General features: G+C 43.9%; 1 protein-coding gene across 2 annotated transcripts; it reads right to left on the bottom strand.

Annotated features, from left to right (window-relative positions):
• Positions 1 to 70,673: 70,673 nt before the first annotated feature.
• SLCO4A1 (solute carrier organic anion transporter family member 4A1) lies at positions 70,674 to 134,341 on the bottom strand. Of its 2 annotated transcripts, XM_077252890.1 has the most exons (13): positions 134,097 to 134,208; positions 113,394 to 113,473; positions 104,562 to 105,444; positions 96,243 to 96,333; positions 93,343 to 93,464; positions 92,402 to 92,507; positions 90,921 to 91,075; positions 88,987 to 89,182; positions 87,109 to 87,274; positions 81,547 to 81,719; positions 77,706 to 77,770; positions 74,364 to 74,512; positions 71,976 to 73,012 (listed from the first exon to the last, which is right to left on the bottom strand). In XM_077252890.1, exons 3-13 carry the CDS (start codon positions 105,355 to 105,357, stop codon positions 72,860 to 72,862), a joined length of 2,172 nt encoding a protein of 723 aa, XP_077109005.1. In that variant the 5' UTR covers positions 105,358 to 105,444; positions 113,394 to 113,473; positions 134,097 to 134,208; the 3' UTR covers positions 71,976 to 72,859. The 2 variants fall into 2 exon arrangements, with proteins under 2 accessions (XP_077109004.1, XP_077109005.1); XM_077252889.1 differs by lacking the exon at positions 113,394 to 113,473 and having other exon boundaries at positions 70,674 to 73,012; positions 134,097 to 134,341.
• Positions 134,342 to 144,179: the final 9,838 nt, after the last annotated feature.

Below are 144,179 nucleotides of genomic sequence, written 5' to 3'. Positions count from 1 at the left end.
CAAATATTTGTAGAGCACAGATAGACCAGGAGTCTGATGGAGATATCACACTCATCAATATGTGGCCTCGAGTTTTTTTAATTTTCTTTTACCACAAAATACTGTATAGACCTAGGGTAGAGGACAGCAAAGACAGTGAAATGTAGGCCTGAATTGCCACAATTTGTAGGCCACAAATAGATCTGGCTTCTGACAGCGATACCAGACTGTTCAATATGTGGCCTGTATTTTTTTGTTTTTTACCCCAAAATAGTGTATAGACCTAGGGTAGCAGACAGCCAAAAAAGTGGAATGTAGGCCTGAAAAGAAACTATTTGTAGAGTACAGATAGACCAGGAGTCTGACGGAGATAACAGACTATTCAATACGTGGCCTGTATTTTTTTTAATTCTTACCCCAAAATACTGTATAGTCATAGGGCAACAGACAGCAAAAAAAAGTATAATGTACTGTAGGCCTGAAAAGCAACTATTTGTAGAGCACAGATAGACCAGGAGTCTGACGGAGATAATAGACTGTTCAATACGTGGCCTGTATTTTTTTTATTTTTTACCCCAAAAGACTGTATAGAAATAGGGTAGAGGACAGCCAAAAAAGTGGAATGTAGGTCTGAAAAGCAACTATTTGTAGAGCACAGATAGACCAGGCGTCTGACGGAGATAACAGACTATTCAATATGTGGCCTGTATTTTTTATTTTTTACCCCAAAAATAGTTTATTGCCACAATTTGTAGGCCACAAATAGATCAGGTGTCTGACAGCGATACCAGACTGTTCAATATATGGTCTGTATTTTTTTTATTTTTTACCCAAAATAGTTTATAGACCTAGGATAGCAGACAGCTAAAAAAAGTGGAATGTAGGCCTGAAAAGCAACTATTTGTAGAGCACAGATAGACCAGGAGTCTGACGGAGATAACAGACTGTGCCAAGGTGCGATTATAGTCACCGCTCACTATGTACTGAGCGGTGTCTGAATCGGCTCTGGCCGCCCCTCTATGACTCTCTATGACTGAAAAGGAGGAATAAAATTAATTTCCTCTCAATAGCGGAGCTTTCAGTGCAGCAGTCAGGCACCTTTGGAACGCCATTGACCTGCAGATTAACCCCACGTCTGGAGGTTAACAGTGTCTTTAAACCTGTCTTTCTCAGTAAAGGTACCTTCACACGAAGCGACGCTGCAGCGATAGCGACAACGATGTCGATCGCTGCAGCGTCGCTGTTTGGTCGCTGGAGAGCTGTCACACAGACCGCTCTCCAGCGATCAACTATGCCGAGGTCCCCTGGTAACCAGGGTAAACATCGGGTAACTAAGCGCAGGGCCGCGCTTAGTAACCCGATGTTTACCCTGGTTACCAGCGTAAAATCTAAAAAAAACAAACAGCACATACTTACATTCACGTCCCCCTGCGTCCACTTCCTGACTGACTGAGCGCCGTACAGTGAGAGCAGAGCGGTGACGTCACCGCTGTGCTGCTTTCACTTTCACTTTGCGGCGCTGAGTCAGAGGAGGAAGCAGACTGCAGGGGACGCAATGTGAGTATGTGCTGTTTGTTTTTTTTACATTTTACGCTAGTAACCAGGGTAAACATCGGGTAACTAAGCGCGGCCCTGCGCTTAGTAACCCGATGTTTACCCTGGTTACCAGTGTAAAATATCGCTGGTATCGTTGCTTTTGCTTTCAAACACAACGATACACAGCGATCGGACGACCAAATAAAGTTCTGGACTTTATTCAGCGACCAGCGACATCACAGCAGGATCCTGATCGCTGCTGCGTGTCAAACGAAACGATATCGTTAGCCAGGACGCTGCAACGTCACGGATCGCTAGCGATATCGTTATAATGTCGTTTCGTGTGAAGGTACCTTAAGCCTTACCTTCTGTCAATTTTCTAACCAAAGATGGGGAGGTAATGAGAAAAATGTTTTCTAAACTGGATTTCTTGAAAGAAAATAGTCTACGTGGGTAAGAAAATCTGATGATCACAACGCAGGGGTTTACAATCTACCGATTCTTTACACAGCTGTACATCATATATGTCAATTAGCATCATAGGTTTGCAGCAACTATTAAAAATGTTCACGGTCCATGAAGGAGTAGCTGTTATTTGTAAGTCTGTGGTTTAGGTCCTGTCATTCAGCACAGGGCTTGAAAACATGTTGCTTTGTGCACTAACATCCTGCTGTTCCTTTAAAGTTGAACAATTAAGCTGCACTTGTCATTTTTCTGTATGAGAGCAGAGCTGTCACTCCAGCACTAAATATGATGTCTCAGCCAGAATTTCTGACTTTTTTTCTGCAGAGTGTAGGAGGAAGAAATCATTAGCAGAGTTTATATCTGTCTGTTTCATGTTGTCACATTGCATATACAGTACAAAGCTGCTGCCTGTTCAGTTTACTGAAGAGTTTCTTACTTCCTTAGACAGGAAAGGAAGACCCTTAGGCTATGTGCACACAAAATGCTGCGGATCCGCAGCGTTTTTTGTGCATTTTTGCTGCGTTTTTTACCCCTGCAGATTTGTATAATGGAATGGGTACAAAAACGCTGCAGATTCTCAAAAAAGAAGTGACATTCTACTTTTTTTAAACTGCAGCGTTTCCGCAGCGGATTTTCCGCAACATGTGCACAGCTTTTATTTTTTCTCATTGATTTACATTGTACTGTAAATCAATTGCGGATCTGCAGCATTTCTGCACCGCAGAAAATCCGCAATGTGTGCACATAGCCTAAGGCTATGTGCACACGTCCGGAAAGTATGCAGAAATTTCCTGAGAAAATCCTGAGGTTTTCCGCAGGAATTCTGCACTCGTATTTGTCGCATTTTTATCGCGTATTTTGCGCGTTTTTTGTGTGGATTTTTCGCATTTTTTTTCCGGAGGTTCCCAATGCAATAATATAGTGGGAAATCCGCTTAAAATCCACAAAATTAATGAACATGCTGTGTTTTTTTCTGCATGCGTTTTTTTTGTGGAAAAAAACGCAACATGTGCACAAAAATTGCGGAAACCATTAAAAATGATGAGATGCTTAATGTATGCGTTTTTTAAGCGTTTTTGCCGTGGAAAGCCGCCGAAAAAACACGCAAAAAACGCGAAAAATCCGCGAATAATCCAAACGTGTGCACATAGCCTTAATGGATAATTTAAATGAATAGTTCACTATCCCCCATAAAAAGTTCTGAATTGTTATGCAAATTCATTTATCTTCATAGTGGCATACATCAGGATAGACAAGAGTTAAATCATAAAATGTTTCACTTTTCACAGCCACCACTAGTGGGAGCTTACTGTATACCTCTTATAGCCTGAACTCAACAATAATGCAGTAGGCAGTAAGCTCCCTCTAGTGGTGGTTGCAGGCTGACAGAATTTTATCATGTAATTATTTTTTCATATAGAGGATTTGACGCTTTGTATCAGAAAAACAAATCTCCATCCACTGTAAAAAATATATGAAGAAATTAAGCATGGAATCCATAGACCTAAAAAGGAGAAAGTGTTGACCTTAAAATGCACCCCCTCTCAAAACTGAACTCTTAGAAACCAACAGAACATATAAAGCCACTGTATTCATCAATATAGCTCAACACATTGGCCACTACCCACTTATATATCAGTAGCTGAGTTTATTCTTTCATTGCTGCCTACTGATTTATATGTATCCCAAGGAATCAAAATTATACGATATTGTATGAGCAATATTAGCATCCTAGGGACTTTCCCTTAGCGTCTCAGTAATGTCTCCAGCAGATAGTCACTAATTGGGGCCAATAATGGCATCAGCTGTCAATGTGTTAATGTAACAATGCATTGAGAAATAATTAAAGAGTTGCGAATTATTACAAACACATGGCTACTTTCTTCCCTAAACAGCTCTAGGTGTGTAAACAGATTGTGCCTGGTATTGCTGAGCCCCAATACCAGAAACAGACCTTGCACATGTGTGATTCTGTTTTTGAAAAAAAAAAGTAGCCAACTGTACCCACAGAATGTCACTGGCTTGGAAGGCACAAGAAAAAAACTATAAAATTATCTCTAGATGATGTAAATGCCCAGCTGATCTACACATTATATATCCTTCCAGGATATATTTTTCTAAGACAGCCGCATCTATCCTAGACTGGGCATCAGAAATGTACTCCATATGCAGAATGGAAAGGTTATCAATACAGAAATTTAATTCTGACATTTTCTTTTGAACCTGGCAGAGTAGGATTATGTTTAGATAATCTGTCGATTTCTCAGTGTGATTGTAATTTCAAAATCTTAAAATAAAAATGTATTTCCCGCCTTCCTTCTACACCCCCTTTTCGCATTTTGTTATACTTTCTTCTTTCTCACTGACATTATTATAGTTATTAAGGTTGAAGGAAGACTTTAAGTCCATCTAGTTCATCCCATAGCCTAACCTAACATGCCCTAACATGTTGATCCAGAGGAAGGCAAAAAAAACCATGTGACAAACAGTACGCTCAACATTGGAAAAAAAATTCCTTCCCGAGTCCACATACGGCAATCAGACTAGTTCCCTGGATCAACACCCTATCAAGGAATCTAGTATATATAACCTGTAGCATTATACTTTTCAACAAAGGTATCCAGTCCCCTATTAAATTTTAGTAATGAATCACTCATTACAACATCATACGGCAGAGAGTTCCATAGTCTCACTGCTCTTACAGTAAAGAATCCGCGTCTGTTATTATGCTTAAACCTTCTTTCCTCCAGACGTAGAGGATGCCCCCTTGTCCCTGTCTCAGGTCTACGAGTAAAAAGGTCATTAGAAAGGTCTTTGTACTGTCCCCTCATATATTTATACATTAAAATAAGATCACCCCTTAGCCTTCATTTTTCCAAACTAAATAGCCCCAAGTGTAATAACCTATCTTGGTATTGCAGACCCCCCAGTCCTCTAATAACCTTGGTCACTCTTCTCTGCACCCGCTCCAGTTCAGCTACGTCTTTCTTATATACCGGAGACCAGAACTGTGCACAGTATTCTAAGTGTGGTCGCACTAGTGACTTGTATAGAGGTAAAATTATGTTCTCCTCATGAGCATCAATGCCTCTTTTAATGCATCCCATTATTTTATTTGCCTTTGTAGCAGCTGCCTGACACTGCCACTAAATGTGAGTTTGTCATCCACCCATACACCCAGGTCTTTTTCATTGACGGTTTTGCCCAGTGTTTTCCAATTAAGCACATAATTATACATCTTATTTGCTCTACCCAAGTACATGACCTTACATTTATCCCCATTAAAACTCATTTGCCATTTGTCAGCCCAAGCTTCTAGTTTACATAAATCATCCTGTAATATAAAATTGTCCTCCCCTGTATTGATTACCCTGCAGAGTTTAGTGTCATCTGCAAATATTGAAATTCTACTCTGAATGCCCCCTACAAGGTCATTAATAAATATGTTAAAAAGAAGAGGGCCCAATACTGACCCCTGTGGTACCCTACTGCTAACCGCGACCCAGTCCGAGTGTGCTCCATTAATAACCACCCTTTGTTTCCTTTTCCTGAGCCAGCTCTCAATCCACTTACACATATTTTCCCCTATCCCCATTATTCTCATTTTATGTATCAACCTTTTGTGTGGCACCGTATCAAAAGCTTTTGAAAATCCATATACACTATGTCCGCTGGGTTCCCTTGGTCCAGTCCGGAACTTACCTCTTCATAGAAGCTGATCAAATTAGTCTGACATTAACGGTCCCTAGTAAACCCGTGCTGATACTGGGTCATGAGGTTATTCCTCTTCAGATACTCCAGTATAGCATCCCTTAGAATGCCCTCCAGGATTTTACCCTCGGTAGAGGTTAAGCTTACTGGCCTATAATTTCCGAGTTCAGTTTTTGTCCCCCTTTTGAATATTGGCACCACATTTGCTATACGCCAGTCCTGTGGTACAGACCCTTTTATTATGGAATCTTTAAAGATTAATGGTCTATCAATGACTGTACTTAATTCCTGCAGTACTCGGGGGTGTATCCCATCCGGGCACGGAGAGTTGTCAATTTTAGTGATTTTTAGACGCCGCCGTACTTCCTGCTGGGTTAAGCAGGTGACATCTAATGGGGAATTTTTGTTATCACTGATCATATTGTCTGCCATGGGATTTTCTTGTGTAAATACTAATGAAAAAAAGTCATCTAGCATATTGGCTTTTTCCTCATCCTCATCCACCATTTCACCCAGACTATTTTTAAGGGGGCCAACACTATCATTTTTTAGTTTCTTACTATTTATGTAGTTAAAGAATATTTTGGGATTATTTTTACTCTCTCTGGCAATGAGTCTCTCTGTCTCAATCTTTGCTGCCTTGATTTGCTTTTTACAGAATTTATTTAATTTTCTATGCTTATTTAATGCCTCATCACTACCTACTTCCTTTAATTCTCTAAATGCTTTCTTTTTGTCATTTATTGCGCCCCTTACAGCTCTATTTAGCCATATTGGTTTCCTCCTATTTCTAGTATGTTTATTCCCATACGGTATATATTGTGCACAGGTCCTATTCATGTTATAGACGTAAAAAAAAGTTTGCATTTCTGAGAAATACTTCTATACAATACAGTGTTATTGTAAGAGATGCCTTTGGTCTCTAAGTATGTAGAAAGTTAAATATTGTATGTTTCTTTCTTTCTGTATCATGACCTTTTGTTATTAATAAAAAAAAAGTTTCTGCAAAAAAAAGTTGCAGTTTTTCTATTTTTACACAACCCCTGTAAACAACTTGTAATTATAAAACATAAATTCCAAGATTCCATTAGTTATCTGTAGATGGTTAGTGATGTAGTAAGGAAATTATGTCCGTATCCTGCATTTTCCCAGTTTTCCCACTTCCTGAGAATGAGTTTTTTCTTTTTCTGAAGGCGGCAGTCTTTCCTCAGAGGTTGCTGCGAACTGCTATATGTTCTAAAGAAATCAGACATCTCACTCTGCTGCCCTCTCTTTATATCCTGTTGTCTCACACTTACATAATGAGGGAGAACTACTTCAGCTGCATCTCTCTCCTCCCCTTTCTTTTGCTTTTTATTCACGGTTTTACTTCAGATGGATCTTATTGTGATTGAAGAAGTTTCTGAACATGTACTAATACAAACATTTGAGACACCTCACAAGGAAGTAGGGTGGTCGACTACAAAAGTATGAGAAAATAAAAACTTTTTGTATAAATATTTATAACAGAACATTAAATGATGGTCCTCCCAGGGTTACAATAATTATAATGAAATCTTTGTTGTTTTCTTCTGATGACCATTTCCTTGTAGACTAATTATTAAGATAACCTGTGATCTCGCTCTGCTGGTTCTCAACAATTAGAAATCACATTTTAACCATTCTCCAACTTCACTGGCAAATTAGATGGAAGTATGGAGTGGTTGAACAAATTCTCTCTGTTGGAGGCATTAATGGTGCGTGTAAACAAATTACCCCTCAGGGCATCGAAATGATTTCTATTTAATGAATTCAGCAGAGGAGGAAAGATGAAGAGTGGTGACATAGCAGTCGACAATCTTACATTAATGACTCTTGCTAGCACCAAGAGGTGCACAACCTTAACTTCATAGTGCAGACAAGTTAAGAGAAGTTTTTATACTTAATATAACGTAAGTTCCTCAAAATCAAAGTACTTTCAAGTTATAATCCTGTACAAAAAGGGCAGCATTATAGTAGTTACATTGTTGTACATTTGACGCATAATAACTGTTATATTCTTGTACATAGGGTGAGTATTATAGTAGTTATATTCTTGTACATAGGAGCAGTATTATAGCAGTTATATTCTTGTACATAGGGGCAGTATTATAGTAGTGATATTCTTGTATATAGGGGCAGTATTATAGTAGTTATATGTTTGTACATAGGGGCAGTATTATAGTAATTATATTCTTGTACATAGGGGCAGTATTATAGTAGTTATATTCTTGTATATAGGGACAGTATTATAGTAGTTATATTCTTGTACATAGGGGCAGTATTATAGTAGTTATATGCTTGTACATAGGGGCAGTATTATAGTAGTTACATTCCTGTACATAGGGGCAGTATTATAGTAGTTATATGCTTGTACATAGGGGCAGTATTATAGTAGTTATATTCTTGTACATAGGGGCAGTATTATAGTAGTTATATGCTTGTACATAGGAGCAGTATTATAGTAGTTACATTCCTGTACATAGGGGCAGTATTATAGTAGTTATATTCTTGTATATAGGGATAGTATTATAGTAGTTATATTCTTATACATAGGGGCAGTGTTATGGTAGGCATATTCCTGTCCATAGGAGCCGTATTATGTCAGTTATATTCTTGTACATAGGGGCAGTATTATAGTAGTTATATGTTTGTACATAGGGGCAGTATTATAGTAATTATATTCTTGTACATAGGGGCAGTATTATAGTAGTTATATTCTTGTATATAGGGACAGTATTATAGTAGTTATATTCTTGTACATAGGGGCAGTATTATAGTAGTTATATTCTTGTACATAGGAGCAGTATTATAGTAGTTATATTCTTGTATATAGGGACAGTATTATAGTAGTTATATTCTTGTACATAGGGGCAGTATTATAGTAGTTATATGCTTGTACATAGGGGCAGTATTATAGTAGTTATATTCTTGTACATAGGAGCAGTATTATAGTAGTTATATTCCTGTACATAGGAGCAGTATTATAGTAGTTACATTCCTGTACATAGGGGCAGTATTATAGTAGTTATATTCTTGTATATAGGGACAGTATTATAGTAGTTATATTCTTGTACATAGGGGCAGTATTATAGTAGTTACATTCTTGTACATAGGGGCAGTATTATAGTAGTTATATTCTTGTATATTGGGGCAGTATTATAGTAGTTACATTCTTGTATATAGGGGCCGTATTATAGTAGATATATTCTTGTACATAGGGACAGTATTATAGTAGTTACATTCTTGTACATAGGGACAGTATTATAGTAGTTACATTCTTGTACATAGGGGCAGTATAATAGTAGTTATATGTTGTGAATTAGACTTTTTTGGCTCCCTCTTGTGGTCACTAGTGATATGACTCTGGGATTGTCTTTCCTCAGTTTGGCACCCACCTGGGTCGTTAGGCCAGGGGTGTTGCTATATGAACTTCCTGAATTCTCAGTCTGGTGCCTGGCATCGTTGTAATCAGTCCTTTCTGTTTGCTCCTGTCTGCTGGTCCTGGTTCTTGCAAAATTAAGCTAAGTCCTGCTTCCTTGTTTTTTGGTTATTTGTATTGCTCCTTCAGTGTTTCAGTCCTTTATGCATGTTAGTCTTGTCAGCCATTTCTCTGGATTTGCGACGTGTGTTGCAGAGATTTCAGGCTGGTAGACCTGACTCTTGTCCACCTGACAGACTGTTTGTTCCTGATAAGTGGACCAGCAGAGTCATTTCCGAGGTTCATTCCTCGGTGTTGGCAGGGCATCCGGGAATTTTTGGCACCAGAGATTTCGTGGCTAGGTCCTTTTGGTGGCCTTCCTTGTCACGGGATGTGCGGTCATTTGTGCAGTCCTGTGGGACTTGTGCTCGAGCTAAGCCTTGCTGTTCTCGTGCCAGCGGGTTGCTCTTGCCCTTGCCTGTCCGGAAGAGGCCTTGGACACACATTTCCATGGATTTCATTTCATTTCAGATCTTCCGGTGTCTCAGGGCATGTCTGTCATCTGGGTGGTATGTGATCGCTTTTCCAAGATGGTCCATTTGGTATCTTTGCCTAAGCTGCCTTCCTCTTCCGATCTGGTTCCTCTGTTCTTTCAGAATGTGGTTCGTTTACACGGCATTCCTGAGAATATCGTGTCTGACAGAGGATCCCAGTTTGTTTCCAGGTTCTGGCGATCCTTTTGTGCTAAGATGGGCATTGATTTGTCGTTTTCGTCTGCTTTTCATCCTCAGACTAATGGACAAACGGAGCGAACTAATCAGACTCTGGAGGCTTATTTGAGGTGTTTTGTTTCTGCAGATCAGGATGATTGGGTGACCTTCTTGCTGTTGGCTGAGTTTTCCCTTAATAATCAGGCTAGTTCCGCTACTTTGGTTTCGCCATTTTTCTGCAACTCTGGTTTCCATCCTCGTTTTTCCTCGGGACATGTGGAGCCTTCTGACTGTCCTGGGGTAGATTCTGTGGTGGATAGGTTGCAGCAGATTTGGAATCATGTGGTGGACAACTTAAAGTTGTCACAGGAAAAGGCTCAGCGTTTTGCCAACCGCCGCCGCGGTGTGGGTCCCCGACTTCGTGTTGGGGATTTGGTATGGCTATCTTCTCGATTTGTTCCTATGAAGGTCTCCTCTCCTAAATTTAAGCCTCGCTTCATCGGTCCTTACAAGATATTGGAAATCCTTAATCCTGTGTCCTTTCGCTTGGATCTTCCGGTGTCATTTGCCATTCACAACGTGTTCCATAGGTCTTTGTTGCGGCGGTACGTTGTAACTGTGGTCCCTTCTGTTGAGCCTCCTGCTCCGGTGTTGGTTGAGGGCGAGTTGGAGTACGTGGTGGAGAAGATCTTGGATTCTCGTCTCTCCAGGCGGAGGCTTCAGTATCTGGTCAAGTGGAAGGGCTATGGTCAGGAGGATAATTCCTGGGTGGTTGCCTCTGATGTGCATGCGACCGATTTAGTTCGTGCCTTTCACGCTGCTCATCCTGATCGCCCTGGTGGTCTTGGTGAGGGTTCGGTGACCCCTCCTTAAAGGGGGGGTACTGTTGTGAATTAGACTTTTTTATCTCCCTCTTGTGGTCACTAGTGATATGACTCTGGGATTGTCTTTCCTCAGTTTGGCACCCACCTGGGTCGTTAGGCCAGGGGTGTTGCTATATGAACTTCCTGAATTCTCAGTCTGGTGCCTGGCATCGTTGTAATCAGTCCTTTCTGTTTGCTCCTGTCTGCTGGTCCTGGTTCTTGCAAAATTAAGCTAAGTCCTGCTTCCTTGTTTTTTGGTTATTTGTATAGCTCTTATTTTTTGTCCAGCTTGTACTAAATGTGATTCCTGATTTTGCTGGAAGCTCTGGGGGGCTGGTATTCTCCCCCCGGGCCGTTAGACGTGGTGCCAGGTGCCAGCATTCTAGGGGCCTATTTCAGCCGGGTCCCTGAACACTCTCATACAAGACCACACTGGCGCAAAGTACATAAATGAAAGAAATACTAGCGCATGGCCGTGCGGCCATGCGAGCCTTATATAGCTGCAGCAAGTGAAAGACCTTCCTAGAAGGACCAATGAGAGGCTGCCATACCTGAGCACGTGACCCTAAATCTCCACTGAGAGATCTTGCCCTGGGCATGCTCAGTGTGTGCCAAGCAGGACTTAGTCTTAGCACCTACAGGACCTTCCTGAAAGGACCAATGGACTTAGCTGCAGTATCTGACCATGTGACCCTCGATCTCCACTGAGAGATCTTACTCAGGGCATGCTCAGAACGAGAAGAGCAGGACTTAGTCCCAGAAGCGTCTGGTCGCCGCTGCCCAGCACTGACTTCAATGGCAGAAGCAGGAAAAGCAGCAGTAACTCTTTGTACAGAGTGGGACTGAGCAAGACGCTGAACGTCTCCGCTGAGCAGGCTCCACTGCGGCAGGAGAAGAATGGAAGACCGCAGCGGAGATGGCCCGAGATTCCCCCTGTGCAGAGGTGGGAACTCGACCACTAACACTAAATAGCCCCAAGTGTAATAACCTATCTTGGTATTGAAGACCCCCCAGTCCTCTAATAACCTTGGTCGTTCTTCTCTGCACCTGCTCCAGTTCAGCTATGTTTTTCTTATACACCGGAGACCAGAACTGTGCACAGTATTCTAAGTGTGGTCGAACTAGTGACTTGTATAGAGGTAAAATTATGTTCTCCTCATGAGCATCTATGCCTCTTTTAATGCATCCCATTATTTTATTTGCCTTTGTAGCAGCTGCCTGACACTGGCCACTGAATATGAGTTTGTCATCCACCCATACTCCCAGGTCTTTTTCATTGACGATTTTGCCCAGAGTTTTAGAATTAAGCACATAGTTATACATCTTATTACTTCTACCCAAGTGCATGACCTTACATTTATCCCCATTAAAGCTCATTTGCCTTTTATCAGCCCAAGTGTCTAGTTTACATAAATCATCCTGGAATATAAAATTGTCCTCCTCTCTATTGATTACCCTGCAGAGTTTAGTGTCATCTTCAAATATTTAAATTCTACTCTGTATACCCCCTACAAGGTCATCAATAAATGTTAAAAAGAGGAGGGCCCAATACTGACCCCTGTGGTACCCCACTACTAACCGCGACCCAGTCCGAGTGTGCTCCATTAATAACCACCCTTTGTTCCCTATCCCTGAGCCAGCTCTTAAGCCACTTACACATATTTTCCCCTATCCCCATTATTCTCATTTTATGTATCAACCTTTTGTGTGGCACCATAACAAAAGCTTTTGAAAAGTCCATATACACTACGTCCACTGCGTTCCCTTGGTCCAGTCCGTAACTTACCTCTTCATAGAAATTGATGAGATTAGTCTGACAGGAACGGTCCCTAGTAAACGCATGCTGGTATTGGGTCATGAGGTTATTCCTCTTCAGATACTCCAGTATAGCATCCCTTAGAATGCCCTCCAGGATTTTACCCACAGTAGAGTTTAACCCCTTCACCCCCAAGGGTGGTTTGCACGTTAGTGACCAGGCCAATTTTTACAATTCTGACCACTGTCCCTTTATGAGGTTATAACTCTGGAACGCTTCAACGGATCTTGGCGATTCTGATATTGTTTTCTCGTGACATATTGTACTTCATGATAGTGGTAAAATTCCTTCGATATAACTTGCGTTTATCTGTGAAAAAAACTGAAATTTGGCGAACATTTTGAAAATTTCGCAATTTTCCATGTTTGAATTTTTATGCCCTTAAATCACAGAGATATGTCACACAAAATACTTAATAGGTAACATTTCCAACATGTCTACTTTACATCAGCACAATTTTGGAACCAACATTTTTTTTTGTTAGAGAGTTATAAGGGTTAAAAGTTGACCAGCAATTTCTCATTTTTACAACACCATTTTTTTTAGGGACCACATCTCATTTGAAGTCATTTTGAGGGGTCTATATGATAGAAAATACCCAAGTGTGACACCATTCTAAAAACTGCACCCCTCAAGGTGCTCAAAACCACATTCAAGAAGTTTATTAACCCTTCAGGTGTTTCACAGGAATTTTTGGAATGTTTAAATAAAAATGAACATTTAACTTTTTTTCACACAAAATTTACTTCAGCTCCAATTTGTTTTATTTTACCAAGGGTAACAGGACAAAATGGACCCCAAAAGATGTTGTACAATTTGTCCTGAGTATGCCGATACCCCATATGTGGGGCTAAACTACTGTTTGGGCGCATGACAGAGCTCGGAAGCGAAGGAGCGCCATTTTACTTTTCAATGCAATATCGACTGGAATTGAGATGGGACGCCATGTTGCGTTTGGAGAGCCCCTGATGTGCCTAAACATTGAAACCCCCCACAAGTGACACCATTTAGGAAAGTAGACCCCCTAAGGAACTTATCTAGAGGTGTGGTGAGCACTTTTACCCACCAAGTGCTTCACAGAAGTTTATAATGCAGAACCGTAAAAATAAAAATTCATATTTTTTCACAAAAATTATCTTTTCGTCCCCAATTTTTTATTTTCCCAAGGGTAAGAGAAGAAATTGGACCACAAAAGTTGTTGTACAATTTGTCCTGAGTACGCTGATACCCTATATGTGGGGGTAAACCACTGTTTGGGCGCATGGGAGAGCTCGGAAGGGAAGGAGTGCCTTTTGACTTTTCAATGCAAAATTGGCAGGAATTGAGATGGGGCGCCATGTTGCGTTTGGAGAGCCATTAATGTGTCTAAACATTGAAACCCCCCACAAGTGACACCATTTTGGAAAGTAGACCCCCTAAGGAACTTATCTAGAGGTGTGGTGAGCACTTTGACCCACCAAGTGCTTCACAGAAGTTTATAATGCAGAGCCGTAAAAATAAAACAAAAATTTTTTCCCACAAAAATTATTTTTTAGCCCCCAGTTTTGTATTTTCCCGAGGGTAACAGAAGAAATTGGACCACAAAAGTTGGTGTCCAATTTGTCTTGAGTATGCTGATACCCCATATGTGGGGGGGGAACCACCGTGGGAGGGCTCGGAAGGGAAGGAGTGCCATTTGGAATGCAGACTTAGATGGAATGGTCTGCAGGCGTCACATTGCATTTGCAGAGCCCCTAATGTACCTAAACAGTAGAAACCCCCCACAAGTGACACCATTTTGGAAATTAGACCCCCTAAGGAACTCATCTAGATGTGTTGTGAGAGCTTTGAACCCCCAAGTGTTTCACTACAGTTTATAACGCAGAGCCGTGCAAATAAAAATATTTTTTTTTCCACAAAAATTATTTTTTAGCCCCCAGTTTTGTATTTTTCCAAGGGTAACAGGAGAAATTGGACCCCAAAAGTTGTTCTCCAATGTGTTCTGAGTACGCTGATACCCCATATGTTGGGGTAAACCCCTGTTTGGGCGCATGGAGAGCTCGGAAGGGAAGGAGCACTGTTTTACTTTTTCAACGCAGAATTGGCTGAAATTGAGATCGGACGCCATGTCGCATCTGGAGAGCCCCTGAAACCCCCCAATTATAACTGAAACCCTAATCCAAACACACCCCTAACCCTAATCCCAACGGTAACCCTAACCACACCTCTAACCTAGACACACCCCTATTCCTAATCCCAACCCTATTCCCAACCGTAAATGTAATCCAAACCCTAACCCTAACTTTAGCCCCAACCCTAACCCTAACTTTAGCCCCAACCCTAACTGTAGCCTTAACCCTAGCCCCAACCCTAACCCTAGCCCTAACCCTAGCCCTAACCCTAGCCCTAGCCCTAACCCTAGCCCTAACCCTAGCCCTAACCCTAGCATTAACCCTAGCCCTAACCCTAGCCCTACCCCTAACCCTAGCCCTAACCCTAGCCCTAACCCTAGCCCTAACCCTAATGGGAAAATGGAAATAAATACATTTTTTAAATTTTTTTATTTTTCCCTAATTAAGCGGGTGATGAAGGGGGGTTTGATTTACTTTTATAGCTGATTTTTATGATTGGCAGCCGTCACACACTGAAAGACGCTTTTTAATGCAAAAAATATTTTTTGCGTTACCACATTTTGAGAGCTATAATTTTTCCATATTTGAGTCCACAGAGTCATGTGAGGTCTCGTTTTTTGCGGGATGAGTTGACGTTTTTATTGGTAACATGTTCGGGCACGGGAGATTTTTTGATCGCTTTTTATTCCGATTTTTGTGAGGCAGAATGACCAAAAACCAGCTATTCATGAATTTCTTTTGGGGGAGGCGTTTATACCGTTCCGCGTTTGGTAAAATTGATAAAGCAGTTTTATTCTTCGGGTCAGTACAATTACAGCGATACCTCATTAATATCATTTTTTTATGTTTTGGCGCTTTTATACGATAAAAACTATTTTATAGAAAAAATAATTATTTTGGCATCGCTTTATTCTCAGGACTATACCTTTTTTATTTTTTCGCTGATGATGCTTTATGGCAGCTCATTTTTTGTGGGACAAGATGACATTTGCAGCGGTACCATGCTTATTTATATCCGTCTTTTTGATCGCGTGTTATTCCACTTTTTGTTTGGCGGTATGAGAATAAAGCGTTTTTTGCCTCGTTTTTTACGGTGTTCACTGAAGGGGTTAACTAGTGATATAGTTTTATAGGTGGGGTCGTTACGGACGTGGCGATACTAAATATGTGTACTTTTATTGTTTTATTTTTTTTTATTTAGATATAGAAATGTATTTAAGGGAATAATATTTTTTTTTTCTTCTTTATTTAGGAATTTTTTTTTCTTTTTTTTTTACACATGTGGGAATTTTTTTTTTTACTCTTTTACTTTGTCCCAGGGGGGGACATCACAGATCGCTGATCTGACAGTTTGCACAGCACTCTGTCAGATCACCGATCTGAGTTCCAGTGCTGCAGGCTTACCAGAGCCTGGTCTGCAACCGGAAGTAATCCCTGCAGGACCCGGATGCAGCCCCGCGGCCATTTTGGATCCGGGGCCTGCAGGGATAGGAGGTAAGAGACCCTTGCAGCAACGCGATCACATCGCGTTGCTCCGGGGGTCTCAGGGAAGCACGCAGGGAGCTCCCTCCCTGCACGATGCTTCCCTGTACCGCCGGCACACCGCGATCATGATTGATCGCGGTGTGCCGGGGGTTAATGTGCCGGGGGCGGTCCGTGACTGCTCCTGGCACATAGTGCTGGATTTCAGCTGCGATAGGCAGCTGACACCCGGCCGCGCTCCCCCCGTGAGCGCGGCCGATCATGCTGGACGTACTATTCCATCCTTGGGAATTAGGGCCCACCCCACATGGACGGAATAGTACGTCCAATGGCAGAAAGGGGTTAAGCTTACTGGCCTATAATTTCCGAGTTCAGTTTTTGTCCCCTTTTTGAATATTGGCACCACATTTGCTATACGCCAGTCCTGTGGTACAGACCCTGTTATTATGGTCTCTTTAAAGATTAAAAATAATGGTCTATCAATGACTGTACTTAATTCCTGCAGTACTCGGGGGTGTATCACATCCGGGCCCGGAGATTTGTCAATTTTAGTGATTTTTAGACGCCGACGTGCTTCCTGCTGGAAGTTATAGTAGTTATATTATTGTGTAATCAATGATTAAGGCGGCACGACCGTTGAAACGCATATGATTTTAAATGCACTTTAAACCTGTGACTGTCATTGGTAAGAATTACCTGTTTTTGTGTCTCTGGGTATAAAGATGGATTTAGAACTTATGTGCTTTTAGTGAAAATGGTATAAAAGTTATTTTTTATGGATATCACCCATGCTGGACTTCTGCTTCAACTTCATACGACTTGCAGCACTGCATGATCTGCGCGGTTTGGACTGGAGAAGAGGTGAGCTGATCTTTGTTGCTTTTTTCCAGTACTATTGTATATTCTTGTACATAGAGGGCAGTATTATAATAATATAGTATATTTCTTGTACATAGGGGACCATATTATAGTAGCTATTTTCTTGTATAAAAGGGACAGTATTATACCAGTTACAGTGGCATGTAAAAATGTTGGCACCCCTGGTCAATATCTCTGCTATTGTAAACAGTCAAGCGAGTTGAAGATGAAATGACCTCTAAAGGCCTGAAGTTAAACTATATATATATATATATATATATATATATATATATATCTCTACTATATAATTGTCTAAGGGTCACTTCCGTCTGTCCTTCTGTCTGTCTGTCACGGATATTCATTGGTCGCAGCCTCTGTCTGTCATGGAAATCCAAGTCGCTGATTGGTCGTGGCAAAACGCCCACGACCATTGCCACGACCAATCAGCGACGGCCATAGTCTGGCAGCGAAATGGCCGCTGCTTTACTGCCCTGCAGTCAGTGCTGAGCGCTCACACAGGGTTAATGCCAGCGTTAACGGACCGCGGTGTAACGCACTCCATTAACGCAGCTATTAACCCTGTGTGACCAACTTTTTACTATTGATGCTACGTATGCAGCCTCAATAGTAAAAAGATCTAATGTTAATAATAATAATAAAAAAAAAGGTTATTCTCACCTTCTGACGTCGCGCACTGTCCTCAGCAGTGCAAGCGGCAGTTTCCAGTCCCAAGGATGCTGTGCGAGAAGGACCTGCCATGACATCACGGTCATGTGACCACGACGTCATCACAGGTCCTGCGCTCATACCAACCCTGTGACCGGAAGCTGCCGCGTGCACCGCACACAGGCGCCAGGACTTCAAGGGGCCTTCGGAAGGTGAGTATATGTTTATTTTTTATTTTAAGTCTTTTTTAACCACGCATATAATGCCCACATTGCTATATACTATGTGGGCTGTATTACATACTGCGTGGGCTGTGTTATATACTACATCTCTGTGCTATACACTTTGTAGCTGGGCAATATACAACGTGACTGTGCAATATACTACGTGGCTCTACAATATACTACGTGGCTGTGTTATATACTACGTGGCTCTGCTATATACTACGTGGCTGACCAATATACTATATACCTGTGCAATACACTACGTGGCTATGTTATATACTACGTGGCTGTGTTATATGCTACGTGGCTGTGTTATATACTACGTAGCTCTGCTACAGTATATACTACGTACGCTGTGTTACATACTACATAGCTCTGTGATATACTACGTCGGTTGTGTTATATACTATGTCACTGTGCAATATAGTACGTAGCCTGTGCTATATACTACCTACATATTCTAGAATACCCGATACGTTAGAATCAGGCCACCATCTAGTATATAGCTATATATATATATATATATATACACATTATAAAAAGGAAAATGCTAAATACTGATGCAAATATTTGGGCACCCATTGAGATTTGTGCTCTCAGGCTTCAGACCTTAATTAGCCTATCAGGGTTATGGCTTGTTCACTATCATCATTAGGAAAGGCCAAGTGATGCAAAATTTCCGAGCTTTATACAAACCCAGCCTCCTCTAATCTTGTGTCAAAAAACAGCATCCATAAATTCTTCTAAGAAGCTGCCTAGCACTCTGAAAATAAAAATGGTGGAGGGCCACAAAGCAGGATAAGGCCACAAAAAGATAGTAAAGCATTTTCAAGTTGCCCGTTCCTCAGTTTCAAATGTAATTATAAAACAGCAGTTAACAGAAACAGTAGAGGTCAAGAAAAGGTCTGGAAGACCCAGAAAAATTTCCCTGAGAGCTGCTCATAGGATTTCTAGAGAGGCAAATCAGTACCCCTGCTTGACTGGAATAGACTTTTAGAAAGATTTAGCAGACTCTGGAGTTGTGATACATTGTTCTACTGGTCAGAGACAGCTACACAAATATGGCCTTCATGGCAAAGTCATCAGAAGAAAACCTCTCCTGGGTCCTAACCATAAAATTCAGTGCCCTATGTATGCAAAAGAACATCTAAACAAGCCGGATGCATTTTTGAAACAAGTCCTGTGGACCAATGATGTTAAAATAGAACTATTTGGCCACAATGATCAAAGGTATGTGTGGAGAAAAAAGGGCACAGAATTTCAGGAAAACAACATCTCACCAACTATTAATCATGGGGATGGATCAATCATGCTTTGGGGATGTGTTGCAGCCAATGGCACAGGGAACATTTTATGCATAGAGGGAAGAATAGATTCAATTAAATTTTAACAAATTCTTGATGGCTTCTACAACTGGATAATGATCCTAAACAAACATCAAAAGGTGCAAGATGAAAGGTTTTACAATGGCCCTCACAGTCCCCTGGTCTGAACATCATTGAAAATCTGTAGCTAGATATAAAAATAGCAGTGCATGTAAGACGTCCCAGGAATCTCACAGAACTGGAAGAATTTTCCAAGGAAGAATGGATAAAAATCCCTCAAACAAGAATTGAGAGACTCTTGACTGGCTACAAAAAGCATTTACAAGCTGTGATACATTCAAAAGGGGGTGCTGTGGTGACACGGAGGGTCAGAGGGCACCCAGGTCCACTTGCCAAAACTGCATGGACCAGGGATCGTCCCGATGAATGCCCGCTCTCCCTTTAATGTGGGCATAACGATACTCAGGCAACACAGAGTGAAGGTAAAACAGTGTGGCAATGCTGTATTGAACCACAAAACAGGGAGATAACATGTAGAACAGTCCCAGCAACATACCCCAAGATGGTGCACCTTAGAGTTTCACCCTTTCCGCTGACTGGCTGGGAAAATAGCAGTTGTGACTTCAGATCTTCCAGGGTCACTACCCCACCTGTGGTATGCACACAAAGATGTGGTAATGACAAGCGTAGGAAGATGACAGTCCATTCAAGGCCAGTTGATTCGATGATCACAACCTGGCTTCATCTTCCAGGGTCGGTTACTCCACCTGTGGCACGCATACAGAGAGGAGGTAACGACAAGCGTAGGAAGATGACAGTCCATTTAGTCCATACAAGGTACAAGGCCAGTTGATCAGAGGATCACAACCTGGCTTCTCCAAATGTATCCATGATTCAGCGATGGTCAATGGAGCAGATCTATATTCTTCCAACCGGGGTCAAAAGCCCCTAGGTTGTTTCCTGTAGAATGATAGATCCATGTCCCTCATGATGGAGCCATGATGTAAAATGGCTGCTCTCCTGTCTCTGGTCTTTTGGTTGTATGGCTGTCTTGTCAAAATCTCTGGCTGTTTCTCAGTCTCTTTATACAGAGGCATGTAACCTATTTTTAGACTTAACAAGTGTCCCTCATTCAGTATTTACATAACAGGGTAAATGAGAATCCAGTAGCATTACTTGATTATTTAAACTATTTGCAAAGTTTTTCCCTCTGCTTTCGAAGTCAACAAACTGGGTCCATAACACAATGCATAATTAGAATATCAGCAGACATCACTAGTGATCAAGGAAAAGCACACAATACAAGTCAATATTACCAGATTACCCAAACAAAAGTCTGTTTTTTTGACCCACCAGAAATCAACACTTAAATTTGAAAGCCAACATACAGATAACATTCTATTATTCTTGGTTTGCTGAAAACAGTCTTCTTGTCAATTAAGATACAATTCTGTGAGTCTTCACAGGTGCTACTAGGTACTAACCATCAACACCTAATTATATCCTCCACATACGACCATGAAGGGATTATTAACAAAGCACCAAAGAAACTACCTTCACACAAGGCCAGTAAAATTACAATCAACTTTATTAACCAACATAAAGGTGATAGACAGTAATGGGTATCTACCCATAGCACAGGAAAATAGGTGGGCAACCCAGGTCAGGGCTCCATTAGTAGTGGTATCATAATACAAACCAAAATATAACAATGCATATTACAATTGTGCAAGTGACCATGTACAAGTATGCAAGCAAAAACAAATAAAATAGTAATAGTACCAGTGTATGAACTCAACAAAATAATGATATAATTACCGAATGAAGCGCTCCCGGGGGCCCACCACACCCCCAGGTAATGATATCATTATTTTGTTGAGTTCATACACTGGTACTATTACTATTTTATTTGTTTTTGCTTGCATACTTGTACACGGTCACTTGCACAATTGTAATATGCATTGTTATATTATGGTTTGTATTATGATACCACTACTAATGGAGCCCTGACCTGGGTTGCCCACCTATTTTCCTCTGCTATGGGTAGATACCCATTACTGTCTATTACCTTAATGTTGGTTAATAAAGTTGATTGTAATTTTACTGGCCTTGTGTGAAAGTAGTTTCTTTGGTGCTTAGGTGCTAACCATGCAGGGTGCCCAAACATTTGCATAAGCCTAAAACACAAAGGAAATGTGTCATCTTTAACTTTAGGCCTTTTAGAGATCATTTATTTCATCTTCAACTTGCTTAACTGTTCACAATAACAGTAATTTTGACCAGGGGTGCGCAAACTTTTACATGTCACTGCATATTATATATGGTGGCAGTAATATAGTAGTTATATTCTCATACATAGTACGATACATGTTACATTGTCGTAAATGGATAACAGTATTACCACAGAATATTCTTGTAGTATATTCCTCAGTATAGCCTATTCTTACACATTGGTAGAGGTTACTGAAGTTGTGGTGTTGCTGTGACATTAGAACGCTTAATGACTGCTAATTATGAACTACTTACACATTTTAGACAGGCAGCTGGATACCATTGTGTTAACTGAGTGCAGAAATCACTGGCATTTCTCAACTCATTTCAGGTTATGTTTTTTTTTATTATCTTTTCGAGAAAAGGCTACAAAGGAATTAGTCGTCTTGGAGATGGCTGTAAGGAGACAGCACATTTTCTTCCCAGCACTCATTATTATAGAAGCTGACAGAAGCTGCACCCATCTCAGTATCACCGCGTTATGTGCTGAGTGCACAATGTTGTGTGGCATAATGCCTTTCCAGTTACACCTTCTGTGACCTCTTCAGACTGGTCACAAAAACTGTGAGACTCAGAAACCCCATCTCTGCAGATAGTGTAACACAAGTGTAAGGAGGAACATCGGACTGCAGGTACCTGTGCCAGACCAAGTCCAGAACTGCCGAGGCTGCGCCTCATGTTGTCTGGGGGAAGGCATGATGGCCCGGACAGGTTCCGGGGGCGCGGTGATAAGTAAAAGCACGCGAAGCGTCAGGCTATTTCCCGCCGGCGGTGACATAGACAAGGTGTGTGCGCAGTGGGCTCCGAGGGGTGCGCAGCCGGGCCGCAACGACACACGGCCGATCCGATGCCCGGGATGCTCCCAGAGCCCACCACAGTAATAAGGAAAGAGCCAGGAGCCCTTTTCAGCTAAGCGCTCGCATGCCAGCCTACGAGCCAGGGCAGAGTTCAGGACTGTTCACTGTTGCGCCCTTGTCGTCGGACCGTGGTCTGCAGGACCTCGTTGGAGAAACATTGTGCCAGCTGTTGTTGGCGCTTTAGACTTGGCGGGAACAGGCAGTGCGCAGTACAGAAAGAGAAGTGCAGTGTGCCCGGTAGCTGGCAGAGAGCGAGGTGCCGTGCGCTTCGTTACCGTGAGCACAGCGCACGTGCCGCAAAGAGAGAACCAGGTACTGGACAGACATTTGCAACCCACCTTACCAGCATATACCTTCCCGCCCACGGGAGGCTCTGATCGAGCTGCGGCCTTGTTTGCTCCAGCCGCATATGTTATAGGAAATATACTGGCGACATTAAGAAAACTGTAATCTACATATCAGAAAAAAATGCTTCACCTTACAAAACAGTTTTTATTGAACCAAAATAATTTCACATAGAAACCAAAATAAGAGCAGAAATTAAAAGTGCTTGACATTAGACTGTCGTTGATACGATTTTTCAGGGTTGTCCCTATATAGCATCCAACAGTAACCTGCCATCATTGAGTCATTCCAAAACCCTGGTAGCGATGTTCCATTACTTTAATGTACTGGTAAAACTGCTTGCCCTGTTCATCGCTTACATCCACAAAATTTTGAGGGAAGAAATCTAAATGTGAATGCAAAAAGTGCATTTTCATATGTTGAGATGTAGAAATGAAGTACACCATCCAAAAAATGTTAATTCTGGAGTTTTTTTTTTTACTTTTTCATTTTAACATGCAACTTATAGAATAAATATTTTATATTGTATTAGTATGGGCTTGAGAAAGATTAAGGGGAGGTGGTTAAATTTTTTCATTTTTTTTCTTACTTTTTTTTATATCAGCTCTACAAACAGCAGCACGTTATAGGCTTAGATATGGCAGTTCACAGCACTGCGTTGCTCATGGCTACTTATGGAAATATCATCTGTGGTGGGCTCAGCATATGTTAAGTGTATAATATATCAGTGCACTCTTTTCCTTTCATGCACGTTTGCTGTAATGTGGAAATTTCTGCCTGCAATGCCACAATAAACCTCCGTCTCATTACATTCATCATTTCTTAGGGGTCACCCAGTAGTTTATTATCCACCTTCACCCCTAGGTCACGGTTTGGTTTAGGCATAAAAAAGGTTGCTGTCATCACCAATCCAGAGGTGGCCTGGGGCTGATATTGTTCCCTGAGCCTCCTCTGGGGAAGACATGGGGAGTGTGACATAAAGGCAGCTCCGAGCTCGTCTTCCAGATACAACCATCTCACTGCTGCAAGAAGGCAGGACTGTCTGAACCGCTCAGTAATGTGTACAGTGTGCAGACAGCTCAGTGTTGCTCCAGGACAAGAACAAGGAGGAGGCGGGTACTGCAGCCTCATTCTTACTCCTTTTAAGTCTCACTGTATCAACCTCTTGTGACTAGTGATGGGCGATCGTGCTCGGGTGCTAACCGAGTGACTTCGGCGTGCTTGAAAAATATGTTCGAGTCCCCGCGCCTGCATGTCTCGCACCTGTTCGACAGCCACAACACATGCATGGATTGTCTGTCTGTTAGGCAATCCCTGCATGTGTTTTGGCTGTTGAACAGCCACAAGACATGTGTAGCGCCCCCACTGCCGCAGGGTCGAGGGGTACCCGGTACCGGGCCTCTGGGTCTCTGCTCTGGGGTTGTCACGGTGGCTAGACCCGGTCCGTGACCCTGCTGAGGGGCGCCCAATGAAAGGTGTGGATGGTGGTGGTAGTGCGGTGCAGTGCTGGTCACAGTAAATAACGAGGACACCAGGTTGCAATCTCTTTACCTTTTTACTGAAGGTTTGGAGGTACCCAATCCAGAGCTCTGTTAACCGGGCTGGCTGAGACCGGCCGGTCCAACGGCACATCCGGAGTTCCCTTTTCAGGTGGGAATCAGTGTCTACCTTCTAGCGCCTGTGTGTTGTAGTCCTTCCCTGCTGAGCACCCCGGGATAGTCCTCACAACTTATTCTGTCTGTCTCTGATGTTCATTCTCTCCGTCCCCCAGATGATATGGCTAGGACGCACCCGTATGACGGGGTAGGCCTGGAGTTCTTCCGGGACTCTAGAGTTGCCCCTCTCCCACAGCTGCCTCCGTTGTCTGCTTAAGTGTTTAAGTGAGACAGCCAACCTATAATTGGCTGCCCTGCCATGGTTTGAAGTAGTGCTTAAAGTCTCTTACTTTCTCGGCATTTCGGCCACCGACTGTTTGCGCCTCAGAAGGATGTTGCCTTGATCTTACAGCACGACTCCTTCTGGTCCTATCGCCTCTTTGCTGTATTCCTGTTTTCTCACTTAGCACAATAAACCTCGCTTCTTGTCCTTTCTTAGGAATCTGTCAGGATCCCATCCCTGACAGGTCCTCTCTCTAGCTCTTCCCAGTTACTTCTCTCCGTCTTCCTGTCCAACCCCCAGTTTTACCAGAGTGTGAGGAGTGGCCTACTAGATAGAACCACTCCCCCTGGTGGCCGGAGTGTGGAGTGTAGTGTGAGTGTTACCTGGTCAGGTGAACTCCTTTAGTGCAATCAGACGTAACATCACTCCCCTTAGTGGCAGAGCGACATTACTGCAACGACCAGGACTCTGGGGCGCTGCACTCTACCCCGGTTAAATCCAGTACTCCCGGACTGGGAAAACAAGAACAACAATACATGTTAACAAGAAACACACAACAATTTGAAATATCATACACAATTAAACATAACAGTGCTTCCCTTTATGGGAGGTGAGGACTTCTTGAACGTTGCGAAAGTTAGGTCATGCACAGTTTATGACTCTCAGTTCAGTGGTTGAAACAGCGGGGACCCCGGGTAAACAAAGGGGTCCCCTTTTAGAAGTTTTTGGAGCAATTCACTGTCCATTACTCCGTTGTCCATTTTAAAACCTGGAACAAAAGATATGCACACAAACATTTTCAACTAAATAGCAGCCCTCATTAATACCTCCAAGTTTTGTAGCGGAGGGGAGTTTGATTCTGAGTGCTGCGCGTAGACCTTCGCAGCGCAGGGGTTGCTACTGGCCTAACAGGGCCCACTATGCTTGCTACCGCTGGTGTAGTGCACTGCCTTCTAGCTACATTTCTAGTGAGTCTGGGTAGCACTGGCAGGCTGGAGCTCTCAGGGCTGCTGCTACCAACAGTGGGCATGGCAAGTTCGCCGATAGCAGAGGGAGAATTTGCTAGTTCAACGGTCGGCACGGCATCTTCAGGTAGGGCTTGTTGAGGTTGCGGGGCCGGATGATCTGGCACCACCACTGGTTCTGGTGGGTTCGGCTGGTGGAACGTTAGAACAGGTACCACGATGGCCTGATTTATCTGAGTCCAGGACTGGGGAAAGTCACCAAGGACAGTGTGGATCATCTCCTCCTTTTCTACAGGTGGGGAGGTTCCTGGATTCATTTCCCTCGCTCTCAGCTTATCAGGGCAGGCTTTAAGGTGGTCCCTGGATATCACCGTTGAGGTCTCCCCTCCATCCTTGCTGATGAGGCAAACCTTCGTGTTGTCGAAATCGGATGGCAGGACAGTATACGGTTCCGCTTCCCATTGGTCATCGAGTTTGTGTAGCCTCCTCTTTCGTTTGAGTACGTGCTCACCAGGTGGCAAGGGAATTGCAGGGGCATGCTGGTTGTAGTCCCTTTCCTGTTTTTGCCTGGCCTGAGCAAGGCTTCTTTCCACGCACTCCTGTACCTTGCGGTACCTTTGCCGCCTCTCGGCATCCCAATCGGCATCCGGCGAGGTATCTTCGGGGGTTAGGACCCCCATGTCCAGATCAACGGGTAACTTGCTAGACCTTCCTCGCATCAGGTACGCTGGAGTGCAGTTGGTGGAGTTTACTGGGATGTGATTATATATGTCCACCAAGTCAGGTAACTTCATTGGCCACAGGCTCCGTTCCTCTACGGGCAAGGTCTTTAGTAAGTCGATCACTACCTGGTTCATCTTTTCGCACATCCCATTGGTTTGGGGATGGTACGGTGTGGTTCTGATCTTCTTACACCCGTACAATTGGCAGAACTCCTGGAACACTTCCGCTTCGAATGCTGGTCCCTGATCGGTCAGTACCTTCTCCGGGTAGCCATGGGGCCTACAAAAGTACTGCTGGAAAGCCTTGGCGGCCGTCCTGGCCGTTAGGTCCTTGACAGGCACAACCACCAAAAATCTGGAGTAGTGATCCACGATGGTAAGAGCGTAGACATAGCCTGACCGGCTAGGTGTCAGCTTCACATGATCCAGCGCGACCAGTTCGAGCGGCCGCTTGGTGATGATAGGCTGCAAGGGAGCCCGTTGGCTGCCACGGTCCCTCCTGCGTACGCTACATGGACCGCACTCTCAACACCACTTCTCAATGGCTCTCTTCATGCCAATCCAATAGAACCTCCCTCGGAGTAGCCTTTCCAGCTTCTTCCATCCGAAGTGTCCGGCTCCATCGTGGTAGGCTCCCAGAACCATGGGCGCATCTCGCCTTGGCACTACTATTTGCCATACCAATTCGTGAGTACGTGGGTCGATGCTTCTCCGGCACAGCTTGCCATCATGGAGAAATAGTTGACTTCTCCCCTTCCACAGCTGTTGGGTCTCCTGTGGATCATCTGGGCCGGGATGCAACCCTGCCTGCGTCAAGAGCTCTTTCACCCGACGGACCGCGGGGTCACCATCCTGGGTCTCCGCCCATCCGTGGTGGGGCAGGGGATTCAGCATGGCATCCGGTTGGTTCTTGTGCCTGTTCTTCACATGATGGGAGTTCTGAGTGGCTTTGGGGCGATGGAATGCAGGCAGCTCCACCTCTTCAAGTGCCTCCGGGTCTTCTCCCGTTTCTGGCAAATTGGGCATTCGGGACAGGGCATCGGCATTTGCATTCTTGCGTCCTGCCCAGTACTTGATGGTGAAGTCGTAGTTGGACAGTCGGGCCATCCACCGCTGTTCCAAGGCCCCGAGTTTGGCGGTATCCAGATGCGTTAGCGGATTGTTATCCATGAAGACGGTGAATTTCGCTGAGGCCAGGTAGTGTTTGAACCTCTCTGTCACTGCCCAGATGATGGCAAGGAATTCCAGCTTAAAGGAACTGTAGTTGTCAGGGTTCCTTTCCGTGGGACGAAGCTTCCTGCTGGCGTAAGCGATTACCCTCTCCTGGCCTTTCTGGACCTGGGACAGCACGGCCCCCAATCCTACATTGCTGGCATCTGTGTACAGCACAAACGGTTGGTCGTATTTGGGGTAGGCCAGTACCTCCTCTCCCGTCAGTGCCAACTTTAAACAAGTGAAGGATCCCTCCAGCCCCTCGTTCCAATCAAATGGGGTGTTCCTCCCCTTAGTCTTCTTCGATTGGCCCACCAACAGGTCTTGTAAGGACGCGGCCTTCTTGGTGAAGTCCTTAATGAACCTCCGGTAATAGCCTACCAGCCCGAGGAACTGCCGGACTTCGTGGAGGTTGCTGGGCTTTGGCCAGTCCTGGATCACCGTGACCTTGTCGGGGTCTGGGGCCACTCCTTCGGCGCTCACCACATGGCCCAGGTACTGCACTTTAGGTTTCAGCAGATGACATTTGGACGGTTTCACCTTTAAGCCAAAGTTGGACAGGGCTTCAAACACCTCAGCCAGGTGCTTCAGATGGTCTTCGTAGGTCTTAGAGAAGACAATGACATCATCCAAATACAGCAGTACGGTTTCAAAGTTCTTGTGCCCCAGACAGCACTCCATCATCCTCTGGAACGTCCCCGGGGCATTGCACAATCCGAAGGGCATGTAGTTAAATTCGCAGAGACCTATCGGTGTCGTGAAGGCCGTCTTCTCTTTGTCCGCCTCCGCCACGGGAACCTGCCAGTATCCACTGGTGAGATCTAAGGTAGAGAAGTAGTTAGCAGATTTTAAGGCAGCCAGAGACTCCTCTATCCTGGGCAGTGGGTATGCGTCCTTATGTGTAATGCGATTCAACTGCCTGTAATCAACACACATCCTCATTGTACCATCCTTCTTTTTAACAAGGACTAATGGAGCTGCCCAGGGGCTACAACTGTCTCTCACCACCCCAGCCTCCTTCATTTCTCACAACATGTCCTTGGCACACTGGTAGAGCTGGGGGTACAGGGTGGTATCTCTCTTTTATGGGCCGGTGATCTCCCGTGGGGATGTGATGTTGGATCCCTTTCACCTGTCCAAAATCTAAGGGGTGTTTGCTGAATACCTGCTCGTACTCGTGAACCACCCTGTAGGCCCCCTGTTTCTGATGGGCTGGGGTGGAGTCAGTGCCCACATGCAATTCCTGACACCAATCTTTCGAGTGCCCTGCAGAACCGTTGTCCTCCGCCACGTTTGACGGGACCAAGGGTTCAGGTGTCTGTATCACACTATTATTGGCAACGAACAGTTTGGCGAGCGTGGCATACTTGGTGAGGTGAACCTCTTCCTCCCCACAATTGAGGACACGTACGGGCACCCTCCCTTGGCGGACGTCGACCACCTCCCGGGCTGTCAGGATAGTAGGCCTATTGTCTGAGTATACGGGTTCTACCAAGGCCTGGTAGTCCTTACCCCTGAGGCCTATGGCCGCCCGACACCATATTAACATCTCACTCCTGGGGGGTATCGCGATGGGGTTTGAATCACTCACAGTGACACGACCAATCTCACCACCAGTCAGCTCTACCTGCTGTCTCTGCATCAGAGCTCTGATTTCTTTTTGCAGGGCGCGTTGTTCACTATGGCCAGCGGTTTCTGCTACCTGTTGCAACAAAACAATAACTTCTGCAAGACAATTTTCTATAACATTAGTACCGATGGTCATCATGGGATTACATTCACGGCGGTCAATATCAACAATTACAATCCCTTGGGCCTTCAGTTCCACCCGCCCCACCTTGATGGTGACTTCTTTATATCCCACTTGTGGCAACGGCTGACCATTACTGGCTATGATGGTGAAATCGTCATCGGGGCCACGAGTAATATCGGTGTCCTCCCAATACCGTTTATAAAGCACGTAAGGCATAGTTGTCACCTGAGAACCGGTGTCCAGCAGAGCGTTCATGGGGATACCGTCGATCACAACAGGAAGAACTGGTCGCCCTCCAACGTATTTGGCTCTCCAATGCTGCGGGCCTGATTGTCCTACTCCTGGGGGTTGGCCCTTTGCCCCAGGGGTTGCTCGTTTAAAGGACAGTACCTTGCAAGGTGGCCCACCTGGTGACAGCGGCGGCAGATGGGTCGTCCGTCCTGATGGAAGCGATCGCTGTCCCGGCCTCTGGTCGGTGGAGTCCTCCTCTGTCGCATCCAGGGAACATCTTCTGGTCTGGAGGCCAGCTGGATCTTTTCCTTGGGGGCCTCCTGTAGGGACTGCACCGTCCGGGCCAGGGCAGCAACGCTCTTGGTCAGCTCCTGCATCTGGAGGCGGAGTCCTGCAGGGGAGTCGTCCTCGGCGGCAACTGGGGCATCCAACGCCACCTCCTGGTGGTATGTGAGAGCGGGACGCCTGGGTGGTATTGTGCGGCTGGGTTGTCGCTCCTGCAGTGCCTGGATAGCTTTATCCTTGAATTGCGCGAAAGTCAAGTCTGGATTCTGCATGGCCAGGAAGTGTAATTGGCCCCTTTGGTGACTGCACAGGAGCCCCTCAATGAACCGCTCTTTCAGGAGTTTATCCTCATCTTGCATGCTGCCGGGGTCACTCTGCTTAATGGCCCGCAGCGCCTCCTGGAGATTAAGGGCATAGTCCCGTAAGCTATCCTGCGGTCTCTGTTTGCATCCATAGAAAGTCAGTTTAATTTCTGTAGCAGTGCGGGTATCAAAGGTGGCTTTGAGCTTTGCAAAAACCTGCTGCGCAGTTCCCTTATCCGCGGCGGGCCAGGACTTCACTTCCCTCAAAGCCGCCCCGAAGAGTTGGCCGATTATCATATGAACCTTCTGTGGCTCCGTCAGGGGGTAGAACTCGAGCAGGCTGCAGATTCCCTCTTTAAAATCAGTTAATGTGTGCGACTCCCCGGAGTATCGCGGGAGCCAGGCCGCTCCAGGCAGGTATGGCATAGAGAAGGGCATTATGGCCTTTGTGGTAGCGGCAGTGTCCGACTGGTTGATGGGGGCAGCGGGCTCTGCGGCCACCGGTGGTGATATTAGGGCCGCGGCTACATCCGCTAAGGGGACCGGAGCTGCCTCTGCGTTCACGGCTGCGACCGCCGCCTCCGCTTCCCCTGACTCGGACATGGCTGTCCCTTCCTCCCACTAACCTGCTGGAGGTTGGAGTTTCTCTTCCGGGGTTGGCACCTTACCGCGCTTTCTCGTTCCGCGCTTCTTTTGACCGGTTCCGCCCACGAAGCTAAGGCTCCTCCCTCCGTGCGCGGCAATGGCGAATTGTGGCGGGAACTCTTGGCAGCAATTGGCAATACACAGTCTTTGCAATAAGTCACAGTCCAAGCACAACAAATCACAGTTCCAAGGCACACATGACCTGATTCTTTAGGCTTCAGTATATCCTGTTCGTGATGCCAAGTTGTAGCGCCCCCACTGCCGCAGGGCCGAGGGGTACCCGGTACCGGGCCTCTGGGTCTCTGCTCTGGGGTTGTCACGGTGGCTAGACCCGGTCCGTGACCCTGCTGAGGGGCGCCCAATGAAAGGTGTGGATGGTGGTGGTAGTGCGGTGCAGTGCTGGTCACAGTAAATAACGAGGACACCAGGTTGCAATCTCTTTACCTTTTTACTGAAGGTTTGGAGGTACCCAATCCAGAGCTCTGTTAACCGGGCTGGCTGAGACCGGCCGGTCCAACGGCACATCCGGAGTTCCCTTTTCAGGTGGGAATCAGTGTCTACCTTCTAGCGCCTGTGTGTTGTAGTCCTTTCCTGCTGAGCACCCCGGGATAGTCCTCACAACTTATGTCTGTCTCTGATGTTCATTCTCTCCGTCCCCCAGATGATATGGCTAGGACGCACCCGTATGACGGGGTAGGCCTGGAGTTCTTCCGGGACTCTAGAGTCGCCCCTCTCCCACAGCTGCCTCCGTTGTCTGCTTAGGTGTTTAAGTGAGACAGCCAACCTATAATTGGCTGCCCTGCCGTGGTTTGAAGTAGTGCTTAAAGTCTCTTACTTTCTCGGCGTTCCGGCCACTGACTGTTTGCGCCTCAGAAGGATGTTGCCTTGATCTTACAGCACGACTCCTTCTGGTCCTATCGCCTCTTTGCTGTATTCCTGTTTTCTCACTTAGCACAATAAACCTCGCTTCTTGTCCTTTCTTAGGAATCTGTCAGGATCCCATCCCTGACAGGTCCTCTCTCTAGCTCTTCCCAGTTACTTCTCTCCGTCTTCCTGTCCAACCCCCAGTTTTACCAGAGTGTGAGGAGTGGCCTACTAGATAGAACCACTTCCCCTGGTGGCCGGAGTATGAAGTGTAGTGTGAGTGTTACCTGGTCAGGTGAACTCCTTTAGTGCAATCAGACGTAACATCACTCCCCTTAGTGGCAGAGCGACATTACTGCAACGTCCAGGACTCTGGGGCGCTGCACATGCAGGCGCAGGGACTTTTTTGAGCACGCCGATTCTGCCGAAGTCATTCGGTTAGAACCCGAGTGTGCTCGGATAACATCTTATCTGAGCACGTTTGCTCATCACTCCTTGTGACCCTACAGACATATGTAATGATAGAGCAGAGAGGTCACATTGATAAACGTATATACATAGGGCCGGATCAAGGACAGTGGATATACCATGGCCCTTTATAGAGGTACTGTCAAGTTTGACATTTATTCACTATCTACAGGATAGGGGATAACTTTCTGATCTCTGGGGGTTCAATCGCAGGTCCATGGATGAGTGTTATTGCTATGGGGATGTTTTACAGTGGTTGCCCTAGGCCCCATAGGTCCATAAAGTCATGATTGGGAGAGTTTGGTGTGGAAGAACACGACTGGCTGACGTTAACCGCATCCAACACCTTTGTGAAGAACGAGAACAGAGATTGTGATCCAGGTCTTATCGTCCAACATCAACATCTAACTTCACTAATTTTTTTTTTTTACTACAAACACCTCCAAAATCTTGTAGAAAGCTTCATCCCAGAAGATTGTAAATGGTTATAGCTGCAGAAGAGGGACTGAACTCCATATTTTTGCCTATGGATATAGACTGGGGTATGATGATGGCTTCTGTATCTGTAATGTGTGGGTATCCCAATACTTTTGTCCATATATATATCGTGAACACATAGTACTTCCATATAGTGTACCATACAATGTCAAAGAAAAAGATTTATGCAATGCCCATGATATAATGCTGTGTAGTTACTATATTGGAGGCGAAGATTGCATGTCTCTGTTCCGGATCCGGCCAGGGACAATAAGTGAAGGCGAGACTAGTCCCGCACTGCCCCTGTATGGCATGGCTATGTAGCGAGAGACCTGTTAATCACCTGGAGTGGCACTGGAAAAACCATGGATAAGACAGGTGACCATGTTTTTTTTTTTCTGTGCTATGTTGTGCATAAATATGTGATTCTTCAGAATTTATTTTAGTCTTTACCTGATGAAGAGACATGTGTAGTCTCGAAAGCTTGCAATTTGTTACCATCTTTTCAGTTAGCCATTAAAAGGTATCAACCACTGAGGACTCTCAATTCTAAATATTTTTCTATCTACTGGCTATCACGGTACCAAGATATATATCTTTCCTGTATCATAGTAGTAGAAATACACATTGAGGATTGCATCCCGAACAATCCAGGTATAAGATGGAAGAACAATTTTCTGTAGAAGAAAAAGTGAGCCCTGCCTTGAGCCCTGTGTCATACCAATAGTATCCTGAGACCATTCATGTTGGTGGGCTTTTCATTCATGGAGGGGGCTCACTCACAATTTTGCCTAAGAACACGGCCATGAATTAAGAATGGGATCTAAACATCCTCCATTAGCAACTTATCCCAAGCATCCAGGAGCAACTTGGTGATGGACAATACTTTTACCAGCATGATGGAGAAAATGTCAAAAGGAAAAAGTCATCACTGTGGCTCGATGAACAAGACATTGACATTTTGGGTTGCAGTTCTCACTTCCTATGCATGTATGACTTGCCCAAAGGAGGAGATAGTGGAGTAGCCAATGATTGGCTGCAGGGATATGGGACAGGCAGTGCCAATATTGGTGGAACATTGCCAGAGGTGAATATAGGTATTATTATAGGTGTTATTATTGATAATTTTCGTTCTCAAGTCCTCAGACAGTTGTCTTCTCCTCTTCCTGTCTTCCATGCTTAGTATGGCGCACACTGACACACAATGCAAAGATTGAGTCAACTTCTCCCATTTTACCTGTTGCTTGCACAAGTGAGTTTGAACAAGCATCAAATGCTTGAAACAAAGTGGTTTTCCCACAATTTTGGAAAGGTGGCAACAATTTTGTTGAGACCATTTTGGACGTTTTGTGAGAAATTATGTTCAATTTGCCTTTTTTCCCCTCAGTTTTTTTTTCTTGTCCCAATAGAAACAAAGGAAATAAACATGTGTATAACAAAACATGTGTAATTGCATTAATTGTCTGGGATAAATACTTTCTGGAACAATTTCAAAGATGTTAACACCTTTAGCCATGTTTGTATGTATTGTGGCAAGGTCACTGGTGATGCACTGTGTGTGAGGGGAGATATGTGTCATGAAGATTGCGATGTTCCATGATGTGAAACCCAGAAGTTTCTCTCTAGCATGTTATGTGCTGAGGGGTTAATCGGCTATGACAAGTTTGGTTTTTTTGTGAGTGGCTATAAGAGATGGGTGGGATGGCCACTCACCATATGTCCTCCCCCAGGGTGTGGTTGGTGAAGCTAAATATCCAGCTACTGAGTTTTATTTTCTCTGCTGTGTGTTTTGAGACAGGAAAGTCTCCAGTCAGTAGCTCCAGTGAGAGCTGAAGTTTACTGGATCCTGAGCAGGTGAATTCCGTAGGCATATCGACTGTGCTTTAAGTTATCTTTTGTTTTGTTGTTATGCAAGAAAGGCCATGTTTATTTTATTCAATCCTGCAATGGTTTATGCGGTGTTTAATAAACCAACAGAAGATTAACCCAGAAAGTGTTCCTGTGTCTACTTCTGAGAGGAGCTGAGTGAGTCAACCTATCACAGTTGATGGAGAATGCAGGCAACGTTCCATGAACATGTGCAGCTGCTACAGAGAACATTATATGTCCTGGGTGAAGGCCGCAATCCAGCAAGAGACATCCAGTGGCATGGAGGACATGATCAAACACCTGGTTCATACACAGCAGCAGCAGGAGATGAATACAGCAGATACAACAGCAGGAGCAGTGGCAATAGTTGCAGCTTCTGGCGAGCATCATCCAGGGCAGGTAGACCAACCCAACCCTTAAGTCCGGCTGATGACTCCCACATCTGGAAGGCGGTAAGACATGCCATGCAGAAGATGACCCCCGGGGATGATATGGAGGCTTTTCGAATGGATGGCTAACCGGGAGAAACTTCTGCCAGAGCAGTAGGCTTAGGTGCTGGCGCCATATTTGACGGGTGAATCCCAAAAAGCATATTATGCCCTAGCACTGTAGAATGCCAAGGAATATGCCAAGTTAAAGACTGAAATCTTGGCATAACAGGGAGTAAATATGTTGACTAGAGCCCAATGAGTCCACCAATGGGCATATGACCATCAAAAATGATGCTGAGAAGGCCGAACTTTTAAATTCCTATTTTGCATTTGTGTTCTCTAAGACAGCAATTGTAACATCAACTGATCTTCAAGGTGCCGTTGAAGGAACAAAAGAATCCTCACTATCTATAAACTGAGAGATGATGAGGGGACACTTAGATAATTTAAATTAATTTTTAATATCCTGGTCAGGATGAATTGCATCCAATGGTACTGAAAGATTAATCAAAGGAAATTTCAGAACCACTAGCCAGAATCTTTAAAAAATCCTGAAAAACAGGAGAAGTCTCAAAAGATTGGAGAAGGGCAAATGTTGTCCCTATCTTCAAAAAATGAAAGAAGACGGATCCATGAAATTACAGGACAGTGAGCCTTACTTCTATACCAGGAAAGATATTTGAACAAATTATTAAACAGTATGTACAGTATGTAAGCACTTGGATAAGAATACAGTAATTAACAAGAGCCAGCATGGTTTTGTAGCAAACAAGTCATGCCAGACTAATCTAATTTCCTTCTATGATGGAATCTCTGACTGGGTGGATTAGAGAAATGCTGGAGATATACTATATCTGGACTTCAGCAAAGCATTTGATAAAGTATTTCATACTATCCTTATTGAAAAAATGACCAAGTATGGGATTCACAAGGCTACAGTTTGGTGGATTCATAACTGGCTCAGTGATCGTACTCAAAGAGTGATAATAATTGGTTGCATATGCAATAGGAAGAGTATTTCAAGTGAGGTAAAACAAAGCTCTGTTCCAGCCCAGTGTTGTTCAACATTTTTATAAATGATCTAGATAAGGGAACTGAAGGTAAACTGATCAAATTTGCAGACATGCAAAGCTAGGAGGGATAGCTAACACTAGAAAAGACAGAGAAAGGATTCAGAAGGATCTAGATAATTTTGAATAATGGGCAGTGACTAATAGAATGGTATTTTAGGCTAGGTTCACATTAGCGTATCAGTCCGCAGCGTGGTGCTGCGGACTTCTTTCCTTAAGCTCCGCCTACTTCCGCATGCATCCTGCGTACCTATCTTTAACATTGGGTACGCATGGACATGCGTTGTTTGCGGATGCTACCGCGTGAGTCAATTTGATGTACCTGCCGAATGCAAGAAAATGCAACATGTTACGTTTGGAGGGCACTTAAACACGACGCACGAGGATGCATCCTCATACAATGCATGTCCCTGCAAACACAATGTTAAAGATATGTACGCAGGACGCATGCGGAGTAGGCAGAGCTGAAGGAAAGAATTCTGCAGCACCATGCTGCAGACTGAAACGCTAATGTGAACCCGGCCTAACAGGGAGAAATGCAAGATACAACATCTGGGCAAGAAAAATGAAAATTACGTCTACAGAATGGGAGGAATAAAATAAAATTATCAGCAACTATTCATCAGAAAATGTAACTGACTACAATGCCTTCCCAAGTGGATACAGACAGATTTCAGCAGGGCCAGGCAAAAAATTCTAAAGCATACCTTTTAATAATCACCTAAAAGGTTATGAACCAATATATACATACAAACAGACAATACCATATTTAAAGTGCCAGTGTTCAATCTAAACCATGCTCAAAATAGAAAATGGTTCGGTCTCACCAAGGTCCCTTTTCGTTCTTCCTCAATGTCCCAAATGTATTGTTTCAAGGAGAAAGGAAGAATTAACATCCCCTATATTTCACCTTAGGGGATAGTAAAGAAGAAGGGGGGGAGTTATTGTATCCATCACACTGCAGCTATACAGGTAACTGCAACTTCCACCAGATGGCAACAGAGTGGAAGGAAAGCAACAAGTCTACAAGGGCAGACCTGCACTGCTGCAGCGAATATACCATGTTGGTGGCAGCAGAATAGTCAAACAAGCTGAATCAAAACCTAGATCGTTACGCAGTACAAAGGGAAAAAACAATAACATAGTCAGTGGAGAGCCAAAGGGTCAAATACCAGACAAGAGGCAGAAGTACCAGGGACCAGAAGCAAAGTCAAGTTAGAGTCAAAGCCGAGTCAAACACAGAAATCCAAATGCAATCAATAAAAACACTAAGACAAGACTGGGAGGGAAGGAGGAATAGACTCGGGCAAGGTCAGAAAGAACAGCAGGACAAATCAGGGTACTACCGGAGTCAGGTACTCACGCCAAAGGCAAAAAATATCTGACAGTGCCTGCAGGATGCAAAGGAGCTAAATAGCAAACCTGAACCAAGAATGAGGCAGAGCAAAGTTAACCCTTGACATGAGCAGCCAGGGAAGAGAGCAGACAGGACTCAAAACTCAGAATGGATCATGACAGTATCCTCATACTCCAAGTTGTGCCCCTGCATTGCTCCCACCCTAACAAGGGCAGTACCCTTAGTATGGTCCTATACAAACATTACCCATAACAATTATGTAGCCCCCCAACGCATTTCTCCCTCCATTCGGGGGAGGGGGGGAATCCAAAAGCAATGTCTTATGTGGGTTCCTGCAGTAGCAAGAAATGCCCAATTCAAAAGCAATGTTTCAACCATTGAGCAATTGGTTGAAACTTTTTCTCCCCAGACAGGGGCTTTTTGATATAACAGGTCAACCTATTGGGCATTGCTTGCCACTGCAGGAACCCACATGAGACATTGCTTTTGAACTGGGCATTTCTTGCTACTGATGATGGATATACAGTGGAGAAAATAAGTGTTTGACACACCGCTGATTTTGCACTTTTTCCCACCTACAATAAATGGAGAGGTCTGTAATTTTTATCGTAGTTAGCAAATAATTCCACAGTCACATCACAAAATTGGAAAAAACGCAAGTAGATGTGTTGGATGAATATTGCGCATGGACAATGTTGGAGGGTTCAATACACAAAACGACATAAATCACACGATATGTGACCCACACATTACCTCAATTTGAAACTTAATACACATTATAGTTAGTCCATTCATGTGTATTTACCAGCTGATTGGTTGGTCTATGATACAAAATGTTGCTCTTGATGGTGTGATGCCACCCCCAGAAGTAGGCAATACACCAAAACATACATTGAGGTTTTTCTCCTTGGGTACAGCACCACATTTCTGCATAGGTATACCTCCAACTTTCCTTTTATCTTCTATGAGCTGTGTATAATCTGTTATACGATGATTCCACGACTGTATATGTGGAACTGATGCTTTTTTGATTAGCATTAATTAATCTTGTCATACCATTTATATGCAGCATGGATTAATCATTTACGGAAATATTAGTGTGATCATTTGATAGCTCAGATATCAGTATGTACCTTCACTTGTAGTGAGAAATATGTGTGGGAGTGTGGCACCACCTAGTGGTTTTGCACTATTTTACATGCTTTTAACTATTTTTGTGGTTACTGTATATACTTGAGTATAAGCCAAGGCACCTAATTTTGAAACAGAAAACTGGGTAAGCTTATTGACTCAAGTATAAGCCTGGTATGCTTTGTTCCCTCATCCCTATCCTGGTTTGCATGACTCCTCATACCTATCCTGGTATGCATGGCTCCTCATCCCCATCGTGGTCTGCAAGGCCCCCTCATCCCCATCCTGGTCTGCATGGCTCCGCATCCCTATCCTGGTCTGCATGGCTCCTCCTCAGTATCCTTGTATGCATGGCTCCTCATCCCTATTCTGGTATGCATGGGTCTTCATCACTATCCTTGTATGCATGGCTCTTCATTCCAATCCTGGTATGCATGGCTCCTCATCCCTATCCTTGTATGCATGGCCTCCTCATCCCTATCCTGGTATGCATGCCCTCCTCATCCCTATCATGGTGTGCATGCGTCTTCATCCCTATCCTCGTATGCATAGCTCTTCATCCCTATCCTGTTATGCATGGCTCTTCATCCCTAGCCTTGTATGCATGGCCCCCTCATCCCTATCCTGGTATCATATCCATGGCTCTTCATCCCTATCCTAGTATGCATGACCCCCTCTTCCCTATCCTGGTATGCATGGCTCCTCATCCCAATCCTTGTATGCATGGCACCCATCACAAAAACATAAAAAAACCAAAAGCATCCTACTTACCTTTCTGTGCTCCGTCACATCGTTTTGTTCTGGTGCCAGTAGCTGATTTATGCTTGTAAGGAGTGCATGGCGGGGACGTCATGCGCTGCTTACAAGCAGAGGACAGCAGCGGGCATACTCACTGCTCTCTACGCTGAGACTATGTGCATGGAGGGCAGCGAGTATTCATTGATATTTAGTTGCACGCACAGTGTCAGCCTCACTGGCTAGGACACTTCAGGACCCTGCAATGCTTCTTACGGAGTCACTCCTTAGTTGCCCTGGCTATGTGTTTTGGGTCAATGTCATGCTGGAAGACCCAGCCACGACCCATCTTCAATGCTCTTAATGAGGGAAGGAGGTTTTTGGCCAAAATCATGTGATACCTGGACCCATCCATCCTTCCTTCAATATAGTGCAGACATCCTGACCCCTTTGCAGAAAAGCACCCCTAAAGTATGATGTTTCCACAACCATGCTTCACGGTTGGGACAGTATTCTTGAGGTAGTACTCATCCTTCTTCTTCCTCCAAACACAGCAAATGGAGTTGATAACAAAAAGTTCTATTCACACAATCTCCCCGGCATCGCTCTCCTGCGCAGGTGTACTTCTCTGCCCTGAAGAGAGCAAAGTACTGCAGTGCACAGGCACCAGTAAAGGTCAAGGAGCCCCAGTGCATGTTCACTGCAGTACTTTACTATATCCCTAGTCAGGGCAGAGAAGTACGCCTGCGCAGGAGAGCTATGCTGGGGAGACTGTGTGGATGACGTAGGGATGCATCAACGACACCAAGCAAGTAGAAGGACAGCATCGCAAGAAAAAGAGAGGCATCAGACCAAGACCAGTTCAAAAAATACATTTCAAAAAAATGACCGTCACATCCAAACATAGACTAAGTGTGAACAGGTGCTGAACCTAGAGTAACCAACTCATATACAGTCAAGTAAATAAGGCAGCACACTGCAGCGCTGAAACATGCAAACATGAAAACTGAACTGCATTACTGCACTTTTAATATGAAAAATGAGAGCAGTTAGGGCATAAAAATGGCCAATTTTATGTGTATCTGGTAGCCACTTTAGGGCATCTCTCGTATACCAAGTCCTACGCTTTCCTTTCCTTGCTGAGAATAAACGTCTCCATCTGAATGGGTACCTGTGAAAACCTCTTCTTAGACTAACATTCTCTCTCTCTGTGGAGGGGTAATGGACCTGTTGCGATTAAAACACCTGTGGCTAGGAGGCAGAGTGCTCGGTCAGAAGGCTAAAGAATACATTTCAAAAAACTGACCGTCACATCCAAACATAGACTAAGTGTGAACAGGTGCTGAGCCTAGAGTAACCAACTCATATACAGTCAAGTAAATAAGGCAGCACACTGCAGCGCTGAAACATGCAAACATGAAACATTAAAACTGAACTGCATTAATGCACTAGAAATATGAAAAATGAAAGCGTTTAGCACAAATAAGGAAGTTAGGGGTGGTGGTGGTATGGGGGGTGGGGTTAGAACAGTTAGTAATTTAAGAAAGAATAGAGGTACAGAGAGGAACATCAAGTGCATGTATACTAATGCCAGAAGCCTCGCCAACAAAATGGATGAATTAGAACTAATGTTGTTGGAACATAATTATGATATGGTGGGGATATCTGAAACATGGCTGGATGAGAGCCGACTGGGCTGTTAACTTGCAGGGCTATAGCCTTTTCAGAAATGACCGTACAGATAAGCGAGGGGGTGGGGTGTGTCTGTATGTAAAATCGACCTTAAAACCCATCCTGCGTGATAATATAGGTGAATCTAATGAAAATGTAGAGTCCCTGTGGGTGGAGATAAGGGGAGGGGGAAAAAATAATAAATTACTGATAGGGGTTTGTTATAAATCTCCAAAAATAATGGAAGCAATGGAGAATATCCTCGTAAAGCAAATAGATGAAGCTGCGACTCAAGGAGAAGTCATTATTATGGGGGACTTCAACTACCCTGAAATAGATTGGGGAACAGAAACCTGCAGTTCCAGCAAAGGTAATCGGTTTTTGACAACTATGAGAGACAATTACCTTTTACAACTGGTTCAGGACCCAACAAGAAGGGGGGCACTGCTAGACCTAATATTAACCAACAGGCCAGACCGCATATCAAATATAAGGGTTGGGGGTCACTTGGGGAGTAGTGATCACAAAATAATAAGTTTTCATGTCTCCTTTAATAAGATGTGTAGTAGAGGGGTGACAAGGACACTAAACTTCAGGAGGGCAAATTTCCAACGGATGAGAGAGGATCTTGGTGCAATTAACTGGGACGATATCCTGAGACATAAAAGTACACAAAGAAAATGGGAGACGTTTATTAGCATCCTGGATAGGACCTGTGCACAGTATATACCGTTTGGGAATAAACATACTAGAAATAGGAGGAAACCAATATGGCTAAATAAAGCTGTAAGGGGTGCAATAAGTGACAAAAAGAAAGCATTTAGAGAATTAAAGGAAGTAGGTAGTGAGGAGGCATTAAATAAATACAAAAAATTAAATAAATTCTGTAAAAATCAAATCAAGGCAGCAAAGATTGAGACAGAGAGACTCATTGCTAGAGAGAACAAAAATAACCCCAAAATATTCTTTAACTACATAAATAGTAAGAAACTAAAAATGATAGTGTTGGCCCCCTTAAAAATAGTCTGGGTGAAATGGTGGATGAGGATGAGGAAAAAGCCAATATGCTAAATGACTTTTTTCATCAGTATTTACAAAAGAAAATCCCATGGCAGCCAATATGACTAGTGATAAAAATTCCCACTTAAATGTTACCTGCTTAACCCAGCAGAAAGTACGGCGGCGTCTAAAAATCACAAAAATTGACAAATCTCCGGGCCCGGATGGGATACACCCCCGAGTACTGCAGTAATTAAGTATAGTCATTGATAGACCATTATTTTTAATCTTTAAAGAGTCCATAATAACAGGGTCTGTACCACAGGACTGGCGTATAGCAAATGTGGTGCCAATATTCAAAAAGGGGACAAAAACTGAACTCGGAAATTATAGGCCAGTAAGCTTAACCTCTACTGTGGGTAAAATCCTGGAGGGCATTCTAAGGGATGCTATACTGGAGTATCTGAAGAGGAATAACCTCATGACCCAGTATCAGCACGGGTTTACTAGGGACCGATCATGTCAGACTAATTTGATCAGCTTCTATGAAGAGGTAAGTTCCGGACTGGACCAAGGGAACCCAGTAGATGTAGTGTATATGGACTTTTCAAAAGCTTTTGATATGGTGCCACACAAAAGGTTGATACATAAAATGAGAATAATGGGGATAGGGGAAAATATGTGCAAGTGGGTTGAGAGCTGGCTCAGGGATAGGAAACAAAGGGTGGTTATTAATGGCGTACACTCGGACTGGGTCGCGATTAGTAGTGGGGTACCACAGGGGTCAGTATTGTGCCCTCTTCTTTTTAACATATTTATTAATGACCTTGTAGGGGGCATTCAGAGTAGAATTTCAATATTTGCAGATGACACTAAACTCTGCAGGGTAATCAATACAGAGGAGGACAATTTTATATTACAGGATGATTTGTGTAAACTAAAAGCTTGGGCTGATAAATGGCAAATGAGCTTTAATGGGGATAAATGTAAGGTCATGCACTTGGGTAGAAGTAATAAGATGTATAACTATGTGCTTAATTCTAAAATTCTGGGCAAAACCGTCAATGAAAAAGACCTGGGTGTATGGGCGGATGACAAACTCATATTCAGTGGCCAGTGTCAGGCAGCTGCTACGAAGGCAAATAAAATAATGGGATGCATTAAAAGAGGCATAGATGCTCATGAGGAGAACATAATTTTACCTCTATACAAGTCACTAGTTCGACCACACTTAGAATACTGTGCACAGTTCTGGTCTCCGGTGTATAAGAAAGACATAGCTGAACTAGAGCGGGTGCAGAGAAGAGCGACCAAGGCTATTAGAGGACTGGGGGGTCTGCAATACCAAGATAGGTTATTACACTTGGGGCTATTTAGTTTGGAAAAACGAAGGCTAAGGGGTGATCTTATGTTAATGTATAAATATATGAGGGGACAGTACAAAGACCTTTCTGATGATCTTTTTAATCATAGACCGGTGACAGGGACAAGGGGGCATCCTCTACGTCTGGAGGAAAAAAGGTTTAAGCATAATAACAGACGCGGATTCTTTACTGTAAGAGCAGTGAGACTATGGAACTCTCTGCCGTATGATGTTGTAATGAGTGATTCATTACTTAAATTTAAGAGGGGACTGGATACGTTTCTGGAAAAGTATAATGTTACAGGGTATATATATTAGATTCCTTGATAAGGCGTTGATCCAGGGAACTAGTCTGATTGCCGTATGTGGGGTCGGGAAGGAATTTTTTTTCCCCATGGTGGAGCTTACTGTTTGCCACATGGGTTTTTTTTGCCTTCCCCTGGATCAACATGTTAGGGCATGTTAGGCTATGGGTTGAACTAGATGGACTTAAAGTCTTCCTTCAACCTTAATAACTATGTAACTATGTAAAAATGGCCAATTTTATGTGTACCTGGTAGCCACTTTAGGGCATCTCTCGTATACCAGGTCCTACGCTTTCCTTTCCTCGCTGAGAATAAACGTCTCCATCTGAATGGGTACCTGTGAAAACCTCTTCTTAGACTAAAGGTACCTTCACACTAAGCGACGCTGCAGCGATACAGACAACGATGCTGATCGCTGCAGCGTCGCTGTTTAGTCGTTGTGTGGTCGCTGGAGAGCTGTCACACAGACGGCTCTCCAGCGACCAACGATGCCGAAGTCCCCTGGTAACCAGGGTAAACATCGGGTTACTAAGCGCAGGGCCGCGCTTAGTAACCCGATGTTTACCCTGATTACCAGCGTAAACGTAAAAAAAAAAAACACACTCACATTCCGGTGCCCGGCGTCCGCTTCCCTGCACTCCTCCTGCATCCTGTGTCAGCGCCGAACATCTCCGGCATCTCCCACAGAGCAGAGCGGTGACGTCACCGCTCTGCTTTACGGCCGGCACTTACACAGGATGCAGGAGGAGTGCAGGGAAGCGGACGCCGGGCACCGGAATGTGAGTATGTGTTTTTTTTTTTTACGTTTACGCTGGTAACCAGGGTAAACATCGGGTTACTAAGCGTGGCCCTGCGCTTAGTAACCCGATGTTTACCCTGGTTACCAGTGAAGACATCGCTGGATCGGTGTCACACACACCGATCCAGCGATGTCTACGGGAGATCCAGCGACGAAATAAAGTTCTGGACTTTCTTCTCCGACCAACGATGTCACAGCAGGATCCTGATCGCTGCTGCCTGTCAAACACAACGATATCGCTAGCCAGGAGCTGCAACATCACGGATCGCTAGCGATATCGTTTAGCGTGAAGGTACCTTAACATTCTCTCTCTCTGTGGACTGGTCTCTCCACAGAGAGAGAGAATGTTAGTCTAAGAAGAGGTTTTCACAGGTACCCATTCAGATGGAGATGTTTATTCTCAGCGAGGAAAGGAAAGCGTAGGACCTGGTATACGAGAGATGCCCTAAAGTGGCTACCAGATACACATAAAATTGGCCATTTTTATGCGCTAAACGCTCTCATTTTTCATATTTCTAGTGCAGTAATGCAGTTCAGTTTTCATGTTTCATGTTAGCATGTTTCAGCGCTGCAGTGTGCTGCCTTATTTACTAGACCAAGACTAGTGACACCCCTCAAATCGGACCGCCTGGCAGGTGAGTATAATCTTTTCCTTGTCTTGCAGGTTAGGTTGGGGCTTATATACAGCATTTCAAAATGCTGTATAACAGGCCTGAAAGGTGGTGGTCTTATCTCATATCGGTCACCTTTAAAGAAAGCTAAAATATAAGAGCATACAGTGGCTTACAAAAGTATTCACCCCCTTGGCATTTTTAGGGTTTTGCTACTTCTCAACCTGGAATTTCAGTTTTTTTAGGTTTGCATAAGTTCATGTAAAGAACATGCCTACGACTGTGACATTTAGTTTTCTTTTTGTTGTGAATCAAACAACAAATAGGACAAAGTAACTGAAAATTTCAGTGTGCATCACTATTCACTCCCTGTAAAGTTAGCAGGGCCTCTTTTTGTGGCAATTGCAGCTGCAAGTCGCTTTGGATAAGTCTCTTATGAGCTTTCCACATCTTGCAACTGGGATTTTTGCCCATTCCTCAAGGCAAAACTTCTCCAGCTCCTTCAAGTTAGATGGTTTCCTCTGGTGAACAACAATTGTCAAGTCTGACCCCAGATTCTCAATTGGATTAAGGTCTGGGCTTTGAATAGGCAACATTTACACGTTTCACCTTAAACCACTCGAGTGTTGCTTTAGCAGTATGTTTTGTGTCAATGTCTTGTTGGAAGATTCCAGTTTCCATCCAAGTCTGAAATCATTGACGGACTGAAACAGGTTTTGCTCAAGAATATCCCTGTATTTCATGCCATCCATCTTCCCCTCGACCCAGACCATTTTTTGTCCCTGCTGCCAAAAAACATTCCCACAGCATGATGATGTGTTGGTTTGACGCCAGTCATAGCGTTTACCTTGGTGGCTAAAAAGTTAAATTTTGGTCTCATCTGTCCACAGCACCTTCCTCCATATGATTGGTGAGTCTTCCACATGTCTTTTTGAAAACTCAAAACAAGTCTTACATTTTTGTGTATTTTTTTCTGCCCATTCTACCATAAAGACCACCTCTATATAGTGTACGGCTTATCGTGGTCCTATAGACAGGTATTACAATCTTTGGTCTCTGTGCTACCTCTCCGATTAATGCCCTCCTTACCTGGGCTGAGAGTTTTGGTGGGTGGCCCTCTTTTGGCAGGTTTGTTGTTTTACCATGTTCTTTCTGTGGCGCCCCAGGGTCCTCGTCGTCACAGTAGCATTGCTTTCCTCACGGGGAGAGTGACGTTACGCTTGAAGGCAAGAAGGGATAACTGTAACCAGGTAACCACAAACATGCAACACATTCACACTCCAGGCCACCAGGGGGAGCTTTTGATCCTATTTACTAGGTGACTCCCCATATATATATATCTGGTAGCCTGTAGGGAAAGTCAATCAGTTCCAGGAAGGTCCAGTCAGTTCTTGCCTGGAGATAAACTGGATCAGTCTGAGGCAGCAGAGGGTTTATGGAGCTGTGTAGCTGCAGTGCAGCAGTTCCCGGAAAGAGACATTCATAAAGCCGAATTGATTGCAGTGAACGTGCAGGAGAGCAAAGCACAGGAGAGAATACCAGGGGAAAACCAGCCCCGAGCAGGCTGCCACCTTCTGAGGTGCAGAGACCGGTAGCCGGAACACCGAGGGTGTAAGCACCTCTATGACTTACATCAGAGACCGGCAGGACAGCTGAACTCCAAGCTACCTGTCCGACCTAATACCCAGGAGGCACAGTGACACCCTTAGAGCCTGGGGTGTGCTAGAGTCCCTATAAACCGCCTCAAGTCACCAGTCATACGGGTTATGTCCTATCCTAACCGGGGGACAGAGAGAGAGATAACATCTGTGAGGACCTTATGTGAAGCCATAGGCTGTAAGGGACTACACCACCATGGCGCTAGAGGAAGGTTTTGATTTCCACCTGGATAAGGGGACTCCTAACTTGCCTCCAAGCCAGCCGGACCCTGCTTGCCCTGTGATCCGGTGCCCTGGACTGTGGCTGCCTGAAGTCGACAGTAAACAAGGTAAAGAGGCTGCAAACCTGTGTCCTCGCTCCTTACTGCGCCATTCGCCATCTTCCATCTACACACCGGGAGCCCTGGGGATATACTTCACCTGTGGGTAGTTATACCATCTAGCTGCCATAACATCACCCCAGAGGATCCCTTAAAGCAGGGTCAGTCCCCACTGACCGAATACCACAGGTGGCGTCACAAACATAAACTTTATTCCCTTTAAAGACCTTTCCCTTTTACATGAGCGCCCAGGGCCACGGACCGGGTCGTAGCCACCATGACATCCCCCTGTGAACTCAGGACCCGGTACCGAGTACCCCACGGCCCTGGCAGGGGGACTCATTTCCATTTGATAATGGATTTGATGGTGCTCCGCGGGATCATCAGAGATTGGGATATTTTTTTTTTTTTTTTATAAGCCAACCCTGACTTGTACTTCTCAAAAACTTTGTCCCTGACTTGTTTGGAGATCTACTTGGTCTTCTTGATGTTGTTTGGTTAGTGGTGCCTCCTGCTTAATGGTGTTGAAGCCTCTGTGGCCTTTCAGAGAAGGTGCGTATATACTGACAGCACATGTGACACTTAGATTGTACGCAGGTGAGAGTCATTTCACTAAGCATGTGACGTATGAAGGTATTTGCTTGCACCAGAAATTTTTAGGCGCTTCACAGCAAAATGGGTGAATACATTTGCACATGCCAATGTTTAGTTATTTGATCCCATTTTTTATTTCTGCCTATAATAATAATCTTTATTTATATAGCGCCAACATATTCCGCAGCGCTTTACAGTTTAACAGTTTCATATACAACAGTCATAAGTAACAATGTTAACAATAATATAATAATTAGAGCAAAATAAGATGATCCTGCTCATGAGAGCTTACAATCTACAACGAGGTGTGGAGAGACACAAAGTACAGGTGTGTATTTACAATAATGGTAATGGGTCTCACTAAGGTGGGGTCAAAATGGTCATGTTTATGTTGATTGTTTAGCAACATATAGCCATGACCTATATTTTTCTCACTTCATTTCACCAACTTAGACTATTCAGTGCTGAATGCTGATGCATCACTCTGATATCGGATTACAACATTTTTTAAACACAGGTTGTAATGGAGCAAAATAGGTAAAAAGCTAAAGGGGTGAATACTTTCTCAAGCCACTCTATGCAATGCAATGTTAAAACCACTTGCTGTTCAAATGTCCAGTCTTTTTGAGTTTCTTTTAACTGCTGCAGGCTTCAAAAGCCATGAATGAAGTGGTTAAAAGAAGTGATACGCCCATTCTCCAAGTGGCTTCCTATTGTGTTCAGAACATAAAAGAAAAAAAAAATCACGCCAGCAGTGAAACCACAGTAAGAAAACACAACAGAGAAGATACCAAAGAGATGCTTTAGGGAAAACAATAGAATTTTCCTAAAGGGTCTTCTCCTGGCAAAATGTGGGTGGAACTGTTAGCCGGAGTATTACCACAGCAGCGCGTGTTACTTCATATAAGCAGCAGAATCCAACGTAAGGCAAACTGTGTTTAATATATGCAGCTTGAACTGGAACAAAATAAGAAAGCTTTGACAGTAACTACCGATATAATCTAGTCCATGTAACACATGTCTCTCTGTGAAGGAAACAGCAGCAGACTGATGCAATCAGTGAGTGTCCTCTGACCTTTTTTTTTTTTTTTTGTACAAACTTTAACAATCACAGCATAGCTGACAAATGAACACTCATAGACATTCAATGCAGACTACAACAGGAATGGAGTTGTTGCATTTAAACTTATTCCAACACCCCCACTCAACAACTGCTTATCCTGTTAGTCCCATTGCAGTTCTGAATTCTTCAAACTTGGCTCTTGACAATGGCTTTGTCAAAACATCTGCTAACATCTTGTCAGATTCACAGTAAACAAACTTTAGAACTTCACGCTCTACTAAGTCACGCAAGTGATGATGTTTAACATCAATGTGCTTTGTTCTTGCACTTATCCTTTCACTGCTGGCGAGCTTGATACATCCTTGGTTGTCCTCATAGATAACAGTTGGTTCAGCTAGTGGTTTGCCGAATTCTTCCAAAAGTTGCTTCAACCAAATTAACTCTTGACTTGCATGAGCAGCTGATGTATATTCTGCTTCTGTAGAAGACAATGCAACTGACACTTGTTTTCTACTCGACCATGAGATTGAAGTGTGTCCTAACTTGAACAAGTAACCACTTGTTGATCTTCGATCACTTGAGTCTCCAGCCCAATCTGCATCTACATATCCTCTGAGAATTAGATCTCCTGATGCAGAAATCTTTAGACTTAACTCTTGGGTTGCCTTAAGATACTGAAGAAGTCTCTTAATTGCATTCCAATCTCTTTGGCGTGGCTTGCTTACACGTCGGCAGAGAATTCCCACTGTGGCTGAGATATCTGGACGGGTTGTGGTTGCTATGTATAGAAGTGCCCCCACTGCTTGTCTGTAACTGTCATTTGTGGGTAGCAGATCTTCTTCTCCTTCCAATTTTAGGTAAGATGGATCCATTGGAGTTGATATGCCTTTGGCTTCTGACATTCCAAACTGGTTTAGAACTGTGGAGATTTTAGAATTTTGATTAAGAAGAAAACTTCCATCTTCCTCTCTCTGGATTTGGATTCCCAAATAGTATGTCACATCTCCAAGGTCCTTGGTCTCGAAATGCTTGTTCAGAATTTGACCTAGTTTTGAAATTTCTCTCTCTTCTTGATGCGCTATTATTACATCATCCACATATAGAATAACATACATCCAATCTTGTGATACACTTTTTGTATACAAACATGGATCCGCTTGAGACCTTTTAAATCCTTCGTCGATTAACACTTTGTTCATCTTAGTGTTCCATGCTCTTGCTGATTGCTTAAGGCCGTAGAGAGATTTTTGCATTCTGCAAACAAGGTTCTCTTTACCCCTTTTAACATAGCCTTCTGGTTGAGTCATGTACAGCTCTTCTTCAATGTCTCCATGTAGAAAGGCTGTTTTGATGTCAAAATGTCTTACTTTCATCTGCTGAACAGCAGCTATGGATAATAAAGTTCTGAATGTAGTTTGCTTGGCAACTGGAGCAAAAGTAGCATCATAATCTTCACCATATTTTTGTGAATATCCTTTTGCGACCAATCTTGCTTTAAAACGGTGAATATTACCTTCGGAGTCATATTTGTTCTTAAAGACCCACTTACATCCAATTGCTTTCTTGCCTTGAGGTAGCTCTGTGAGCTCCCATGTTTTGAGCTTATGAAGGGATTCCATTTCTTCATCAGCAGCTTTTATCCATTTTTGCTTCTTATGAATAGGCAGTTTTTGCATTTCCTGCCATGACTGTGGCTCTTCTTCTGGAATTGATCTGACCATATAAGAAAGGCGTTTAGCTGGAATTCCTTTATTTGATCTTTCTGATCTTCTGATCTCCTGAGGTTGGCTTGGTTCTTCTGTTTCTTTTTCAGTACTTTCAGAGCATATCCAGACTTCAGTATTTTCTTTGAGATTCTCTTCAATGTCTGGAATCACTGACTGAAATTCTTGTTCCTTAGGTTGAATTATTTGCGTAACCTCATGAAATTTGAGCGATACTGAGTTTTCATCAATCACTACATCTCTGCTGATTGTTACTGTGTTGGTCTGTGGATGCAGGATTCTGTATCCTTTCTGAGTTTCACTGTACCCCACAAGAACTCCTTCCTTTGCATGAGATTCCCACTTAGAACGTTTTTCTTTGGGAACATGCACAAAAGTTTTGCTTCCGAATATCCTGAGATGCTTCAGGTTGGGCTTCTCACAGTTCCATAACTCATATGGAGTTTTACTTGTAGCTTTACTTGGCAGTCGATTTTGAAGATAGGTAGCAGTCATGATGGCTTCTCCCCAATATGTTGTAGGTAGGTTTCCATCAAATAGCATACTTCTTCCACTTTCACAAAGAGTTCGGTTCTTTCTCTCTGCTGTGCCATTCTGCTCTGGGTTGTATGGAACGGTTGTCTGGAACACGATTCCATTCTTTTTCAGGATGGTTTGCACTTTACCACTTGTATATTCAGTTCCATTATCTGCTCGCAGTACCTTTGGTATTCTTCCAAATTTGTTAAGAACTGCAGCAAGATATTCTTCAAGTTTCTGTGGAACTTCATCTTTACTTTGAAGTAGGTAAGTAACAGTATATCTGGAATAATCATCAATGAATGTGAGAAAATATCTCTTCTTGCTGGGAGTAAGAACACTCATTGGACCACACACATCTGTATGTATCAAATCCAGTATCTGTGCAGATTTAGTAGTGCTTACTTTAGGAAACGATTTTCTGGACATTTTCCCTTTTAGGCAACTTGTGCACTTCATTGTTTGATTACACTGGTTGATTGCAATACCATTTGCAAGTTGAGCTAGTTTCTTTACTGCTTCTGGATCTCTGTGGCCTAGGCGTCTGTGCCACACATGAATACAGTCCTTATGAAAATCTTGTCTAGCACTGTAAACAGTTTCATTGCATTTCAGCTGATAAAGTTCATCTTTGATTTTTCCTTCGGCAAGGGTATGACCCTTCTTTGAAATGATGCATCTGTCATCCTTAAATGTAACTATATTTCCTTGTTGTGCAAGCTTCTTTACAGATAAAAGGTTACTTTCAAGTTTGGGAACATACAGCACGTCTTTAACTGGGATTTTTCTGACTTGTGCTGAGGATTGAACTTGACAATGGAAATAACCATCTCCTATTCCTTCTGATGTCATATAGTGACCATTAGCTAAAATTACCTTTTCAGACTTGCTTTCATCTAGATTAATGAAGAAATCCTTATCACGTGTCATGTGAGCAGTCGCTCCAGAGTCAATACACCAAACATGGTTTGCATATGGGCTTGTGCTGACCCCAAATGCAGTCGCAATACATGCATCTTCCTTCTTTACAGCTGTTTTAACCTTTTGATGACTGTCCTGCTTTTTAAACTGATTCATTCTTGCTTTCCACACTCTGCAGTCTGCTTTAAGGTGACCAGGCTTTTTACAGACAAAACATTCACGAGTTTCCTTTAAATGACTCTGAGCTTTAGAAAAGTACTGTGTCTTTAATGCTGTTTCTGCTTTGCATATATTATTGCTAATAGTCTCTGACTTTCTCTTGTATTCATCTGCAAGTTTCCCTTTCACATATTCTAGTGTGAGTTCATCATCTGGTCTGGCATCTAATGCAGTCACAAGCGTGTCATAACTTTCTGGAAGACCACTTAATAGTAATGCAGCAACATGAAAATCTTTAATTTCTTCACCAATACCCCTTAGGCGCTCCACAATCTCTAGGGTGTTTCTGATATAGTCCTGCATATGCTGGCCATCACTTAATTTAGACTGATACAGCTTTCTCATAAGATATAGCTTATTGCTGAGATTTGACCTTTCATGCACTTTCTGTAATTCTTCCCACATTTTCTTTGCAGTATCACATTTGCATACATGTACAATCTGGTTATCATCTATGCTGAGGGAAATAGTGCTTTGTGCTTTCTGATCAGTCTCTAGCCAATCACCCGGTACTGGGTCAGGCACAGGCTGTTCAATACATTTCCATGTACCCTCTCTTATAAGTAACATCTTTACCTTGAATTTCCAGGAGCTGTAATTGTGATTTGTGAGACTTGGCACTGTGTACTTCACTGCATTCCTTTCTGTAGACATTCTTGTCTCTTGTACTGGCCCTTTAAGCTGCGCTGTCCGGTGCTCTGTACACTGCGGTACCTTTGCGTTCCGGTGTCCTTGTATTCCGGGGGTTCCTCTGTGCTGTCTGCGCTTGGCTCGCTGCTTATTCCGGTGACTGGGCTTTTTACCATTTACTTTCCGGTGGCTGGGCCCATAACCTGTTAGCCGGAGTATTACCACAGCAGCGCGTGTTACTTCATATAAGCAGCAGAATCCAACGTAAGGCAAACTGTGTTTAATATATGCAGCTTGAACTGGAACAAAATAAGAAAGCTTTGACAGTAACTACCGATATAATCTAGTCCATGTAACACATGTCTCTCTGTGAAGGAAACAGCAGCAGACTGATGCAATCAGTGAGTGTCCTCTGACCTTTTTTTTTTTTTTTTGTACAAACTTTAACAATCACAGCATAGCTGACAAATGAACACTCATAGACATTCAATGCAGACTACAACAGGAATGGAGTTGTTGCATTTAAACTTATTCCAACAGGAACGCTGGCATCTAATAGACGTCATGTGCTTAAGGGGGTTGTCCAATACTGGGGCAAACCCCTTCTGAAATCCTACTCATGCCCTCAGTAAAATAACAATACTTATACCCACCTCTGGGGCTGCACCGTTCCAGCAGTGCCCGCACTGGCTTTCCAGAGCTCACATGACATTATGTCACATGACCGCAGCAAGTCAGCGGCTTCACTCTTCTCTCCAATGGACATACACTCACTGGCCACTTTATTAGGTACACCTGCCCAACTTCTTGTTAACACTTAATTTCTAATCAGCCAATCACATGGCGGCAACTCAGTGCATTTAGGCATGTAGACATGGTCAAGACAATCTCCTGCAGTTCAAACCGAGCATCAGTATGGGGAAGAAAGGTGATTTGAGTGCCTTTGAATGTGGCATGGTTGTTGGTGCCAGAAGGGCTGGTCTGAGTATTTCAGAAACTGCTGATCTACTGGGATTTTCACGCACAACCATCTCTAGGGTTTACAGAGAATGGTCCGAAAAAGAAAAAAAATCCAGTGAGCGGCAGTTCTGTGGGCGGAAATGCCTTGTTGATGCCAGAGGTCAGAGGAGAATGGGCAGACTGGTTCGAGCTGATAGAAAGGCAACAGTGACTCAAATCGCCACCCGTTACAACCAAGGTAGGCCTAAGAGCATCTCTGAACGCACAGTGCGTCGAACTTTGAGGCAGATGGGCTACAGCAGCAGAAGACCACACCGGGTACCACTCCTTTCAGCTAAGAACAGGAAACTGAGGCTACAATTTGTACAAGCTCATCGAAATTGGACAGTAGAAATTGGAAAAACGTTGCTTGGTCTGAGGAGTCTCGATTTCTGCTGCGACATTCGGATGGTAGGGTCAGAATTTGGCGTAAACAACATGAAAGCATGGATTCATCCTGCCTTGTATGGAGCATCTTTGGGATGTGCAGCCGACAAATCTGCGGCAACTGTGTGATGCCATCATGTCAATATGGACCAAAATCTCTGAGGAATGCTTCCAGCACCTTGTTGAATCTATGCCACGAAGAATTGAGGCAGTTCTGAAGGCAAAAGGGGGTCCAACCCGTTACTAGCATGGTGTACCTAATAAAGTGGCCGGTGAGTGTACATGACATCCAGAGAGCAGCAGCAGCTATCACTTCCTCCAAATGTCTTCTTTTGTCTGAAGGAGAGGAAAGTGAAGCAACAGCTGATTGGTATGTCACACGATCCCTGCAGCCAAAATTACACAAGCCCCGGAAGAGCAAGTGACGACACCACTAGAATAGTGTTGGCACTAGAGGTGCATATAAATTTTGTTAATTTTATTGGGAAAAAAACCTAAGGATTCAGAAGGGGTTGTCCGAGTTGTGGACAAACTGTTTTAAAAAAACTATTAAGAGTAAATAAACTATTAATCAATTAATAAACTACAAAGTGAATGGGAAAATGGTAAATCTAAATCAACTCAATATTTTATATCTGAAGGTATGTTTTTTTTACTGAAATTCTTCCAGGAAAGGCACTTCTGGTCAGACTTCGAACAATAGATGGATTTAGCTGGGTCACACTGGTTCCTGCCAGTTCTGAGCAGATGGTACTGCTGGATATCGAAGGGAAGTAAACATAGTGTGTGTCACCTGCTTCACATTTCCTTGGTCGACCATTTTTTGGAGTACTCAATGCTGATAAATACAGGCAGATACTTATTATTATTTATTTATATAGCACCATTAATTCCATGGTGCTGTACATGAGAAAGGGGTTAGTTACATACAGGGATATAGATATAATTTACAGTACACAAGTTTACGATGACAGACTGGTACAGAGGGGAGAGGACCCTGTCCTTGCGGACTTACATTCTACGGGATACTGGGGAAGAGGCAGAAGGTCGGGGGTGTGGCAGCTCGGGTGGTGGTGAGGCGGCAGCTCTGGTGGTGGTGAGGCGGCAGCTCTGGTGGTTGGTGAGGCGGCAGCACGGGTGGTTGGTGAGGCAGCAGCACGGGTGGTTGGTGAGGCGGCAGCACGGGTGGTTTGTGAGGCAGCAGAATGGTTATTGCAGGCTGTAGGCTTTCCTGAAGAGATGGGTTTTCAGGTTCCGTCTGAAGGATCCAAGGGTGGTGGATAATCAGATGTTTTGAGGCTTGGAATTCCAGAGGATGGGGGATATTCGGGAGAAATCTTGGAGGCGGTTATGTGAGGAACGAATAAGTGTGGAGGAGAGTAGGAGTTCTTGGGAGGATCGAAGATTACGTGAGGGAAGATACTGGGAGATTAGTTCAGAGATATAGGGAGGGGACAGGTTGTGGATGGCTTATCCATGATGTGATACCATTGGGAAGGCTTCTGGCTCCAAATTTATTCTGCAGCAGAAAAAAGACCCCGACGAGACAGCCAATATAATTAAGACCTATCTTCAGGTTAAAGAAGAACAAGGAGTCCTGGAAGTGATGATATGGCCCCCACAGAGTCCTGATCTCAACAGCATTAAGTTTATGTGGGATAAAATGAAGAAAGAAGAATTTGTATAGAACATCTTCCCTGCAGAGCTCCTACAAAAACTGTACAAATGTACCTAGAAGAATTGATGCTGTTTTGAAGACAAAGGATGGTTAAACCAAATTCTGAGTTGATTTAGATTTATCTTTCTTTCATTCACTTTACATTTTGCTAATTGATAACAATAAACTATTAACACCTATTTTTGAAAGCATTATTACATTGCTACATTTTTTACATTTACTAAAAAAATATATCTAACTTTTGCACAGTAATGTATAGTAGATAGAGTAGTTATGGTTACTTTTTTATATTATTACTATTATTCATTTATATAGTGCCATTTATTCCATGGCGCTTTACATGTGAAAGGGGCAAATATAGACAAGTACAATAAACATGAGCAAAACAAGGCACACACAAGTACAGAAGGAGAGGACCTTACCTGCGAGGGCTCACAGTCTACAGGGGATGGGTGAGGATACACTAGGAGAGGGTAGATTTATTACCTTTATGCACAAGGTTATAATTTACATTACTTATTATTATTATTTACATTATTTAGCTTTATATAGTTATTGCTGATTGTGCATTTGATGGATAGTCTCTGGCTATTTACCTGACCGATCTCCTGTATCATTTGACATGTTATTCCACTTTGGAACACAGCCTCTTACTGCAATACCTTTCCAATTATATTTTACTTTTATGTATAACTGTCTCCTAGTTAAAGATATACTTGTTAGATATACGGTACTTTGTTGATATACATTTGGGTTTATTGGTCTTTACTTTTTTTCCTTTGGTGATGCTATGAGGGAAGAACCCTGGTGTGATGCTAGTCATTACTCATGAATAAGCTGTGAGGCTGGGTAGTCAAGAGGTCTGAGGTTAAAAGCCAAGAGAGTACTTATAGATAGAGGGGTGAGACAAAAGAGTAGTCAGGAAAAAGTCTGAGGTCAGAATTTCAAGAAGGTAGCGGATCATGACAAAAGGTCTAGGCGTACGAATGGTCAAGGCAAATTCAAGGTCGAGTAGCAAAGGTCAGAATGCCAGAAAAGGAGCACAGAGTAAGCACCCATCTCATAAGCAACGTTAAATAGTCAGGTAATTACTCTGGACCAGAGACACATGGATGAAGCTCCGGCACACCATGGTCCTGACTGAATGGCTAAATTGTCACTCCAGGACACTGACAGCTCAGCACGCCACAGCATCCGATGGGACTGCTGAGCTGTCCATCACCATACTCACATCTCAACAGCTCAGCATGCCCCATTCCTAGATTGGATGGCAGAACTGTCATATACTGCATCCAGACACTCTGATAGGAGGAACTGTGACAGTACCCCCTCTTCTGGGGGGCCACTGGACACTCAGGTTTCCCAGGAAGCCTAAGATGGAAGGCCTTGATCAGACAATCAGCATTCACGGAATGAGTCAGGGTCCAGGATCTCCCCTCGAGTCTGTATCCCCTTTAATGAACAAGATGTTGGAGGGAATTTCGGACACTCAGAAAATCCACAATTCTCTGCACCTCGTACTCTAACCCTCCATCAACAGAAATTGGAGGAGATCGAGACAAGGAGGACACTGACAGCTCAGCACGCCCCAGCATCCGATTGGACGGCTGAGCAGTCCATCAACATACTGACAGCTCAGCATGCCCTATTCCCAGATTGGATGGCAAAACTGTCATTCACTGAATCCAGACACTCTGATAGGAGCAACATGAAGAACATAACACTGATAAAAGATGACTACATCAAAGATTTGGGGTAAGAAAGGCCCATACTTTTAATTAAAAAAAATCCTTTAGATAGAACCACAAAAAAACATTTATACATAAAATACAGAAAGAGAAACACAGAGTGTGTAACGGCAGAACCAGCACAGCGAATTCAAGTCATACACCATTACTGATATAACATCAATATATTGTGAAGTGTTGTATACATTGTATGTATCACACATTTCTCATGAGATCTCACAGACATGCTATCTAGTGAATATCCGTCATTTAACGCTTTTTAATTTTTAAGTCAGATAATCTGTTTTGGCTAATTTCATATTACGGTGTATCTATGTAGCAGTTGGAGCAGTTTTTCTAATACAGATCTACAATTCCACTGCATAGGCATAGAGTTACACAAGTATAATTTTGTCCGCCTGAAGTCACCACTAGGGGGAGCTTAAGAGCTTATGCACACTGCTTTGCTTTTCAGTTTAATGCATGCACTTTATACAGTATGCTTCCACTAGTGATAACTGCAGGAATTTTAGCATTTGTCTCTTCTTTTACACAGGGCATTTGAGCTCAGAGTCATAAAATGGAGCTCCCACTGCTATAAAGATATAATATGAAATTAACCAGCATAGAATACTAGAGATAATTAGATATTAGATTTTAGGAGGTCTTTACACTGCAATAATATACTTTACTATTAGGTAGGCACACCTACCATGCTAATAGGCCCCAGTGTATTAATCCCAGGGATTGTTTATGGCATGCACTAGAGTTGCTTAAAGAAGCACTAAGCACTCCATCACAGTTTTTATCCTCTTAATATATTTCAGTCATTATATTATATAGCACTGTGTACTTACAATTGCTCATTTTGCCTTTCTACCCAGTAAATTCTTCTATTTTCCTGCTCTACATAGAAACAGGAAGTCTCTTGTCCCTTCAGAAATCATTCCTCTGTTCAACGCCTGACCCAGTTGATCAGCTCCTCCCCGTCATTTACTTTTGCAGTAACTCATGAGTCATTAGGAGGTCAATTTTCCCTTGTTTCTACATAGAGCTTAGAAAGATTCTGCTAGTGCATTTTAAATCACAAGATGTCATAGACCTAATAGAAAACAGAAGAATTAGCTGGGTAGAAAGGCAAAATGAGCATTTGTAAGTACACAGTGCTATATAATAGGATGACTGCAATATATCAGGAGGATAAAAACTTTGAAGGGAGGGCTCCTTAATATATATGAACTATCCCTAAACAATCCCAGTACTACAAAGGACTTCCTTGGTCCTGTGGCTGACCCCACTGCTACATGTCAATTTGTGAATATAGGAAATATACAGTATACAAATCTTCTCCTATTTTCGTATAACCCTTTGGTATATGGGAACCATCTTATATACATATAGTAAACTCAGAATTGATACAAAACTTTACAAAATGATAAATAAATGAGAAAATCAAAAAGTAAAAAAAAGTGACTTACCATTGATCACCAACCTGCACAATATTTAAATAACATCTACACTATTTATCGTACAATTGAGTAATGTCAAGGGTTCCTCGACAATATACGGTAATAAATAAGCCAGCTCTTCTCTGTACAGTGCATATATATATAGATATAATGTATGCAAAATGCTGAATCAAATTGCAAATACTTTACATGACTCTTGTACTGACTCCAAGTACTGTACCCCAGAGCTGCATCCAGCATTCTGCTGAAGGGGTCGCTGTGTACATACATATAATTACTTTCCATATTCTTTACAGATTCTTAGTTACAGTCTGTATTACACTCTAAAGCTGCATTCACTATTCTAGTGTTGGGGATTACTATTTTGCATGCAATATTCTGTAATATACAGTCCAGACCAAAAGTTTGGACACACCTTCTCATTTAAAAATTTTTCTGCATTTTCATGACTATGAAAATTGTACACTCAGACTGAAGGCATCAAAACTATGAATTAACACATGTGGAATTATATACTTAACAAAAAAGTGTGAAACAACTGAAAATATGTCTAATATTCTAGGTTATTCAAAGTAGCCACCTTTTGATTTGATGACTGCTTTGCGTACTCTTGGTATTCTCTTGATGAGCTTCAAGAGGTAGTCACAGGGAATGGTTTTCACTTCACAGGTGTGCCCTGTCAGGTTTAATAAGTGGGATTTCTTGCCTTATAAATGGGGTTGGGACCATCAGTTGTGTTGTGCAGAAGTCTGGTGGATACACAGCTGATAGTCCTACTGAATAGACTGTTAGAATTTGTATTATGGCAAGAAAAAAGCAACTAAATAAAGAAAAACGAGTAGCCATCATTAAGAAATGAAGGTGAGTCAGTCCGAAAAATTGGGAAAACTTTGAACGTGTCCCCAAGTGCTGTAGCAAAACCATCAAGCACTACAAAGAAACTGGCTCACATGAGGACCGCCCCAGGAAAGGAGACCAAGAGTCACCTCTGCTTCTGAGGATAAGTTTATCTACGTCACCAGCCTCAGAAATCGCAGGTTAACAGCAGCCCAGATTAGAGACCAGGTCAATGCCGCACAGAGTTCTAGCAGCAGACACATCTCTACAACAACTGTTAAGAGGAGACTTTGTGCAAAAGGCCTTCATGGTAAAATAGCTGCTAGGAAACCACTGCTAAGGACAGGCAACAAGCAGAAGAGGCTTGTTTGGGCTAAAGAACACAAGGAATGGACATTAGACCAGAGGAAATCTGTGCTTTGGTCTGATGAGTCCAAATTTGAGATCTTTGGTTCCAACCACCGTGTCTTTGTGAGACGCAGAAAAGGTGAACGGATGGACTCTACATGCCTGGTTCCCACCGTGAAGCATGGAGGAGCAGGTGTGATGGTGTGGGCATGCTTTGCTGGTGACACTGTTGGGGATTTATTCAAAATTGAAGGCATACTGAACCAGCATGGCTACCACAGCATCTTGCAGCGGCATGCTATTCCATCCGTTTTGCGTTTAGTTGGACCATCATTTATTTTTCAACAGGACAATGACCCCAAACACACCTCCAGGCTGTGTAAGGGCTATTTGACAAAGAAGGAGAGTGATGGGGTGCTACGCCAGATGACCTGGCCTCCACAGTCACCAGACCTGAACCCAATCGAGATGGTTTGGGGTGAGCTGGACCGCAGAGTGAAGGCAAAAGGGCCAACAAGTGCTAAGAATCTCTGGGAACTCCTTCAAGATTGTTGGAAGAACATTCCCTGTGACTACCTCTTGAAGCTCATTAAGAGAATGCCAAGAGTGTGCAAAGGAGTCATCAAAGTAAAAGGTGGCTACTTTGAAGAACCTTGAAAATAAGACATATTTTCAGTTGTTTCAAACTTTTATGTTAAGTATATAATTCCACATGTGTTAATTCATAGTTTTGATGCCTCCATTGTGAATGTACAATTTTCATAGTCATGAAAATACAGAAACATCTTTAAATGAGAAGGTGTGTCCAAACCTTTGGTCTGTACTGTATATAGTGCCAATTGTAACTAAGAATCTGTAAAGTATATGGTAAGTAATGTAATGTTTGTGCACAGTGTCTCCACCAGCAGAATTGAGAGTGCAACTCAGGAGTATAACACAGGATGTAACCCAGGATGAGTACAGGATAAGTAATGTGCGGTACAGTTGAAACTAGAAGTTTACATACACTATATAAAAAGACACATATGCAGCTTTTTCTCAATATCTCACATGAAATCAGAATATACCTTTCCCGTTTCAGATCAATTAAGATTACCATAATTATTAATATTTGCCAAGTGCCAGAATAATGAGAGCGAGAGAATGTTTTAAGGCATTTTTATTGCTTACTGCAAAGTCAAAAGTTTATATACACTAAGATTACTATGCCTTTAAAACAATTCTGGACTGCCCATATAATGATGTCATGTGTTTGGAACTTCTGATTAATTAGAGACACACCCTGTGGATGTATTTTAATGCACACCTGAAACACACTGCTTTTTGTGTAGCATCATGGGAAAGTCTAAAGAAATCAGCCAAAATATCAGGAAGAGAATTGTGGACTTGCACAAGTCTGGCTCATCCTTGGGTACATTTCAAGATACCTGAAGGTGCCTCGTTCATGTGTACAAACAATTATACACAAGTACAAACAAGACGGTAATGTCCAGCCATCATACCGCTCAGGAAGGAGACGGGTTCTGTGTCCCAGAAGTGAACGTGCTTTGGTGCATGTGCATATCAACAAAATGACAAAAGCAAAAGACCTTGTGAAGATGATGGCAAGATTGTGTCAATATCCACATGAAGCGACTACTGTATAAACATGGGCTGTAAGGCTACTCTGCCAGGAAGAAGCCATTACTCCAAAAGAAACATAAAAAAGCCAGATTAATGTTTGCAAATGCACACAGGAACAAAGACATTAATTTTTGGAGACATGTCATGTGGTCTGATGAAACTAAAATTGAACATTTTGGGCATAATGAACATCATTACTTTTGGAAGAAAAAGGGAGAAGCTTGGAGGCCTAAGAACACCATCCCAACTGTGAAACACAGGGGTGGCAGCATCATGTTGTAGACTTCTTTTTCTGCAGGAGGGACTGGTGCACTTCAAAAAATAGATGGCATCATGAGAAAAGAAGATTGTGGCAATACTGAAGCAACATCTCAAGGCATCAGCCTGGAAGTTAAAGCTTGGGTGGAGTGGGTCTTCCAAATGGACAATGCCCCGAAGCATACTGCCAAAATGGTAACAAAGTGGCTTAAGGATAACAAAGTCAATGTTTTGGAGTGGCCATCACAAATCCCTGATCTCAATCATATTGAAAATTTATGAGCAAAGCTGAAAAGGCAGGTGCGAGCAAGGTGACCTACAAACCTGGATCAGGTACACCAGTTTTGTGAGGAGGAATGGGCCAAATTCCAATCAGCTATTCTGGGAAGTTTGTGGAACAATATCCCATACGTTTGACCCAAGTCATTCAGTTTAAGGGCAACGGTACGAATACTAATAAAATGTACGTAAACTTTTCACTTTGCAGTAAGTAATACAAATGCCTTAAAACATTCTCTCTCTCTCATTATTCTGGCTTTTGGCAAATATTAATAATTATGGTAATCCTAATTGACCTAAAACGGGAAAGGTTTATTCTGATTTCATGTCTGATATTGAGAAAAAAAATGCAAATGTGTCTTTTTACACAGTGTATGTAAATTTCTGGTTTTAATTGTATATACACAGTGACTCTACCAGCAGAATTGTGAGTGCAGCTCTGGAGTATAATACAGGATGTAACTCAGGATCAGTTTAAGACAGGTAAACCAAAAGAAATGTAACTTATAGTTTTGTACATTAATTCCATATATACGCATGAATATATTAAAACATGCTTTACTCTCATAAAGATAAGCCAGCAGCAATAACCACTATACATATTGAAACATATAACTATTTATATATATATATATATATATATATATATATATATATATATATATATATATATATATATTTATATATTATGCATACATACATACACACTTCTCAACATTAAAATTGCAGCACCAAGAATGGAACAGACATGGTAATGATATGGAAATAATGTTGAAATAGAAACAACATTTTCAAACATGAGTGTGAGCGCCACTTGCAGTTTGGTTAACATATGTCCAACTGTCAATAACACTCACTCTGCTCCTAGAGATCAGCACTCCCCTCCGTCAACCACCCTCTTCCACAGCTTTTGGTCCCGCTATATTTCCTTGACCCCAGCTGTAATAAAAGTTCAAAGATTTTATGGTATTTTGCACAAAATTAGCCATGTGTATGTCAGACTATATACTCTAAAATGACATACAGTACCACTGGTTCTATGATGAATCCATTTTTAACTGCAAATGTACTTAGACATACCAAGTCTAAGGTGTCAAACAGTGTCCACACAAACCATCAGAAGTAATTTGCATTACACTGGGCTACAAGCCAGAAGTCCAGCTACAGATGTCCATTGACCTTGTGTCGCTGCTCTCAAAGGCTATCATGGTGCAAAGCAAGATGGCAATGGGGCATAGTATGGAGACCTTATCCTCTTCAGCGATGAGTCAAGCAAAGATATCCAGAGATTGGTCTGGAGACCATGTGGAGAATGCCATGAAGTAACGTTCACGAGGGAACATCACACCAGTCCTACACCAGTGATTATGGTGATGTGTGGAATAATGTACAGCAGGCGGACCCCTCAACTCTTCATTCAAGATACATTAACAGCTTGGTATACATTGATTTGGTTGTAGAACCAGTGGTATGGCCATTTCTCCAACATAACAACACCAGGCCGCATGTTGCTGGTGCTACTGTGCGCAGCCTGTGTGGCCTAAATGTACGACCATGGCCTGCAGTGTCTCCGGACTTGTCTCCCATAGAGCAAACCTGGGATGTCATTGGTCACAACATGCAAAGGGAGCTGCCAGCTGCAGATCTTGATGATTTCCCCAAGTGCATTCAGTGTGGCGGAACATTCTTCAGACAACCCATAATAACCTTATTGATAGCAGCCATGGCTGTAATTGCGGGGTTACTGCACATGGCGCTCATATTCCATACTGAATAAGTGGAGATGTTTTAAAAATCTGTTTCCATTTTTTTAAAATTCATTAGCATATCATTAACATGTTTACCTATCCTGTGACTTCCATATTTAGAGGACTTTTTCTTCTTTATGTTACCATTTCTCTGTTGAGCAGTGCGTATATGCAGTACTGTGCAAAACTCTTAACCATGCGTGGAAAAAATGCTGCAAAGTAAGAACGATTTAAAAAATAGAAGTGTTAAAAAATTTTTTTTTTAGCAATTAACAACATGTAACAACTTCTATGAATGCCGTATGTGCAAACCCTTTTGTCTTTTAATGTAATCCCAGACAGACCGGATGATGCGAGATCAGGGCTGTGGGGCCGTATCAATCCTCCTTGTTCTTAATTACATTGACTGCATGATTGTTGTCGCCCTGCTGCAGAATAAGGGTATGTGTACACAATGTCTTTTTCAGGCGGAATACACCTGAAAAAGCGTCGCTAAAAGTAAACATATTGCACAGCGATGTAAAAAATGACATTGCTGTGAACATGCCCAGTCTTTTGTTACTTCTTTAAACAGCTTCAGAGTTTGGGAAAGTGTTGTAGGGCTCATGCTTTCAGGTCACTAGGGTTCACACAGGCTCTGGATTCTTGTGTCAAAACAAGGTAAAGCTACTGGTAAATTTTAAAAATAAAAACAGATACCAATAAAAGTAAAATTAATTGAGACATGAGTAAGTTAAGTGTTTTTGAATATCCATATTAAATCAGGAGCCCCATAAGATGCTCCATACAAAATACACCCCATATAATGCTCCATAAAGTTTATGATGGGCCCTATATGATGCTTCATACAAAAATGTGCCCCATATAATGCTGCATAAAGGTTGATTATGGCCCCATAAGATGCTCCATAGAATATTATGCCCCATATGCTGCTGCTGCAATTAAAAAAAAAAAAAAAAAAGACATACTCACCTCTTGTTCTGAGCAGGCGGGGACACCGGCACTTGCGATATTCACCTGTTCCCGTTCCACCGCCACGCTCCGCTGTGTCTTCCGGCTCTCTACACTGTTCAGGCAGAGGGCGCGCAATTATCCACGTCATCCCGCCCTCTGACCTGAACGTCACAGCCAGAGGATGCGGAATACGGAGCCCGGCGGTGAAACGGGGACAGGTGAATATTGCAATGCTCACCCCCCCGTCATACTCACCCTCCCGATGCGGTCCCTGAGAGCTTCTCCGATGGTCTCTGGCACCGGCAACATGTTTCTGTGTTCAGCGGTCACTGATACCACTCATTAAAGTAATGAACATGTGCTCCACCCCTATGGGAGTGGAGTTGCGCCCATATTCATTACTTTAATGAGCGGTACCAGTGGTGACCGCTAAATACAGGAACAAGCTGCCGGACCATCGGAGAAGCTGTCAGGGACCTTGCCGGGAGGGTGAGTATGATGTGACAGCCCCCGCTCCCGGGCCGACCCCCTGGGACAATGACTCAAGTATAAGCCGAGAGGGGCACTTTCAGCCTAAAAAAAAAGCCCTGAAAATCTCAGCTTATTCTCGAGTATATATGGTAATTGTCACAAGCACAGTCTGTAAATCAACACTTGCTTCTCTCCAGATTCACTACCACAGAGAAGGCTTCACCTCCCAGACAGTTCACATTTGCTGGTCCCTTACCAGCTCCAACACACAGGACTGCTCAGCCTCCCTAGCTGAATGACTAAAGAGAACACATGGCCTATTATTAGTCCTAGGGTGGTTTCACATTTGCGTCTCTGTGCGCAGCGTATCATCTGCACAGATCCACGTGTCATGCGTACCTATGCATTGACTGGCAATACTATACATGTGTTAAATCATGTATTTTCTTTACAGGTACCTTCCAGTGGGGATGAGCTGGAGCAGTCAAGTGAAAATGAGGCTTCCCAGGGTCTTCGGGCCAATGTGTCTCAGGAGGAAAGACGGGGTGTAAGTATTCTTTTCAGCAGAGTTGTAATAGAATTTGTTTTCAGTTTTACTAAAATTTATTTTTGTTCTATTTGATCTATAGGTTCCACAACAGGAAGAAGCCAATCAAGATATTGACAATGAGAAACTCATCAACCTAGTCCAAGAGCGAGTACCATTGTGGGACACCCGTAACCGTCAGCACTCCGACAATGTGGTGATTCGACGACTCTGGGAAGAAGTGGCAACATCGCTGCTGGCTGTTTGGGACCGTGCCACGCCACGTGCCAGAAATGATTTTGGTAAGTATTGCAGTGTGGTCTGACGCGGCAGTGAAAATGTTAATGTATTTTTTTTCCAATTAATTTTTTCCTATTTTTTCCCTTCACAGTGAACAGAATCAAAATCTGGTGGCTTCAACAAGTACATGAAAGAGGAGAATCGGGCTAAAAGTGGTGCTGCACCAAGGTTAAGAAAATACAAATACCACAAGAACCTTGCTGTCCGGAGGCCTGCGCTTGCTCAGCGAACGTAAGTACAGTTAGGTCCACATATATTTGGACAGAGACAACATTTTTCTAATTTTGGTTATAGACATTACCACAATGAATTTTAACCAAAACAATTCAGATGCAGTTGAAGTTCAGACTTTCAGCTTTCATTTGAGGGTATCCACATTAAAATTGGATGAAGGGTTAAGGAGTTTCAGCTACTTAACATGTGCCACCCTGTTTTTAAAGGGACCAAAAGTAATTGGACAGATTCAATAATTTTAAATGAAATGTTCATTTTTAATACTTGGTTGAAAACCCTTTGTTGGCAATGACTGCCTGAAGTCTTGAACTCATGGACATCACCAGACGCTGTGTTTCCTCCTTTTTGATGCTCTGCCAGGCCTTCACTGCGGTGGTTTTCAGTTGCTGTTTGTTTGTGGGCCTTTCTGTCTGAAGTTTAGTCTTTAACAAGTGAAATGCATGCTCAATTGGGTTGAGATCAGGTGACTGACTTGGCCATTCAAGAATATTCCACTTCTTTGCTTTAATTAACTCCTGGGTTGCTTTGGCTTTATGTTTTGGGTCATTGTCCATCTGTAGTATGAAATGACGACCAATCAGTTTGGCTGCATTTGGCTGGATCTGAGCACACAGTATGTCTCTGAATACCTCAGAATTCATTCGGCTGCTTCTGTCCTGTGTCACATCATCAATAAACACTAGTGACCCAGTGCCACTGGCAGCCATGCATGCCCAAGCCATCACACTGCCTCCACCATGTTTTACAGATGATGTGGCATGCTTTGGATCATGAGCTGTACCACGCCTTCGCCATACTTTTCTCTTGCCATCATTCTGGTAGAGGTTGATCTTTGTTTCATCTGTCCAAAGAATGTTATTCCAGAACTGTGCTGGCTTTTTTAGATGTTTTTTAGCAAAGTCCAGTCTAGCCTTTTTATTCTTGATGCTTATGAGTGGCTTGCACCGTGCAGTGAACCCTCTGTATTTACTTTCATGCAGTCTTCTCTTTATGGTAGATTTGGATATTGATGCGCCTACCTCCTGGAGAGTGTTCTTCACTTGGTTGGCTGTTGTGAAGGGGTTTCTGTTCACCATGGAGATTATTCTGCGATCATCCACCACTGTTGTCTTCCGTGGGCGCCCAGGTCTTTTTGCATTGTTGAGTTCACCAGTGCTTTCTTTCTTTCTCAGGATGTACCAAACTGTAGATTTTGCCACTCCTAATATTGTAGCAATTTCTCGGATGGGTTTTTTCTGTTTTCGCAGCATAAGGATGGTTTGCTTCACCTGCATGGAGAGCTCCTTTGACCGCATGTTTACTTCACAGCAAAACCTTCCAAATGCAAGCACCACACCTCAAATCAACTGCAGGCCTTTTATCTACTTAATTGAGAATGACATAACGAAGGGATTGCCCACACCTGTCCATGAAATAGCCTTGGAGTCAATTGTCCAATTACTTTTGGTCCCTTTAAAAACAGGGTGGCACATGTTAAGTAGCTGAAACTCCTTAACCCTTCATCCAATTTTAATGTGGATACCCTCAAATGAAAGCTGAAAGTCTGAACTTCAACTGCATCTGAATTGTTTTGTTTAAAATTCATTGTGGTAATGTCCATAACCAAAATTAGAAAAATGTTGTCTCTGTCCAAATATATATGGCCCTAACTGTATATATATATTTATTTTACATGTGTTTTTTAAAATGTTTGAATTTCTTTTCCACACAGAACCTGGTGCAGCACAACACAACCTGGATCATCCTCTGTTAAAGCGGCCCCTCATCGATCAGCCACCGAACAGACGCAGTCCCAATCTTCCACCAGCGATGGAGCAACCTGGCAGGCTTCACAGGCTGGGGAACAGGCAGCCGGTCCATCTGGTTTTCCCCTCTCCCAGCCCTCTTCCTCTGCTGGGTCTTCTCGTCAGCTGCAGAGGGCCTGGGAGAGGATAGGCATGCCCGAGTTTATGCACTTAAACTCGGTCTTCCAGGATGGGATTAGGGTGCTTGGTGATAGACTGAAGTGTGGGTTTACCCATGTGAACACACTTTTACAGGATGTCAACAAACACCTTGACCTCCTGGAAGCCGACCATGAGAGACCGGCGTGACATTTTGTTTCAGCCTTTGAGCGGAGCGTGTAGGAAAACCTTACGCCTACGCATTTCAGCAGCAGCCGTCCCAAAGCTTCAATCCACAGGCCGGAAAATATTACCAGCAGCCAATCATCTTTCCAACTTCCACAGCACCGAACTATCTTCCTCCACCGCCTCAGGTTCACCGATCCACCATGCTGCCGAGTCCAGCACCCCTTCCCACTCCAGCACCCCTGCCCACTCCAGCACCATGGCCAATGACTTTGACAGAGGCAACCACTCCCACTGGGCCAACAAAAAAGAGGACCAAAACGCATCATCTTAGGACTAGGATGAAGACCCGGAACCAGAAATCCCTCCCAAAATTGGACCCCCCCCACCTCCACCCTCACCTACAAATGTTTCACTATCTTGCTTCCCCAAAGGGAACCTGTCAGCCCCCAGGAACTATTAAGGTAAAATCACATATGAATATACAAGAAACTAGATGATAACGGCAGACCCATATGTGATTTTTTTTCATCCTGATACGCGCAAAGATTATTGTATTTTAATTATTTGCCATTATTATTTAATAAAGGCATTTTATAATCTACCTCCTGCTTGATACTTTTCTGGCAGTCCATAATCCTGGTTGTTTTGGCTGCTCTCAGAGATTAAAAGTAGTAAGATGTCCATTCCTAGTTATATTTGAGGCTATAGAAAAAAAAAGGACTCAGCGGTGGAGCACCGCAAAGTTGACAGTAAAGCCACCATCCAAACCGCTTCAGAAACAAAGACAGCTGACTTTTTCCTAAAGTGGCTTTGCCTAGAAAAATCTTGGCAGGATTTGAAGCCAATCAGAGAGATATTGTTGAAGTAGTATAACTACATTATGTCTTGCTGCTGTGTTCAGTCTTGCCATAGTATATGAATTGTTCCAATAAAAGAAGAAAAAAAAGAGTCTTGGAAGTGATGATACAGCCCCACAGAGCCCTGATCTCACATCATCCAGTCTGTCTGGGATTACACGAAGAAACACAAGGATTTTCACAAACGACATCCACAGATCTGTGGTTAGTCATCCAAGATGTTTGGAACAACTTCCCTGCGAAGTTCCTTAAACTGTGCACAAGTGTAACTAGAGGAATTTCTCTCATTCACTTTTCACTTTATTAATTTATAAAAATAAACTAGTAACACCTTTAGGTTTTACTTTTCAGCCTGTTTCCACACCTGCTTAAAACACAGCGCTGAATATGTATAACTGTATTTTTACCATACATACAATATTACCTATTCTGAAAATACGGGGAATATAAAATTCTGCATAGATACATTTTGTTGCTTTATACATAGGAATGAAGATAAAACAGATCCCAGATACCACCTTGTGCTTGTGGATGCATAGATCTCTGTGCTTCTGACTGGCTCTCTAGCAGTCTACAATTAGGAGCTATTTTAAAATTGGTTCAAATATTGCATTCATAAACTTAAATAAAAAAGAGAAATTTCACTAAATGATTATATTGTTCCAAAAATCTGATTAATATGACAGTAAGGGGCAAAGAAAAGCCTGTTTTGTGGATATCCAAGTCTTCAGGCCATCTCAATACAGTGTCAATGCGCAAAAAAAGAGAAAAAAAGGAAAATAATCCGCACTAACATCTGTGTAAGAACGAGTTTTTCTGCTGCATGTAAACCAGTTCCTCAGAGCTGAGGGACGGGGTGCACTTCTGAGAAAAGTAAAGTCCGTATGTATCAGAATGCAACAATAGAAAAAGAAGGCACTCACCGTCCTCTGTTCATTTCTGTACTTTATTGTGGCATAAAACGTAGTAGTGGAAGCAGGTCTTACAGGAGAATGCAGGTGTCGAGACGACGGCCCGTTTCGCGCAAGTGCGCTTCTACAGGCCGCCGCGATCTCCATCTGCGCACGCGCGGAATCCCGCGGCCATTTTCCTGAAGCCCCGGGCAGCAGAGCGCTCCATCTGCGCACGCGCGGCCACAGGAAAGATGGCCGCGCCCACCGGTAAACGGCGAATAGCGAAGACCGCGCTGTTTTGAATCTCCTGGGCAGTGGATCTTCTCTTTGGACATGCGCACACCACTACGCCACCAACGTAATGATGAGCCTGATCTGGGGGAGAAACAGCGCTGTGACCACGCCTATCCGACCTGACCAACTTGAGTGACAGCAGAAAACGGCCACTTCACAAAGGTATTTCGGCAGCCTAACGGGGGTGTAAAGGCACCAAAAAGGCAGTAATGTAAAGCCCAGCTCTGCCCCTATTTCACACTATTTTTATCTAATTTTTAAAAAACGGGGTGATAGGTTCCCTTTAAAAAAGGTAAAGACCTAAGAAATCAAAGACAGACTGACTTATGACAGAACAGACTAAAAACTGTAGTGTAGTTATAATAGGCAAACTGTCAGACATGCCTTAGCATGGCACCAGTCTAGCACTGAGTTCAACAGTTGTCAGCAGTGAAGGGAGCAGGCAGGTTGTCGGCACCTGGGCCACAGTATTCTTTATGTTAGGCTGCTATATTAATCAGATTTTTTTTTTATTAAAAATACATATAGGTGGAAAAGTTTATATTTTTTTAGTTTTCTGACCTGAACTACACTTTTGCACATAAATTTGAACAAACCAAACAATTTCAATCACAATAGCCCCCTCACAGAACAGGTGGTCCATTGTGTTTAATTGATTCTTTGTAATGCTGGGTAAGGCCAAGTTCACACGTTCAGTATTTTACCTCAGTATTTGTAAGCAAAAACCAGGAGTGGGTGAGAAACAGTGGCGTAACTTGAAACTCATGGGCCCTGATGCGAAAGCTCCAACGGGGCCCCCAAATATTTTAAATCTTTAATAGCAATAGGCTTTTTCTTTAGGCCAAAGGGACTTTTAGGGCCGCCTAGGCTCCAGGGCCCAGGTGCGATTGCAACCCCTGCACCTGTTGTAGTTATAAGCCCCTGGAGAGAAATACAGAAGTGGTGATGTGTTTCTATTATACTTTTCCTCTGATTGTTCCTCTCCTGGCTTTGGCTTACAAATACTGAGGTAAAAAATTCATCAAATGCTCAATGTGTGAATGTGGCCTTGAAAATAACATGTTCCTGTTTTGTCTGTTAGGCCACGGTCACAAGTTCAGTATTTAGTGAGTTTTTTACCTCAGTATTTGTAAGCCAAAACCAGAGAGGGTGATGAATACAGAAGAGGCGACGTGTTTCTATTATACTTTTCCTCTGATTGTTCCTCTCCTGGTTTTGGCTTATAAACAATGAGGTAAAAAACTGACCAAATACTGAACGTGTAAATGTGACCTAAGTTATTGATTTCCAGAGACTCCGGAAGAATGACCCTATGTGATCAGGCAGGATAGTGATGTCGCAAGTAAATATTACAGATACAACCCTGGGTCACATTTACTCCTGAAGCCTGTACCCATACCAGCTTTGGCACCAAGTTCAATTAAAGAACCCAATCTTGGCATGTATACCATGTCGTGAAAAGGGTGGCAACACCAAGAAATTCTGTTAAGGAATAAACTTTAGGGGTGTACGAATCCAACCACGTAGTTCCACCACTGAAAGATAATCGGCGGTCAATGAATTCTAGCAGATATGCCAAAACAATTTATTAAAAGGGTTTTCAGTATTTATCTAAAGCTACCATTCTACAGTAAAAAAAATATCTTCCTAATATCATTTGTATTTCAATTGCTCTCCTTGATCAATATCTCTGCTTGTTGCTAGTGAATGAGAAAAGTCTTGTTTACGCCCATAAACTGAAAACCTGTACAGACCTAACACATATCATTGTTGGGGGTTTATTACAACTTTTTTTCTCCACTACTCTATTTTTAATCTATTCAATATTATATTATACTATAATATATGTGCAGGGAATTAAATTATTTTCCTATCTTGATAACTGATATAAATGTATCTGGCCACTAGAGGGCACAACCGGCATAGGGATTCATACATTCCTATGGGAATTGTATAAATCTGTGGGTAGTGAGCTTCCTCTAGTGGCACCTGTCCGTACAGTTTATAAGCAGGTTGTCAACCTCTGTTTGCTTTAGTGAATTGAAACATTCAAGCAGAGACCACAGACATGGTGATTTGAAGCACAAAGTAAATTAGAGAATTGTAAAAATGTTCGCGTTACACAAAATGGGAACAAAAAATTATAAGCAACATTTTATAAATTATGATCGCAATAAGATGTAATAAGATCTTCGCATAAATTAGGATTTTAGTGCTTGTCCACATATTATTACAATGACTGTGTTCTAAGTGCTCAGACAAAGAAACAAGAAATTGCTGATCTGTATCTGCATAAAACACGTACTGTCGCGTGTCCTGTGATGTCATCGCAGTGCTCGGAGTAGCCCTTTCATGCGGTCCGTAGTAAAACGTCACCTGTGACAGCACAGTCTTGATGACCGGAGGAATGCCATGTGACGCATGAAGGCAGTGGAGGGATTTAAGAATAGGGGGACTCAGGAAGGATTGCCCGATGAGGGCACCAACGTTTCTCCTTGAGAGTCTGTCGCTGAATGCCCATTGGCTGCCTTGTCCACACTACTTGCTGGGGAAACTGGGGGCGGTTTATAAAGTAACAGGGCGAGAAGGAAAAACACCAACCCTATTAACTGGAAAAGAGAGAGAGGAGTGTTATTCCTGTACTGAATGAAGTTCAAAAATATATTAGGAAATTGCTCAAGCAGCAATTACCGATCATCATGTATTTACTGAAATCGCTCCCTTTAACAGCAATTTCCCTGCAGATCTGCCATCAGACTAAATACTCGTTTTTGACATCCTGTAGCCTAAATCACATAAGCAGAGTAAAGGCTGGCATTAAAGGGAATTTGTCAGCAGGTTTTTGCTATCTAATCTGAGGACAGCATGAGGTCGAGGTTAATATACTGAACTCAACGATGTGTCACATATCAGGCTGCCTGCTGTTGTTTGCTTAGGCTGAAGAGTTAATCACATTGTGATTAACATTGCGGTTACTAGCTTGCCCCTTGTGCCCTGGTCAGACTCCGCCCTCTTCTGTGATAAGCAGCTCCCTGTCTATACACAAAGCCTGGTGTAGGCGGGGTTAGCTTTTGTAGTTCAGCTTAATTGCTGAAACCGAAAAATTCTGATTGTGTGAGAATGGCTGCAGCCGGTAAGCTAAGTGATACATTGTTGGATTCAGGGTCTCTTTGCCTACGTCATGCTGCTCTCAGGTGAGGTAGCAAAAACCTACTGACTGATTCCCTTTAAGACTAGCCTGTAGTCTGTTGATGCATTTACAGGGAACTGAACTGGAAATTCTTCATGGGCTTGAAGGATATTACATTGCCCCGAAGTAAACTGAATAGGTCAGGGAAATGGCATTCTCCATAGTAAAATTCTGGGACACCTTTTCTTAGAACTTAGGATTGTGTTTTTCCTGTTATTCCTCCTGGAAATGTATGGATAAATTGACTGTGGGTATTTGCACAGAACTGATTGGATAGGCTAAGGGTGCAGTCAGACGGGGAGATGGGAACGCAGTGTATGGACTGGCCGATGGCTCTCCCTACCTGGGTGTGACGGCTTCATGTATTTCTATCCAGCTGTCACTCAGGTCGGGAGAGTCGCTGGCCAGTCCGTGCACTGTGTTCTCATCTCGTTCCTATTTATACGGCTGCCTGGCTGCTCCCTTAGAATGTGTAGTGACAAATGTGAACTATTTGTCCAGACATTTCCAGGATGATTAACATAGAAATCACATAACACAGTGTTGTAAGAAAATATGCTTTAGAATTGTTATTTTATAGGAAGCACAAAAATGTACAAAAAGTGACATGTCAAGAGAGTGGACAAGTCTTTACATAACTCTAAACTATGTTTCAGGCCAGGGTGTCACGACTTTTGTGATGGCTTGCAATGGGATCACTCGTGAGAAGAATGCAATTTTACATGCAGTTTTAAATCTATATGTAATGAGCTCACATAAACCACGCTCACCTTGTAAACGAGACCCGCTATGAGCATATAACTGCTCATGGCTGAATTTTGGTACATGTAGCACGACCCTCTCTCTCCACTTTGGTTTTGCCAGAGCAGGCACGAAATGTCAATCATGGAGCCAAAGGCGATGGGTCCAGGAATTCCACCTGGGGAAGAAACAGAAGGTGGAAATCAAGTAATGATCCAAACACATAATGAAGAAATATCAGCAACAGCAGTCTTTTGTGTGGTCCTGTGTGATAGGTCGAGTTTTACTGTACAAGTCGAGTTTGTGCTTTGTTACAACTCGTGATAAGTGCTTTGACATGGGACTGTAGAAAAGTTCGGTTTACGTCGGTACTTAAACAATAGTGTCCATACAAGTAAATTATGCTTGGAAAGAAAAAGCCTGTTGAGATTTTTAGTCAGAGAAAATCCCCTGAGATTACATTACTGCCTAAGTCTTACTCACTGTTAGTATTTTCCACCTCTGGTAAAACAAGAGGTTGCATAAAAATAATTGGCCAAAAATAATATATAGGAGCACCTCAATCATTCTGAGAGTGACTAGCTACATTGGATAGTGAGAAACAAGACACAACAGATTCCAGAGAAGCAAAAACGAGAGCATTAGTGAGCTCTCGCCCCTTAGGGGCTTCAACAATTTCTGGGGACTGAATCCGACCCTGCCTGTGGAGAAACCTCTGAAGGTATAAAACAACACATCTGATTTAAAGCTTTGCTGCCTCATGACCTTTCAACTTTCCATATAGATCCTCCAGCAAATGCCACAATCAATGACAATCTGATTGTCGCTATTCACATCCACGAAAAAAAGGCCATACTTACCAGCGCCTTGTTACCACACCATTATACATCATACTAATTTACACCGTTAGACCGCTTAGTCAATGGTGACTGAGGCATCTAAGCGGTTAGATTGGGGCTGACTGTCATCCCATTGTAATGTCACTGTTCCCACCTCCCCCAACATGACATAGTTCTGATGGGTTATTATGGCAGCTGGGAGCCTATTCAAGGTTAGAACTCTTATTAAAGCACTAAAAAGACACAAGTATAGTGTAGGTATGTACAGTAATTGTACAAGTTCAAAATTGGGACCAAATGAAAAAACAGTTTACTAAAACATATACGACAGGACTGATGACAGATCCACTTTAATATTTTTCTAAAACTTCGTAAATACTTATGCATAAAATAACAATTCTGAAACATCTTTTATTATAACTGCATTATGCTGTTCTTCTGTTACTCCTACTAGAAATTTATTGACAGGCGGAATAACAGAATAACGCAGAGTTCTAAAAAGAGATGCTCCAGAATCGTTATTTGATTAGAATAAATGTATTTGATAAATCAGAAAAGTCAGGAGATTGCACATATCCTAAAATTTAATTTATCATTCTTTTCCAGCTTGGTTAAAAAAAAAAATAACACAATTGGTATTACCGTATCCATAAAAGTCTGAACTAATTAGATAATTATTCACAATAGCTCCCCAAAATTCAAGAATTCTAGAATTGCTTTATTTTGGTCACTTATCAAGAAAAAAAAATTGAATAGTAAGTGAAGAAAATCTTGTATGTATGGCAAAATGGTACCCATGAATAGTACATATTGCCCTGCGAAAATAATGCCCACAAACAGCTCCATCAGTGAGTTATGAACTGTCAAGAAATTAAAAAGTTATAAAATACTGTACAAACGTTTTAGGAAGGTGTGGAAAAAATGCAGCAAAGTCAGAATACTTTCAATGTAGAAGTGGTAATAGTTTAACTTTCTCAATTATCAAAATGCAAAGTAAATGAACAAAAGAGAAATCTAAATCAAATTAGTATTTGGTGTGATCATTCTTTACCTTCAAAATACATCAAACCATCAATTCTTCTAGGTACACTTGATCAGTTTGTGCAGTAAAAGAGGATGTTCCAAACATCTTGGAGAACTAACCACAGATCTTCTGTGTGTTTCACTTGTGCAAATCCTTCTGTTTTTTTCATGTAATCACAGACAGGCTTGATGTTGAGATCAGGGCTTTGATCTGGTCATTTCATCACTTCTAGGACTCCTTGTTCCTCTTTCATGTCATACACTACGGCAAGACTGAGCACGACAACAATACACAAGGAAGTTATACTGCATCAGCTAGGTCTCTCTAAAGCAAGTAGACTGTGATTTCAAGATGTGCAGTTTAAGCTCTTTTGAGAAGAACTAATAAATGGAAGACTGAAAAAATCCAGACAAATACTTATCCATTGTACAATACTATTAGGGCAGGGAAGTGTCTGATTGACTTCAAATTTATTCTGCAGAAAGAAAACAACTCCAAACACACATCCAATGTTATTAAGAACAATCCTCAGCATAAAGAAGAACAAGAGTCCTGGTAGTGATGAGCGCTGACCTCATCATCATCCAGTCTGGGTGGGATCACATGAAGAGACAGAAGGACTTCCACAAGTGACATCCACAGAAGATCTACGGTTAGTTCTCCAAAATGTTTAGAACAACTTCCTGCAGAGTTCCTTCGAAACATGTGTGCAAGAGACAAGTGTACCTAGAAGAATTGATGCCGTTTATAATATTGATGAGATTTAGATTTCTCTGTGGTTCATTCACTTTGCATTTTGTTTAGTGATAAAAATAAATTAACACTTCTATTTTTTTGAAAGCATTTTTACTTTTCAGCATTTTTTCCACATCTGCCTAAAAATTGTGCACAGTACTGTAGGTTTCAGTGTATAGAACCACACATGACATTTTTAAGAAGTTTTTAATTTGTAAAAATATTAAAACAAAAAACTTTGGAGCCAATTCATCAGTTTGGAAAAGAAATCTCGAGTAAAACTGGTTTAAAGATTTCAAAATTTTTCGGCAACACATAACTATTTAAAAGAAAGTTTTTACATTTTTCCGTCAGCTCCGACAACTGTTTGACAAGTGAGTGGAGCTTAGTAGGGAGAGCCATGGTCAAGTGACGGTAACAAATTCTTCATCATTTATACCACAAAACAGGCAGAAATTAAAACAGAAATGCACCCCAGTCCCTGATTGAAGTACTTTTCTCATGCTTGTGCACCTCTCTTAATGAGTTTGGCGCATTTTCCTCATTTTGCACGGCTGAGGAAGAGTCAGTAAATCGTGCCCTTTCCTAGTTCAACTGAAGATGGAAATGGAGTATTATGTATGAAAGTCACAGCTGATTACTTAGGAGAAAGCACTTTGCTCTGAGTACAAGGCCAAGCAGATAAAAATCTGAGGCCGAGGAGATAGCAAATGATGAGTTTATCAGTAGGGTTATTGAGTCCATTAGTCTGAGTGCTTCTTCTTATTCCATACCTAATGTCCGCACTAATATCCACTGGATCCCAAGTGCAAAGGAGCGCTGACTATCCGAGACACACCTAGAACACAAAAGAGTCATGGGAAAATACGCAGTTAACAAGTCACATGTCATGGATCAATAGCGTTGGTACATGTGAGACGTGACTTAAAGGCAACCCGACACTTTCAATAAATATGTATTTGTTTTACCTGGTCTAACTTCTGCTGTTCCCCTGTTTTTCTTTTGTTCCTGCCCTTCTCTAATCCTGAGATATGGCCATCTCTTCCCTCCATGGAGATACAGTATGTTTAGACCTCCTAAACTGTTCTCTTTTGGGGTCTATTTAAGGACATCGCCCACTTGGCTAAAAGAAAGACTAAATTTATATACAGGGAAGAGAGGGCCGTATCCCAGGAACGGAAGGGTGCAGGAATGAAAGAAGAAAAAAAAAGCAGGAGAACAGTGGGATTTACATATTTATGGCAAGTGACAGCTCCTCTTAAAGGGACTTTTCACATTTATCTCACTGCATAATAAAAAGATGTACCATCTTCTAATATACTTCACATATAATTTCCTAACCATTTTCCATATCAATGCTTGCTGTCACTGAATAATAACAATCTAGTTTTGCTAATAAAAAAATAGGTCTCCATTGTCACCATTCTATCCGGATTAGATAATCGGCAGCACAAATCTCTCTCCTGCTGTGATATTTTGCTACAATGTATCAGTGCAGGTGCAATGGAGGATTGTCTTCCCTGAAGCCAAGTGCTTGTCATGTGGGAGGGAAACCTAATTTTTACATCTAAAAATTCCCTTTATCTATAGGAATTTGGGCTCAATATTAAAAAATAAGACATTTCCAGATTCAGCTTTGGTTCTCCTATTTGCTATCCATAATGACAGCATGTCAGGCGACAAATGAGACCAAGTGCTGGCGGCAGTGGTGACATATGAAATGGCCACCATAGTCACTAGTCTGTCGTTATAGCCAGCACACCTACAATCACTGGGGGCAGCACAAGGTGGACCGGGGAGGAGCTGTGCTTAAAAAATGCAAATATCGCTTTAAAGGGGTATTCCCATCTTAAAAGGTCCTATCCTAATATGTAGTAGGTGTAATAATAGTAATATTAGCTAAAACACATGAGCCCCGGGCAGCAGAGCGCTCCATCTGCGCACGCGCGGCCACAGGAAAGATGGCCGCGCCCACCGGTAAACGGCGAATAGCGAAGACCGCGCTGTTTTGAATCTCCTGGGCAGTGGATCTTCGCTTTGGACATGCGCACACCACTACGCCACCAACGTAATGATGAGCAGGTTTCTGGGGGAGAAACAGCGCTGTCACCACGCCCATATGACCAGACCAGCGTGAGTGACAGCAGAAAACGGCGACTTTACAAAGGTATTTTGGCAGCTTAGGTAGGTTATAAAGGCACACAAAAGACACTAATGTAACGCCCAGCTCTGCCCCTATTTAACGGTATTTTTACCTCATCTTCAAAAAACGGGGTGACAGGTGCCCTTTAAGATCCATGGGACGGTAGCCAACCTCCCTGGACGTGGCCACAGGAGGAAAATTGATGATAAATCAAAGAGACGGATAATACAAATAGTAACAAAAGAGCATAGAAAAAAACTTCTAAACAGATTAAAGGTGAACTTCAAGCTCAAGGAACATCAGGGTCAGATCGCACCATCCGTCACTGTATGAGCCAAAGTGGACTTCATGGGAGAACCAAGGAGGACACCATTGTTGAAAAAAAATCATAAAAAAGCCAGACTGGAATTTGCCAAACTACATGTTGACAAGCCACAAAGCTTCTGGGAGAATGTCCTATGGACAGATGAGATAAAAATTGAACTTTTTTTTGGCAAGGCACATCAGCTCTATGTTCACAGATGGAAAAATGAAGCATATCAAGAAAAGAACACTGTCCCTACTGTGAAACATGGAGGAGGCTTTGTTATGTTCTGGGGCTGCTTTGCTGCATCTGGCACACGGTGTCTAGGATATGTGGAGGGTACAATGAAATCTCAAGACTATCAAGGGATTCTAGAGGGAAATGTGCTGCTCAGTGTGAGAAAACTTGGTCTCAGTCGCTGGTCATGGGTTTTGCAACAGGATAATGACCCAAAACACACAGCTAAAAACACCCAAGAATGACTAAGAGGAAAACATCGGACTATTCTGAAGTGGCCTTCTATGAGCCCTGACCTAAATCCTATTAGCGTCTTTGGAAAGAGCTGAAACATGCCATCTGGAAAAGGCAACCTTCAAACACGAGACAACTGGAGCAGTTTGCTCTTGAGGAGTGGGCCAAGAGGTGCAGAAGTCTCATTGACAGTTACAGGAATCATTTGATTGCAGTGATTGCCTCAAAAGGTTGTGCAACAAAATATTAAGTTAGTGTACTTATGGCTTCAGTATTTGCTGCGGATTGGATGCTGCGTACAGCCACAGCGTCCAATCCGCAGCGGCCAGATGTCACAGCATAGTGGAGGGGATTTTACGAAATCCCATATCCACTATGCGTTCAAAGACGCAGGCGGCAGACCTGCATATACGCACATGTGGCACGTCTTTATAGACCGCAGCATGTCTGTTTATCTTGCGGAGATGCTCAGTCTCTGCAAGATAAATTACACATTCTACTGTATGTATAGGATGTGGTGATTCCACATGTGTTCAATGAACACAAGCGGAATCACCACCCGTACAAAAGGGGGCAGCGCTTTGGGTGGAGTGGGGTATCCGCTGCGTCCAAAGTGCTGGGATTCCAGACCACAGACCCATACCCTTAAGAGTACCATCATTTCTGTCCAGGTCTATTTCATCAGTTTTATTTTTTTTTTTATTCTGTGGAAGCATGGTTGATAAGCAATATCTGACTTTCATTTGTTCATTTTCATAGATTTTTTTATTTATTATTACTTTTGTCAGATTCAAGTTATTTCTGTGACCATTATGGGTTTTTCTGTCATTAAACGAGGGGTACCAGCAATTTTGACCACGTGTGTATCAGTCTTAAGGTACCGTCACACTCAGCGACGCTGCAGCGATATAGACAACGAGCGTCGCTGTTTAGGTCGCTGGGGAGCTGTCACACAGACAGCTCTCTCCAGCGACCAACGATCAGGGGAACGACTTCAGCATCGTTGAAACTGTCTTCAACGATGCCGAAGTCCCCCTGCAGCACCCGGGTAACCAGGGTAAACATCGGGTTACGTCACCGCTGTGCTGCTTTACGGCCAGCCGGCGCTGACACATTCAGTGCACGGAAGCCGCCGGTGGGGGACGTGACAGACATCAGAAGGTGAGTATGTAGTGTTTTTTTTTTTACTTTTACAATGGTAACCAGGGTAAATATCGGCTTACTAAGCGCGGCCCTGCGCTTAGTAACCCGATATTTACCCTGGTTACAAGTGAACACATCGCTGGATCGGTGTCACACACACCGATCCAGCGATGACAGCGGGTGATCAGAGACGAAATAAAGTTCTGGACTTCTAGCTCCGACCAACGATATCAAAGCAGGATCCAGATCGCTGCTGCGTGTCAAACACAACGAGTTCGCTATCCAGGACGCTGCAACGTCACGGATGGTCGTCGTTCTCGCTGCAAAGTCGCTTAGTGTGAAGGTACCTTTAGTTATTGAACCAGTAATTTCTAAACACAGGAGGTTTTTACAATCTGTCATTCTTACCCCCCATACACGCAATTTCCGCTCGCACCTCTGCCACCACTTATCCTATAGGAACCGTAATATCAGATAAGTCAATATTCAGCCATACCATCAGTCAGGCTACCCCAATATACACCAGGCACGGTTAGATGGTCGGTGAGGATACCTTAGTGTTGCGGTCAGTGCAGGAATACTGCAGAGGAATGTAAACAATATGACAGTGAATGTGAACACTAAAAGCAAAGACATCTTCTGGCAGGAAGACGAACATTTCCCGGACACAGTCTGTGCACCAGCCATGGAGATATTTGATGCAATGCAGCTACAGTTTTGGTAAACCTGGAACAGAAAAAACAAGTCAACCCTAAATTATATACTCAGCGCTCAAAAATATATGACATATTTTATAAAAACACTGATGAACCAATGACGCCCCAGCAAGGAGCTTGAAGGGGGTTATCAGAGAGTCTAAGATTGGAGCTCAATCCTCAGGATAGGTCATCAATATCAGATCAGTGGGGGTCTGATATCTAACACCCCTACCGATCAGGTGCTACCAGTTCTGGCAGTGGTCGGATGTAACCACTAAACATGTAATGGGTGTAGCGGCCGCTGTCAAGTGCTGCAGATCATCTCTGGCACTTTTTTATTGCCATCTATGGCAAGCCTGGAGCGCCCCCACACCGCCGCAGGGCCGAGGGGTACCCGGAGCCGGGCCTCTAGGTCTCAGTCCTGGGGTTGTCACGGTGGCTAGACCCGGTCCGTGGCCCTGTCTGTCAGTGGGGGACGTCCGGTGCAATAAGTGATGTTGTAGCGGTGCAGTTGTGGGGTGCAGGTCGCGGTAAATAACGAGGACACCAGGTTGCAGTCTCTTTACCTCTTTACTGAAGCTCTCTGGGTCCTCAGTCCGGAATACGGCTCACCAGGCTGCGCAAGTCCGGCCGGTCCAATGGCACTTCCAGAGCTCTCCTTGCAGGTGGAAATCGGTGCCTTCCTTCTAGCGCTATGTGTTGCAGTCCTTCCCTGCTGTGCTTACGGAAAGTACCCCACAACTGTTGTGTCTGTTTCTCGTGTTCCCTCACAACAACTTAATTCGCAATGATCTTTCTCGTCCCTCCAGATACTATGGTAGGAACGCACCCGTATGACGGGGAGGCTCGGAGATCTTCCGGGACTCTATCTGCGCCCCTCTCCTGTTGGTACCCCCCTTTGCCTTCCTGGGTGATGCGTGAGACAGTCCGCCTCAAGCTAACTGCCCTGCCGTAGGTCTGAGGTATGGCTTGAAACTCTTTACCTCCTCGGCGTTCCGGCCACCGGTAGTGCGCCTCAGTAAGGTGCTGCCTCTTTCAGCACAACCCTCACTGGTACCTCCTTTCGCTTGATTTCGTTTCTCACTCAGCACAATCTATCTCGCTTCTTAGTCCTTCCTTGGGCACCGCCGCTATGCTGAGCAGGCACGGTCCCTTTACGTTCTTTCCATGCCAAGCCTCTGCCAGGATCCCACCCCTGGCAGAGACCCTACAGTCTCTCCCTTCACAACACCCTCTGCCACCAGGTGTTGCTCCGTTCAATCCCGTCAGCGTTCTCTCTAACTTCCTGCCTGACCCCCAGTTTACCCACTATGGTGGGGAGTGGCCTAATGAATAGCACCCTTAGCTCCCCCCGGAGGCCCAGCTGTGAAATGTCTTGGTGACTGTGATACCTGCTCAGAGAACTCCTTCCGTGCCATCGAACGCAGCATGGCCCCCCTTAGTGGCTGAACCATGCTACTGCAACGACCAGGACTCTGGGGCGCTGCACTCCCCCCTGGTTAAACACAGTACTCCGGGACTGGGAAGAAAAACAACAATACAGGTTAGCAAAAGACATACAATTTTGTTGAGTGCAAATAACAATAAGTATACTTAAGTAGGCTTCCCTTTATGGGAGGTGAGGACACTTGTAACGTTACAAACATAATTAACCTTATAATTTACAGAGTATAAATAACTTCTGTTACCCAACCGGGTATTCTATTTAGTGCAATTTTTGAAATAATAACTTAACATTGCCTTTAAGAAACTCACACTCTTAGTCTATCAAAGGCCTTCCTATAATCACATTATAAGGCATTTCAACTTTACATTCTCCTTCTTGTGAACCTGCAGGACCGCCTGTCCCTACGGCACCAGACCTACTGCCTCTCCTTTCTTCTACAGGACCGCCCTGTTCAGCCAGGGCCTACTGCCTTTCGCTACTATACACAGTATAGACATAACATTCCTTTCGGTTGAAGAACTCTGAGCCAGCTCTACTCGGCCCCTTTAAGGACTCACTCTCTAACCCCTACGGGTTCACTCTCTGTCCTTAGCAACAAAGTAACTTTTCAATGGGGACGCAGGGTTTACCTTCTATCCTCACCCTCATTATTACTTCTCTTACTTTCAACTATGCAGACCTCCACTTCTACCCCTACGGGCTCTCTGCATCCTTCCTGTCTTCAAAACATTATTCAAATTTCACATTTTAACAAATTCAACACATATAACTCGGCATGTAAAACAGTTACATTTTCTTTTCAAGGCATCATTACCACATTACTATTCTGTAACAGTATCGCTTTCAAGTACAATTCTTCACATCCCCTTTAAGAGGGGACCAGGTCTCTCTGAGGTAGCTCGTCTTCTCAGCCTACCAGTCTCATGCAAAGTTCCGGTCCGGTATCTTCACAAAGTGTCTTTAACTAGGACCAGTAGGAACGGTTTCTTCGCAAAGTGTCTTTTGACTAAAACCAGTAGGGAGCACCTTTAAGAAAGTGCAAACTATTTACAAGGGAAAGTTTGAATCATGCGCAGTTCATGATTTCTGCAGTTCTCTTTTTTTAAAACTGTATAAACTTCAGGAAAACAACAGTGACCCCGGGTCAACAAAGGGGTCACCTTTAACCCTAGACGGGTTTAGCAGCAAACAGGAACAGTTAAAGGAATGAACAGTTAACTATTTACATTTTCATGGTATCGAGGTTTATTCTCCTTCCGGTGGCTGGGGCTCCGCGCCCCCGGCCACTACAGCGCCAGTGTCCTCGGTTCGAACATGCAGATGGACTCGACTGGCCAACTCCGGGGCTGCCACTAGGCGTACCGTCGCGATAGTGACAAGTTCAGGCGCTCCCGGGACCAGATCTGGGGCTGCAGGTGCCGCAGGCCCAGACATACACCGCCGAACATTTCGTGCATACCACCCGAGTGGGTTCAAGTGGCGGCTGTAGGTCACTGGATCCCCCTTTTGTAACGGTTCTCCGCTTCGGCCACAACAGGGAGCCCTCACGTTACAGTGCGCAACGAAAACATCAGTATCCAGTCCCGGCTCGTGTATGAGGCCCCACCCCCTTTTTACATGGTAGGCCAACACAGTGCCCCGCCTTACCGCGTCTCTGTCATCCCATGCCGGGGGGGGTTGTTGTACTTTCGTTGGGCCCATCGACTCAGCTCCTTTCCGTCCTTTCCACTGCAGAATCAAGCACTGTCTATATTGTTCCCATGTAAGCACCGCAAGAGTGGACCCGTTCTCCCGGGATCCATCTGCTCTAAACCAGGGGGTGTCCCACCGAAGAACTACTCCATCTAAGCTCACATCCACAGGCTCCCCCACTCCAGTCGACAGCGGTGGCACCATCCTCCCCAGGTCATCGGGGGATAGCACCATTAGCCCTGCCGAGATAAGTCGCTCCCTACTGCGATAGAGGTGGGTCATGGAAGTGGGCTCGCGGAGGGGAGCAGGGACGTCGGCCATACCTGCGCCTAATATGGTTCCATCGGTGTCGCTCCGGTCCGTTAACGAGGACGCTGGAATCTGCTGCAGCCCGGACCGGGGCTCCTCCAATGGGATGCTCGGATTCGGCCCCGCTAGCCGTGGTTCCCCCTCCTCTAACTCCGAGGTCGGGATTGGTGGACGTAGCTCTGCTGTCGGGTCCGCGGCCTTCCGGTCCATCTCCGGTGAAGAAAGGCAGGCCTGAACCGCTTCTTCCTCGCTCAGGCACTCGCCGTTCATCATCGCCGCCTGATAGTCGCTGGCAGTGCATGCACCTAACTCCGCCATTTCTCCGAGGTCGGGCTTCTCCGTCGCCAGCTTCCCGCCGTTGCATCTCAGGGGGTTGTCTTCTGTTTTGGGGCAGGTCATCTCTTTGCAGCCAGAAGTGCAGGGGGCGGTAGCCATTTCTCGCGCCACACTGGGAGTCTCCGCCCATAACACACCCTCCTTCTCCTGGGGTGTAGCAATGGCGGCGCCTTTTGGCGGGAACTTCTGGCGGCCAATGGCGCAGCACAATCTTGCAATAAAGTACAGTAAATCACAGTCTCTAGGCACACATGACCTGATTCTTCAGGCTTAAGTAGATCCTGTTCGTGACGCCAAATTGGAGCGCCCCCACACCGCCGCAGGGCCGAGGGGTACCCGGAGCCGGGCCTCTAGGTCTCAGTCCTGGGGTTGTCACGGTGGCTAGACCCGGTCCGTGGCCCTGTCTGTCAGTGGGGGACGTCCGGTGCAATAAGTGATGTTGTAGCGGTGCAGTTGTGGGGTGCAGGTCGCGGTAAATAACGAGGACACCAGGTTGCAGTCTCTTTACCTCTTTACTGAAGCTCTCTGGGTCCTCAGTCCGGAATACGGCTCACCAGGCTGCGCAAGTCCGGCCGGTCCAATGGCACTTCCAGAGCTCTCCTTGCAGGTGGAAATCGGTGCCTTCCTTCTAGCGCTATGTGTTGCAGTCCTTCCCTGCTGTGCTTACGGAAAGTACCCCACAACTGTTGTGTCTGTTTCTCGTGTTCCCTCACAACAACTTAATTCGCAATGATCTTTCTCGTCCCTCCAGATACTATGGTAGGAACGCACCCGTATGACGGGGAGGCTCGGAGATCTTCCGGGACTCTATCTGCGCCCCTCTCCTGTTGGTACCCCCCTTTGCCTTCCTGGGTGATGCGTGAGACAGTCCGCCTCAAGCTAACTGCCCTGCCGTAGGTCTGAGGTATGGCTTGAAACTCTTTACCTCCTCGGCGTTCCGGCCACCGGTAGTGCGCCTCAGTAAGGTGCTGCCTCTTTCAGCACAACCCTCACTGGTACCTCCTTTCGCTTGATTTCGTTTCTCACTCAGCACAATCTATCTAGCTTCTTAGTCCTTCCTTGGGCACCGCCGCTATGCTGAGCAGGCACGGTCCCTTTACGTTCTTTCCATGCCAAGCCTCTGCCAGGATCCCACCCCTGGCAGAGACCCTACAGTCTCTCCCTTCACAACACCCTCTGCCACCAGGTGTTGCTCCGTTCAATCCCGTCAGCGTTCTCTCTAACTTCCTGCCTGACCCCCAGTTTACCCACTATGGTGGGGAGTGGCCTAATGAATAGCACCCTTAGCTCCCCCCGGAGGCCCAGCTGTGAAATGTCTTGGTGACTGTGATACCTGCTCAGAGAACTCCTTCCGTGCCATCGAACGCAGCATGGCCCCCCTTAGTGGCTGAACCATGCTACTGCAACGACCAGGACTCTGGGGCGCTGCAAGCCCATAGACAGAGTACAGCACCAGGCTATCTACCTTAGTCCCATAGACATTAAATGGAATGACAGTGCACGTGTCACCCAGATATGAGGCCCCCCGTATTCACACAGTTATCACACATCATATGGATACATAAAAATACATTTCATTGGCCAGTTTAACCTCATGTCCCCCAGATCCCTACCACTGATTTGGATGACATACCTTTTTACCATTGTCGAGCTCCATGTACGTTCCTGAGCACCCCGCATAGCAGGCAGAGTAGTACATGATTCCATCCGCTCCACACACAGGACTGTAATGTTCCTGCGCACAGCCACAGTCGGCATTACAGGCGGCAGACAGGTTCAGGCTGTTTTCCCAGAGGACACTGCAGAGAACGAGCAAAGGGGATCAGGTTTTAGCTCTCCAACCCAATAGATCTAGAGCTGCACCATCATATTCCTGTACGAAAACCACGTTCCGTTACATAACAGGGCAGATTTAACTTTCAGGAATCCGGAAAAGCTTGGTGGTAACCAATGATATGGCTATAGGGCCTGAAGAGGTTGACTAATCTGCCAAATTGAAGAACAGAAGTGATATTTGGGGGCCAGCTATCCATTATTTTTCAGGGTCTCAAGAACTTCACGTCAGTGTGGGTATTTTAAAGGGTTAATCTCATCCTAATAAATATGTAAGGTTGGATAGCGTTTGTAAATGCAATTTTCTGCTCATTAAAATTTTCAGCCATTTTTGAGATATTAACAATTTTCTTTCTTTTAGTTTACAGCTCATTGCCTTTGAAACCGACCACCACTGCTAGACAGCAGAACATGCGCAGTGTTTACAAGCTCTTTTCTTTTGAGCTTGTAAGCACTTATTTGATCTGGCCAGGTTCACTGGGACGTGCTGTTACCTCCTAATCCTGGCCAGCTTCAGCGCAGCGCCTATAAACTAAACAGCGGCGGTGGCTGGTTTCCTAGACAAGAGCGGTACGCAAACAAAAAAAGAAAACTTAATATTTCAAGAACGGCTGCAAACTCTAGTACGCAGTAAATTGCAAAAGTGCTTGATTTTACAAGCACTATCCGACAATATCCATCTATGAAGATGGGAATAACCCTTTAATCGAGGTAATACGGTTGTCACCCTGCTTTCCATAGAAACAGATAAGTAACTGCGGAAAAGAGCACATTAGTTTATTGAACGGACAATGCAACTAAAGGGACCTGGATTTACAGACAGGTTTGGGGGTGCAGGAAACAAGGCAATTGGCCGGGGTCCCCCATTTCTGTGGACTGGACCCTGGAGAGCAATAATAGTGGAGCATACAACCTTCCCTCCCTGGGCCACTAAGGACTTGACTTTTAACCCATTCACTGACTGGATTACCATGGAGTTTACTCTAAACATTTTCATAGTGTAGACTTTGTAGGGCAGTATCATTTGGACATTGGTAGTTTTATTTGTGCATTGATTGGCAGCACATTAGTGGCGTAACTTAAATCTCAAGGACAACAATGCAAAAGCTCCAACGGGACCCCCAATTATTGTAGGTCTTTAGTAGTAATGGTCTTTTTATATGGGCTAAACCAGTGTTCCACAACTCCGGTCCTCAAGAGCCACCAACAGGTCATGTTTTCAGCATCTCCTTAGTATTGCGCAGGTGATGGAATTCTTGCCTGTCCAGGTGATGGAGTTATCACTTGGGCAATACTAAGGAAATCCCGAAAACATGACCTGTTGGTGGCTCTTGAGGACTGCAGTTTGAGAACACTGGGCTAAAGGGACCTTTTGGCCCCCGATGCGATAACAACCCCTGCACCTATTATAGTTACGCTCCTGCAGCACATATATTGTGGTGAGACTTGGGCACTATATGGTTTTGTTATCGAGATACTATATGGAGGTATTATGTAATTGTGCGATGGTGTAATTTAGTATTATGTGAGCACTGTAAGGCATTATTTGGATAAAAAGTTCATATCTGTATGTGGTTTATGTGTCTAAAAGCAGGGAGTGGGGGTCCCTACTGTACTTGATACGCAAGGCATTAATTTCTATAATATCGCCTCTACCTAGATTCTATAAAATCCATACCTGTCAGCGTAGGGTTCAGTCACTCCGGCCATAGGCATGTTGGGACAGCTGATTAGGAATATGAAAATTGACATCAGACTTAGGACAGCGCATAAGACACAGAATCGGATTACTCCTGAGCAATGAAGTTTCAGTTTATTGACTATAAACCCCCCAAGGAAGGTTCCTCCACCCCCGGCTGGGACCACCAGATACCCTGTGCAAGCGAGAAGAACAAAGAACACAATTATGACCAGGAATATTATAAATGTCCATATTAAACGGTTATTTCCGACAAGCCTACAACCTGCAGTAACCACCGATCGACCAAACCGCTGCATGACCAGCTCTATCCTCACCTACTGTATTCTCACCCATCCCTTGTAGATTGTGAGCCCTCGCGGGCAGGGTCCTCTCTCCTCCTGTACCAGTTATGACTTGTATTGTTTAAGATTATTGTACTTGTTTTTATTATGTACACCCCTCCTCACATGTAAAGCGGCATGGAATAAATGGCGCTATAATAATAAATAATAGTAATAAAAATAATAATAATTTCTATAACACCAACATATACTCTAGTAATGTACAAATAGTGCCCTGACAACAGGAGCTCACAATCTTACTTCCAGTCATGCACACATCTCTATGCAAGCATAGAGACAATATTTAAGGCGGACGTTCGTGTAGCTGTTGTCCAAGTAATCTGGAGTGACTGATGATCTGGAGGAGGATGTACAGTACCACTGAGCTGCACCAAATAAAGAGCCAATTGTCCTTCCTTGGAGCTGCTCACAGGGTTAGGATACTCGGTCTGCTAAGTCTTTTGTGCTAAAAGCATCAGTCCAAGATTCACCTCAATGTCTTTCAGTTAAACTTTTTACCAAACATAATGAAACGGAAAGACTACCCCTCAAGAACTCGGCCAACAACGGGTCCTTAATGGTGGTGAATAGAAAGCCATTGTCAGATGAAGTTTTGTCTTTACACATTATTACATGCTGTAGATTAGAGCAGGGGTCCCCAACTCCAGTCCTCAAGGCCCACCAACAGGTCATGTTTTCAGGATCTCCTTAGTCTTGCCCAGGTGATAATTGCATCACCTGTGCAATACAAAGGAAATCCTGAAAACATGATCTGTTGGTGGGCCTTGAGGACTGGAGTTGGGGACCTCTGGATTAGAGCACCTTTAAGAATCTTTTAGTGGATGCAGTCTGGTAAAATAAGTGAATCTCTAACATCAAGACCTTTTTAATGTACAAAATTCTGTGCTAATTTAAAAATATTTTTGCCACTAGGAGGAGCTCAGGAGCTTACTGCAGACGCAGTTAATATTGCATTCAATAGAAACATATTTATGCAGGAAGCTACAAAGCACCCCCTAGTGGAGGCTGCGGGCAGGAAGAATTGTAAATTTCAGTTTTATGTCTATGTTAGGAATTTGTAGCTCTGTATTAAAAAATATATTTACCATACAGTATAGATATGTGAATATATTATGTGATTTGGCATCCATTCTGGCACTGTCTGGGCTATTACATCAGACTACAAAGATGGACAACACCTGAAAGTAGGTCAAAAAGAGACTGACGTTTCGTATTTTGCCTAATTGAAGTCAATGGTTCCATTGCGACTATATCTACATTCCGTTTGGGGCCATGAACGAGGCACAGAACCCGACTTTGGAGGGTTTGGCATCTATTATTGGACTGATATTAGCTAAAGAAACTCTGTACCTAGATCTGTTCTTCCGCTTTAAGTCACCTCTTTAGTAATATTTCCGTCCGCAGGCGGTTTCCCCCGGCTGCATCTATTTTGTGGTTTCAGCTCTCAGTATCTGACGACTTCTCTTCAGAAGAAATAACTCAGCACAATGCACAGTTATCACCTCTATTCTTTCTCCATGCCGGGAATTCATATTAACACACCGACTATAGGATGAGGGACCGACTTACCAAAAAAAGTAGCAGCTTGAGACGCACTCAAACTGAACTGGGACTCTAGAAACTTTGGCCCAAATGTTGACACTCCTGTGATGAGAGTCGCTTCTGTCGCCCCCGCTAAGCACAGGAAAATAAATGTAGGGTTTCTGAGAAGCATCAATACTGACCTATGGGGTAAAACAGGAGTCCACATGAGAGGATACAGAACCGCAGGTGCCCCCCACACAGTAAGCGGTGTTATAATCTAGCTGATGGATCAATCACATGCCCCGGACTGCATGATAAAAACAGCTACAAAGGACAGTAGCCAAACCTGTTCAATGCCCACCATACCCAACATAATCCACTTACAGGGTGTCCCCCATCCAATCAACAGTACATACTGTAATGCTTGATTACTCCTGGGCCCTACAAAAGGTTCCCAGAAATTATTAATTCATGGTACAAATATTTAGCAATTTAGAGCCCGCCACTTGCTGTCAGTGAATTCTTACTTCTTTTGTATGTCTGTGTCTCTAAAGAAGAAAGAAAACAATGTCACTAGCATAACCTCTCCTGTAAGTCAATGTCTGATCCTTTAACCTCTGTCTGCCGAGGCCATTTTTAGTTTTTTATCACCCCTTCTCCAAGATCCATGCTTGCCTGACTATTTTAATAACTCCCATAGAAGCCCGAGAGGCGGTAAGTCACGGCCGCCTCTGCATTTGCAGGTGGCAACACGTGGCCCCATTCTAGAGACAGGTGTGGGTCTCAAAGATGGTGTCACCAATCGTATATATCAATCTCATAACAACTCTCTGGTAACGAGCCAAACTCTTGGGTCAGTAATAGTGATGAGCGAATGTGCTCGGATAGGGTGTTATTTGAGCATGCTCATGTGCTAACCGAGGGTCATATGTTCGAGTCCCTGCAGTTGCATGTCTCGCATCTGCAATACATGCAGGGATTGCCCAACAGCCACGAGACATGCAACTGTGGGGACTCGAACATATTTTTCGAGCATGCCGAAGGCACTCGGTTAGCACATGAGCATGCTCAGATAACACCCTATCCGAGCACATTCGCTCATCACTAGTCAGTATTACTCTCTTATCAGGGGTCCAATACAAGGATCCGGAAGCCATGAAAAGCTGACAAGTGAGTGGCTTAGTATAGTATCAGAATGTTCGAATGAGGTCAAGACAAGTTCTTGACCCCTAAAAGTAAGTTCTTAACATTTCCATTCACTGACAACAAGTGGAGATCTTGGCCATTGAGAAAAAGTATTATTTGTTAGATCTTTTTGTTATGTAATGAATTTGGCTTCCACCAGAAACCCTCCTGCACATTCAGAGTGCACCCAAATCTACTGGACACTATTACATCAGGGAACAGCTAGATTAGCAATTGTCTATCCGTCCTAAAAAGAAGCTTGGAAGATGGCGTCAAAATCATGGCGCTGTACAATAAAGTATTATTTTTCAGGACTAGGATTATTTAACCAAATTTCTTACTTTGGCAAATCTTTAATAGTCTTCCCAAAATCAGGGTCTGGCTTGTGACCCTCATCTTTCACCTGATGAGCCTCAGACACTCTCATGACCACGTAGCGCTGAGAACCTGAAAGAATACAATACAATGAGATCAATGGTGCATTCTGTAAGGGGGTCATTATTATCAAAAATCCTGAAGTGATACTGAGAATGGGAACCGCACCAAAAAAACCTTCGGTGGGATAAGTGAGTTCACCCCACCATTATCCAGAATGAATGAGCAGTAACACCTTTTTTTGGGCCACAATTCTTCCATCTTGTTTCTGAATCTGAGTCACAGAAATTCCAATAAGTGCTGCATAGGAAACTCTTAGTTTAGGGGTATGCATATTTTTGCAATCTATATTCTTTATTGTTCCAGTGCATTTAAATAAGAAAAAAAAATGGGCACCTTGCAAACAGTCTTGTTGAAAAATACCTTCTACCATTTTATGTACGCAGCTCCTATGCAAAACTATGTTTCTCTTGATTTACAGTTTACTGTTGCGTAAGTGTCCACGAGTTCTCTCCCGATATCAGAATGACATAAGCTAGTTTATGGCCACAGACGTGACTGTGACTCACGGAGGTCATCTGGTGTTGCCAGCCGCATTATATATGCTCTACTAGAGTATAAGGTGGGATCCTAGAGTAATGACACTGGATCTACCACTCCCGAACAGTCACCAGGCAAAATGGCAGATAGTCAGGGTCTGTGAACATCCCCTTTAAGAGGTTAAATAGCAGGCATAATTCTTTTATATACAGTAACTATATATAGCTGTATTAGCTCACTTCCCGAAATCAGTCACATGATCCCTATATTTTATGTACCCAGGGAGGGGACGGAGAGATAAAGCCTGGTGAATCCACTGACTCAGACTGCACCTATCTTATCTATGGCCAGTGATAAGAAACAGTACCTGGCAGCTGCTGTGGATAGCCCAGTATAGGGAAGGAGATGAGGAACGCAGCTGCCCCAGCCCCCAGAAAGCCGATCCACCAGGCCCCGACCCACAGAGGATTCTCCGGTGTCAGACCAGTGCTGTAATAAACAAATCAGTAGAGAAGAAATATATCAATGGACTGGAGTAATGGAAATAGATATGTAAAAGTATTGTATCAACATACTCAGTGGAGCAGTACAAATTAATGAAAAAGGTCCTGCTTAGTGGAGATGGTTGTGGGAAACCACATCACCTATGCAAAGCAGCTACTAGAACATGTGCTACAAGGGGGGGTTAGGCTATGTGCACACGCTGCGGATCTTGCTGCGGATCCGCAGCGGATTTGATGCTGCGGATTCGCAGCAGATTTCCATGCGTTGTACAGTACCATGTAAACCTATGGAAAACAAAATCCGCAGTGCACATGCTGCGGAAAAAAACGAGCGGAAACGCAGCATGTCAATTCTTTGTGTGGATTCCACAGAGGTTTACACCTGCTATTCTATAGGAATCCGCAAGTGTAAAACTGCAGGTGGAATCCGCACAAAAACTGCGGTACGTCCGTGGAAATTCCGCAGTAAATCCACACTGCGGTTTACCTGCAGATTTACCAAAATCAGTGCAAAAAAATCTGCACACCATTCCGCAGTGTGTGCACATAGCATAATAGTCTGGGGCGGCTTGTGCAAGGAAGGGCCATGCTACATCATTGAAAGACATTGCACTCAAATGTCAATTCCTATATTGTAATACCCCTTCTGTCCAAGCACTGCTCCCCTGTACACAAAATGAGCTCCTATACAAACATGGTGGAGGCAAGGTTGGTCTGGAGAAACCGATGGACTGCACAGAGCTCTGACCTAAACCCCACTAAGCACAATTTCTGTGCACAACTATGAAGCCAGACTTTCTCATAAATGCTCTTCTGCCTGACACCCTGAAAGCTTCCCAAAAGATGGACTCTAACTCCATACTAACATACATGGTTTGAGAAGCTCATAATTAATGGTCGGATGTCCACATAAATTTGGTCATTTAAGGTTCATAAAAGAAAAAAGGCCTCAATTTATCAAGACTCGCATTTTTCAACCCAGTTTTGATAAGGTGGAGTGCGAGGCACCTAATTCATTCAGGGTATGTGCACACGTTGCGGATTTGGCTGCGGATCTGCAGCAGTTTTCCATGCATTCTTCAGTACCATGTAAACGTATGGAAAACCAAATCCACAGTGCACATGCTGCGGAAAAAAACGAGCGAAAACGCAGCGGTGTATTTTCTGCAGCATGACAATTCTTTCTGCGGATTCCGCAGCGTTTTACACCTGTCCCTCAATAGGAATCCTCAGGTGTAAAACCGCAGGTGGAATCCACACAAAAACTGCGGTACATCTGCGGTAAATCCACAGATTTTTCAGAATCTGCTCGGAAAAATCCGCACACGAATCCGCAACATGTGCACATACCCTAAGAGGTTCACTCCAGCTAATGAATCAGACAAACCGCTGTACACCTCAGTTAGTGTCTAACCACAAATTTTACTAAGATTTGTGATGTAAAGATTGCAGCTGCTCGTCACTACGCCCCTTTACATAGCCAGTTTGTCAGAGCTGGGCAAAAATGTTGTGAAAATACTAAAAGTTGCAAACTTTTTGGGCAGCTTTGCGCAAACATTTTGCAACTTTTTTAAGCTTTTTAACTGGAGTAAAAGTTTTGATGAATAGGTGCCAAAGTTAATTTTCTAAAGATATAGAACAATCAGAAATAGCATTACAACCAGGTGCTTAATACTGTGTAGCTTCCCTCAGGTATCAACAAAAACTAGGACGCCTATGACCCATGGATGCACGGACTCCACAAAACCTCTGAAGGGCTCCTGAGGCATCAGTCACACAGATCATTCCTGGAAGAGGTGAGGTGCGGTCTCCATGGATCTGACTTGTTTCCCAGCACAAGATGCTCAATCAAAATTGAAATGTGGAGAATTTGGAGACACGTCGTCACCTTGATCTTTGTCATCTTTCTCCTACAAGTCCTGAACAGTTTTTGCCTTGTGCCAGGAGCATTTTGGGTGAATGGTGTTTAAACACCTTGGATGAAGTGGTGGTTCGCTTTTATTTATTGGAGTCACATGACTAGCAGGACTCAGAGAGAACATTTCATAGAGTATCACCCTGCCTCTGCTAGCTGGTATTCTTCCCATGGTACATCCTGGTGCCGTATCATCTTCACGTAATTAACGCACACAACCAGCCGTCCATATGATATAAAAGAAAACATAACTCATCAGATCAGGCAGCTTTCTTCCATTGCACCATGGTCCACTGCTGATGCTTGTGTGCCCACTGTAGGTCCTTATAGCAGCGGAGTGTGGGAAGTATGGGCACTGATCTTTATATCTACACATCAAGCTGCCAAGCTCAGTGTAATCTGAAACCTTCCTGTCATCAGCAGGACCTTCTTCGGCAATATAGTAGGATTGGGTTAATTGACCTAGCTGTCTCTCCCACATGAATCAGTGAGTCTTGGTGCCCATAACCCTGCCGCCTGGTGACTGGTTGTCCTTCCTTTGACCACTTTTGGTACTATCCCCTAAAGATCAGGAACTTCTCACAAGACCAGTCGAGTAGGAAATGCTCTGACCCAGCCATCTAGACATCACAGTTTGGCCCTTATGCTCAGATGCTTTTGTTGTCCATTTTTTTGGCTCCAAACACAACTAAGAACTTAACGTTCACTAGGTCCCCATTATATCCCACCCCAGACAGGCGTCATCTTCACCAGATAATCAGTTGAATATTATGTCTGGTCGGTGCGAGTTCTTACATAAGACCTTATTCCCCATGTAAATGTTAAGTCTCAAGATATTGAGTTACTTACGGACTGCTGAGTTCTGTGTAAATATTCAGGAAAAATCCTCCCAAGAGGTAACCCACTGCTGGTCCCACTATGGCTGCCGTGTAAAATATACCTAAACGTGGAGGGGAAGTAACAGGATGGAATGTGATGACAGTCCAAACATGGTAAGATATTCACAATGCTAAAAAATACACATGGGCAAAAGTTATTGCACCCCTTTCTAACTAGTGGGCCTCGCCATTTTAAAGAAGCACTCTTCCCATCAAAGTTCTTTCCCTCATAGTATATTGCGGTCATCACATTATATGGCACTGTGTACTAACTATTGCTTATTTTGCCTTTCTACCCAGCTAATTCTTCCCTTTTCGATCAGGTCTATGACATCACATGATCAAAAAATGACTGAATCCTTCTAAGCAGAAGAAGAAGTAGAGACAGGAGGTACATTTTTTTCTGCACAAGTCATGAGTCATTGCAAAAGTACCTGGCAGGGGAAGGAGGGAGAAGCTGGGTCAGGAGTTGAAGAGGGGAATTGTTTATGCAGAGACAACAAGAGACTGCCTTTTCTGCATAAAACAGAGAAAAGACAAGTAATAAACTGGGAAGAAAGGCAAAATGAGCAATTGTAAGTACACAGTGCGCCATAATATGATGAGCGCAATATATTAAGAGGATAAGAACTTTGATGGGAGGAGGAGGGCTTCTTCAACTACACCCATAGATATCCGCTGCTGCACTGACACATTTTAACAAACTATCAGGACAGGAGAGAGATTTGTGCTGCTGATGTTCTTAGCTTACAGAGGATTGTCAAGACTGGTTACAACTGTAACACACCCTCAGTTGTGAGAAGTATTAGCTCAGCAAAAATGTTACCTTTCACTGGCAGCAAGTAGAGATTTTAAAAATGGTGAACATGTTAAATGGAAACGTGTATTAGAAAGCTGTATATTTTACATTGTATGATAACCCTTTAGGAATATGGCACTCTGCAGCGCACTATATATATAAGGATTTTTGTTTGTCAGTTCAGTCTTGTTTGCAGGCGACTCCCTCAGAAATATATGGCATTCACATATGTGTCAGATATAGATCTGTCATCCTCAGCCCGATCACAGGTCATAGGAATAACCAGGGCCGGCCCGAACGTATAGGCGAACTAGGCGGCCGCCTAGGGCGCCGACCCTAAGGGGGCGCCAGAGAAAAAATAGAAAAAATTTTTAAAAATCTTTTCAAAAGGCAAAAGGTGTATGGAGCGGAGCTGAATGTGTATGAGGTGTATGGAGCGGAGCCGTGTGTGTATGAGGTGTACGGAGCGGAGCCGTGTGTATGAGGTGTACGGAGCGGAGTCGTGTGTGTATGAGGTGTATGGAGCGGAGCTAAATGTGTACGAGGTGTACGGAGCGGAGCCGCGTGTGTACGAGGTGTATGGAGCGGAGCGCGTGTGTACGGAGCGCAGCCGGGTGTGTAGGAGTAGCTATGTGTGGCCATTATACGGTACGAAGCATCATGTGCGGCCAATATACAGTATGGAGCATCATGTGTGGTCATTATACAGTATGGAGCATCATGTGTGGCCATTATACAGTATGGAGCATCATGTGTGGCCATTATACAGTATGGAGCATCATGTGTGGCCATTATACAGTATGGAGCATCATGTGTGGCCATTATACAGTATGGAGCACTGTGTGGCCATTTTTTTTGTTTATAATTATTCTTTATGAAACAGTGTGATCAGCAGTGCTAAATGGGTGTGGTTGGGACGTGGATATGGGTGTGGCTAGTTATGAATGGGTGTGGTCAGAGGCGTGGCGCAAACTTTGTCCCTCTTTCCCCATCTTCAAAAGTTGGGAGGTATGTTAAAAGTAGTAGGGGTGCAACAAAATAGCTTTGCCTAGGGCGCCGTAATCTCTCGGGCCGGCCCTGGGAATAACCACTATGGATACGTTCCAGCGCTGGTATTTACTACGTCTTTCCACTGCTTGATGTGTGTCGCTTCTGGCAATGATGAGTCACATGTAAAGTTCTGCGGTTGAAAACCAGTTACAATACAATGGCTCAAAAGGCGAGGAGAAACTTCACCAACACAGAGACTCTGTACATGATTGCAATGGTTTTACATAATGTTTTATGCTTCACTCACATCCAGAGCTGTATGCCGAATGCTGCTGGTTTCCTGTTATAAGAGAGCAGTGCAATAGAGGTGTTTGTGATGACTGCTACGTGACTGCAGGGTGTACATAATATATACAGTTGAAACCAGAAGTTTACATACACTCTACTGTATATAAAGACACATATGCATGTTTTTCTCAATATCTGACATGAAATCAGAATAAACCTTTCCCGTTTTAGGTCAATTAGGATTACCATAATTATTAATATTTGCCAAATGCCAGAATAATGAGAGAGAGGATGCTTTAAGGCATTTTTATTACTTACTGCAAAGTCAAAAGTTTACATACATTTCATTTGTATTTGGTACCATAGCCCGTAAACTGAATGACTTGGGTCAAACGTTTGGGACATCCTTCCACAAGCTTCTCACAATAGTTGGTTGGAATTTGGGCCCATTCCTCCTGGCAAAACTGGTGTAATCCAGGTTGTAGGTCGCCTTGATCGCACCTGCCTTTTCAGCTTTGCCCATAAATTTTCAATAGGATTGAGATCAGGGCTTTGTGATGGCAACTCCAGAACATTGACTTTGTTATCCTTTAGCCACTTTGTTACCATTTTGGCAGTATGCTTCGGGTCACTGTCCATTTGGAGCTTTAACTTCCAGGCTGATGTCTTGAGATATTACTTCAATATTGCCACATAATCTTCTTTTCTCATGATGCTATCTATTTTGTGAAGTGCGCCAGTCCCTCCTGCAGCAAAACAACCCAACAATATGATGCTGCCACCCCCGTGTTTCACTGTTGGGATGGTGTTCTTAGGATTCCAAGCTTCTCCCTTTTTTCTCCAAACATAGCGATGGTCATTATGCCCAAAAAGTTGAATTTTAGTTTCATCAGACCACAGGACATGTCTCCAAAGAATAAGGTCTTTGTTCCTGTGTGCATTTACAAACGTTAATCTGGCTTTTCTAAGTTTGTTTTGGAGTAATGGCTTCTTCTTGGCAGAGTGGCCTTTCAGCCCATGTTTATACAGTACTCGTTTCACTGTGGACATTGACATAAACTTACCAGCTTCTGCCGTCATCTTCACAAGGTCTTTTGCTTTTTGTTCTTGGGGTGATATGCACATGTCGGACCAAAGCACGTTCATCTCTGAGACACAGAACCCGTCTCCTTCCTGAGCGGTATGAAGGCTGGACATTTCCATCTTGTTTGTACTGGTGTATAATTGTTTGTACAGATTAACGAGGCACCTTCAGGTATCTTGAAATTGTACCCAAGGATGAGCCAGACTTGTGCAAGTCCACAATTCTCTTCCTGATATCTTGGCTGATTTCTTTAGACTTTTGCCATGATGCTACACAAAGAAGCAGTATGTTTCAGGTGTGCATTAAAATACATCCACAGGTGTGTCTCTAATTAAGGCCTTGATCACACGTTCAGTATTTGGTCAGTATTTGACTTCAGTATTTGTAAGCCAAAACCAGGAGTTGGTGATAAATACAGAAGTGGTGACGAGTTTCTATTATACTTTTCCTCTGATTTTTCCACTCCGAATTTTGGCTTACAAATACTGATGTAATATACTGACCAAATACTGAACGTGTGAACGTGCCCTAACTCAGATGTTGCCAAAAAACTATCAGGTGCTTCCAAACACATGACATCATCATATGGGCAGTCCAGAATTGTTTAAAGGCATAGGAATCTTAGTGTATGTAACTTTTGACTTTGCAGTAAGTAATAAAAATGCCTTAAAACATCCTCTCTCTCACTCATTATTCTGGCATTTGGCAAATATTAATAATTATGGTAATCCTAATTGACCTAAAATGGGAAAAGTTAATTCTGATTTCATGTGAGATATTGAGAAAAACATGTATATGCGTCTTTTTATATAAATGTATGTAAACTTCTAGTTCAACTGTAGTTTATTTCCAACTTGCAAAATGTTAAATGTAGTTTTGGATGTGAGTGGAGAAGGAGACGTGGCATAATAAACATCAGAAATTATCACAAGTAAATGTAGAACAACAGTGAGTTTAAAGTGAACCTGTCACCCCCAAAATTGAAGGTGAGCTAAGCCCACCAGCATCAGGGGCTTATCTACAGCATTCTGGAATTCTGTAGATAAGCCCCCGATGTAACCTGAAAGAAAAAGAGGTTAGATTATACTCACCCAGAGGCGGTCCGGTGCGGTCCCGGTACGATGGGCTTCGCGGTCCGGTCCGGGGCCTCCCATCTTCTTACGATGACGTCCTCTTCCTGTCTTCACGCTGCAGCTCCAGCGTACTTTGTCTGCCCTGTTGAGGGCAGCGTAAAGTACTCCAGTGTGCAGGTGCTGAGCCTCTCTGACCTTTCCCGGCACCTGCGCACTGCAGTACTTTGCACTGCCCTCAACAGGGCAGACAAAGTACGCCAGAGCCGCAGCATGAAGACAAGAAGAGGACGTCATCCTATGAAGATGGGAGGCCCCGGACCGGACCGCGACGCCCATCGTACCAGGACCGCCCCTGGGTGAGTATAATCTAACCTCTTTTTCTCATCTTTCGGGATACATCAGGGGCTAATCTACAGCATTACAGAATGCTGTAGATAAGCCCCTGATGCCGGTGGGCTTAGCTCACCTTCGATTTTGGGGGTGACAGGTTCCCTTTAAGTTATTTAAAAGGAATCTAGCACTAGTTTTTTGCAATGTAATCTGAAGAAAGCATGATGCAGGGGCTCTCTGCCCCGATTCCAATGATGTGTCACTTACTGGGCTGCATGCTGTCATCTTGATCCAATCACTGTTTCTCTGCTGCAATTTTGCAACTCTCAAAATGAAGAGCTCTGTATAACGCTGCCCACACACCACTGATTGGTAACTTTCTTCTTATGCACAGTGTACACAGAAAGCTGCCAATCATTGGTGTGGGCGGTGTTATACAGTCCTGTAGTAATAATCTCCTGCTGATAAAACAATGATTTTATTAAAATAGCAAAACACTGCCCAGTAAGTGACATGTGGCTGAATCAGGGTCTTTGCCCCTATATCATGCTCCTCTCAAATTAAATAGCAAAAAACTGCTGAGAGATTTCCTTTCACACCTTGCACACTGAGGGTATGTGCACACTGAGTTTTGTGGATCGAGGCCTCTCCAAAAAAATCACTTAAAAATGCTTCATTTCTAATATAAAATCACTTTGTTGTGCATCTTTTCAGTGTTTTGAAAGTTTTTTTGCTTCAGGTTTTGAACCTGATGGAAAAAATGAAATTGCACAACACAGCTTTCCTTGGTACTGACCAATCAAAAGGCTGCAAAAAAAAGACATTTCATGGAAAAAAAAGACTACAAAAAGTCTTCAAAATCACTTCAAGAAACTAAAAAATATTGAGAAAATAAAGAAAACCCTGTGTGTGCACATAGCCTAAATAGTAGATCATGGTAAATACAGTTCTTGTAAGTTGTCTTACTATTGTGGGCACAGGAGCTGCGCTCGCACCATCACCTGTAGGTGCAAATTTAAAAAAAAATCCAGTCATTAAAAATCTCGCTGAACACCATACAGAAAATTAAAAATATGAAACGCATTTCAGAGCATCGTCCTTAATCATTGCCTTTGGAGTCGAACTTGTATTAAATAGCTGATATTTTAATCTTAGCTCAGATGTTGGTGGTTTAACCTCTTGGATGATGCTGCCAATAGTGACCACAATATCTACGCAGTTTGACGCGGGCGAGATCTCCCCGTCAGCTCATCAGCGTCCATGTAACAGGACTGTGGAGTGCGAATACGGTAGGTAGCAGGTGGAGTGCTAATATTGGCCCTCAGATCTGCCATGCAGAGAAAACACACTATAAAAAAAAATTCCAAAAAAAGATCAAAAAGTTATAGTACCTCAAAATAGTACCAAAAAAGCTACTAGTTGTCCCCCAGCAAAAAAAAAAAAAAATTCTAAAAAGTTATTTTTATTGTGCAAAAGTAAAATAAAAAAACCAAAACATAAAATTATTCATATTTGGTATAATAAAATAATGTCATCATGCAATTCATGTAACACTTTTTTAACCCCTTCAAAAAATAATGCCACAAAAATACAACTCATCCCACACACAAAAAAAATAATACCCCCCCCCCCCCCCACAGTAACAGGTATGGCTTCAGGGACACAAAAAAATTAAAAAGCTTCGGCTTTAAGATTACAGAGCTGGAAAAAAATGCTTGACACACAAGTTCCAGCCTAGGTTGGATCGTTAAAGAGGCACGCCCATCAAAGTTTTTGTTCTCTTAATATATTGCAGTTATCATATTCTATAGCACTGAGTACTTACAATTGCTCATTTTGCCTTTCTACCCAGCTAATTCTTCTCTATGTAGAAACAGGAAGCTTCTTGTCCCTACAGAAATCTTTTCGCTCTTTAACACCTGACCCAGCTACTCCCCACTGCCAATGATGTTTGCAGTGAGTTATGACTCATACAGGGAAAACTAACCTCCTGTTTCTACATAGAGCTTAGAAGGATTCAGCTAGGCATTTTTTAATCACGTGATGTCATAGACCGAATGGAAAAGAGAATAATTAACTGGGTAGAAAGACAAAATGAGCAATTGTAACTATACAGTGCTATGATGACTGCAATATATCAAGAGGATAAAAGTTTTAATGGGAGTGCTTCTTTAATAGGTTAAATGGGTTGACCACCATGACAACCCCTTCTTAAACTAAATGTTAGGCGCCGATAAAATAATGAAGCCTATACTCGTCTTTCGTGGCAGCTCCGTTCCAGCAGTGTCGGCACTCGCGGTCCTGGGGCTGTGATGCGATGGAATGACCCGTGATGCCTGGCACCCAATCAGTGCTGGTGTCACTGTCTCCGCCTTCGGACAAACTGAACATAAAGAGGAAGTCCGGGATGAGCTGCAGCTTGTCTCCCTCTTCATGTTCAGTTCGTACGAAGGCAGATACAGTGACACCAGCGCTGATTTGACGCCAGCATTACATGTCACAACACCGCACAAGAGCCCCGTGGAGAGCGACTGCCGTCATTGCGGGAACGGCGCCGGCATGGGAGGTGAGTATAGGCTTTACTACTTTATGGGGGCCGATCATTTAGTTTAAGAAGGGGTTGTCCTAGTAGTATACAACCCGTAAAAGAGTAGTACAAGCGCCTCTTTCTCCACTGTCAGCCAACAGTCCCTTCCTTCTCTTCGCTTGTCCTTCATTCTGAAAAACTGCTCAAATATCTCTACTAATCTGTCTTAAGTGAGGGATGAAATTTCAACTGTTACTTATTAAATATATGAAAAGAGTTGAGAGAGACACACAAAACAAACTGCTGAGGCTTCTAGTTACTGGAAATTGCAATGGTTAAACTGTGAAATAACGCAAAATAATGTCCAGAAATAGATATTCCTCAAGCACACACGTCAGGTGATTCTGAATAGTTAAGAAAGGACAGCGATACATTAAGGGCATTGTTCAAAGCAGACAACCAACAGCTGATCGGCGAGTGTGCAGGGCATTGGACTCCAGTCTGATAACGATGATCTATTCCATGGATTAGTACTGGAAAATCCCCTAAACACTCAATAACCAACTATTGTAGCGCCAAGGCTGACTTCTTACTTTGCAATCACTGCTGACTCTCCATTGCTGGTCTAGTCCATGACCATGAGCATGCAACCAATGAGCGTGCAGGAGTGCAGCAATGTATGATCACTGTTTTGGAATTCGTTGGTTACAAACGCCATAGACTTTAAAATACAGCACATATCAGCATCACAAATCTCTTTTCTGTCCTGACAGGTGCTACAATGTATCAGTGCAGGAGTCCAGATGAGATAGAACTGTATCTAACCCTCAGCTGTGACAAATATGAGATCTGCCCAGGAATGTAGTCCCTGGTTTTAAACAAGCATAGATGTTAAAAATGGTAAAGAACTGAAACACACAATGTATTACAAAGTGGCAGAACTTTTCATGATAGGGATTAAGCTTTACCAACAGAAAACTGTCCATTGGTAGAAAGTGAAGTTTTACTTCCTCGCTTGGAAACATTCCTTTAAGTTGGCCTCGGGTGATGCAACCTAATCTCCCGTGTGAGGGGTGTACACAACCTGTCTATGGCTCATGGCACAGTACTGACATAGATAAAATTCCAAAAGGAACAGTGTTGTAGGCACCGACGGACAAACATCTGCATCGTATAGACATTACATGCTCCATACTCACCAATGTATACAGGGGAGTAGCTAGATTTCACATTCTCATCTAAGTAAGTGACCCCCAGCGTATAAAGTGGTGTGGCACCAATCCCATGAAGAAACTGTCCCAGCATGAAGACGTATCTGTAGTTGGACAGACTCGAGGCACTTTCTGAGATCTGGTAAGAGTGATTGGAGTAACATACCCCATTATCCTCCGCAAGGTTGACGACATACACATTAGTGGTGAACTGTGGTAGTGCAAACACCAAAGAACCAACACCCATAATTAATACTCCCCAGCCCAGCCACCGAGGTTTGTGACCGTTCCCCCCAAAGTAGCTGACAAATGTCAAACACAAGCAAGCTGCAATGTCATAGGAGCTTGCAATAAGTCCAGTATGGTAGCTGTGCAAGTCAAATCTCCGTTCTATGGAGGTGATGACTGTATTGATGAAACCATTGACCACCATGCCTTGGAGAAAGGAGGCCGCACATAGGAAGACGAGCACTCCTTTGGATGTGTTAAACACCTGTAAAAAGGACGGTTTGAGGGCTCCCCAGCCGCAGTCGTTTTCGTTCTCTGAAGGGATAAACTTGATCTCGCAGGGGTCATCGTCGTACAGCGCTTTCTTTGTAGAGGTCTCCTTGTATAGCGGGTCAATATAAGAGTCTGGGGTGGACTTTGACAGTAGGGCGTCAACCTGGTCAGTGCTGTCGGGGGTGCCCAGATCATAGTCGCTGACAGTTCGTGAAGCTTCGGAGAAGCAGAGCAGTTCTTGCTTGGAATGGAAGGAACTTTCTGGAGATAGATGTTGGGGCATTTCACAATGAAGCAGCTAGGGAGAGACTTCTACTTTCACCACAGGGAAAAACGGTCTGTAAACTTCAGAGGAGACGAAAAATGTCATCTGTAACAAAACAAATGACAGCAAATATTAGGATATCATAGAAATATGCAATAGAAATGTCCGACCAAGACTCTGCCGCTTTGCCTGGTTCTTCCCACTTGCCCTGTAGAAGTGGCAAGTGGGGTTCATATTTGTGGGGTTGATGTCACCTTCTCAGGTTACAAACTTGAAATGGGATTACCAGAGCTTAAAGGGATTGTCCAACATATAAAGAATATTTTTCCAAGGGCTCAGATTGGTTAAAAAAAATGATGAAAGCAATATTCACCTTCATTGACCTATTGCAGCTCTTATTCTGATGCTTACTTCACTGTACTTCCTACTGCCCTCTAAACACTCCAGGAATGTCAGGAACTGCCTATTCAGCCATTCATTGGCCACATTGGTGACCTGACCTAGCCAGTGATTGGATAGAAACATAGGAAACATGTAAGGCTTCTACAATAATTACCTAACATCATAACCACACATATGATGTGGAAGCCAAATCACTAGGATGTGCAGGACACACTGGTAGTAGAACTAACACCACAAAAAGAACAGTGTACTGGTCCAAAATAGTAAAATATAAACTTTATTAAATATCAATACAAATTTCAAACTATTAGGCAGTTTAGGTGTGTTAGCCAATTTTAGCCTCTGCTGTCATCTTTGACCGCTGAAATTTGTATTGATATTTAATAAAGTTTATATTTTACTATTTTGGGCCAGTACACTGTTCTTTTTGTGGTGTTCTAGCCAGTGATTGGCTGATTTTGCATTACTTGGGTGTTGAGATAGAAATGGGAAAAAGAGAGAAGCGGGACCAGGTAAGTATCAGAATGGGAGCGCAAGGGATTGGTGAAGGTAAGGATAAATTCTATAATTTTTTTATTAAACCAGTCTGAGCCCTTTCTAAAGCCACGGTCAGTATGTTACCTCAGCATTTGTAAGCCAAAATCAGGAATGGAACAATCAGAGGAAAAGTATTATAGAAAAACGTCACCACGTCTCTATTTATCACCTACTCTTGGTTTTGGCTTATAAATACAGATTGCAGGAGCATGTAAGATGTTGCCATTTGATTTTTCGGTTTTCAGGAGGAAAGGGGACCTAAAAAAACCAGCAAGTTTATTTTTCACATTTTTTTTACAGGTTCTCTCAGTGGTGAAAAATATTAATTTGGTAGGTCTCACTTTTACGGATATTATGACAAAAAAAAAATGTTAAGTTTTTACAAATGTGTGTTTTGTTCAACCATTCGACTGCGCTTACGATATACTGCATTACTTATATATAGGGAAGGAAATAATTATTTGATCCCTTGCTGATTTTGTAAGTTTGCCCACTGAGAAAGACATGAACAGTCTATAATTTTAAGGGTAGGTTAGTTTTAACATTGAGAGATAGTATCAAAACTAAAATCCAGAAAATTAAATTGTATAATTATATAAATTTGCATTTTGCAGTGACAAATAAGTATTTGATCCCCTGCCAACAATTAAGAGTTCTGGCTCCTACAGACCAGTTAGATGCTCCTAATCAACTCGTTACCTGCATTAAAGACAGCGGTCTTACATAGTCACCTTTATAAAAGATTCCTGTCCACAGACTCATCAGTCAGACTCTAACCTCTACAACATGGGCAAGACCAAAGAGCTTTATAAGGATGTCAGGGACAAGATCATAGACCTGTACAAAGCTGGAATAGGCCACAAAACCATAAGTAAGACACTGGGTGAAAAGGACACAACTCTTGGTGCAACAGTACGAAAATGGAGGAAATACAAAATGACTGTCAATCAATATTGGTCTGGGCACCATGCAAAATCTCACCTCGAGGGGTATCCTTGATCATGAGGAAGGTGAGAGATCAGCCTAAAACTACACTGGGGAACTTGTTAATGATCTCAAGGCAGCTGGGACCACAGTCAACAAGAAAACCATTAGTAACACATTACGCCGTAAAGATTTAAAATCCTGCAGTGCCCGCAAGGTCCCTCTGCTCAAGAAGGCACATGTGCAGGCCCATCTGAAGTTTGCCAATGAACACCTGGATGATTCTGTGAGTGATTGGAAGAAGGTGCTGTGGTCAGATGAGACAAAAATTGAGCTCTTTGGCATTAACTCAACTCACCGTGTTTAGAGGAAGAGAAATGCTGCCTATGACCGAAAGAACACCACCCCCACTGTCAAGCATGGAGGTGGAAACATTATGTTTTGGGGATGTTTCTCTGCTAAGGGCACATGACTACTTCACCGCATTCATGGGAAAATGGATGAAGCCATGTACTGCAAAATACTGAGTGACAACCTCCTTCCTTCTGCCAGGACATTAAAAATGGGTTGTGGCTGGGTCTTCCAACAAGACAATGATCCAAAACATACAGCCAAGGCAATAAAGGAGTGGCTCAAAAAGAAGCACATTAAGGTCATGGAGTGGACTAGCCAGTCTCCAATTCTTAATCCCATAGAAAACTTATGGAGGGACTTAAAGCTCCGAGTTGCCAAGCGACAGCCTCAAAATCTTAATTATTTAGAGATGATCTGCAAAGAGGAGTGGACCAAAATTCCTTCTGACATGTGCACAAAACCTAATGATCAACTACAAAAACGTCTTACTGCTGTGCTTTTTGCCACCAAGTATTAAGTCTTGTTTGCCAGAGGGATCAAATACTTATTTCTCACTGCAAAAAGCAAATACATTGATATAATTTATACAATGTGATTTTCTGCATATTAGTTTTGATATTCTATCTCTCAATGTTAAAATTAACCCTACCCTTAAAATTATAGACTGTTCATGTCTTTATCAGTGGGCAAACTTACAAAATCAGCAAGGGATCAAATACTTATTTCTTTCACTGTATAGCAGTGTATTCTCATTTTAGACATTTGCCTGTGTTTGGCAGGGGTACAAAGAAAGGAAACACAAGGGTCTTCATTATGAATCCGGCTGCCATGACACATTGGCACCTTATGATTGCATTGAGAAAGGGAGGTTTGTAGTGACAGGTTGCTATGGTGCATAACTTAAAGGGTTAAACTGCCACGCATGTAGCTAGCTCCAGTTGTGGCAATTGAGGCAGGGTGCCAGCTGTAAAATACATGTGCTGGCTGTATAATACAGCTGGAATATCTGATGTATACAATGGGCTCAGCTCCTGAGCTCATATTGTATAACAGCACCCGACATGTACATGTCATATGGCAGAAAGGGGCTAAACCAATCATTAAATATTGCTAATTGATTAATTGTCATATAGTTTTGCAAGTAAACCGCCAATATTGCATAACTATTAACAATTTAAAAAAAATCATATAATCAGTTTTTAGTGATCAATTTGTAAAACAGCAATGGGCGAAGGCCATAGAATTTTCAGCCACACAACTGATAGGTCTCAGTCGCCCTCTACATGTTTATGTGAGTGCCCAATTATAAACCCATGAGTAAACAAACCACGACTCATTCATCGAGTGATCAGTGTAAAAAGGGGCATATATCATTGCTATCAGGATTAAACATGTTGCTGTATGGTGATAGTACGTTAGCATTAATAAATAACACAGGTCTACAAGAAAAATGTAAAAAATGTCTAGGCGCCAAGGTTTTTTTTATTTGATTTAGGGTATTTTGAGGGTGCTGAATTAAAGAATCCAATTACCGTACTTTTGTTGAATTAGTTCTAGTTGTTGAGATGATTATTTTGCATTTCAATTTTTAGGCTTACAATGCTATAAAAGTGACTTTAAGCCAGAATTTTACTGTAATTATTTCGGCAGCTATTTTCCCGAAGAACATCGCAGTGAAAACAGTGGGAAGTGCAGGGATTCCGCCGACATTTTGTGAAAGCCTGAGGCCCGCAGCAGCTTCGCACAACCGAAGACCCCCTCCTCCCAGCCCTAGGGCTGCAGCATTGCCCCACTCCTGCCACAGCCGCCTGCTTCCTGCAGCAGCGATCCTGCGTCCTGTGACCCCGCTCCACCGTAACCCTACCCCCATAAGTTACCGTAAAATCTGACTATTAGACGCACCACCATTTTATTAAAGCATTGCTATCCTATTTTCCTCCCCAAAATTTGGGGTGCATCTTATAGTCCGCCAAAATATTTCAGAAATTAGAGCCAATTTGGCAAAACCAAAGTCATATTCGTAATCAGAACCATAAACTTGAAGGGAACCTGTCACCCCCCTCCCCCCCCCCCCCCGGCATTTGTAACTAAAAGCCACCTTGTGCAGCAGTAATGACAAGGTGGCTCTTTTAGTTCGGGTCCCTGGCACTGTTGAAAGAATTGCTTTTGAAATTTGTCCCTCATACCATGAAACCGCCACTGGGGCAGGTCTTTCCCCCCTAATCCAGACGCCTCACAGCCGTCAATCATGGCCTCTGCGCGCCGGGCGCCGCCTCCTCTTCCTTAGCGTGCCCGGTGCCTGCGCTGTAAGTTCAAAGGGCAGCGCAACTCTGCATTCCCGAAAAAAAAAATAACTGCGCAGGCGCTGGGGACGCTACTTTCATGGTATGGGGGTCAAATTTCAAAAGCGATTCTTTTAGCAGTGCCAGGGGCCCGAACTAAAAGAGCCAACTTGTCAGAATGCCGCATTACAGCTGCACAGGGTGGCTCTTTTAGTTACAAACGCCTGGGGGGGTGACAGGTTCCCTTTAACAAAAAGTCAGACATCGTTGGCACCAAAATCGCTGTATAACCAATCAGTTTTCATCGGCACGGATAGACAGATCATTAAATAAGCATCAATTAACTTATATATAGTGTGAGGCAGTGAGGGGGATCATATTCGAGGGTCGATATGTATTCCCTAGGATGCGGACAGAGTCCTATTAGACCCGCTGGAGAGGCTTGTATTCACAGCAGGACGCCTATGAGCCACAAGGCAAAGTAAATGTAAGTGTGGACCTAGTCAAGCTATTCGGCCAAGACAATGTTCAGGAAAACCCGGTAAGGGCTTTTATTTTTGAAGCAGACTACAGGATGGTAGTGGGGCGGTCCGCTTCCTCCAAGCCGTGTCTTGCAAGTGGCCCATGGCCACAGATTCCAGTTAAAAACCCTGCAGTATAGGGTTTGTTTGCAAGTAGCAGAGCAGGTGGCTCTGCAGCATCCAGCCTGTTTGAGGTAACACAGAGCCAAGAGAAGCGAACGCCTGGCACCCCGCAGCGTGATATGGTGGTACAGTCGCCCTCGGCAACCGGTCTCATGTACGGACTGTTGTGACGCCCCGGCTGTGATCCGGAGGATACTGTGTGCTGTGCACTGTGTGAGTTGTTTGGACATTAAACAAGGATGCTGAGAACTTTCCTGTGGTCCCTGCCTGTATGTCACACTGTACCAACCTGCACTACAATAGCTATTCACTATTTTGTTAATGGAAATGGACTCATCCAAATGGGTCTTTAGACGAAGGTCTACAAAAAAAATAAAAAACACCTTATTGGAACTGATTGGCTCCAAATGAGGGTGACTTGTTCTGGATCTTTGGGGGCAATTATTGTGCTGGATATTCTATCTTATACTACTGACTTTAAAGACCCTCCAGACTGTAGATCTTCATGATGTTGGTAATAGACTGTTCACTGGTTTTTATGCTAACTATAGCATAGGGAAATTGCAAGGAATTGATTTTCGAAACCTGACTTCAGTCCATTACTGCTATGACTAAACTAATTAAATTATTTTGGGAAAGGAAACAAATCAGTTTTTGAGCCGCAGATATGGCTCCATGTTTAACTGTCAAAAACGCGGGGGGTAATCATAAACGAGGGTTGTTTATCATGTTGTGCCACATTTTGAGGTGAAGGGGAAAAAAAATATTTAAATGTAGGATTTTGCCAACTTGCATCTTGGTCCTAGATCAGAACCTGTCAGTCCTTAGATTGCTCCATCTACATAGAGGACAATGGACCGAACAAGTTTTACTTGCTAATGGATGTGTGAAACACGCCAGCCTGGGATATAAATAGTCAGTGGTGTTACAGTTTTCTTACTTTTACGGATTTGACTCGACACCACTGTTTCTATAGTGATCTCGGAAATGATAGTGAGTGAAGCAGCAGAAATAGCTACTTTGGTAGAAGCTATCAAGCGGTGATAACACCTAACACATGGCCGAGATCTAGGATTTATAAAATGCTTCTATACTGGTATTTTTCTCATTTGTAAACAGAGCAGTCCTCACTGAAGACCATTTTAGGTACAAGAATATTTATTTTTATCAAGCAGAGGCATTTCAAGCTTAGTGGTTACAATCACTGTGAGGGGCACAATACACTTGGTGGTTTCTCTCACACTTGGCTCAATACACTTGAAGAGATGAACAATTGCAAATAAACAGGAACTTCTCACAAAATGAGAATACCATCAAAAAGATAATTTATTTCAGTTCGTTAATACAAAAACTGAATCCCATATATTATATAGAGTCATTACAAGCAGAGTGATCTATTTCAAGTGTTATGGCTTACAGCTAATGAAAACCCAAAAGTCGTTATCTCAGTAAATTAGAATACTTTATAAACACTAGCTTGAAAAATGATTTTAAAATCTAAAATGTTGGCCTACTGAAATGTATGCACTGCTGAGGTGTTATGGAAGCCCAGGTTGCTTTGATAGCAGCCTTCTGCTTGTCTGCATTGTTGGCTCTGGTGACTCATCTTCCTCTTGACAATACCCCATAGATTCTCTATGGAGTTAAGGTCAGGTGAGTTTGCTGGCCAATCAAGCACAGTGATACTGTTGTTTCTGAACCAGGTATTGGTACTTTTGGCAGTGTGGACAGGTGTCAAATCCGGCTGGAGAATGAAATTTCCATCTCCAAAAAGCTTGTCGGCAGAAGGAAGCATGAAATGCTCTAAAATGTCCTGGTAGACAGCTGCACAGACTTTGGTCTTGATAAAACACAATGGACCTACACCAGCAATGACATGGCTCCCCAAACCATCACTGATTGTGGAAACGTCACACTAGACCTCAAGCAGCTTGGATTGTGGCCTCTCCACTCTTCCTCCAGTCTCTGGGACCTTGGATTCCAAATGAAATGCAAAATTTTTTTTCATCTGAAAACAACACCTTGGACCACTGAGCAAAAGTCCAGTTCTTTTTCTCCTTGGCCCAGGTAAGACACTTCTGGCTTGTCTATTGGTCATGAGTGGCTTGACACAAGGAATGTGACACTTGTAGCCCATGTCCTGGATATGTCTGTGTGTGGTGGCTCTTGAAGCAATGACTCCAGCAGCAGTCCACTCCTTGTGAACCTCCCCCAAATTTTTGAATAGCCTTTTCTTAACAATCCTTTCAAGGCTGTGGTTATCCAGGTAGCTTGTGGACCTTTTTCTACCACACTTTTTCCTTCCACTCAACTTTCCATTAATATGCTTGGATACAGCACTTTATGAACAGCCAGCTTCTTTAGCAATTACCTTTTGTGGCTTACCCTCCTTGTGGAGTGTGTCAATGACTGCCTTCTGGACCTCTGTCAAGTCAGCAATCTTCCCCATGATTGTGGAGCCTACTAAAACAGACTAAGGAACCTTTTTAAATGCTTAGGAAGCCTTTGCAGGTGTTTTTTGTTAATTATTCTAATTTACTGAGATAATGACTTTTGTGTTTTCATTGGCTGTAAGCCATAATTATCAACATTAACAAAAATAAACATTTGGAATAGATCACTCGGTTTGTAATGACTCTATATAATATAGGAGTTTCACTTTTTGTATTGAAGAACTGAAATAAATTAACTTTTTGATGATATTCTAGTTTTGTGAGAAGCACTTGTATACATAGTCCGCTCCTGGGGCCTGGAAGAATAGGCACCATACTACTAGTGCTCCAGGAAAGTTTTCCTCATTCTTTTCCAAATGTTATAATTGCTGTGGGATGAGGGAAGGTTAGCCCCTATCAATGCATATCCACCTTGGAGTTGTTCTCGAGCTTACACAAGCCCCCTGAATGGTGCTGACCTGGCGCCTCTGGGTGTAATAATGACCTTTGGGCTGCTACAGTTTTTTCAGATTCTCTGCTGATCACTAGAACTGGTTGCCTAAACACAAGAAATTAAAAAGTTATTCTCAAGGTTAGTAGGTATCACAGTCAGTGGGATATAAGGCTACTTTCACACTAGCGTTAACTGCAATCCGCCACAATGCGTCGTTTTGCAGAAAAAACGCATCCTGCAAAAGTGCTTGCAGGATGCGTTTTTTCCCCATAGACTTACATTAAGCGACGTATTGCGACGGATTGACACACGTCGCAACCGTCGTGCGACGGTTGCGCCGTGTTGTGGCGGACCGTCGGGACCAAAAAATGCTACATGTAACGTTTTTTGCTCACGACGGTCCGCTTTTTCCGACCGCGCATGCGCGGCCGGAACTCCGCCCCCACCTCCCCGCACTTCCCCGCACCTCACAATGGGGCAGCGGATGCGTGGTAAAAATGCATCCGCTGCCCCCGTTGTGCGGCGGAGACAACGCTAGCGTCGGGAACCTCGGCCCGACGCTAGTGTGAAAGTAGCCTTAGATAACTCTGAGTTTGACTTCTGGGACACTGACCGATCCTGAAAACCAGTGCTCTCCAGAGTACAAGGAGTAAGAAAAAGCAGCATTCTCGGGGGAGCAGCAAAATTAAAACGAAAGCAAAAACTGCCTACTTTTGACCAGGTGACAGGTCCTCTTCAATGTTTAGTAACAGCAGAACCAAACAACCTGAACAATAATTCTCTACACATGACTCTATGGCTTTGGTCACTTGAACCAAATTTTATATGGTAACAGCACACAATTATCTGCTCCCTATTACAATAGTCTCTGTATCTCTCTATTAATGCAGCCCTGATGTGGGTCTCCAGTTGCAGGGCCTGTTTCTCACTCAATTTACCATCCTGACATTATGCACCTCTTCAGATTCCTGTTACTCTCTTTCTCTCCCTTTATTGTTAGCTCACAGGCATGCTCCTTAGTGACCAACTAGGCTCAAAAATGGGTATTATACCTACCGATAATTCGGTTTCCAGGAGTCCATCCTGACAGCACGCTGGAGGACGTCCTCCTCCTCCTTGCTGGGACAGGAAACAACACGAGAGGTTAAAAGGTCCCACTCCGCCCCCTTTCCTTTAGTGTTTTGACAAGTACCACACCATGGATAGATACCATTTGAATTTTATTTAACCCCTTCACCCCCAAGGGTGGTTTGCACGTTAATGACCGGGCCAATTTTTACAATTCTGACCACTGTCCCTTTATGAGGCTATAACTCTGGAACGCTTTGACGGATCTTGGCGATTCTGACATTGTTTTCTCGTGACATATTGTACTTCATGTTAGTGGTAAAATTTCTTCGATATAACTTGCGTTTATTTGTGAAAAAAATGGAAATTTTGTGAAAATTTTGAAAATTTTGCAATTTTCCAACTTTGAATTTTTATGCCCTTAAATCACAGACATATGTCACGCAAAATACTTAATAAGTAACATTTCCCACATGTCTACTTTACATCAGTACAATTTTGGAACCAAAATTTTTTTTTGTGACGGAGTTATAAGGGTTAAAAGTTGACCAGCAATTTCTCATTTTTACAACACCATTTTTTTTTAGGGACCACATCTCATTTGAAGTCATTTTGAGGGGTCTATATGATAGAAAATACTCAAGTGTGACACCATTCTAAAAACTGCACCCCTCAAGGTGCTCAAAACCACATTCAAGAAGTTTATTAACCCTTCAGGTGTTTCACAGGAATTTTTGGAATGTTTAAATAAAAATTAACATTTAACTTTTTTTCACACAAAATTTATTTCAGCTCCAATTTGTTTTATTTTACCAAGGGTAACAGGAGAAAATGGACCCCCAAAGTTGTTGTACAATTTGTCCTGAGTACGCTGATACCCCATATGTGGGGGTAAACCACTGTTTGGGCGTATGGCAGAGCTTGGAAGGGAAGGAGCGCCATTTGACTTTTCAGTGCAAAATAGACTGGAATTGAGATGAGACGCCATGTTGCGTTTGGAGAGCCCCTGATGTGCCTAAACATTGAAACTCCCTACAAGTGACACCATTTTGGAAAGTAGACCCCCTAAGAAACTTATCTAGATGTGTGGTGAGCACTTTGACCCACCAAGTGCTTCACAGAAGTTTATAATGCAGAGCCGTAAAAATAAAAAATCATATTTTTTCACAAAAATGATCTTTTTGCCCCCAATTTTTTTATTTTCCCAAGGGTAAGAGAAGAAATTGGACCCCAAAAAATGTTGTGCAATTTGTCCTGAGTACGATGATACCCCATATGTGGGTGTAAACCATTGTTTGGGCGCATGGCAGAGCTTGGAAGGGAAGGAGCGCCATTTGACTTTTCAATGCAAAATTGACTGGAATTGAGATGGGACGCCATGTTGCGTTTGGAGAGCCCCTGATGTGCCTAAACATTGAAACTCCCTACAAGTGACACCATTTTGGAAAGTAGACCCCCTAAGGAACTTATCTAGATGTGTTTTGAGAGCTTTGAACCCCCAAGTGTTTCACTACAGATTATAACGCAGAGCCGTGAAAATAATTTTTTTTTTTTTCTCAAAAATGATTTTTTAGCCCCCAGCTTTGTATTTTTACAAGGGTAACAGAATAAATTGGACCCCAAAATTTGTTTTCCAATTTGTCCTGAGTACGCTGATATCCCATATGTGGGGGGGAACCACTGTTTGGGCGCATGACAGAGCTCGGAAGGGAAGGAGCGCCATTTGGAATGCAGACTTAAATGGATTGGTCAGCAGCCGTCACGTTGCATTTGCAGAGCCCCTGATGTACCCAAACAGTACAAACCCCCCACAAGTGACCCCATATTGGAAACTAGACCTCCCAAGGAACTTATCTAGATGTGTTTTGAGAACTTTGAACCCCCAAGTGTTTCACTAAAGTTTATAGCGCAAAGCCGTGAAAATAAAAATTCCTTTTTTTTTTTTCACAAAAATGATTTTTTAGCCCCCAGTTTTGTATTTTCACAAGGGTAACAGGATAAATTAGACCCCAAAAGTTGTTGTCCAATTTGTCCTGAGTACGCTGATACCCCATATGTGGGGGGGAACCACTGTTTGGGTGCATGACAGAGCTCGGAAGGGAAGGAGCGCCATTTGGAATGCAGCCTTAAATGGATTGGTCTGCAGGCGTCACGTTGCATTTGCAGAGCCCCTGATGTACCCAAACAGTACAAACCCCCCACAAGTGACCCCATATTGGAAACTAGACCTCCCAAGGAACTTATCTAGATGTGTTTTGAGAACTTTGAACCCCCAAGTGTTTCACTACAGTTTATAACTCAGAGCCGTGAAAATAAAACATCTTTTTTTTCCCACAAAAATGATTTTTAGCCCCCCAAATTTTTATTTTCCTAAGGATAACAAGAGAACTTGGACCCCAGACGTTGTTGTTCAATTTGTCCCGAGTACGCTGATAACACATATGTTGGGGTAAACCCCTTTTTGGGCGCACGGGAGAGCTCGGAAGGGAAGGAGCACTGTTTTACTTTTTCAACGCAGAATTGGCTGGAATTGAGATTGGACGCCATGTCGCGCTTGGAGAGCCCCTGATGTGCCTGGACAGTGGAAACTCCCCAATTCTACCTGAAACCCTAACCCAAACACACCCCTAACCCTAATCCCAACGGTAACCCTAACCACACCCCTAGCCCTGACACACCCATAATTCTAATCCCAACCCTAATCCAAACGTAAATGTAATCCAAACCCTAACCCTAACTTTAGCCCCAACCCTAACTTTAGCCCCAACCCTAACTTTACCTCCAACCCTAGCCCTAACCCTAACCCTACCCCTAACCCTAAACGTGACTGAAATACGTGGCACTGAAATACGTGGCACTGAAATACGTGGCACTAAAATACGTGATACGTGGCACTTAAATACGTGGCACTGAAACACGTGGCACTGAAATACGTGGCACTGAAATACGTGGCACTGAAATACGTGGCACTGAAATACGTGGCACTGAAATATGTGATATGTGGCACTTAAATACGTGGCACTGAAATACGTGGCACTGAAATATGTGATACGTGGCACTTAAATACGTGGCACTGAAATACGTGGCACTGAAATACGTGGCACTGAAATACGTGGCACTGAAATACGTGGCACTGAAATACGTGATACGTGGCACTGAAATACGTGGCACTGAAACACGTGGCACTGAAATACGTGATACGTGGCACTGAAATACGTGGCACTAAAATACGTGGCACTGAAATACGTGGCACTGAAATACGTGGCACTTAAATACGTGGCACTTAAATACGTGGCACTGAAATATGTGATACGTGGCACTGAAATACGTGGCACTTAAATACGTGGCACTTAAATACGTGGCACTTAAATACGTGGCACTGAAATATGTGATACGTGGCACTTAAATACGTGGCACTGAAACACGTGGCACTGAAATACGTGATACGTGGCACTGAAATACGTGGCACTGAAATAGGTGGCACTGAAATAGGTGGCACTGAAATACGTGGCACTGAAATACGTGGCACTGAAATACGTGGCACTATGACTGTCAGAAAATGTTCATTAAACGGTTAGGGGTGAGGTTAGGGGTAGAGTTAGGGTTAGGGTTTGGATCCCTTTATCACCTTGATGGTGGTGAGTGGCTTTTCAGTGTGTTTTCTGGTTTTTTTCGATAAAAATGCATGCGTTTTTAACGCAAACAAACGCATGTGCTTAAAAACGCAAGAAAATACTGCAGGTTGTATTTCTGAAAATGAACGCATGCAGAAAAAAAACGCATGCGTTTGAAAACGCGACCAAACGCGTACAAAAAAACCGCATGCGTTTTTAATGTTAAATATAGGGAAAAAACGCATGCGTTTTTTTGTGCAAAAAACGCTGCAGACAAAAACGCAAGTGTGAAACCAGCGACGCTTTTTATAGCAAAAAAGTTTTTGCGTCTTCACATTTTGAGACCTATAATTTTTCCACATTTTGCTCCACAGAGTCATGTGAGGTCTTGTTTTTTGCGGGACGAGTTGACGTTTTTATTGGTAACATTTTCGGACACGTGACTGTTTTTGATCGCTTTTTATTCCGATTTTTGTGAGGCAGAATGACCAAAAACCTGCTATTCATGAATTTCTTTTGGGAGAGGCGTTTATACCGTTCCGCGTTTGGTAAAACTGATAAAGCAGTTTTATTCTTCGGGTCAGTACGATTACAGCGATATCTCATTTATATCATTTTTTTATGTTTTGGCGCTTTTATACGATAAAAACTATTTTATAGAAAAAATAATTATTTTTGCATCGCTTTATTCTCAGGACTATAACTTTTTTTATTTTTTTGCTGATGATGCTGTATGGCGGCTTGTTTTTTGCGGGACAAGATGACATTTTCAGCGGTACCATGGATATTTATATCAGTCTTTTTGATCGCGTGTTATTCCACTTTTTGTTCGGCGGTATGGTAATAAAGCGTTGTTTTTTGCCTCGTTTTTTTTTTTTTTTCTTACGGTGTTTACTGAAGGGGTTAACTAGTGGGGCAGTTTTATAGGTTGGGTCGTTACGGACGCGGCGATACTAAATATGTGTACTTTTATTGTTTTGTTTTTTTTATTTAGATAAAGAAATGTATTTATGGGAATAATATATATTTTTTTTTAATTATTTATTTAGGAATTTTTTTCTTTTTTTTTTTTACACATGTGGAAAATTTTTTTTTTTACTTTTTTACTTTGTCCCAGGGGGGGACATCACAGATCGATGATCTGATAGTGTGCACAGCACTCTATCAGATCACCGATCTCACTGACAGGGCTGCAGGCTTACCAGCGTCTGCACTGAGCAGACACTCGGTAAGCCACCTCCTTCCCTGCAGGACCCGGATGCCGCGGCCATCTTGGATCCGAGACCTGCAGCCAGGAAGGAGGTAGGAGACCCTCGCAGCAACGCGATCACATCGCGTTGCTCCGGGGGTCTCAGGGAAGCCCGCAGTGTGCCGGGGGATAATGTGCCGGGGGCGGTCCATGACCGCTCCTGGCACATAGTGCCGGATGTCAGCTGCGATAGGCAGCTGACACCCGGCCGCGATCGGCCGCGCTCCCCCCGTGAGCGCGGCCGATCGCGTATGACGTACTATCCCGTCGGTGGTCATACGGGCCCACCCCACCTCGACGGGATAGTACGTCTGATGTCAGGAAGGGGTTAACCAAATCATATTTACAGCATATGACATAGTATACATAGTGGGGGAAGTAACGGTGCTGTCAGGATGGACTCCTGGAAACCGAATTATCGGTAGGTATAATACCCATTTTCCAGGATGTCCCCCTGACAGCACGCTGGAGAATACCAAAGAAACTCCTTTAGGGTGGGACAACTGCCTGGAGAACTTTTCTCCCAAAAGACATTCGTTGGTTTGCTAACACATCCAGTTTGTAGTGTTTACAGAATGTGTTCACACTGGCCCAAGTTGCAGCTTTACAGATTTGTTCTAATGATGTCCCTGCCCGTTCGGCCCATGACGCTGAAATGGCACGAGTTGAATGGGCTTTTATTCCCACAGGACAATTTACCCCTTCTGACGCATAGGCTTTTGAGATCACTGTAGTGATCCATCTAGCTATAGATGTTTTGGATGCTTTTTTACCCTTATTTTTACCCCCAAACAGGACAAAAAGATTGGGATCCTTTCTCCAAGTACTAGTGGCCTCTAAATAATCTAGTACTGCCTGTCTGACATCAAGAGAATGTAAAGATTGTTCTTTTGTATTAGAGGGTTTATTGCAAAAGGAGGGTATAATTATTTCCTGATTTCTGTTTTGTACTGAAGCTACCTTGGGAATAAATGATGGATCTAGTCTTAAGATTATATGATCCTCACGAACCTGGAGGTACGGGTCCCTAATTGACAGGGCTTGTATTTCCCCTACTCTTTTGGCCGTTGTAATAGCTACCAAAAAAGCTGTTTTCCAAGTTCTTATTGCAATGGGCATGTCATCTTCCAGGGTAAAAGGATCTTTACATAGGGCTCTGAGCACTAAATTTAAATCCCAAGGGGGAGTTAATTGCCTAATTGTGGGACACAATCTCTAGACAGCTTTTATGAATCTAATTATCCACGGGTGAGAGGCTAACGGATAATCCAGAAATGTGCTAAGCGCCGAAATCTGTACCTTAAGGGTACTAGGTCTCAGCCCCATATTGAATCCAGATTGGAGAAAATCCAGAACTCTAGGAACATCCGGGTTCTCTGACATCACGGCCGACCTGCCACCTTTCATACAGAATTTCTTCAAAATTTTGTAATAAATAGATGAAGTTACTGGTTTACGACTAGCTTGGATCGTTGAGATGACTTCATCAGATAGCCCTCGCGATTTCAAGATGTCCCTCTCAGGATCCATGCTGAAAGGTGCAATCGTTCCGGGTTTTGATGTAACACAGGTCCTTGATGAATGATGTCCTTCCATAGAGGAAGACTGACTGGACTGTCCATTGTCATGGCTCCTAAGAATGGAAACCAGCTCCTTCTCGGCCAGAATGGCACTATCATCAAAACTGTTGCTTGGTCTTCCTGAATCTTCCTGAGAACCCTCGGAATGAGTGCTATTGGAGGAAAGGCATAAGATAGTGGTTCGACCCATGTTTGACTCAAGGCGTCGACTGCTTCCGGCATGTCCGTAGGGTTGAGGGAATAGAATCTGGCCACCTTCGAATTTTTTCTTGTAGCGAATAGATCTATCCTGGGAGTCCCCCAGCGATGACATAATCGGTGAAAGATTTCTTGGTTTAATTCCCATTCTGTGGGACAGACTTCTTTCCTGCTCAAATAATCGGCCAGGACGTTTTGAGATCCTTCTAAGTGGACTGCTGTGATTGACAGGACTGTGTTCTCTGCCCAAAAAAAAATTTTTCGTGCCAATTCCTGAAGTGGTTTGTGTCTGGGACCTCCTTGGTGTCTTATGAAGGATACTGCTGTCATGTTGTCCGTTAGAATTTTCACATGTTGGTTTTTCAAGCGGGAGTGATTCCTTCTTAGAGCTTCCCAAATAGCGAAAAGCTCTCTGTAGTTTGAAGATCTTTGACTGATATCTTTTGGCCACCTGCCCTGGATGAATGATCCTTCTAGATGGGCTCCCCAACCCCACTGGCTGGCATCCATAGTGATCACCACACAAGGGGTAAAGGTCCATGGAACCCCCACTCTTAGGTTGCTGTATTGTGTCCACCAATGCAATGACTTTTTTACTGCCTTTGATAGGTGGATTACTCTGTCCAGCGATGACTGACGTCGATCCCATGCCGAGAGAACCTGATCCTGTAACAATCTTGAGTGAGCCTGTGCCCACCTTACGCAAGTGATACAGGCCGTCATCTTCCCTAAGACCTTCATGGCTGATCTTATAGTAACCTGACGCTTTAGGAATCCATGATTAATGCTCTTATTGACACCTGCTTTTCTCTTGGCAAAAAGGATTGTCTTGTGGTGGCATCTAGAAGAACTCCCAGAAATACCTTCCGAGATTCGGGTTTCATGTGTGATTTCTCTTGATTCACGACCCAACCTAGATATTCTAGGACTGCAATGGCTCGATCTCTGTGTAGGATTAAGATGTTTCTTGTTCTGGCTACCAGCAGAAAATCGTCCAGATAAGGAATTATTGTAATTCCTTAGTTTCTTAAGTATGCCACCACTTCCGCTACCAATTTTGTAAATATCCTCGGTGCTGACGCCAGGCCGAACGGGAGACCTTGAAATTGAAGGTGGCAGGTTTGGTCCCGAAACTTTACAGAAAACCTCAGAAGCTCCTGAGATGTTGTATGGATTGGAACCTGATGATACGCGCTTTTTAGGTCGAGCGTACACATTACCGCATCTTTGTCTATGAGGTGGACAGTTGTTTTTATTGATTCCATTCTGAATCTTTTGTATCTTACATAGACGTTTAATAGTTTTAGGTTTATTATTGTGCGTGTTTCTCCTGATGGCTTTGGGATTGAAAATAGTGAAGAGTAGTGACCTCTGGCTATTTCTGTTGTGGGAACCCGCACTATAACCTGAGAACTGAACAACTTCAGAATGTCTATGAACATTGGTGAATTTTTTGCCACCTTGGTAGGTGGGATACACCTCTGTGGTGCTGGGGATACGAGCTCTATCCTGTAACCCTCTGAAATAATTTTTAGGACATAGGCATTTTTTGTGACTTTTTTCCAGTTGTCCAGAAAGAGACTGAGCCTGCCCCCTATACCTATGGCGTCATTTTCTCCTAGATCTAGGGCTTGACCCAAACAGGGAGTTTCTTCCCCTTCGGTTCTGAGAATAGGCTCCTCTATAGGCACCTCTGCTGGATCTCCACTGTTCTCTATAGTCAGGCTGTTTGCCTTTATAGGAACTTCGAGGTGGGGGTCTCTTCCGAAATGGCTGAAATTTTTTCGGTTTTTCCTCAGGAAAACCTTTTTTATTATCTGATGCGGATTCAAGAATGTCGTCTAATGCTTGTCCAAATACTTTGGACCCTGAAAAGGGGATAGCACATAACTTGTTTTTTGATGCATTATCCCCTGACCAAGATTTAAGCCATATAGCTCTACGAGTCGCATTGGATAATGAACTATTTCTGGCTGCAAATCTCACGGATTCTGCTGATGTGTCAGCCATAAAGGCTGTGGCAGATTTTATGATGGGTAAGGAGGAAATTATATCGGCCCGTGGGGTTTTATTCACCAAATGTTCCTCTAACTGCCCCATCCACAAATACATTGATCTAGCTACTGATGTGGCTGCAATGTTAGCTTTTATCAGTGCTGCCGACGTCTCCCATGAACGGCGCAACAGAATATCTGCTTTGCGGTCCATAGCGTCTCTGAGACTAGAAGAGTCCTCAAATGGAATAGCCATTTTTTTAGTAACATTGGCTATAGGCACGTCGATCTTCGGAATTTCCTCCCATGCCTTGATGTCTTCCGGGTCAAATGGTAGACGACTTTTAAATTCTCGCGACACTATCAGTCTACGTTCAGCATCTTTCCATTCTTGTAATATCATCTGTTTGAGGTGATCGCTTACAGGGAATACCGTCTGTCTTTGTGATGTCAGCCCTCCAAACATCAAATCTTGTCTGGACTTCGGCCGCGGTTCTTCTTTCATCTGCATTGTATTTCTCACTGCTTGCACTAGATCTTCCGTCTCTTCCACCGGGAATAGAAATTTTCTTTCTTGATCCTGCTCCTCTAATGGTAGTTCTCCTTCTTCTTGATCCGAACTTCTACCGTCTGATTCTTCCTTAGAAAAAACTTGATCATCATCTTGGTCCAGGTCCAACCGTGGCCTTTTACGGCCCCGACCTGGGCTGGAGGGGTACCGCTGTGTCATGGAAGCCAATGAATTTTGCACCTCTTCCCGAATTAAAGACCTCATTTCGGATAATAATGATGGTTGTTCTTCTCTTACAACTCTAGAAATGCAGGACTCGCACAATTCCTTTTTATGTGCATCTGGTAACTTTGCATTACATATGGAACATCGTCTGGACTTTGTCAGTGCTTTGCCTGACTTTTTTGCCACTGGCAGGGATGTCTGTTGAGCCTCCTTATCCTAAGTATAAGAGTGAGTACATCTTAGTGACTTAGGAATAAGTGAGAAAGGTAATATGCGCTATGCGCACTTACCCCAGTCTCCTCACTCCTGGAATCCATATCCTCTGTTTAAATATAAATATATACCGTATAAATAGAGCATCTCCTGCTAGATATGTATATATAGGGTTTCTGCAGCACTGCTGCACTTACCCCTTGTCTCTGGCATTGCAGACCTCCTTTCCGGCTGCGCCTGTGAACCTGCGTCCTGGTTAATGTGGCGTTCGCCCCAGCCTGTAGAGCGCTGGCCGCCTATTTTCATATCCGGCACTTCTTTATAGATGCTTAGCGTTCCACACTGTGGAACGCATACACTGCCGCCGAATGCACCGGAAATGACGCCGCTGACGTCACCGGAAGTGACGATATCTTACTTACTTCCGCGTTCCACGCAGTGGAACGCACGCTGAAGCCGGGAGGTTCTGCCGCCCTTGCCTGCTCGTATGAGAGCATGCGGACCTCTGCGCCCATCCTGGCGCCGGCGCCTCTTGTCCTTCCTGGCGCCTGAGCCGAGAGCCTCCCCCTGGGAGGAAGCGGCTCACCCAGGAGCGCGTCCGCTCGACTGGTCTCTGGGCGCAGGGACTCCCACCCGGGGAGTATGTGCCCTGGGCTATTGACGAGGGGGAAGGATATTGGACCAGCCGCACGATCCCCCTGAGCCCTCCGATCCGGTAAGCTTGATCTCTCGTGTGTCCCTCCATGCAGGGACAGGAAAAACACTAAAGGAAAGGGGGCGGAGTGGGACCTTTTAACCTCTCGTGTTGTTTCCTGTCCCAGCAAGGAGGAGGAGGACGTCCTCCAGCGTGCTGTCAGGGGGACGTCCTGGAAATATGACATTTTCTCAATCTAGAACGGCACAAACTCTTAAGCTGGTTTCACATTTGCAGTTGTGTCCACAGTGTTTCTGAGGCATACATCCGCATGCATCTTGATTTCCTATCTTTAACATTGTAGATGCAGGTGCACGCGTTTGCATGCGTTCTTTCGCAGTGTGCGGCGTGGCGCGGCTAACGCACCGTGTTGCAATTTTTGAGGTGGCAAATTTCCGTTAAATATGCGCAGGCATGCGCATGAGTGCGTTAAAAAACGCATTACTGTCTATAGGAACGCGTGCGTACGCATGTCTTTGCGTACGCATGCGTTTGATGCGTACTTTGGACTGCGCATGTCCAGGAATTGATTTAGACACGCCCATTGAGACACACCCTCCTGGAAATATTAAACGCATGCGCATAAAAAGCGCAAATGCATGTAAAAATGCATGCAAACGCTGCATTTTTTTTGCCGTCATGCGTAAGCTGATGCGGATAAAAAACGCTGCATTATCATGCGTTTTTGCATGCGGTTGCGGACTATATGCGGCGGACTCAACCGCAAATGTGAACCTAGCCTTATTCATTCTTATCTGGACTACTGCAACTCTGTACTGATCCCTCTTACAAACTTTCTTCTCTATAAATCCTCCCAAACGTGGCAGCCGGCATCGTATTTCTGTGCAGCTAGTACACCGCTACCTCTACTCTGTGCCAGTCATTGCACTGGTTACCCATCCACTACAGAGTAATGTAGAATAGCAGGAACGCAGGATACAGTGATGAGCAGGAGGCAGAACAAGAGTTAAAGGGTTTATTACAGGGGCTACGCCACTCAGGGAGAGAAAGGGTTAAGGGGGGAGTAAAACTAGGTTTTGTGTCAGGGTAGGAACGAACGGTTATGAAATTGGCAAACTTATCAGTCTGATGGATTCCGGGCTGTGGAAGCTTGGAATCCGAGGGTGGCGCCGTAAGTGATGCGTGAAGTCTTTGGCCTGTTCTTGAAGGAAGGTGATGCACTGTCTCCCGACGGAAGCGGCGTATCCTGGTTCTCCTAGGCAAGGTACTGGGTTACTGGGACGAAGTTCAAGAAGTGAAGCAGTCTCTGACACCACCGGAAGGTGTGTCAGTACAGTGCTGGTGACGGGGATGAAGCTGCCTGATTCTCGCAATTCGCCAGGTCAGATTTAGGCCGCGCACTCACGGCAGTCAGTGGAGCGATGCGGGTCAGAGCTTCAGTCGTTGGGATGAGCGGGCACACGAATTCATGTCCCTCACGGTCAGTGTGTGCAAGGACTGAGGAGCTGCAGCGCGGGCCTGAACTATCACGTAGCCCCATGGAGAGTGAGTCAACCTTCTCCTGCTACGTGCTCTGTCTTCCCGCAAAGTGTCCCGGTTTCCCGCGCACCGTCCCTTTTATCCCTGACACTCCCCCTACAGTTGAGTGCAAAGGTCTGCCAGGTTGGAAAGCCTTCCCCTCAGCAACAATGGTGACAGCCCCGATAGTTCCAGAACCGGCACGAGAGAAGCATCACTGGCCCGGTCCATCTTCCTACAGTACAATATAAACTTCTCTCTCTCACCCACAAAACTCTCCTAGTTCTGCATCACCCTACATCTCCTCCTTCATCTCTGTCTACCCACGCTTTCCGATCTGCATCTGATCTAAAGACTAAAATCCTCCATAATCCGAACCTCCCACTTCCATCTCCAAGACTTCTCGTGTGCTGCTCCTGTTTTCTGGAATGCACTACCCCGGATAATCCGATTAACACCTAGCCCCAACATTTTTAAACATGCTTTAAAATAAAAACACACCTCTTCAGTGAAATGGTGTGATAGGCTTGTCTAATCTAACTCTTCACTGTTCCCCTTTATAAATTTTCCTCAGAATCTGGTCCCTCTTATCCACCTGTCTACACATCATTCATGCACCCAATAGCATTTGGTAACTCTACTTAGACAGATACTGGCTGATGACCCGATCATGCAGATTATCTGAAAACCCTTATATATTATATAATGATGGCTGGACCATACATGACAAGCACTTTTTACCTATTGTATCCCCTCATTTCCCGATAGATTGTAAGCTTGCGAGCAGGGTCCTCACTCCTTCTGTAACTGTTGAATTAGGAATTATTCTGTATAATCTGTTATTGTCTGCACATGTCCCACTCAATTGTACAGTGCTGCGGACTATGTTGGCCCTATAGAAATAAAATTATTATAATTATGATACGGCACCATAATCTACTATTGGAAGATGACAAGCCGGCGGAGGCAGGGTGATGCTCTGGGCAACGTTTTGCTGTGAAACCCTGAGTCCTGGCATTCATATGGATGTGACCCATTCCCCAATATCAGTAGTCTCTTTCAGTGGGATAATGCCCCCCTCCCACCACACTGCAAAAGATAATCAGGAATGGTTTAATGACAAAAACGTAAAGGTGATGGCTATGTCTTCAAATTCATATTCCCCAACTCTCAGTCTAATAATATGATGCTTACAGAGGCAAGACCTCACAACTTATAAGGGTTTTCCCATTTCCAAGATCCTATCCCAATATGTAGAAGATATAACAATAATACTAGCAAATACTTCCAATTAGAAATATAGTATAGTTCTTCTGATTTTCTATGTCACTTACCCCATGTGCAGGCATTGCAGTAACTTAAATATCCATGGTTACGACCACTTATATAGTGACAGTTATTAGTGGTAGTAACCATGGATACCTAAGCTACTGCAATGGAGATGGAATCTGTCTGACAAAGACTGTGTGCACAAGGGGGCTCTTTGGGCACCAAGGTGTGCCTGTTATCTTTGCCCTCTCTAAGGCCACACATCACTGCGTACCTTTAAGGCATAGCCTCATCATTATTATAGGAAGGCCACTTTACGCCATAACAGACCGATGAGGTTGGGGCTATGCACCGAAGTGTCGCACAACAGCAATTCTATGAAGACCAGCATAATAACATTGTCACAGCTGCAAAGCGACCCCATAGGAAATCATTACCGCCGATGTTTCAATGAGTCGCTGCGATCTCAGTGTCGCCGTGTAGTTACGGCCTAAGATTGACATTTTTTTTAATAACTTCATCAGATAATCATATCTTAGTGCAAAATTAGCAGCCTATCAGATTTTGGCAAGATCATTAGCAAATGTCTGATGTCGGCCACCAGTTTTGGTGCAGACAAACCACTTCCTCACAAGCAAGAGCAGAAATACCGTACATATGAAGGAAGGCTGCTACTTGTGGTTCTGTTATGTGTCACTGACAGGAATAACTAAGGGGGGGAGGGTAAATGGACACAGCGGTAATGACTAAACACCTCGGCCCATCCAAACACTGTTCAGTTATTACATTATTAGGACATGGAGATCACTGGGGACAAATTTGGTTTGCAAATGTATGGTAAATGATGACACCCATACCGTGAATAATACCGCTTTCATGAACACAGGCGGGTGTGAGAAAACTGTGAGGCTCATTTACACTGTCCGACCTGATAAACGAATGCTGACTACACGAAGTCGGTCGATTAACTACCTGTCTAATATTTATATGGCCAAACTGCATTTCTACGAGCATAAAACAATCACTAATAGGGCTCGCTCACACGAACGTATAACACGCCCGAGTGCTATACGATGTTTCATCGGATAGGCCTTGGAACAGTCTTATTCTATGGGGAAGCTCAGATCAGCATGCTAGAAGTCTCGGATCACACACACCCATAAAAGTCTATGGGTTCGCGTGAAATATCAGACTGCACTTAGATGTCATCCGAGTGCAGTGCGATTACCGCTGACACAGAGAATGGAGAAGATGGAGAAATTACTTTCTCCGTTTTCCCTGCACCTGTGCTGCAATTCTCTCATGTGAGAGAATCGGAGCACAGAGCACTAACACATAGCTCCCAACCGTCCCTCATTGTGCGGGACTGTCCCGGTTTTGAGCCTTTGCCCCGCACTCCCGCACAGGACGCTCTGATTCCGCAGACAGCAGGAGTGAGAAGCAGCCGACACGCCCCCTTGTGTTAAGCCATGCCCCGGGCACTTACCCTTCCATATGGCTGCCTGCTTTCTGCGCACAGGACGGTTAGATACCGCAGCTTAGCAGCACAGTATCACACAATAGGATTAGATACACAATTTAGTAGTAAAGCATCACACAAGAAAGGAATGGATACAGCACCTAAACAGCACAGTATCACATGACATGATCAGGCAGTAGTTCAGCAGAGCAGTATCACGATAGGATTAGATACACAGCAACAATAGGTTTAGATATAGTATTAAGAGGCTTGGATACAGCAGAGGAGTATCACACATGATAGAGCAATTCAGCAGCATGTATCACACGTGACAGGCTTAGATACAGCAACTCAACCACACAGTATCACACATTATAGACTTAGATATTATATTGGGCTTAGATGCAGCAGAGGACTATCACACATGATATGAATTGCTGTATCCAATCCAAAGCATGTATTAGGCCAGTATCACACGTCCAGATATTTCCGGTACCGGAAGAAACGGTCCAGGAGCTATCCGTGTCCATGTGTGCACGTAGGCCATCCGTGTGCTATCCGTGTATCCGTGTGCTGTCCGTGTATTGAAACAATTTGCTTCAATTTTAACCCTATGACTTTAAAAAAAGCACATGGACAGTACACGGATGGCATCCGTGTGCGGTACGTGTTTACACGGACCCATTGACTTTAATGGGTCCGTGTGATCCGTGCGCTCCCACAAACACTTACATGTCTCCGCGTTTCGCACACGGACACACGGTCCGCGAAAACACGCTGACATGTGCAGAGACACATTAATTTTAATGTGTCTACGTGTGTCTCTGTCTCCGGTACATGAGGAAACTGTCTCCACATGTACCGGAGACACTGATGTGTGAAACCGGCCTTACACATGACGGGCTTAGATACTGTGGATCAGCAGTGCAGTATCACACATAATGAGCTTAGCTATAGTTCAGCAGCACAACATCAGCAGTGCAGTAACATCACATATTAGGGCCTAGCTACATGGCTCAGCACACAGTATCACACACATAGGCTTAGATACAACCACTTATCAGGACACTCCTTGAAGATTCTGTAAATCAGTAACATGATGGGGGATGTAGTCCTGTGCGGTTCTGTAATAGTCTTTATGATACGCCTATATGTACAGCTGAGCAGTTAGTATCACACAGGCTTAGATACACATCTCGGCAGCACACTGTCTCTTATAGTTATCTTCTGGGTAAAAATTCCATTAGTGAATAATAATCAGGTCTGCGCCATATAACGCCAGTGATGGGCTCGTGGTTTTGCTTCACGCTTTTACTCTTTTATGACACATTTAACCTTTTACTAACAGTCATCGGTAACAATCCACTTCCTACCAGATCGTGACAGCGGAGGGATCACACAGCGGCAGGTGCCTGACCGGCAGTAACCTCCAGCCGTCAGACTTCCGATGTAGGCGGGCGCTGTCTGGCATCATCATACGATGCTCAACTGTCAGGGAGCAGCTAATCAGCGCGCCCAGCATCTCCTGGCGCAGCCCACCAGACCAGAAGATGATACTAACGCAGACAACGGCAGAAAAGGACAGAATGCCAGCTCTGGGCAATGTAGTGACAGGCCGATCCTCAGCAATGCCATACAGTGTGCGGATGAGGGTCTGGCTGCCCTACCGCCCACCACAGAATAAACTCATTCCATTGGGAACATAATGCAGAACACTAAGTAACATCATAATAGAATTTATAGGCCCTATATAAATAACCGGTGGAAGCCTCAGATCTGCTGTGCCGCCACATACTGCATAGTACAATCAGCACACACCCTGCTCTTGTGACCTACATTAGACTCGTACACATAGATCGGTCAGGATAATCAATAACACAACACTATGTGCCTGGCTCCAAGTCCATAAAACCGATTTAATCAGAAAGAAAGTGACCAGCGACATGCACAAAGAAATAATGAGCAAGATATTTCATAATTAATAGGAAAATTCACTGGGCTATCAAGGGTTAACTAGTAATGTTTAAAGGGACGGTACAAAATCTGCTTATTGCTGCAGAACAAAGGGAGGCTTTCCCTGCAGCTGGAACCTGTCCCTGAGGATGATGAGATTCCCTCGGCTTTCCCGACACTTCCCCTCAGCAGTCGAGCGAGGTCGCTTCATAGGATGAGCGCATCTCACACACCAGCCATTGCTATGGATGAAGAATATTACACGCGGAGCAGTAATTCCTCAGGACCGGCTGTCATTATCAGGATAGTCCCACAGGCAGCAGTCACGATGGGGGCAGAGTCCTAATATACAGCCCCATTATCATGAGGCAGTATTGGGGGAGTTGGGTGAAATGTGAGGTTTCTCTTACAGGCAGAGCTATGGTATGGTCGGAGATGCCCATGTTATATATGGAGGGGAGCAGCTCCTGAGCCAGCATACTTGCCAAATTCTGCAGCTGGCCGAATGGGAGGTGCGTGCATGCTGCCATCACAAATGTTTCCCTTACTAGTACCCCTATTACAGACCATGCCCCTTCCATTACTTATTTCCTGCCATCTGAATGTGATTGAACGCCTGGACTCCAATGACTGAGCATCCGCCCATCATGCACAAGAAGTATGTGTCAGGGGGGTTTCAGGAGGCTTTGGTGACACCTCTGACACCTCTTCCAGGAGTTCCTTGGAAGTTTGAGGATCAGATCCTCCGGGAGGACATTATGACTGAGCGATCACTAGTGTGGCCATCCCCAGGTAGCACGTCCTGGGTACACGAGGTGGGGTGCTGCCAACAACGATGACTTAATGTCTGATGACATAGATGACCTGGCCTCAGGGCCTCCATCACCCACCATCCATGAAGGCCATGAAGTGGATCCTATCCAGACAAGAAAGGGTAGACCGGTGTCATGCATGCGTGTGGCTCCGGGGCTGTGCACTTACACAACCTCGTCACTTATATCTGCTTGTGATACGGAGTCCAAAGGTGGGCTAGTGATACCCATCATCACAGATAGAGTTTACAGGAAAAGAAAAAAATGTCAGCCTTCTTTTTGAAACCGTGCCACACCTGTCCATGGGTTGTGTCTGGCATCACAGCTAGGCTCCATTAGGCTGAGGCAACACAGCGATTAGAGCTCTGGCACAGATCGTGCGGCCAAAGACGGCTCTATGCAGGTTAGTGCAACAAGTTAATAAAAATTCAACTAGTTCTGAATTTTTTGTGACTTGCTAGTCGTAGTCTTGGTACCAAAATCACTGCGTAATCCTAGACTTAGGCTTCCTTCACACTTGCGCCGTTTGGCATCCGTCGTAATCCGTCGTTTTGGGAAAAAAACGGATCCTGCAAATGTGCCCGCAGGATGCGTTTTTTTCCCATAGACTTGTATTAGCTACGGATCGCGACGGATGGCCACACGTCGGGTCCGTCGTGCAACGGATCCGTCGTGTTTTGGCGGACCGTCGTCACGAAAAAACATTCAAGGGAACTTTTTTTTTCGTATGTCGCGTCCGCCATTTTCTACCATGCATTTGCGGCCGGAACTCCGCCCCCTCCTCCCCGGACTTCAGAATGGGCAGCAGATGCGTTGAAAAACTGCATTCGTTGCCCACGTCGTGCACAAATTTCACAACGTGCATCGGTACGTCGGCCCGACGCTTAGCGACGGACCCGTACCGACGCGAGTGTGAAAGTAGCCTTAAGGGGGTTCTCCTGTGAAAACAAGTGATGACCAATCCACAGGTGATAACTTACTGGTCTGTGGGGGTTCTACTGATGGGATCGGCACCAATCGACCAAATTCGGGAATTTCTATCTCCGGTAGAATGAAGCGGAAATGCCCAACTGACACTCCATTCATTCCCTATTGGGCTGCTGGAAAAAGCCAGGCGAAGCACTGAGCAGCCCCAGAGGGAATGAATGGAGCAGAGCTCGAGCCTGTGCACTGACGCTTCATTCTAACAGCGTAATAATTCTCCATTCTGCCGATCGGGGCCAGTCCCAGAGGTAAAACCCCCACCGAACAATAAAGGTGCTTTCACACTGCGCTTTGTCCTACGTTTGTTGATCTTGTTGGGGGCTTACGTCCGAACCCTCCCCACAAAACCGGATTTGGCTGTATGCACCGATGGGGCCACTTCAGTGTATATGCCTACTGAAGGCGGACACTCAGACGAAGTTGACTACTTCCGAGCCACCGGCTTCAGTAGGCGTATACACCCGAAAATGATACATGACAGAACACATGGTGACTTGATCAGCACCATTATGGTCAATGACTCCATCAGCCCATTACACCCAAATACTGCTTCATAGGGGGTTTGGCCAAAGCCCGTGGCAGAACCTTAGACCGCAGTGTGAAAGGGCCCTACGTTTCCACCACTTTAAAGTGAATAAGGACGAGCGGCAATACCACCTACATCCTGTGTACAGGTGTGGCGCTGTTTTAAGAATAAAACAGCCATGTTTCTGTCATCTTGGATCACTCCTTTAATTTGGCCCTGCAACTATATTGGGTGATCTGATCTGTCATCATTATCATTGGGAATCCTGCAGTTATCCCTGGAACGGAAGGTTATTGGGTGATTGACCCTGAAGGACGCCTCCGCCGGTGTTACATACAGGCGCATGGTCACATTGCAGGGAGTCACCGATCATCTGAGTGCACCGTCACCTATAAATGGGCAGGGACTTGACCATTATATTATTACATTATTCGCTGGATTTAGTATCTATCTGTAATATGCAGGGTGTGTACAGATCTCATCGTGTCAAGATCTCTGCCGCTGTCAGTGAATGGGAACACTGAAGAGAAGGATCTCATACTTCTCATAGGTAGTCTCATAGTCCAGCACAAGCCCCTGTGGACTCACGGAGCACTGTCTGCACCCACTGCTGGGAGATGTATGAGGGGGAAAAAGGTTTATTCCTTTTTTCTCTGCAATAACAGTTCTATTCTCTGACAGCAAGCAGAGATTCTGCAGATGAAAATATGCAAATTGCCTCTTCAGATGAAAAGGGAGTGATGAAGGGTATGGCACTTATCACAGGGGGCACGGCTGTGACTATGGGGGATACATTTGTAATCATAGAGAAAGACCATCTACAGACATGAGACACATGCTCCCAGGGCAGTGACATCACTGCTGCAGACAGGTGCACACCCGATGCACACGGACAGGTACCTGTATCTGGCGATGGGTGCTGTAATGATGGATCGCCTGGTCCTCCCCGCTCACCTCTGCTTCTCCTCTGTCTCGCACTCCGTTCCCATTCACACACGGCCGCCCCTCCCTTCATCCCTGATCGACGTCTAATTCAGCCAATCAGTTACGCCGCATTGGCGGCACCTGCCGCCTTGCAGCCAATGAAAATCTTGAAGAAGGCGAGCCCCTAACTGCTCAGTGACATTTGGCCGAGCGCTGTCGTCGAATGCAGAGAGCGCTCCCAGCTAAAATGCATGACGTCACCACGCCCCGCCTATCCGCTAGAAATACATTGAGAAGAGCTGCTGCGAGGTGCGTACAGGTGTGAGGTAGAGCGCGACGTCACGTGTGCCAGTCACGTGTCCGTGAGCGCGGAAGCGAGTTGACGAAATGGCGCGTAGGGTTTTCCTGAGGTAATTTGACGACTAAGGGTATGTGTCCACGTTCAGTTTTGCTTCAGGCTTTGGTCAGGATTTTATGCAGGTAAATCCTGACCAAAACTGCACCTGAGGTCACTGGCAGGTCACCTGCGGTGTACCTGCGTGTTTTGCTCATAGTAGCAACATGCTGCCTTTCGAATAAACGCACCACGCATGCGTTTTCGCGGCAAAAAACGCATGCGTTTTTTAACGCATAGTGGAGTCTGGATTTCATGAAATCCCATCCACTATGCTGTAACATCTGGACGCTGCGTTTTTGACGCTGCGGAAAAATGCAGCGTCAAAAACGCAGCGTTTCCTGAACGTGGAAACATACCCTTAGGGTATGTGCACACGTTGCGGATTTCTTGCAGAAAATTCCTGAAGAAAACCGGAAATTTTCTGCAAGAAATCCGCATTTTTTTTTTTGCGTTTTTTTTCCGTTTTTTTCGCGTTTTTTTAGCATTCTGCAAGCGTAATTAGCTTGCAGAATGCTAACGTTTTCCCTGCGATCTGTAGCATCGCTTGGAAAACTGACTGACAGGTTGGTCACACTTGTCAAACATAGCGTTTGACAAGTGTGACCAACTTTTTACTATAGATGCTGCCTATGCAGCATCTATAGTAAAAGATAGAATGTTTAAAAATAATAAAAAAAATAAAAAAATGCTTATACTCACCCAGACATCTCACCGGCGTCCGTTCCGTATAGCTGGTCTGTGCGCACAGGACCTCCCGTGACGTCACGGTCACGTGAGCGGTCACATGACCGCTCACGACCAATCACAGGACAGTGACGTCATTCGGCGAGGTCCTTCAGCGCACACCAGGTACAGAAACCGAACGGCAGCGTGCGAGGAGGCGGCAAGACATCGAGGGTGAGTATAGGACTGTTTATTATTTTATTTCTTATTTTTTGACCACTTATATGGTGCCCAGTGCGTGGAGGAGAGTCTCCTCTCCTCCACCCTGGGTACCAACCGCACATAATCTGCTTACTTCCCGCATGGTGTGCACAGCCCCGTGCGGGAAGTAAGCAGATCAATGGACCCCTAGGTGTGCGGAATCCCTGCAATTCCGCATTTTTAATGAACATGTTGCTTTTTTTTCCGCTATGCGATTTTTTCGCGGAAAAAATCGCAACATTTGCACCAAAAATGCGGAATACCCTGTAAATAATAGGAGGCTTATGTAAGCGTTTTTTTTCGCGTTTTTATCACGTTTTTATAGCGAAAAAACGCGAAAAAAACGCTAACAATCCTGAACGTGTGCACATGGCCTTAGGCTATGTGCACACGATGCAGATTTGGTGCAGAATTTTCTGCACAAAATCTGCACAAAATCTGCATCTTCTGGCAGAAAACGCACCTGCGTTTTTTATGCGTTTTTTATGCGTTTTTTATGCGTTTTTTGTGCGTTTTTTGCAGTGCAGTTTTGGTGCAGTTTTTTAGTGCGTTTTTAGTGCGTTTTTTGTGCGTTTTTTGTGCGTTTTTTATGCTGATTTGTCAGTAAAATAAAGCTAAATAAAGAGATTAAAAAAAAATAAAAAATTACGTGATGTCATTTCCTAGTCCAACCTCTTCTCAATCTCCATTTTGGAAAGCCATAACCACTTTCTGACAGGCCTTACCATGAGTGCTGGTAATGAAGAACACAGGGAAGAAAGTAGCCCACCGCATACTGAACAGCATGTTACTTCTGTGCGGATACGCAGGCCACAACGCCTCCAGATGATTGGGGTTTTACTGGAGTATCTGAACCAGCAAAGATTGCAGGTAAGGCTAGGTTCACATTAGCGTTGTGCGGCGCAGCGGCGGGCGCTGCAGTGGTGACGCATGCGTCATGCGCCCCTATATTTAACATGGGGGCACATGGACATGTGTTGCGTTGCGTTTTGTGACGCTTGCGTCTTTTTTGGCGTTTTTTCGCATGCATTTTGACGCATTTTCGGCAACGCATGCGTTCATTTGCAGAAATGCAACCTGTAGTAATTTCTAGCGGCGTTTTTTTGCCGCAAAAAAACGCATGTGTTTATTTGCGGCAAAAAAATGCATTGCTGTCTATGTAAACGCATGCGTTTTTAAGCACATGCGTTTGTTTGCGTTAAAAACGCATGCGTTTTTATAGAAAAAAAAAACAGAAAACAAACTGAAAAGCCACCCACCACCATCAAGGTGATAAAGGGATCCAAACCCTAACCCTACCCCTAACCTCACCCCTAACCGTTTAATGAACATTTTCTGACATAGTGCCACGTATTTCAGTCACGTTTAATGAATATTTTCTGAGTCATAGTGCCACGATATTTAAGTGCCACGATATTTAAGTGCCACGATATTTAAGTGCCACGATATTTAAGTGCCACAATATTTCAGTGCCACGTATTTCAGTGCCACGATATTTCAGTGCCACGATATTTCAGTGCCACGATATTTCAGTATATTCAGATATTTCAGTGCCACGTATTTAAGTGCCACGATATTTCAGTGCCACAATATTTCAGTATATTCAGATATTTCAGTGCCACGATATTTAAGTGCCACGTATTTAAGTGCCACGTATTTAAGTGCCACGATATTTTGGTGCCACGTATTTAAGTGCCACGTATTTAAGTGCCACGTATTTAAGTGCCACGTATTTAAGTGCCACGTATTTAAGTGCCACGATATTTTGGTGCCACGTATATAAGTGCCACGTATTTAAGTGCCACGTATTTAAGTGCCACGATATTTTGGTGCCACGTATATAAGTGCCACGTATTTAAGTGCCACGTATTTAAGTGCCACAATATTTAAGTGCCACAATATTTAAGTGCCACGTATTTCAGTGCCACGATATTTCAGTGCCACGTATTTAAGTGCCACGATATTTCAGTGCCACGATATTTCAGTATATTCAGATATTTCAGTGCCACGTATTTAAGTGCCACGATATTTCAGTGCCACAATATTTCAGTATATTCAGATATTTCAGTGCCACGATATTTAAGTGCCACGTATTTAAGTGCCACGTATTTAAGTGCCACGTATTTAAGTGCCACGATATTTTGGTGCCACGTATTTAAGTGCCACGTATTTAAGTGCCACGTATTTAAGTGCCACGTATTTAAGTGCCACGATATTTTGGTGCCACGTATATAAGTGCCACGTATTTAAGTGCCACGTATTTAAGTGCCACGATATTTTGGTGCCACGTATATAAGTGCCACGTATTTAAGTGCCACGTATTTAAGTGCTACGTATTTAAGTGCCACGTATTTAAGTGCCACGTATTTAAGTGCCACAATATTTTGGTGCCACGTATATAAGTGCCACGTATTTAAGTGCCACGTATTTAAGTGCCACGTATTTAAGTGCCACGTATTTAAGTGCCACGTATTTAAGTGCCACGATATTTCGGTGCCACGCATTTAAGTGCCACGTATTTCAGTCACGTTTAGGATTAGGGTTGATATTCATAGACTAGAGAGGGGCCATGGATATTGACAACTACCAGCCCCCGCAGCCGCCCCAGAAATGGCGCATCTCTAAGATGCGCCAAATCTGGCGCTTAGCCTCTCTCTTCCCACTCCCGTGTAGCGGTGGGATATGGGGTAATAAGGGGTTAATGTCACCGTGACATTGTAAGGTGACGTTAACCCCAGTTAATAATGGAGAGGCGTCTATAAGACGCCTATCCATTATTAACCCCTAAAAAAAATTGGCGTAGGCTCCCGCCCAATTTTCATGTCCAGAAAGGGAAAGCCAGCGACTGCAGGCTGCTAATTTGTAGCCAGGGAAGGGGTTAATCTTCCCAGGCTATGAATATCATCCCACAGCTGTCTGCGTGGCCTTACTGGCTATTAAAATAGGAGGACCCCAGAAAAAAAATGACATAGGGTCCCCCTATATTTTATAGCCAGAAAGGCTACGCAGACAGCTGCGGGATGATATTCATAGCCTAGAGAGGGGCCATGGATATTGCCCCCCCCCCCCGGCTACAACTACCAGCCCGCAGCCGCCCCAGAAATGGCGCATCTCTAAGATGCGCCAAATCTGGTGCTTAGCCTCTCTCTTCCCACTCCCGTGTAGCGGTGGGATATGGGGTAATGAAGGGGTTAACGTCACCTTGACATTGTAAGGTGACGTTAACCCCAGTTAATAATGGAGAGGCGTCTGTAAGACGCCTATCCATTATTAACCCCAAATTACTGAACACAAAAAAAAAAGAGACAGGAAAAAGTATTTTAATATTCTAAATTTTACCATACTTACAAATCCCTTGATGATCTGTAGTCTTTTCCGACGTAGTCCATTAATATCGAGTGTCCCACGACGATCTGCCATGGAGAACAGCGACACCAGGAGATGTGACTGCTCTCCATGGCTGCCAAAACACACTGACAGGAGCAAAAGCTCCTGCAGTGTGCCTGCGCATGCGCGCGAGTTTACCGGCGTTCAATGAACTCCGGGACTCTCGCTTTACGACACTGCTGAAAAATTTTACAGCAGTTCAATTGCCGTAAAGTGAGCTCCCGGAGTTCATTTAGCTCCAGGAAAAGAACGGGCAGCTCCGATACACTGCAGGAGCGATTAACTCCTGCAGTGTATCACCGGAGGACGTCGTGGGACAACCTATTAATGGATTACGACGGAAAAGTTTTTTTTTTTTTGGGGAGAAGAATGATCGAGGAAGGTGGCCTTCGGGGACGTATGTGGTGAGTATGTACTACATGTTATGTGTGTGTTTGTGTTTTAAACCCATTGTAGTCAGTCGCCTGACGATGGGACAACTCTCCCATCATCACATTTCGATGGGAGCAGTAGTCCCACCCGACGAATGACTACAATGAGTCACTACTGACAGACTGACTGACAGACAGACACACACACAGAGACACTATACATACCATTTCTACCATACGCCTCACATCGATCCCCATCCGACTGTACGACTCCATTTTCACTACACTCCGCCCACTCACTTCCTCCTCTGACGTCACTTCCGTCTGCTGCGGTTTTGACACCCAAATCCGCATAAAATCTGCAGATGGTATATACATCTGCAGTTTTTATGCGGATTTGACCCACAGAATGGGAGTCAATGGGTGCAGAAACGCTGCAGTTCTGCACAAAAGAAGTGACATGCACTTCTTTGAAATCTGCAGCGTTTCTGCACGGATTTTTCTGCACCATGTGCACAGCTTTTTTTTTTTCACATTGATTTACATTGTTCTGTAAATCACAGTGCAGTTCTGCAGCGTTTCTGCTGCAGAAAAAAACGCTGCAGAACTGCACTAAATCTGCATGGTGTGCACATACCCTTAGGGTATGTTTCCACGATCAGGATGGCTGGCGGTATCGCCGCAGCTCGGCGCTAAGCCCCGCCCCCTTTCTGGGACGCGATCATGCCGGATGTGTTGGCTACGTTCACATTTGCGGTCAGCGCCGCAGCGTCGGGCGCCGCAGCGGCGCCGCATGCGTCATGCGCCCCTATATTTAACATGGGGGCGCATGGACATGCGTCGCACTTGCGTTTTGCGCCGCATGCGTCACTGCGGCGCCCGAATCCGGGCGCAGAGGACGCAGCAAGTTGCATTTTTGCTGCGTCCAAAATCAATGAAAAAAAGGACGCATGCGGCGCAAAACGCAGCGTTGTGCATGCGTTTTGCTGCGTTTTTGTTTGCGTTGTGCGCTGCGGCGCCGACGCTGCGGCGCACAACGCAAATGTGAACGTAGCCTTAACTCTTCACATCCGGGATGATTGCTCTCTCCCATAGCGCCCTGTGATATGCCTTGCGGGGACGCTGCGTCCCCGCAAGGTGTACGGACATGCTGCGATCTGAAAAGACGCGCAGCATGTCCGGAGTCGCAGGGCCGCCGCGTGCGGGTTTCCACGCATAGTGGAGACGGGATTTCATAAAATCCCCTCCACTATGCAGGAACATCTGGACGCTGCGTGTTTGACGCTGCAGCTCTGCGCAGCGTTTCCTGACCGTGGAAACATAACACTGCTGGTGAGAGAGACTTATTTTCCTGAATATATATATATATATATTATTTTTTTTTTTAAATTATTATTTTAAGACTTTTACTAAATCAATTCAAATTTTTCAGTAAACAACAGCAAGAGTTGTTAATAACATTAACACAATAAGCTAAACCTGTCAGACAGAAAGACTGAACTATATATACTAGATCTGGTAGCCCGATTCTAATACAACGGGTATTCTAGAATATGTATGTAGTTTATTTATGAAGATTTTAGAATAATACATTGAATACACTGCGCCTGTCACTGATTGTTCGCGGCCGGCCATGTAGTATATAACAGCCCACGTAGTATATAGCACAGCCACGTAGTATATAGCAGCCCACGTAGTATATAGCACAGCCCACGTAGTGTATAACACAGGCCACGTGGTGTATAACACAGGCCACGTAGTATATTGCACAGCCCATGTAGTATATTGCACAGCCCACGCAGTATATTGCACAGCCCACGTAGTACATTGCACAGCCCACGTAGTACATTGCACAGCCCACGTAGTACATTGCACAGCCCACGCAGTATATTGCACAGCCCACGTAGTACATTGCACAGCCCACGTAGTGCATTGCACAGCCCACGTAGTGCATTGCACAGCCCACGTAGTGCATTGCACAGCCCACGTAGTATATTGCACAGCCCACGTAGTACATTGCACAGCCCACGTAGTATATTGCACAGCCCACGTAGTACATTGCACACCCCACGCATTACATTGCACACCCCACGCAGTACATTGCACACCCCACGCAGTACATTGCACAGCCCACATATTATATTGCACAGCCCACGTAGTATATTGCACAGCCCACGTAGTATATTGCACAGCCCACGTAGTATATTGCACAGCCCACGCAGTATATAGCAATGTGGGCATCATATCCCTGTTAAAAAGAAAGAATTAAAATAAAAAATAGTTATATACTCACCTTCCGTTGGCCCCGGATCCAGGTGAAGCGGTTACCGACGCTCCTTGCACGCTCCGGTCCCAAGAGTGCATTGCGGTCTCGCAAGATGATGATGTAGCGGTCTCGCGTCATCATCTCACGAGACCGCAATGCATGGAGCGATCACCGGAGCGTCGCGAGGAGAGGGAAAGGCCGGTTCTGGATCCGAGGGGCCGACGGACGGTGAGTATATAACAATTTTTTATTATTTTTAACATTAGATCTTTTAACTATTGATGCCGCATAGGCAGCATCATTAGTAAAAAGTTGGTCACACAGGGTTAATAGCAGCGGTAACTGAGTGCGTTACACCGCGGCATAACGCGGTCCGTTACCGCTGCCATTAACCCTGTGTGAGCGCTGACTGGAGGGGATTATGGAGCGGGCACTGACTGCGGGGAGGAAGGGGCTTCCACTTGCCGCCGGACTGTGCCCATCGCTGATTGGTCATGGCCGTTTTGCCGCGACCAATCAGCGACTTGGATGTCAATGACAGACAGAGGCCGCGACCAATGAATATCTGTGACAGACAGAAGGACAGACAGAAAGACGGAAGTGACCCTTAGACAATTATATAGTAGATATACACTTTTTCTTGAACGAGTCCCCTTTTCTCGAATACAAAGCTAAAGAAATTCAAAATTAATCATGTTTTGTATCTCCACGCCCACAAAAATTTGATCTATGACAATATAAAATTATTCAACCTGTACCGTAAATACTGTAAAAAAATGGAATTGCCATTTTTAGGTTGCAGCACCACTTCGCAAAATGCACAAAAATAATTGATCAAAACGGCGCATGGACCCCAAAATGTTGGCAATTAAAGCTACAGCTTGCAACACAAAAAAAAAGCCTTGCACGGCTCTGTCAATAGAGAAAAAAAGAAAATGGTGCCACAGGCCAATTTTTTTTTACAAATTTCAGAATATTTTTAAACCACTTAGACTTCTTTTACACTTGCCGTGTTTTTGCGGGCCGCACCCAATAGATTTTTATGGGGCTGCAAAAACGGGCCGTAAAAATTTGTCGGAGCGCCGTACGCCCGTATTTACGGCCGTGAAAAAATATCGCGCCTTCTTGATATTTTTCATGGCCTATGGACACGGCCCGCATTGAAAATCAATGGGGCCGCAAAAACAACGGAAGCTTGCCCAGTGGGTTGATTTTGCGGTACATCATGAAGTCCGTATTTGCGGAACGCCGTATTTTTACTAGGACACCCCATTTACTTCCTTTTTATCACTTCGAAGGCCTGCAGAGACACAAGATGGACACCGAGCTCTGCACACTGTGAAGACCAGAAGAAAATGGCACTAGAGAAAAGGAGGATCCTTTCATCGAGGTGGTATTTATTTTTTTTTTTTTCATATGAACTCGAGCGTGGGAACTTTTCCCAGGCTCCAGTTCATGAGGACATCCAGCAGGGGGCGCATCACCGCGACTCAAGGTAACTACAGGTCACCCTGCTTTCCATTCATTCCTGGGGGTTTTACAGGCACGAGCACTGCTTTAGCAAAGCTCCTGGCTGTAAAATGATTTAACCCCTTCAGATGGATTTACTTCGTGGGACTCGACCTGAGCGTCGGAAGGTATGGGATACTGTTGATTTTTTATTTTTCCTCTTTTACAGAACGAGGGTCTTCAGGTGGATTAAGAGTATAATAAAATATTACAACAACCTGTGTCTTTATTTCATTAAAATACTTTTAAATAATGTGTGTGTGTTTTATTAACCATTTCGTACTATTTTATTAATAATGGATAGGTATCATAATTGACGCCTCTCCATTATTAATCTGGCTTAATGTCACCTTACAATAGCAAGGTGACATTAACCCTTCATTACCCCATATCCCACCCCTACACGGGAGTGGGAAGAGAGTGGCCAAGTGCCAGAATAGGCGCATCTTCCAGATGTGCCTTTTCTGGGGTGGCTGGGGGCAGATGTTTGTAGCCAGGGGGGGTCCTATAACCATGGACCCTCTCTAGGCTATTAATATCTGTCCTCAGTCACTGGCTTTACCACTCTGGCGGAGAAAATTGCGCGGGAGCCCACGCCAATTTTTTCCGCCATTTAACCCTTTATTTTACAAGCTACAGCACCCAAATTTTGCACATACACACTACTAACATTAGTAGTGTGGAATATGCAAAAAAAAAAAAAAGGGATATGAGATGGTTTACTGTATGTAAACCATGTCTCATATCCTGTCGGGTTTGGGAGGGAGAAATGAAAAGGCGGCAATTGAATTACCGGCTTTTCTCTAACACCGGTGTGTATTTCTCGCAAGTCACACGTATGGTCCGTGTGTAATCCGTATTTTTCTCACCCCCATAGACTTTCATTGGTGATTTTTTTTTTTTTGCGCAATATGGTGACAAACGCAGCATGCTGCGATTTTCTACGGCCGTACAAGACCGTGTATTATGGATGCGTAATATACGGCAGATAGGAGCTGGGCCATAGAGATTCATTGGGCCTTGTGCAATGCGTATTTTACGGACGTTGTGTATGCGCTCATACGTCCGTAAAACTCGCTACTGTGATGCCGGTCTCTCTCTCTCCCTCTCCCTCTCTCCCTCTCTCCCCTGAAAAAAAAATGGCGGCTTTGTTTTTTTTTTTTTTTTTTTAAACATTTCTCAGTACGTTTTAGGCTATGTGCATA

The sequence above is a fragment of the Ranitomeya variabilis genome, chromosome 4 (genome assembly GCF_051348905.1).
Source record: "Ranitomeya variabilis isolate aRanVar5 chromosome 4, aRanVar5.hap1, whole genome shotgun sequence".
In the NCBI taxonomy this organism is placed as follows: Eukaryota; Metazoa; Chordata; class Amphibia; order Anura; family Dendrobatidae; genus Ranitomeya; species Ranitomeya variabilis.
Note: the sequence above shows the minus strand (reverse complement) of the source record. Positions and strands in the feature narration are given on the sequence as shown.

What these genes read in the sequence shown, in the direction of transcription:
- SLCO4A1 (XM_077252889.1), bottom strand. Translation starts at nt 105,357, where the DNA reads ATGCCCCAACATCTATCTCCAGAAAGTTCCTTCCATTCCAAGCAAGAA. An exon ending in ACTGAACCCTACGCTGACAG is followed by an intron (nt 87,275 to 88,986) that starts GTATGGATTTTA and finishes CGTTCTCTGCAG; the next exon opens with TGTCCTCTGGGAAAACAGCC. An exon ending in GCACTGACCGCAACACTAAG is followed by an intron (nt 77,771 to 81,546) that starts GTATCCTCACCG and finishes TTTGTGTTCTAG; the next exon opens with GTGTGTCTCGGATAGTCAGC.